Here is a 144,179-nt window from a genome sequence, read left to right as displayed (position 1 = left end):
CCAACAATTGCAGGAATGCTTTATGATTTTTTTTTCTTAAATATTTGTCTCAACTGTACTAAATTTTGACAAAAACTGTTTCTTGTTAGGATTACAAACTGCAATTTGTTGGCACCAGTATTGGTTTGTTGTGCGATCTCGCTATTAGGGTTCATAATTGGCAAGATAATATTTAGAAATTATATATTGCCTTGAAACTTTGCATAGAGGAAAAGCATAAATATGTTCCACGAGTTCAAAGATATTTTTAGATATTTACCTAATTATAATTGCAAAGAATTTTGAAAAGAAAGCTAAAATGAATAAGACAAATCAACAAAATCAAATTTAGTCAAGTTTGTCGTACATTTCAAACCAAACTGCTGATAAAAAGTAAACACAAACCCCTCCTGTTCAAGAGAAAGTGATGTTAATGTTGGAAAAGTATCGTCTCTCAGGAAAGAAATTTCAACTACCTTTAAATTCAAAAAATAATGGAAATACACACAATACGAAAGAAACACACACATACACATAAAAGGGTTTATCCAAAAATGACATGCAACAAACCGAATTTTTTGAAGATAAAATACTTTTAGGCAACTAAATTAGAGTAGTTGTATCACGCATTGTTAACAGTACCACCGACCTGCATGAATTCAGAAAGAATAGTTTCAACTGTAGGAAAGTTGAGCACTAAAATAAGTTCCAGGCTTAGAGACAATTCAATAGATGCATTATGTTTTTTACTAGTGTTGATTTTTTATTGTGACATTTGTTCCTTCCTTTTATATTTGTTCACAATACGTTTTCATAATAATACAGTTTTTGTACAAAATTATGAAATGTGGCAACGAAACAATATGTTTTAAAGCATTTTTTGAGAAATTCCAAATATCAGTATTAATACCGGTACTCAGGGCACCAAGTTTTAAAAATACCGAATGCCGGTATTGAGTTTTTGGTCCGGTATTGAAATCCCTAGTTTTAGTATTAGTAGTGTTTTAAATAAAAATAATTGAGTTTCTCCGGTTTTTACAGGCTGTAATGAACATTTCATTGCTGCTTAAAACATGCTCTTAAAATTTTCAAATAAAAGAAAATCGTCTTTTGAAATCTTTCTGTTTTAAACCTTCTTTACAATAAAATTTTTTGGCTGGAAATAGGCCAATTAAACAAAAATTTACTCAGGATTCAAATTTCTTGAAACGAATCTGGAATGAATAGTTTGTGTTTCGATAAATATAATACCATAGCAGAAACAATTGCGAGGATTATTACAATTTCAAGGAGTAAAACATTAATATTAAAAAATGATTTTACTAAAATTTATGTCTCGATCTTATGAGACTTTCATTGTTTCCATTTTTTAAACATAACTCTAAACTTTTTTAATCCCAATTAAATTTTTCTGATATTCTTTCTTCTTCTTCTTCTTCTCTCCCTCTCTCTTTTATATTTTTTAACGTATTTGTTCGATAATAGAAATTTTTAGTGACAAAAAGAAATTGTTTAATCTCAAGAAAGTTAACGTGAATATTATTAAGAATACTTGTTCAAACTCTACTCGGAAAAGAGCACTGTACACTACATCTACCAATAGTAATATTTTTAAGTATATGTATTAATGCATATTTTACTTATGTTAAATGTATTTTTGTTGTTATGGGCATGAATACTGAATTTATAATCTTTTTAAGAAAAACATTTTACAAGCATTTACATAATAACTAAACGACATTGAAATAAGTTCTGATTACAAAAAACGTTCTATTAGCGTTTTAAAAATGTGCAGCAAAATACTTACTCTTCTTATAACGAACTTAAAAGAACATGCACAGCAAAAATGTAATGCAGTAACGGAAGGTCTCATCAATTAAAAAAAATTCTGTATACAGTGGCTCCCAAAAAGTGTTCCTACACCTACGACTTTTAATGAAATAGACCCCTATCCATTGTTTAAAATTAATATTTCGGAATAGGTATTTAATTATGAGATCTATGATCTATTTCTAACAAAACTACATGAAAAATTTTAATACCGTAATAAAACTTATTTTTTTAAAAATCAAAAACCAAAAAGTGCCGGAAATTTTATCCCACAAAAGTCTTCGTACACTTTGAAAAAAGGCTCTTTATTAATGAATAATCTTCCTTTTTGCGAAGTTATTATTTAGTAGAATATCATTCAACATCCTCAACAACATTTGAACGTCTGCAAATAGATTTCAATGTTTTTTTTTTCGTGCAATTTTTGAGTTAGTGTTCAACCACACTTCGAGTCTTACTGTTTCCAGATCTATTTTCATTTTAAAGCCGTATTTTCGTAATCTAGCCTCCAGATATGTCTAAATATGTTACATTAAGTTTAAATCTGGCGATTGAAGACATATTTCTAAGCTTAAGGACAATTTCTAGGGTCCCAGACCCAAACGTTGAAAACCGTGTGCTTCTTACCGTTACTTTGATAAAAAAAAAAAAAAAGAAAAAAAAAGTTGCCTCCGATAACCAAATTTTAAGTTAATTGTTTAAAATTGTTTTTTTTTTTAAATATTTAAATGAACAGCGTGATTATTATTTTATCAAAAAATTCCAAACTACCTAGTCTTGATGCTGATATGCACCCTCGAGACAAAAACACCTTCACAGTCTTGATTAACTGATCCAACTAAGTTCTTAAGATTAAACTCCTCATTTTTTCTTCTATTTACAATTATACAACAATTTAGCTAAAAATATTGAATTTATTTTCGTGTGTAAGTAAGGGCGTTATTCCAAAACGTTTTGAGCTAATTTATCATTGAATTTGCGACGAAAAGCGTAAGCTATCTGTTTTTCGCACGAACAAGAAAATTTCTGCGGGAGGAGGTCCCATTTAATCCAGCTAATCAGAGAACTTGAAGAACAATTTTAGGTGAAAATTAAACGTAAAATGTTTCATTAAATTCTGCAGAAAATGTAACAGCACTCAAATGTGTATTTTTCATAATTTTTTTAACTGTAAATCTCGGATCACGCTTTGTCAACTTTGCCGGTTGACCTTTTCTTACCTTGTTTTCGATCCAATTCTTCTGTTTAAAGCATTTTATCAAGCACTTCACTATAGAATGCTATAAATTAACTAATTTAGATACATTTCAAACCAATTTACCGCTACCTGGGGAAAAAATCGAATTTCGAATGGTGTTTGTGGTTTTTTACGAATACCAGCCACTTTAAAGTAATAAGCACAATACTAAGGAATAAATAAACAAAAAATTAAAGGCAAATGACTTTACAGTGTCAACACAATGCAAAAATAATAAAAAACCGACATGTGATAGTTTTAACTATGAATTAATACAAAAGTATTTCAGTGTACGACGATTTTTGTGACGTATTTTTTCTCTGTCTCTTCGTTTTTTGACAAATTTCAAAAATAAAGTCAGGCAATGTTTTAAAAACAAACTACTGAGTTTTATTTAGAATGGCATAGGATTGATAAAAAATTTAGACTTCATATTCCAATTCAGTTTCGCGTTATTTTGGTTTTACTACAGTACAAAGTTTTAAGGTGTACGAACACTTTTGGGAGCCACTACGTGAATTTAAGCTCATTTTGAAGCAAGCTCTAATATACAACTATGAATAGAAATTTTAAAACATATCTTTAAGAATTTCACGTTATTTAATTTTAATTAAATGAGATTTTCCGTCGTCAACAGCTACTTTTTTTTATATTATGATCTTGTGAATATAGCATTATTTTACAGAAAATTCACATTCGGAGCTTTTATGCAAGCAGAAGCAGTTTGTGGCAACAATTTTATTCAATACTGTCTTTGATTGAATCTATTGTCTTATGAAAACTTTCGCTTTTCCTCTTTGTTCTCTCCATGAATTTATACTCAGAATAACAAAGGTTTTAGATTTTCAATAAGTTAAGATTAAATAAATAAATAACATGAATTTGGCAGGACTAATTGACATATTGAGTATTGTTCACGATTCATGTGAAGAGCTATCGATATTAATTCATCAAATAAACTTACTTTGTACGGAGAAGCTGCTAGAGGAGAAAAAATGATGGGAGTCAATATGCAAACAATTAGTTTTAATTTTGTAGACCACAGTTTCATTTTCTTTCGAACGGGATTCTTTCGGAACATGTGCCATGTAACGTATCCGCTTGACGTCAAAATAAGGAAATTATAAATATTGCCATTTGATAAAATGATAAAAGTAAGACGACTGAAGTCCTGTATCGAAGGATGGGACCTTTCGACCTCTGCTTTTAGTTTCTTTTTTCAGTCAAGTTTTTTACGCGAACAAATGAGATAACTATATTCAAAGTTTTTTTTTTTTTTTTTTTCCGAATTCATTGATGTTCTTATCGATCGAACGTTTTTAGATCCCTGTCGGGAAACACGGATAAACCAATCCCCTGTTCTTTAAGGTACGTCACTTCTTTCTTAAATACACTTCAGAGTGCTGAAAAAGAATATATTTTTGAAAATGTACTATCCACCTCCAACTTTAAGGAATTTTGTTAATAAGTATTTTGTTAATAATTACGTAGGCATTGGAATTGCTATAATAGATCATTTTTCTTTTGCAAACACTCGATCTTCAGTGTCACATTAAAATTTTTTAAATGATTATAGATGACATCATATATATATATATATATATATATATATATATATATAAAGAAATGCTTCCGTAAATTTTATCTCATCAAAAACAACCCTGTTGTAAAAAATTCCCCGCCAAGAAAACCTTTAACTTTTCCGCACAAAAAAGAAAACCTGCATCCTAAACCCAAAAACCCTCAGCCATAAAAAGTTATGATATCTAGTTTGCCCGCCAAGTATCTGCCAAACTATCATCCTCCCTCTTTTCCTTTTTCATCACAGCTACTTCCATTAGAACCTCCTCTCACCTTCAACTCCTCAGAAATATGGATAGATCTTTTAAAATGTTTATCTTGTTTGGCGGGAAGCTTTTTGTTCACGAAGCAACCACTTCACTTTGAAAAGCTTCCTGCCAAACAAGATAAACAATTTAAAAGATCTATCCATATTTCTGAGGAGTTGAAGGTGGGAGGAGGTTCTAATGGAAGTAGCTGTGATGAAAAAGGAGAAGAGGGAGGATGATAGTTTGGCAGATATAATAAGCCTATGGAACAACAGAAGGCTGTTTTTTTTTAAACCAAAAACGTTGAAATCAATTGCGTGAAATGTACTAAGAAATCACCACCCAAAGCCGTCAGCATTTTTTGAAGGGTCTCCATTTGGCTGTCGCCCAATTACTGATCAAATTCGATGCAGTAGCACTGCTTCAATCATTGCGTCAGTTTTCTTGAAATTAAAAAAAATCTGATGAGAGTTACCAGCTACACACTAACTGAGTCAAACTCTGTTTGCCAGCAACTGACGCTACCGACAGACAGGGGAAAAAATTACGCATGCGTATATAGGTTCAAGATCAGCTCATGAAAGAAATTCAGTCAATTGTTTCTGACCTAAAATAAATTCTATCCTAAAATGAAATAAAATAAAGGATTTACTGCTTGGACAATTTTGTCGTTTCCTGCGCGAATGGAACAACAATGGCAAGAAGAATGAAAAAAAAAAAGAGTTCAAATTACTCCACCGGTAGTTCATATTAAGTTAGGTCTCTTCAAAAACTTAATGAATACTTTTGATAACACTGGTGCTGTATTTCAATATTCACCAGAATTTTCACGTAGGAGTGATGTACAGCTTAAAGATGGCTGATGATCTTTGCTTTGCCTTCCCTAGTCCAAAGGAACAAATGCTTGCCAATTCTGGACATTTAGGAGGGGTGTTCCTGATACCAAATAGAGAAAGAAGTGTAGAATCGCTCTGCTTTTGAGACTTTCTTTAGTGTTACGCATTTCTTTCAAACTTCAACTCTACGTCACAATAAACTGCGGGAAAGAAGAATGTTTTACACAAAATAAGTTATTACCTTTTTTCATATATTTTATACATATTTGAATTCCTCGCGTCATTTTACACAAAGACAAGATTTTTTTCACCATCTGCCCCTCCCCCCTTTTTTCCCCAGAAATATGTAATCAACAATAGTCATATTTTTTTCTGATAACAATCAGAATGCTACCAATTTATTTCTCTCCATGTTTCGTAAATATTCTCCATTTATGACCTAATTTTAATGGTACATTGTTATGAAAAGTTGTCTTCACATCATGCAGGGTTATTTAATGCAATTAACTCGGATAGTAGCGTTTTTATCTGAAGTCATAAAACGAGGTTTTATTTTATTACATTCTCAGTACTGTATTGTGTCTAAAAATTTATATTCACGAGTATTGTTGCACATTTCATAAATTTCATTTTGACATTCTTCGCATTTTCAATGTTCCTCTTTTATTTCACGAACCAAACGAATGGAAAAGAGGAAAGATGAGTTATTGTTGTCACAGACGACACGAGCAATCATCATCGCTTCCACTGTAATCGATTATTGTCGGTTATAATTTTGAGTAATCAGTGGTCGTTATTGTCCTTTCTTTTTTATTTTCACTAAATCATAACCTTAATCCCAAAATACACTTCAGATCCTTGAGGGATTGTTATCATAGTATATATTTCAGATTATGGCGTAATCATGTTCTTAATCAATGTCTTGATTTCTTTTGTTGCTGTTGTAAGCATAATAAATACTACTTGGATCACATTAAAATTTCGATTAAGTTAGAAAATGTATTTAAAATGTGTACTAGCAAGAACAAAAGCACATTAGTAAACATACGTGAAACTTTTTTTTATTCAATGGTACCGTATTTAACTCGTTTTAACGCTTGTGCTTAGTTGAGCGGCAAAGGGAAAATCGCGAAAACAGTGTTTGCGTCTTGCTTCAAATATGTCGACTACTCATTTCTGCAGATACTGCCCACTCCAGCATTTTTTAGACTATGGCTTTGGCAGGGTTCATCGATATATATCATGATATATATCACGATATGTATCCGATATTTATTTTGAAAATATCACGATATTTTCGATATTTATTTTTTCAACTACGGTATTTTGAATCTAAAAATTATGTTAATCATAGTAATATTGTTCCTTTATTGTTAAAAATAAGTAAAAAGTGATGCACTATATTTTATGATTTATTAGTACATCATTAATGGAGCAAAATTACTTTTTTATTTTACATTCATTTTCATTATTAGTAATGTAACAATTTTAAGTCATATTAAAAAAGGCCAAGTTATATATTAAACGTTGCTCAGAAAAATAGATAATGTCTTATGACTGCACACCGACTAATGCATACTTTTTATTTCTGAATCATATGACTGTGTAAAAGTAGCTAACAGAAGAAAAATGAGTAAAACAGCTCATTAAAATTGACAAAAATGTAAAATGAAATATTAGATATAAATAATGAGAAAAACTCTAGTTTCAAGTAAACATATTATAATCGTAAGAAAATAAAGAGTGATTTGAGGATGCATTTACCATTTTGAAGACATTAGTTTGTGCTGATTGAAAATATCAGATACATATCAAAATATCCGATATATATCAAAATATCGGATAATTTTTGAACCCTAGGTATTGGATAGGTAAAGAGCAGTCAGCACATACTGCCGATTGCCTGCACAATGTAGCGATAAAAGCAGTTACTGCCAATTACCACTGATAAGAAAAAAATGCATTTTTTTAGCTGCAGCCTAAACATGTTTGTAGAATAGAGTTCAGAAATGCAAGAAAATGAAAACTGAAAGATTTGAAATTACTGCCGTTTACTTGCCCACGGCAGGATAGTACTACTTATTTTATTTATTTATTTTTCTTTGTTATTGTTGTTCACACGAACCTTGCAAAAGCGATTTGTCAGTTACCCATTTTTAATTTTGATGTTGCTCAATTGCTGAGTCAAAATACTTAAGTTTGATTATATTCTAAAAGAAACACGTGTTGTAGTTCTATTGAATATATATATATATATATATATATATATATATATATATATATATATATATATATATATATATATATATATATATATATCATAGTGGAAAATTAATGAAAATTTCACAGCAACAAAAGTGCTATATCTTTAGTTTTTTCCATGACTTAGAACTGAAACATCTCAATTCAACAACATTCCAAATGAAAAAAAAAAAAACCTTAACCATGCCCATAAGTAGTAATTTACCCTAAAATCCAGATTATGCTCAATTTTTTTCTTAAACTGTAAATCTAGAAAGGTCATTTTCTTTTTAAAACTTAGAGAATTTCTACATTAATTCATAGGATGATATCATTTTGACCCTTTTGTCAGTTCAATCTATGTTCGATTTCTGAGAAGCAATTAAAAAATGAAGAAAAAATATTTCTTATTTTAATTTTTGTTTGGTTCTAGTTTTTGGTCATTTATAGCTTTAGTGTAAGATAGCCTAGTATGCATCTTTTGTGTTATTTTTGACTTTATAATGATCATAAATCAATGCTATATTTTAGGAAGAGGATTGCAATTGGGTAAGAGATTGAGTTCATAATTACAATAGAATTTGCATATACACTACTTAGTAATAAACTTTATAAATAAGCAAATTTATTAAATATGACTCAAAAGTAAAAATATAAATGTAACGTCAAAAAAAAAAAAAAAAAAAAAAAAAAAAAACAGGTTTGTTAGACAATAGCAAACGATGCAGGTGAAATATGCATAATGATTATATCAGAGTGATTACACGTCAACTGACATGATTTTTCACACTGTCACCGCTCGATCATCTTTGAATGGGATGAAATTTTATAGACGCGTAGAGACGTCTTTGAAACTAACCTGATGCTAATTTTCAGCTTCCGAGAGCCGAATCCTGAGTATCTAGGATCTCGAAAATATAGTGCTCCAAAATGGCGGATCAGCTTTGTGAGAAGAATTGCCATGTTGTGGTCAAGATTACAGAAAATTTTATTACACTGGAAGCATGAAATTTTGGGAGCTTAAATTACATTTGGCTGTTGATTTGTTCTAGTATTTAGGTGAGTTTGAGCTCATAAGATTTTGACTAGCACGCATATAAACTCATGAAAATGCGCTCTTTTATATTGAAATCATCATTTTTGAGACCATTTAATTAAGTAATATGATTAGGTCTCATGGTTTTCTGAAATAAGTCTAAAACTACACGACGTAGAGCATAATTACAGCTCTTGCTCAAAGTTATTGACTCAGGCGTTTTAGAGTAATTGACCTAAAACTGATTATTTTGTTTCAAATTATCAACTTTGAGAACGTTTAATTAAAAAAGTTGATCAGTTGCTATTGGTTTCTAACCTGGAACTTAAACTACACCACTCGGACCATAACTACAGCTGAGTCCCAAAGTTGTTGACCCGTCGCGATTAAAGTTATTGACCTCTAAACTTGGGCATTTTTAAAAAATCATCGACTTTGAGACTGTTTAACTACTAAAGGGTCATTCCATAGAAATGTCAACCTCAACCTCAAAAATTTTTTTACAACAAAGCCCTAATTGTGACTTATCATTTTATTCAGCATACTTTCTAGCACATTAATCCAGTAACAGTTTGCAAAAATTTCATTCGGTATTTTTCTTCTTGCTCTAAACGTGCGAGGTTGTAGAAAAGGCTTAAAATACGCTAAAAACATGCATCTAAGTTTTCTTGTGTAACGTAAAAGTTTTTGCAATTTTTTAAAAGAACTATTTTTATTCTAAAAGATTAGACGTTGGCCGAATAAAATTGACTGTTCTTTTTGCATACATTATAAGATAAGTATTTTAATTAGTTTGGTTATTTCACTGAAAACATTTACGTTACGTTACGTTAGTCACGAAAATGAACTATTTTCTGCGTAAAAACTAAACCAGATGATTGAACCAAACATCACTTTTTATTTCCTTACATCTATGTCATATCTACTTAAAAAGTGCAAAATATTTATTTTTGTATCAGTAGATATAAAATAATTAGTGTGACTAACGTAACATTTGAGATGTGACTAACGTAACAGTTTGCATGTGACTAACGTAACATTTTAAAAATGACTGCTAATATTTAAAACTTATTTAATTTAATGTTCATTTTCATGAACAATTTTGAATAAATAGGCATTCTATATTGATAAAAAATATAAAGGGTGAAAAATACCAGTAATATTACATTGTAGACCTTCTGTCTATTTAGAAAAATACTTTTTTAAAGGTCTTTAAAAATATACTTTCAATTTAAAGAATTATTTTTTTTAAAAAAAGGGTGAGTAAAGTAAAATGAGTACTCTGCTGAATGTGCGTGCATTCAACGCAAGAATCCAAGCTAAATAATTAAGAAAATAGAAAGACCATACATCTCCACCTATTATTAAAATGAAGTAATGGCAGCTCGTTGGAAAACATTTGAAGATGCTACATGATACAGCAAGAATAAGCACTGCTGCCATATATTTCAGAAAATGCAAGAATGATCATTTAGAAATTCAAACATTTGCGGTGATATCCGGAATTAAAATTCATTCTGTGAAAATGTTTGAATTTTATTTTTTTTTTCAATGTTACATTTTGATTCAGGATGCACAACACTATTCATTCGATGAATCAGTAAACCTTAAAAAATAATATGCCATTGAAAAGTACTAGGAGTTTCTTATGACGATAACTAGTATATCTGCAGAATACTAGAATTCGGCGAAACTATCAACTTGAATAAAGTTAATTTTTTAAAAGAGAGATATATATAAGATTTAATTAGCCCAAAATAATGTTATTCAATTTGTAAAAGCAGTTTTTATTTATTTATTTTTTTTTTCGCACATTCAAATTGAGTTAATTGAACTGAATCCTTTCATTCAATTTTTTACACTAATGTAAAAAAAAGTAAAGAAAGAACCATAATGCAACGCAAAGGAGGTTCCTAAAAAGTGTAAAAGTAATATAAGAGCAAAAGATTAATTACAAAAAAGTTTTTTATATGCATTCATTGCTTGTTATCCGATGGTTACGTTAGTCACGTTACGTTAGTCACACACAGTTTTTCGTAAACGCACCATTAAGGGCCAAAAAAGATTTATGTGTAATAAATCTGTAGTATATTTTTAAAAATAAACTGTTTACCTCTTACAAATATATCGGCCAATGTTAAATGCCTGCGTAACTTTCAGAAAAATTTGCCTCGTAACATAAGCATTGTTTCTCAGGGTTGCAAAAATGTTACGTTAGTCACGATGCCTTTTTGGGCAAAAAAATAATTGCCAGCGCTTATTTTGCTTCAAATTCTTGGTAGAAATGAATAATAGTCACTTTGTACATTTTAAATCTTTATATTAAATCAAAAAACATTTATTTTTACTCCCGGTGTAAGTAAAAAGAGTAAGAAAATCAGCTGCGAATGTTACGTTAGTCACTATGGAATGACCCTAAAGTCAAGAGAAACGAAAGCTATTTTATATTTTTCTTACTTCTATACTGTGGAGAGTAGTTAATTATATACTTATTTCCAAGGGTTACTCACGGCTTTAGCAGATATCCTTTCCTAAACAAGGCAAAAATAAAATAAAATAAAATAAAAAAGTAGCAGTTGCAATTGTACTTTGCCCTCAAAGTCATGAGTGAGCCACCAAAATATTTATGCTAGCATGTACCTAGTATCAAGTAGTATCCTTATTTAAAAGAATTGGCTTGGTTCAGTCATTGCTTTTAAGCAAAGCAATCATATATTTAGCTCTTTTTTTCTCAGGACCCTAAACTTTGACCTCCACTCGAGGACCAACAAGTCAAATAAGAGAGGAAAGAAGCTTCACTTTTTCTTATCACCATAGTAGTAAAATACATCGAAAGTTTCAGGAAAATTGAAGGCATCAACTATCAGGCCCCCATTTACTTTGTCCATTAAAAAAAAAGACTCTCAAGCAAAAATCCTATTTCTAAACAAGAAATATTTCCTGAAGGAAATAGTTTTGCAGTTTTCAAGTTTCTTCTGAGGTCAACACAGTTTTTTTTCTTTCAGGTTCCAAAAGGGAACTGAAGTGCATTTTCTAAATATAGATGGGTATAATTACAATGTTTTTAAAACACGCGACTATGCATAAACGTTAGAAATGGGTATAATTACAATGTTTTCAAAATACGCGACTATGCATAAACGTTTAAAAGCATTTATCCTAATAGGTATAATTTACTTTGATGATATAATGTATAATTTATTTTAAAAATAGATTTAAGAAAACATAATAGCCACATTTTTGTTTCGATTCGGTAAATATCATAAAAATGATTCATGATTTTATTTAAAAAAGAGAAAATTCTGACTTCTCACATAGATTATTGTGGTGTAAAATCAGTTCTTAAGCATTCTTAAGTTTTATATTCATCTGCCACCCCCCCCCCCCTTCTGTGTATTTCATTTGCTTACTTGCTGCGTCTACCGGCTTAATATGGTCTACCTCGAAAATAAAAGTTGTGTCAAGTTAGTCGCGTTCAATTTGATTCAAATGAGTAGGAGGAAAAAATAAAGCAAAATTTAAAAGTCAGAATAATGACGACAGTCCCAAAAAGTGGCTTTTTAAATTTGGACATTAGTCACTAAAAAATCTCATTCAAATAAAGAAAATTCGTAAATATTGCCTAAAATTCCCTATTTCGGTCAGATTGCATCAGGCGCTGCTTTGAGTTACCGCGATTGTTACATCGATCTTTGTTGCTGAGAAAAAGAACTAAGAGTACGTGAGCTATCAAGCATGCCTTTTTCTCCTAAATAAATAAGAATAAGGCTAAAAGGGTCGTTGTAATAAAAGAAACAGTCCCAGAGTAGCGTCAAAAACCTCATAAATAACCATTAGAGTTTGAACAACAGTACCCAAAAATCCTCTGTACAACCACGACGTTACTTCCGAAAAAAATCCTTACTTTAGTGAGAACCACGGTTTAAAAAAAAAAAAAAACATTAGACAACAGTCCGTAACAAATCCCATTAGGATGAGGAAGCATTCTTAAAAAAGTCCGCAATCTATGAAAGTCTCCCTAAGTAAAAAAACATTCTCTAGAATTCCCCATTTGGGTACGAACATCAATTTCTAAAAATCCCTGTTATAGTAAGGCTCAGAATTTTTAAAATAAGTCAGAAGTTCCTCTGAAAATATTTACCTAAATAAGGAAAATAATTCAAAAGAAAAAACTTTTAGTATAAGAAAATATTTTAAAATAACATCAACATTCTTTCGTTTAATTCACATCAGAATGCAAACAATAGCTTCAAAAAATTCCCTTTTTAATTAGTTCAATGTTCTCTAAGCGGATCCATTGGAATAACAACGCCAGTCCATCAAGATCAACCATTCTTAAATAACGTTAACGGCATACTTAAAAGTCAGAATTAGATTAAAATCAATAATATAAGTATCCACCATTATCACTAAAATCCATGGTTATTTAGCATAAGAATGAAATAAAATATAGCAGCGTAAAAATGACTGAAAACAAATAATGTGAGAATTCCATGACATACACCGCCAGCTCAGTCATTTCCAGCCGAGGACTGCAGTTTCGTGCTTATTAGCCCTCAGTTTATTTGGCCCTCTTGGCTTCCTTAAGAGGTTTTCCATCTCCAGCTCAGTCACTTTCCTATGCCGGGCTGATGAGTGCTAATGAGCACGAAACTGCAGTCCTCGGCTGAAAATGACTGAGCTGGTGGTGTATGTCATGTATTTCTGCTTTAGCCCTTGCTAATGGGCGGTAATTTACTGAATATACCATGTCTTGCCATCAATTTTCGAGTTGAACCGAACCATTGCTTCGGTCACTCGTCTGGTCTGTGCTAATTCTACATTAGCTACCAGTTTGTTTGGCTCTCTTGACTTCCTTAAGAGGTTTTCCATCTCCAGCTCAGTCACTTTCCTATGCTGGGCTGATGAGTGCTAATAAGCACGAAACTGCAGTCCTCGACTGGAAATGACTGAGCTCGCGGTGTATGTCATGTATTTCTGCTTTAGCCCTGGCTAATGGGCGGTAATTTACTGAATATACCATGCTTTGCCATCAATTTTCGAGTTGAACCGAACCATTGCTTCGGTCACTCGTCTGGTCTGTGCTAATTCTACATTAGCTACCAGTTTGTTTGGCCCTCTTGGCTTCCTTAAGAGGTTTTCCATCTCCAGCTCAGTCACTTTCCTATGCTGGGCTGATGAGTGCTAATAAGCACGAAACTGCAGTCCTCGACTGGAAATGACTGAGCTCGCGGTGTATGTCATGTATTTCTGCTTTAGCCCTGGCTAATGGGCGGTAATTTACTGAATATGAGAATTGCTTTTCGAATACTCCTTGACGCTTTTTCAGAGGAACAATAAAGTCAACTTCAAAAAAAAAAAAAAAACTTTTCTCCTAAAGATGAGTTGAAGATGGCAGGGAAAGAAGATATGGGTAATATTTTAATTTCTAACATTAAAGAATGAAGGAATGTTTCACATCATGTATTTAAAAAAAGTAACAAAGCATTTAAATTTAATCTTGAAAAAAATAATTTTCCCCCATTTTGCAGGGTGCTAAATTTTTATTTAAAAAGCTAAGTATGCAATTTTGCTTCACTATTTCATTTTTGAGAGGTATTTGCGATTTTTAATGCGTGAAATGCAATTGAAGAGGCGTAATATCTCTACACAAAAATAAGTTTTGCATCAAATTTTATTATAGATCACGGTCTGTCGTTTTTTCGACTTCATTAACTGGTAAACTTATTGAAGCTTCACAGATCGCTGGTTGAACATTGTTGCATAAAATTGTTCCCTTTGAACATTCAAGTAGAAACTATGAAAAAACATTTATGTAATTAAGTAAAGAACCGTGACGCAGGAAAGGGGTCTGCAAGAGCAGAAAACTCTCATAGTTATCAAATATAAAGTATTTTAAAAATGAGTTGTTTTCTTTGTTTTAAGTGTAAATCATATCAATGCAATTTCACGTGTGCTTAAAACTAACGTTAGATTCAAATCCCGATAACTCTTTTTTGTTTTGTCAATCGTTAGTACCCCCCGCCCTGGGTTTTTTCCTCTGGGTTTTCCTATTAAGCAATGTCTTTCTTCATGTCTGATGATGATAATGATTGCTGAAATGGGGTTTGTTTTAAAAATTCTAAACAAATTAGAAACCAAGCATTATATTTCAACCTTGAAAATGTGAAATAATATTTCTAATTAAAGAAGCGCAATTGTTTGCAAATATCACGATACAATTGAATAAAAGACAATTTTGTCAAAACTGTGAATTCGTGAGAATACTAAGTCACAGTTCGTGTTAAAAAGAACAAATAGCCAAAAGTGCAAAACACAATTTTTTGATCAAGATATTCTATGAACAATTTGTCCTTGCATTTGTCCCTTCTGGAATTTTAGTCAACGACTTTATTAGAAAACGTTTCATAACAATAGTTATTAACAACAAAAATTGAATTATGCGAAAGAAAAAAATTGCTAATGATTATACGTAGTGAGGGGAAAAGGGGGGTTTGAGTGGGATAAAAAGATAGAAAACTTCAGTTAAACATGTGACTGTAGAATGCATTCAAAGGAAAAAGAAGGAAAATGTGTAGGTGAGGAAATAAATTTTATATTTCATCATCTCTTAAAATATGAAGGAAAGTACCAGCACGAAGATCCTTATATCACACGCAAAATGATTAAAAGAGGAAGAAACTGACGCAAACTTGTGGAATTCTGATCGTTATATCTTCGTCAAGGCCCGTTTCTGTCATGATGTGGCAGATACAGAAATGCTGTCCACTCTCTGTTAAAATTAATGTAAGGTAGATTTATATCTTTACATAAATATATAATTCAATCTCCAACTGCGTGCGTTCGGAACGAACTGGAAATTAAGCCAGCAGATATCAATGAAGTTTTCAGTTTGTTTCCATTAGTATACCGGAAAGGTTTAGAGACCGATTCGAAAAAAGTTCAGTGGATTCAACATTCTACCGAAAAAACCAAATCTTTTTTTTTTTTAAATTGCAATGCAATTTTTGTTTCTCACCTTTGATCTAGCTTCTTAACTTGGGCCTAGCTCCACATATCTGAGTGAATCTGTATTTGCTGCATTAGCAAGCAACAAGTCAAAATATCGAGCATGGATTGACATTAAAAGTAACCGGGGATTGTGCTTTTTCATAAGTTAAAATCTATTGTTCAAAGCTTGTCAAGAGCAAGCAGGGGTAAACCTCCTATTGATGAAAGTCACTGGAAAAACGTATCAATCTAATTCTAGATTACTTAAAATTTTTTTGTATTTAGTTCTTTGATTTCATGTGTTCTGATATGAATATGCTCGAAATAAAGTTATGAGTAGGGCGTAATATTAAATGTTTATGAAATCATATATTTTTTAAAATTTAGCTTTAGCCAGCTTTAGCTATCCCAAATATCTTCAGTTTGAAATTTTATTTGTTATCTAGAATTGAACACACATGGTGGATTGATGGGAGGGGGTGGGGTGAACTTACATCAGTGTTCAAAGGGGGGCGGAGAGCCAGAAAGTTTGAGAACCCCTGTGCATACATGCCATCTCTACTGGTTTTCCCGGGCGGTCCCTGGATTTGGATAATTTCTCTTGATTGTGTAAATGATGTAAGGAACATTTGGTTTTACTAAGAAGGATAATGAGAAATCCCTATTCTTCCCTAAAAAACAATGAAAAATCCGTCGTAAACATTTACTGGATTTTTTATCAGTAAATGTTTGCAGTGTGTCTGTGCTATAGTGTATTTTAAGCAAAAAGATTCAAAAAACAGATATTTTCCTGATTTTCTGCCAAAAACGAATTGCATCTAGTCCCTTTAATGTTACCAACAGTACATTTAGTTCTATTCACTTTACTGTCATATTATTCGACTCTTCTTGGATTTCATATGTTGCATTTAAGACCTGCTTTAAGTCGGATACATCAACTAGTAATTGACCATTCAGCATTACAAATTGTGAAACACGTTTTCAAATAACTGTGTCTTAGATTTTTCAATTCCAACGATTCAGCAGTGTAATTCGTGTCGCTCATTTTATGAAGCAGCTTTTAAGTTAAATTACTAGGAGGCTCCACCCCCCGTTCGTCACCTGCGGGGGAATTACTGAATGGGTTTTATCAATTCATTTCTCCGCCCCCTTAAGGCTTAGAGAGGATAGACAGGGCGGAATGGCTTTCCTTGGATGTCCTGGGTTCAATGGGGCCCAGTACTGACCTGGTAGACATTGTCAGTCCGGAAGAGAAAGGGTTACAGACACTCAGCTATACATCACACAGACAGACATGTACAGAGTTTTTAGTAGAACAGATAAAATAAATTTTTAGCATTAGTTGTGAAATAAGTTCGCGCAAACAAGAGCTTCTGTTGCAATTCTAACGATTCAGCGGTATGATTTTTGCTACTCATTTTATGACTCAGTTTTTATGCAATTATAATCAAAAATTTGCATTAATTATGTAATAAGTTTTCAAACAATTGTTCCTTACAGCAATTGTTTCTATTCGGCAGATTAGATTGGTTTGCAATTCTTACAATTCAGCAGTGCAATCTATTTCTCATATTACGACACACCACTTTATTAAATTTTAAAGTAATATCTGGTATTAGTTGTGAAACAAGTTTTCAATCAACATTATGTGTATTGAGAAACATAGCTAGAAATTATTTTTGTTTGATGTTGCTTACGGAACTTTTCTCATTTCTAACATAGTTTTTATCAGTAATTTAAATAGTAATAAAAAATGTTATGTTAGTGGTCTACTACAAACTTATATACCAAGACGGCCAGCCAGAAGAGTTGGTTAGGAGCCTCCTTCAATTTACATAATCACGCAATGAATGCGAAAAACAAGGATATGTGTTGTGGGAAAAAGCCATACGCGCATAGATCCTTTTAAAAATGCATTCTCCTTGTTTGATAATTTAGTTTATGTTAATTTTGATTCAATATTATCTAATCCTACATTAGATGATAAAGTGATTTTTTTTAAACTGCTTTTGAATTTTCATTTCTTGTTAGCGAAGAAACTTAGATCGAATTTGAAAATCTTCTAAAATGAAATTCCGGTGTAACGTATCAAATTACTTACGCATTTATCAAGTTTGCGAAGCGAATTACATGAACATATTAATGCTGAGCAACTTGAATCCCTTATTTTGTGAAATCAATAGAGTATCGTTTTAATAGTAGTAGTGTTTGTCACTACTATAAATAAAGTAAAAGAACATTTTCATTGTTCACCGGATTTTTTTTTCTTTCTCCTACACTGTTAAAAATTCAGGAAACTCTTATGGTAAATATTACTGCAAAAGTGTTTACAGTACAGAAAATTTTTACAGTGAACTGTACTGAAAAAATAAACTATTGCAGAGCCAATTGATACACCACGTGACTTACAGGGCGAAGCAAATAACACCATATTTCCCCTTCTTTGATGTTTTTCAACTGGTATGGTGGTCAGCAATGTCGCCCGCCAAGGCGAAGGTCCCGAGATCGAACCTGCTGCTCGGATTTTGCGTTTTTTAACTCTCGTTTATTCTACTGTAAAATTTAACAGTAAAATAGGATTTTACTATAAAATCTACTGGCAGTTAATGCCAGTAACTTTTACCGTAAAATTTCAAGATTTCTTTTAAAGTGCAAGCAAAATTTTATGAAGGAAATTCATGATAAAAATAAACAGTCAGAAATTATAGTGTAACGGAAATTTATAAAAATTCTATCTTGTTTTAGTGAAATTTATTGCTAACATTATAGTGAAATGTGTGACATAAAAATTCCAGAAAGAAGTTTTATGCACTACTTCTGCAAATTGATTGGGGGAAAGCAACATTTTACCGTACAAACTTGCAAATTAAATTCCACAAGCGTGTCTCGAGGTTAAGAGGAACTCTTTTATCAATCTATAGTTGCGTTATCTACTGAATGAATATCCTGCTTGTAAAGCCAAATCGAAAACTTGTATGGAATGAAATTCGATGTTACGTAGCGAGTTAAATGTATATTAATGATACAGTAGACCCTCAATTTACGCAGGTTTATTTTGCGCGGTTTCGATTATACGCGGTTTAAGATTTGACACCTTTATTTTATTTTATGCGGATGAGTTTCGGTTTTACGCGGATGCGGCAATGCAAACAGATAAAATCGTCCCCTCTTTCAAAATACAAACTCCTAAAGATTGCTGATTACACGTAATAAACTGCATTTTGGCGTGTTAATAATCGAGCTTTGGCTACCGGAGACATTTTATGCAATTGGTTCTAGAACACTTTCCAGAAGTAAAGTTATTAAACTCACAATATTCAGAACTCACTGGAAGAAGAGCTTTTAGGTTTGACAAAGGCGGCCAAAACCAACGAGCATACCGACATCGGTGACACACAACCAAAAACATTCACATTGAAAATTTTGAGCCATTCCTAGACGATAGAAATGATTTTTCTGATTTGTTTGTGAAGGAAAATTCTATCATGGATATGACGCAAGTGGTCATGGATGCGTTAATGATCTGCAAAGAACTGCAGAGAAAAATCCTTAATGACTGCCAAAAGACTATCATTGCCAGCTCCTCTTTATAAACAGAATACGAAATTAATTCATGTTTATTATAACATGCATACATTTTATATGCATGTTGCACATAAAATGCGATAAAAGTACACATTAAACTTACTGTACAATTTATTCATCACTAGAATGAAGTAGTTTTTTTATTTACGGAACCTAACCCCTATTTAAACACTACTATTATGTCTCAATTTACGCGGTATTTCCGTTTAACAAACCCTCGCGTAAAACGAGGGTCTACTGTAATTACAAATCATTGTTGAATGTACTCCTTTTAGCTTCAAAACACTTGTATGCAATTTGGATTGTATACTTGTGCAGCAAAACGAGTTTTACTTGGAGCTTCGGAGTTGGAAAGTAAAATGACCGACTTCGGGAAATTTTCGAGTCTTTATTGTTTTTGTTCGTCTTTTGTACATTATCCCGGTTAAAGTTTCGTTATTACACATATAATGTTTCTGAAATTTGCATAATATTTCAAGTTTTTATAGAATATTAAAACCTTAAAATTTTTTTTTTTAATGCGTTTGCAGTGAGAGGAGGGTCACACCACAAATTACCGCCCCGGATGATACCCATTCTAGGTACGCCGCCGCTATACATACTTCGTCCTAAGAAATTATATTCTTTTTCAGTAGCTTTTTTCTTCAACTCCATAATTTTCTTAATTAAGACATGTCATTCAAATTCTATCATAATGAATGCATTCACATTTATTCGACTTGTAAAAATTATAATGATTTGTCTTAATAAACTCTGATTGGTTCTTTAACATCATACCTTACGAGAAACATTTCTCAATTATTCTTAATCGTCTTAGTTGTTTCGTGTACAACTTACAAAATACAAAATACTATACTCTAAGTAAAGAAATTTCAACTGATGATTTAGTTTAAGCTTTAGCTGAATGATTTTTTAGATTAATATTGACAACAGTCGCAGTTGTTTTCATAAATACAACCAAATTTGTGTAAAAAGTTACAAACATCATTATCTATGTTGATAAACTGAGTTTGGATATTGTTTTTCTCTGGTTTTAGCAAATAACGTCTTTTCCCTATTACTAGAGAAAGTTTAATTTCATTATTAGTTTATATTTTTTAAATTTTTTTACCTACCTATTTATTTCCGGGATAAACAAGAACCCATCACATTAACTAGCATGGGGGCCCCGTAATAAAAGTGGGGGCAATGTTTGATGCTGAAGATAACAGAAAGTTGTATACAAGAGGGAGTATTGCAAGAAAACATCGTATGGAACATTCTGTTGGGAAATACGGAAATCTATACCATCACCATCCATTCACGAACGTTCTAATGTAGCAATCTGTTTTATCGCTGTAATTTTATCACTGCTTTCAGCGCTTTGTTGATTGCTCCTGAATCTACAATGGGTACAAGCTTGCATCGATTTCACTTTTTTTTTACAGAACCTAGTTCATTTTTACTTCCTTTTGCTTAGTAAAGGAAGTATAATAATAGCGAAAATTTTGGCCTAAATTTTCATTTTTCTTGTCCTCTAATAAATGCTAAGTAGTTTAAATTATTCCCGTCCGCACGTGCATTTGCACCTAAGAATGATGGACAGACGAAATACCCCTTTTTCCATCGCCCAGTTAATTTTCAAAATTTCCTCCTGATGTCTGTATGTGCGTATGTATGTAAGTACGTATGCAATGGATCTTGCATAGCTCAAAAACGGTATAGCATAGAAGGTTGAAATTTAGTATGCAGACTCAAAATTGGGGTCTAGTTGTGCACATTTTGTTTTGGTTGCGTTCGAATATTATAAAGGTGTCTTTTAGTTTCTTGATGTTAATTTCAATGCAGGCTTAAGTGATCTTATAATTTAGCGACCACTTCGCGATGTGTCGCCAAATTTTTGAGTGCCACGTTTTTGACACCCACTTATTTATAAACAGTCAAGTAGACGACCACATTGGTTTTTCGAATCTGGTTTCAAATGATGATATTTAGTGAAATACCCAGCGAATCGTGTAAAAACTGTCAATGTTTGGAAAATAAATCTCTATATCAAATTTTTTTTTTTTTTTTTTGTATCGGTTCACGACAAACTAAGGGTGGATTTATCTAAAGTGATTTCTTGCTAACTCTAAGGAGCTATTGCATTGTATTTTGTTTTTATACACACGTAATATACAGTTTTCATGCAATTTTTGACCACTCACGCTCATAAAAACATCACCATTCTATAGATTTAAAAGTATAATTTACTACGATTACCATACATTTATATGCGCATAGGAAAATGCCCAAAAAAAGCTATTCATTAAATAAGCGTTGCTTCTAACGTGCATACACGAGTACTGTTCGTTTTTCTAAGTCGAGACTTAGCGCCAATTTGCGCATGCGTCAGGTCTGCTGTGATTTTATCAAAATAATGAGGGAAACCCGGAGGTAAAAGGTACAAAATAACGTGTTCAAAGACAGCAAGTGCGAGCGGCAAGTGCCCCTCCTCAACCTATCGCCCCTTTTTGAAATGGAATCTGTCCTGAGTGGTAGTCTTCGCTTTCGAGAACGGACAGTACACGCATCCATTGTTTTGAGTAATTAAAAAATATCGATGTTGAGTTGTTAAAAGTCTTTGATCAGTGCAACGTTATTAACGTTTTGAAACTGGGGAAGAGCGATTGCCCCCACTGACCCCTTAGATGACGTGCGTAATCCATGTATGTAATCAGAGGCAAAACTGATTAGAAATTTTCCTGTGGTTAATTGTGGTTTGTTAATTTTCATATTACAAATGAAAATTAAAATTGTAGCGAAAGCACTATGAGTGAAGCAAAAATTATCTAAGTATACAAGGAAAATATGAAAAATGTTTTGTAATTTATGAAATTCTGCTCCGGAATCGTAAGAACAGTGTAAGAAAGTACGAAAATGTGAATCAATTGGTTTATTTACTAAGCCATTTGCTTGTTGAATTTTAGATGACAAATTATATTATGATATTTTTTACCTGTAAAGGGAGTACAAAAGAACTGCTGAAAAATTAGTTTTAGGTACAGCTAAGAAAGTTTCAAGCAAAATTTTTTCAAATTGTGTCCAGGATTAAAAAAAAAAAAAAAAAAAACCTTACACAAATTGTTGTTGGTTTTTTTTTTAATTGTAAAAATGTGTTTATTGTTTTATGACTATTGTCAAAAACAAATAATATTACCAACGTTTTGCCAAACTTTTTTTCTTTCTTCTTTTTCTTGGGATCGAAATTATCTTCTCACAAAGACAATGTGGAAACCCACAATGACTTACAGTAATCAGCAATCTTTAACCAGGGGGTGGACTAGTCGACCGGTGCAGCGAGCCGTGGACTGGTGCGCCCTCGAACCTGTGCGCATCCTTTTTTTTTTTTTTTTTGCGCCCTCAAACCTACGTGACTTTGTTTTTTCTTTCTTTCTTTCTCTTTTTTTTTTTTTTTTTTTTTGTTGTGGCCTGCAACCTGTGTGCGGTCTTTTTCGCCTCGTCAGGTCGGTGCACCCACGTTTTTTTTTTTTTTTGAACCTGAACGCCTTCATTTCCGATTTTTTTTTGTTCCTATTACACCCTCAAACCTGTCGCCTTCGTTTTTTTTCCTCTACTGAACCTTTTTTTTTTTCATTTTATTTTGTTTGCTCCCTCTAACGTTTGCGCGTACGTTTTCTTTTGTTTTTTTAGTCCCTTAAACCTGTGCTTCTCCGTTTTCTTCTTCTTTTTTTGCGTATTCATGAAGTTTCCTTTTCTTTCTTTTTTGTGCTTTCAAACCTGCGCCCCTTCGAGTTTTTTTTTTTTTTTTTTTTTTTGACTTCGAATTTCTGCGCCCTTTAGAGTCAAGTTTAGCGCCTTCTCGGAGAAGCAGTTCACCCCTGTGCATAACAGACCACAATTTTTCTCACAATAATGTTAATCAAACATTTTCAATTACGCCAGTAAACGAGAAACGAAGAAAAACGCTATTTCTCAGACCAGCTCGAAACACGTGCTCAGATGACGTCACATTAACCTTCCAACCAATCCACCTCGTGTATCAGTCGGAGCGGAACGAGAGAAATAAATAAATGAAATAAGAGAAATCGGTTAAACACATGGCTTACCGACTTAGACTTATTCCGCTGGGCACCTCGTGTAACTGACACTGTTGTCACCGCGGGGAAAAAAACGTGGAAAGTGTGTTCTAGTCTGCAAAAAAACATGCGCGTTGGAAGTATTGTCAGCGGATATGATCGGACATTATAATTTATTTTGCAAAAGAATGAAGCATTAGTTTTTTTCTCATTTTATCTCCGACAAGTGATAATTTAAATATTTTGCACTGAAGTGTGTGATATCAATGTGTATACCATGTTCATCAAAGATCATTTTAATTTGCGTCATTTGCGAGTAAACTGGTGTACATTATAGCAAAATTTTATGCAATTATGAAAAACATATTTTAACGAAATGGCAAAAACTATTTTCTACGCGTGTACAGAAATGTGAAGAAGTTCAGTTGTATAAAACAACAAAAGGAATAGAACATTTGTGATCTTCAAACCCCTGGACTAAACTATGTCTCCTAAACTGAGTGGTCCTTGTACAGTGTTCAGAATATGGTGGAAAACTGTACTGGCAATTTCGATACCTCTGGCACTTTTACCGATACTAGTACTTTATGACTCTGAGGTAAGTGTTGCATTTAGCGTATTATTATTTCAAATTTATTTATTTATTCACATACTGAGGTTTGATTTTTATTATTATTATTTTTTTAGCTTCATAATAATTGACACCCTGTTAAGTAAATAAATCACAAAAAAAAAAAGTATCATTTAAGATAACTTTGATAGTAATATTAATATGCATTTTGTTTTTTGAAAATGAATACCATATTTTAAATTTCATTTATGATTTTTCTTCAACGTAATTGTTGTTATTTTAATCTTGAATTATCTGTTAACCAATTAGAAAGTATTCTATTTTAAATTGATTTATAAAATATTCTGTTGCTTTAAAGTTCCCGATGGCGCGCGGGACCACGAGATGCGCACTTCTTTACTAATAATAAAGCTGAAAGTCTCTCTGTCTGGATCTCTGTGTGGATATGTCAGGATCTCTGTGACGCGCATAGCGCCTAAACCGTTCGGCCGATTTTCATGAAATTTGCAAGAAAAATTTAGTTTCTAGCATGGGAGTGTGCAACACGAAGCGATTTTCCGAAAATTCGATTTTGTTCTTTTTCTATTCCAATTTTAAGAACATTTTCTCGAGCAAAATTATCATAAAATGGACGAGTAAATTACCAAGTTATCATAACGTGAAACCGTAACATGGGCAAGCCAATTGACGAGAAATTCAACATACATTATTTTTAAATATACAGACGAACCAAAAAACCTTTTAATTTTCTACTACGGGCAAAGCCGTGCGGGTACCACTGGTTTAAAATAAAACTCACTCGAAAAATACATCGACGCGGGACTTGCTCGCGATTTTGTCATATCAGCTAAATTGAATAAAAATATTTTTTAGAAAAAGCCCTCTGAATTTTTAAAAGTCGCACTCTAATTTAAATAGAGGGTGAGATTTTCTCACCCACATTTTCTCCTTTAATTGGAACCCTGTAGTTGCTTTATACTTAATGTAATGCCACACAGTTTGCTTTAATATTTTTGCTCGACATCCAAACTGCTGAAGAAACTGAAAATGTGCTAAATGTCTTCAAGAACACTTATTGGAGATGATGCATAGATATATGTTCAAGAATTTCAGTTTTAAAAAATTACGAAACATGACCAAAAGTCAAAATGTATTACGATGTAGAAAATTGTTTGAACATATCTTTTGTAATTAACCAACTTTTTTTTAACACAAAACACACGAACAAAAACAAATATTAAGTGATTTATTCGCTTAAAATTATTTTTTAATTACAGTTGTATCAGAACATTTGTAATATTTAAAGTTTTTATGCTTTGAAGTTTAATCTCTGAGCAAATTTTGTACTTGGGCATTTTTTTCCTCAATTATTTGAGCTTTTAGAGTTTAAGGTTAGTTTATCTGGTAAATGGAAAATGATTAAATAAGCTCCATGTTAAAATATGATTGAAGTGAAATGCCAACATGAATAAAGCACGTATTATAAAGAAATTCTTGACACTTTATGCTTTATTTGAGTGGATTTTTCCCTTTAATAATAGTTTCACTGAACTTAGCGAACACAACTTTACCGTAATTTTTCGGCAAAAAATACCGCCATAACACAAATAGACGTTCGATCTTGATATTTATATATATCAATTGAGAACTAGGTGCAGGAAGTTGACATCTCCACTTTTGGCCAATTTTACATTTAAATTTTACAAGAAAAATGAACGGGACAGCAGTTACACATAAAAATTAATAACACATAAGTAACATACTATCTTGATAACTGCTATTGAGATCAGATTCACTCTGAACTTAAGCTTTAGGGAGAGCGTAAATTCACAATTTGCCAAATGGAACTCCAAATTTAACCAAATGATGATAATTTGCCGAATAGAACTCCAAAATTTTAATGAATGAAGATAATTTTGCCGAATCGTCAGACAAAATGTGCCGAATAAGAACATTTTTGGAAGGTCGTAGTGACGTCCCGTGATCTCTCATCCTGATGCCTCTGATTGAGATTGACTTCATATATTGAAATTATGTCATTGTATTTTACATAAAAAGACACATTTTTTAAAAATGAATTTTTAAACCTGGTTTTGTGATTCCTAAGAGATTTTAAAATGTGAAGTTGTCCCTTTCTTGTGCCAAGGTCTTTGACTATAAAGAATTATATAACCAAGATAAAATCGTAAAATTCTCCTACTTTATCAAGTTTTATTCATTTTATTGTTGAGTTAAGTATCTCTGCATAGTATAAAATGAAGTCCCCAAAAAGCGTCTGTGTGTGTTTGAACTCGCAAAACCCGGGAACTACCCGGCCGATTGCGCTGAAATTTTCACAGTTTGTTCCTTTAAGTCCTGAAGAGGTTTGCAGACCAGTTCGAAAAAAGTTCAACGAATAGTTCTTTTTTTATTCCAATTTACGTCCAATTTTCACATAAATTTTCAAATATGGGGGTGAAAAATTACTTGCACATATTAATATTACATATCGTTAGAAAGGGTAGAATTTTCCGCGTTCTACGCAATTTGTTTCAATGCTCTAACTTTATTACGGCGGGAATTATTTGCGTTTTTAGCTCGAATTTTTTTAGTCTTAGCTGAAATTTAGTCACTAATTTCTTCATTAAATAAATCAGTAAAAAGTGAATGAATTGTCCCACAGCTTTCTTTTTGACGCCATTGGAAAAAGCGACCTTTTTTACTCCAGATCTAACTCGACCTATGGTCGAAAAAATAAGCTTTTATCTCGAAAGGAAAAAAAAAATACAAGCCTTTTTAAATCAAGTTTAAGAAATCTCGATTTCATTCAAATTGTGAACCATTTTCTTTCGCATTTTAATTCCTTAAACTTATTTTATTTTGTGTTTCCATGGTTACGTATTTTAAATCCATCTTTCTGGATTTTATTTCTTAAAAGTATTTTAATATCTGTCGTCATTGTTTGGAAGGGAAATCATGATGTTTTTTTTATTTATTTTTTTACGCCTGATTGTTGAATATACGTCACTTGACACAATTTTTATTTTCAAGGTAGACCGGGCAAAGCCGGGCTACGCAGCTAGTTCGTACTAAGCGAAATTTTTTCGAGGATAACCTCATTAGTGAAACAAGACAAATTTCAAAGTTATGTAAAAGCAAGGCTCTGAACTAAGAGTCCTGAATTATTATCTTTCAAAAAAATCGTTTAAATTCGGTCTTTATTGCTATTTTTTCATTATATATATTTTTTAATGTTTATTTTCAAATAAACTTGAATGAAAATTTTGAAATTTTCTAACTAATATTGCCTTCAAAATTGTTTCACATTTTTTTTTTTTAGTATAATTTTTGCTTCTGGTTAAACAAGTTCTGTGAGCAGTGTTATGTTACCAGAAATGTGACATTTTCAGTCAGTCTTTTGTATAATTTTGAAAATTAAGTGCTGCATCTTAATAATAATAATAATAATAATAATAATAATAATATTAATAATAATAATAATAATAATAATAAAGTATGAAACGAATAAATTTTTGCACATTTTTCTTCACTATACGGAAAGCATCATATGCAAAAAAAAAACATCAAACTTTTCAACAATTATCCAATTTTTCCAGCCAAGTAGTTGGACCTAATTGGTCGGAAAATTTTATATTATTGCGGTTGACTCTGCTATCGGCAAAGCTTCCTGGAGTGGAAAACAATTTGGCATTCACATGTTGTTTTTTTTACTTGCGTGATGAGGTTTGATAGTGGAGTAACAAGGAGATGCCCTTCTATAGGCACAGCACGGATTGTATTAAGGACCGAAATTTCTTAATCTTGACACCGTTGAGATTAATAATACAAATGGAGATGAACCTGAAAATTGGAATTTTCAGTTTGTCGCCAGTGGCCAGTAGCCACTTATAGTTTCGTGGTCGCTTTTTTTTGTCATTAGTAGTCACTTTATCTTGGGCTATTTTAACGAAAACAAAATGTTAGCTAAATGATGGTGTAAGAATAAATTTCAATTTTCTTTTGTTATAACTTTGTTACGTTGAAATCTCGTGTTGCACGTGCTGTTTAAAGTATTAAACAAATTACAGCCCACGAAATAAAGCATTTCACATGTTTTAGTGCAAGATCCTTATTATTCTGTCAAACTCGTTCAAATTTCATGAATTAGATGCAAAATTTTTATAGAAAGCTGGGTATATGTGCAGCATAACAACTACACATGATATTTTTTACTGTACATATTACTTTTATTATAAATGAATATTTTCAGTAAATGTCACGCAAGTCAGGAAATACAACGTAAATTTAATAAGATAATGTAGTAAACTTTAATGTCTGCTGTTTTTATTGTTTACGTGTCCAAAAAGAGAAGAAATAACCCACAGAGCGCTAACGGGAATCGAGCCCACGACCTTCGGAATATTGAGCGAAGCTTCAATCACCTATAGAGACGGATGCCCCCTATAATGTCTGCTGTGTTGTCTCCTTTACAAAAATTAAAGCTGAAAGTCTGTGCCTCTGGATGCTTGTTACGTGCACAGCGCCTACACCGTTCGGCCGATTTTCATGAAATTCGGCACAAAATTAGTTCGTAGCATAAAGGTGAGCACCTCGCAGCAATTTTTTCGAAAATTCGATTTTGTTCCTTTTCCATTTCAATTTTAAGCCACCATTAGTGGAATTAATTCCTCTGCAGCAATAACAAGCGAATTACCATAACATGGACGAGCAAATTAACATGGCATATTGGCGAGAAATGCAACATCAATTATTCGTAAATATGCAGGCGAACCAAATGACCTTTTAATTTTACACCGCGGGCAAAGCCGTGCGGATACCGCTAGTTAATAATTCAACCAACTACTTTTTTTGTTCGTTAGCTTTAAATATAATTCGTAGCTAAAAATAATTAATAAGTACTCAATCCCTTTGCAAATATGAGATATTTTTGCGCATATAGTTACAGCTTATTCATAAAATTATAAACTTGAAAATTTAATATCCATACATTCGATTATAACCGTTACGCATCATTATTTGAATTATCAGCTTTCAAAACAGCTTCCTCGTGCTTAAAAAATAACGATTTGTACGTGTTGCGGGCGTGTTTTACTATATCTCACTTTTCATTTTTTTCTTTCTTTTTTTTTGGCTAAGCCACTGATTTTATTAGATGTTAAATCGCGAATATCACAAATTCGCCACAGCAACTGCGCTTGCGCGCTCATTTCAAAAGTCTTGCTTAAATTAATTACAAGCATTTTATCTGTTAACAAACCGCTGCAAAACGCTGACATCCACGCACATATTTCATACATTTTAAAACATATATTATGTGACATTTGCGTTAAATGCATTAATTTAGAAAGAAAGAAAACTAATAAATACTGAAGTGCCATGTTTCACTTTCAATCATGAAGTATACGTTAAATGTATCATATTCATATGCGTATAGTTTCATATAATATGCTACGCAATCGCTGTGAAAATATTCTAATTGTTTAATCCCTGTTTCGCCATCACATTTAAAATCCCCCCCCCCCCACTAAAGATATCAAAAGGAAAACTGAAAGTGAAAATCAGGGGGAGGGGGAGGAGATTTCATGACAGCGAAACTGGGGTGGGGGGGGAGACACCATTTTAATTGCATTCATTAATTTGTGCTTTGCTTAAATTTTAAAAAACAACATGGAATCTTAAAACAGAAAGCTAATGGGCTAAGTCCGCGCGCAAGCGCAGTTGCTGTGGCAACTTAGTGACATCGCAATTTAACGTCTAGTCTGATTTTTAAAAACGTTAGCTTGCTCCAATAGGCATTTGAAATTTTGTAAGAATGCGGATATCAAATAATAATAATGCATAAATAACAGCAACAAGAACAACAATAACAATGGAATTGTTTATAACAAAAACAACAACAATAATAATAGAAATAGTTCTAACAACAACAATAACAATGGAAATATCAATACCAAAAACAACAACAATAACAATGGAAATAGCTATAGCAAAAACAACAACAATAGTAATAAGCTGTTTTAGAGCCATTACAAATGAAAAAAGAACCACTTTAACAGGAAGAAATGTATTTATTTGAAGTATTTGAATAAACTCACATTCCATTGTGAAACATAAAATTTTTCGTCCCCATCATGTAGAGTTTAATTCTTGACTCGTTTATGAAGCTATCAGTACTCAGCTGCCAATCTGAATCAACAATTTTTTCCTATTTATATTTAATCGATTTTTCCGGTGTTTAAGAGTAATAAAATCAAGGTGAAATATTTTCATCTCTTTCTCTCTGTTCACATATTGGATTTTGTTTGTATTTCTGCTACTCCTTCGAACGTCATCATAAAAATATATGCCAATGTTCATTCAAAAAACCACGTTTCTCGAGTTTTTTTACGCAATTTCTTTTTTTAAGAAAAACTGTTTAACAGTTGCTTCAATCTAATACAATGTCACTTATTTCAGGGGCATCAGCCCTTTTGCCTAAATACTACGTATGCGTCGATAAGTAAATTGGCCGGTTATCGATTAACCGACAGAACCGATTAATGATCATAATGATTAATTTTAACACTACCAATTTCTCCTTCATATTTTTTTATCTTATAGTTTTGTCAGTAGAAATAGGAAAAAGTTTATTTCTGAGAGATGATTTATTTTTCTTCTCTTTCCTAATTTTCCCGAAATATTTCAAAATCTCATTCAATTTCTTTGAGTCGATTTTCAAGTTATTGTGAATTAAATTACATTATGATAATTTGACATGAAAATTTTCAAGTATTAGGATAGCCTGTGGTTAGCTGGCTAATTTAAGAGTACTTATTACTTTAATTTATTTTTGAAATATTAGCGGCCATTAAATCCAAAACTTTTATTCTTTATAAAAATAATAAATTTATCTAGAAGTACTATGCTAAAGGAGAAAAGAATCGACCCATAAATATGCACATTAGATATAAATTACAGTAAAATCATCATAATTACATATAATTACAATAAATATACATATGTATACAATATTGAAACATTGTATACATGTGTATATTTATTCAAAACAGAAAAAAGAATAATAATGATCTTACTCCAACTATCAGTTTGCAAAAATAAATAAATAATAATTTAATAATAATGATGGTAAAGTATGTGCATAACTTTTTAAAATCATATGATATTTAATAATAATTAATGTTTTATTGAATCAGAAATCATTAATTTAAAGAGTAAGTTGTAAAATGTATGATGTACTTATGTGTATTGGTAGGTACAAGGAACAAAATAACTGAAAAGGAATTTAAAAAAAAAAAGTTTCATATAATTTGAACAAAGAGAACTCGTGCCGACTTGTGTCTGAATGTGTGAACCAGCACTATGCATTAGACCGAATAGAAAAATATTTTTTTTGGAAGTTCGAAATAAAACGTTTCCCCTATGGCCCTACATGTGCCACAAAAATATTTATTCAAATTAAAAATTTAGGTGTCCAGCAGAAAGCCTAGAACTTATTATTTTAATTTCAAAAAATTGATTTTTTCTCTTTATTTTTAAAAACATTATATATATGCTTGTATACAATTTTAAGTTCAAAAATTATTGGAGAACTCATTTTCAAACTATTATTTGCAAGTGAACAATAAAAAAAAATAATGTATTTAAAAGAAAAATTTAACTTAAACTTGAAAAATCCAAATTTTTGAGAACTATTTAGGAGACTTCTCTATTGAACGCTAATTACCTACTTTACTACTTAACTGTTTATATTTTTCAGCTTGATCATTTCATAAAATTTATCTTTTAAAAATTATTGAAAAAAAAAATAATAATAAAAATTTTTGAAAAAAATTATAAATTTTAGGCTTCTTTCTACCCACCAAAATATTTTTAAAATATGGATAACCATTTTTGTGGTATCATAGGGGCTGTAGGAGCAACGTTTTATCAACATAAAATTTTGAACTTACGAATTTCTTTTTTTTTTTTTTCGATTCGTCCCAGTGCATAGTACTGTTTCAGGCGCAAGTCGGCACTGGTTGCCATTGCTCAAATTTATGAAAAAAAAATTACCATTGTTTTGACACAAAAGGAAAAATATAAAAAGGTGTGCGACTTCAAAAATCGATTTTAATTTTTTTTTTTTTTTGGACACCTTAGTGTTAATATTTTATTCAGTTTCACGCAGTTTCTAAACTATTTGTTTCTTTTTTACTCTGTACACTTTCATTTTTCATTTTATGATAATATTTGCAGAAAAATGCATTTATTTAATGCATTATTTATTTAATGTTAACAATTTTATTCATCAAAGTTTCTTGTTGAAGGTATGGTTAAAAAATAATATTTTTATAAAAAAATTTCCCCCGATTAATTAGCAAAATTTGGCTGATTATAAATTATTGGCACTGCCGATTAATCGACGCATCCTTACTAAATACACAACATCATTTGTTAAAAATTCAAAAACTTGTTAGAGTAATACAATCACGATTGTTTTGCAAAATTGAAGCAACTTATGTTTCTCTAATATTCAAGAAATTTCGTAGTTTTTTCATGCATGTAAATTTTACGAAACGGGAATTGCTTGTGCGGACTTTTTTTTTTTTTTTTTCATTTTACTCGGCGTTAATTCCTGTCCATCTCTTTAAAAAACGGGGTAGAAACTGAAAGAGATATGCACTTAAAAAACAAGCACGTATGCATTGTAATTAGCTGTTCCACAATAGTACAAAAGGGAGTCAGATAAAGTAATGCTTAAGATCAAGAATAGTCCAGCACTATTTGGAGGAAAAATGTAATTGGTCCAGGCATATTTTTGACCGTGTTAGTTAAAAAAACTGTTCTTGTTAAAAAAAAAAAAACATATTAATAATATCAAAAAAGATTGAGAAACGTTGCTTCAGATAGCAACATGAGATCTAGTGGACCAACCGAATGAAATTTTAAAACTTAACAAAAATCAATTTAGTACTAAAAGACAAAAAAAATTGCTTCTTTAAAGGAATGAAATTTAAGCTAAAAATCATACAGTTAAAATCAGGCAAATCTAACAATATTCTAATATGCCACAACATTTGTTTTCGTTTAAAATAGTTTAAAAGAAAATTGAGATTGACTATTTTGGATTTACAGTTTTTATTGGTTGTTCTACATTTTTAAAAGGGAAATATCTACCTCCTGTCCTTTTCAAGTATTCAGGCTCTATTTCATTATTAAAGTTTGCCGTTATTCTTCCTCAGACAAAAAACGTAGTACACCTTCATTCAAAGAGATCGTTTTATTAGATAAAAGAACAAGATGGCTGGAAGGGAGGAGGGGGGGCTTTTTTTTTTATTTATTTACTAGCCGCCTGCGGCGACCAGCTGGTCCGCCTTTTTACGCCATTCGCCTCTTTACGCCAGGGGTGCCGCCTTCGGCGGCTGCTTAAATAAATTTCGTGGCGGTGTCAATCAATCTATATATATCTATATCATTAATAATTTGAATAAAATATTTTCTAGATCTGTCTCCAGTTTCGTCGTTTGGAATATTTTTAAAGGAGGGGGAGGGAAGACACAAACGACGTACTCTTCATGCAAATTTGGTCGAAAAATAACAAAATGCACTTCCACTTTTATGTGAAAGCATTGTTTTTTTCAAAGTCATGGTGTATGTGGCGGAGGGAGGGGGACATTGACATCCAATGTGCAAGCAGCCACCTACGGCGGCTGTTTGGCTAACTTGTCATTTACGTTTTTACTTCAAGTTTGCCGCCTTCGGCGGTTGTTTAAATAAATTTGGCACCAGTATTAATCAATCCATCTCTATCTTTTTTTTGTGCCATTCACATTTTTAAGCCAAGATTGCAGCCTTCGGCGGCTATCTACCTTTACAATCTATCTCTACATTTTCTTATCCATCTCTATTTATTTTGACCTCCTCACCCATTTCCTAATAAAAACAAAGAACACTGAAAAAAACCGCTTTTTTTTATTTAAGTAGAGCAAAAAAAAAAAAAAAAAAGCTCAAATTCCCCGTAGTGTGCAAAAAGTAGCGTTTGACAAAGATAAAAAAAAATCTCGCTGTTTTTATTGAATTAATGCGCACAACTATGAAATGTAACGTAATATAGATACAGCGAAAGGTCCAGCTTGGGGGGGGGGGATGGAAAAATAAATAAATGCAATCCCTAAATAAAACAAAAAAAAAAAGGAAAGAAAAAAATCAAGCGCTGCCGAAAAAACACGTGGTCATCACGTCAGAAAATGTAGAAGTAAGCTATATAGTAAAAAAAAAAAAGAAGATTAACATTGCTTGCGATTAAGATTCCATCGTAAATATCGAATTGAAACCCAAGTAGTGACGTCACAGGCATAAAAGATTGAAGAACGCTTTTTTCGACTGATGCGTGAAAGGACATGATGTGTTCAGCATTAAAAAAATTGTAAAAAAAAACTATTGCGTATTTTTAAGAACTTTTTTCTTCTGAAGAGGGCGAAATGTTTTTACTATTACCAACTTAAATTTCAGAAATGAGGCTTTGATACTTCTCGCAGGATGATATTAGAAAGAAATAAAACCCAGAAAAACATGCAAATTAAAGGTTTTTTCAAAAATTCATAAAAAATACAAAAATTGCTCTATCTTCAAAATTTTTTTTGTTCATCATATTTAAAATTAAATTTCCGACACTATAGTACCAAAAATATTTGTCTGGCGCGATTGGTTCGGGGTCTGTGAGGTTAAAAGTACTAAAAAGTGCTAAAAATCACATAAAACATTAAATAACTTTTTTTCTAATTAAAATATCAAAAATCGAAGCCCGAGGTGCACAACTTCAGCAAAAACTACACCTGTATACCAAATTTCATCTTTCTAGGCCTTACCGTTTTCCCGGGATGCGCGCCACACACACACACACAAACATCTTATTTTATTATATGTATAGATTTTTTTATCCAAACCCAAACTGCATTTCAGTTTTCCTAAGGAAGTTCTTCGCTATTTTAAAGTGGGTTGGGTACTAGAAGTGGGCTTTTAAGTCGTTCTAGATTTTTTGAGGAAACGCACGTAACCTCACTTGGTTATAAAAGTTTAGCAATGTACCACCTCAGAAACCAAGTTTAGTCACATTCATTCAACGGAATCGTTTAATTTAAAGTACTGAACGAGAGTCCTAAGGGGTCTTATTATTTTCCCTACAGACGAAAAGTTGGAAGTTCACTGAATTTACAACGGTTAGAATCAGAGATCTCGTCAGTTTTTTTTTTTTATTCTTAATTTTTTTTTTCAAGGAATGACAATTTACTGTTGCAAAAAAGCATATTCGAGTTTAATTGACTTGAAGAGCAAGTAGGAATATTAGTTTAATGTTGAGCATAATTTACGTCTGTATTCAAGCTGGGGTAATATGGGTACATAAAACTGTATCTAAGCTTAATGAACTTTGTGGAAAAGAAAAAAAAAATCTCATTAATTCTTTCTTTTCAAATTTTATGCACTGAGAATTTCGTTAAAAAAAATCCAATAAAATGAAATAAAATTTAGTGTTGTTGATTTAAATTACCCATATAAGTAATCTGTAACAGTTTAATTATTGAACTTCAACAAATAAAACGAATATTAATAGAACTAAGGTGTTTTTGTTGAAGGTTCCCATAGCAAATAATACACGAAAAAGGATACGTGAGTTGAAAAAGATTGAGAACTCCTGCCTTAGAAGGTCTGAAAGTAAAGCATCCTAGACTTTACAAAATAAAGTAAAAATTACTTATCAATTCATGTTCAGTACCTGACAAATCTTTGTTTTTTAAGGGTAGATCCATATTAATGCAACTGTCATTTGTTATTCAAAAAACTCTGCCGAGACTCCGAAGATTCTTGCTTCATTGAAATTTTATGAATAACATAGACTCTAATTTTATGTTATCAAATTTACTACTTTACTACTATTAAACTTTGAAAATTTCTAGGAACATTCTTTGAATAAAATTTCTTGACTTAGTAAAGGATGTCGGTTATTGAGCAAATGAAATTGTTTAGCTAAATTTCATTCACAGGAAAGATAGACTAGATGTGAGCAAAGAATTGCGCCATTTGGCAACCTCAGTCACGTGCTTTGCGTGGACAAAAATGAAATGGTTCCAAGCAGTAGGCAAATGAGAATCCTATTGGTTAAGCTTTTTTTTTTTTTTTTTTTTGTTCCAGAGAAAAACTCCAAAAGTGGCATAGAGAACTTTTCTAGAAAACTTTTTTTTAAAGCTTTGGTTTATGTACTCCATGAACAGAGAGATTGTTGTGTTTATTTAATAGTTCAAAATTTAAACAAACACAATTTTTTGTAGGGTATTTTGTAAACAATCATACGTTTGCCACAGTGGAATTGCCTAGTACCTCAAAAAAATCTAAAAATAAGTTTCCAGATTTAATAGATCGAAATTAAGATAGGCTTGATGTCCAGGGCCTTATTATCCTTGAACATCGATGTTGACTATAGCCATAAACGGAAATTGTATCTTTCTTAGATATGGTTGGAGAAAATTTTTAAAAAATAATAATGACATTTCTTAGAAATTTCCGCCGATGAAATGTTATTAAACTAATGCAAACGCTTGCTTAGAAAAAAAAAAGTTTCTTTATCAGTTCAAGAACAAAACACTGAACTTTAACTATGGATAAAAATACGAGTGACCTTATTTTGCGTAGATCCTGAATGATCTGTTTACTGATAATGTGATTCTCATTGAATATATCCCGGAGGTCAGTTTTTCAGAGTATGAACTTGATGCCTGCGTATTCTAAATAAGTATTCGACATTATTTTAGCCGAGTGAAAAATATTTGGATTAATATTTAAACTAATTTCAATTCGATCAGAAATAAGAGCATAAGGTTACTTCCTGTTTTTTTTTAAATTTAATAAAAAAATTAAAACAAAAAAAAAAAAAAAAAAAAAAACAAAAAAACAAATCTCGCATTTTCATTCAATGGTGTGTAAAAAGAGAAGAAAAAGAATATTTCATTTTCAGATGTTGTTTCTGATGTGGACATAAGATTGCTCTTACATTTGTGATTTATTTAATTTTATTTAATTTCACAGTTGATTTTCTTTTTTTTAAATAAATTTTACCTATTAAGTCTGTTGAAATGTATACCTGTAAGGTATCCGTATTCTAAATTAATATATGAAGTTATTTTAGTTGAGTGCAAAGTATATGTATTAATATTTAAACTGAGTTCAATTCGGTCAGAAATAAGAGCAAAAGGTTACTTCCTGCTTTTCTTTAATTCATTTAGAAAGACCAACAACAATTTCTCGCAATTTAATTCAATGGTGCATAAAAAAACAAAAAGAAGAAAAAGAATATTTCTTCTTTTTATAGAATTATAATTTCATTCTAGATGGTTGTCTGACGCGGACATAAAATTGCTTTTATATTTGTTATTTATTTATTTTTCAATTTCACAGTTGATTTTTTTTTTTTTAAATAGACTTCTTTATTGTGTCTGTTGAAATTTTATCAACGTATTAAAAATTGGAAATTTGAAGATGAGTTTACCGCTCATTGCTTATAATTTTTGAGGGAAAATGTCCTGTTTGAATCAGGTTGTTTTTATGTTTATAAGCTCTTTTCCCGGATATCTTATTCTCATGGGTCATTTTTTCATTAGAGCATCTTTTTGTTCAAGTTTGAACAATTTTTTGGAAATTTTTTGAATCTCAATATAAAAACTCGCTTAACAGGTAGATTGGATTTGTACAAACCTTAATCGGAAATATCGTATCACTTCGGAAATGTACAGAAAGAGATTTTTATTTGATTTTTTTAAATTGTTTATTTTTTTATTTCAAAAAAAAAAAAAAACTTTATCTTTTACGAGAACAATGCGCTCTCTTGAAATCATGGGTGGAATTAAACTAATCTTTACTCATGAAATTTTTAGAGCTTCTTTGAATTTACTTGTTTAATGTGCAACTATCGTTTTACAAACACTTTTATGCCTCATAAAAGAATATACGGATTAATAGGTACTAAGGTTGTTCTTTAAATAAATAAATAAATAAATATATATATATATATATATATATATATATATATATATATATATATATATATATATATATATATATATATATATATATATATATATATATATATATATATATATATATATATATATATATATATATATATATATATATATGTGTGTGTGTGTGTATGTATGTATGTATGTATGTATATTCGAATACTTTTTGTTAAATTTGCTCTTTTACCCATAACGATGTTGTCTTTTCTTTCTTTTTTTGGTCACGCAGAATAGACGCGTCACCTCCCTTATCATATTACTAATCTGTTACGAAAATATCCCCTCAAAAAATCTTAATCCTTTCAATTTTCTGATCGTATCTAAAAATAGTTACTCGTTTTTCGGATTATGAAAAGAAACTTCATTATTCACGAGAGCTACACGATTCTGACATGCAATTGTCTTCTTCACACTTCCTTTCACGCGATCAAGCAACAACTTGTAAACAGGGTTGCGCTCCGTTAAAACGACTCTCCTTGCCGTTTCAGGCTTTAGACGCAATCTTCTGTTTTGACTCGAGAGTGAAAGTGCATTGCAATGAAATTACCGATTTCAGTCTTTTATTGCAGTTGTTCGTCAACATAAGATATACAAAACTAAATAATATTTTCATTTTAAGTGTTTTTACTTTTATGTTTTCGATTTGTTGAACATTCTTTTGTGTCCTTGATCGTTTCTAATACGCTTTGTGAATCTTAAAATCATTTTTTTATTTTACGAGAATTTGCGCACCAAGGAAATGTTTTGTAACTGAAATTCCCAGAGCGCTGTTTCGTAATGTTTTAACTCATGTCTCAGAGACTTGGATATGAGGGGGTGTGGGGGGAGAGAGAAAGACTTTTGGGTACTTTTAAGCAGAGTTCTAAGAGGCATCTTTGGAGGAATTCAGAAAAGTGAAGTCTTTCGTAGAAGATGCAATAATGAAATGTACAAATTATTTAGACATTCAGATGTTACCTCAGTATTAAGATTCACTGTTTAAATTGATTGGGTCATGTTGTTAGGCTTAAAAATAACAGAATTTTAAATATATATAAAAATAGTCAAGCCATACCATACTGGAAGACATGAAGGCCAAAGTTGCCTTGGGGTGGCTGTTGTAGAAGAGAACCCGTATTGCTCTTAGGTCGAAGAATTGGAAGACTTAACTGAAAATAGAGCAGGTTGGAGACAATGAATATGCGTTGTCCCGATGGGAGGTCACTGTGGCCTCCTAAATATTTCCTTATTTGGCAAAATTTGGAAGCATGATTGCAATTTCCAATTTTTAAAGGTCTTTTTACATTTGATGCACGAATGTGTGCATACCCATATTTGATCATTCGATAAAATTTGGAGTTCCATTCCCCAAATTGAGAATTTCTCAAAAATTTAAGTTCGAGGAGCCTCTACGAGAGCAGAAGGCTTTGGCCTACCTTGGGCTATTAAGCCAAGAGTGATGGTGCTGATGAAAGCATTGTTTCGTTTTTGATAAAATAGTAATTTCAATTTTGATTTTCGTACGCATCTCAGCGTTTTCCTTCAAAACAGAGAATATGTTTGTAAATGTGTAGTGCATCCATACCAAAGCTGACATTTCTCTCGTATCAAGTTGTTCTCAATGAACCTCTCACGTTCGTCATAATCATGTTCCATTAAAAAGTTTTTGCGTTGCAATTTCCTGTCAAATATATTTCTTAGTTTTTACTATTACTGTAATTCTTCAAGCTTTTGCTCTAGTCTTAATATTTCAGTTTATTTGGACGGCGTGGAGTGGAACGCTATCGTGAGTGAAACGACTTAACTTCATTTTGATGAGAGGGTGAAGTGAGTGAGCCTCTTGATCTTATCTTTATGTGCTACGTTACTCTTTTTACCTTTCAATACTAATACTTTTCGAGCGTGTTCTCTTAAAAAGAAAACAAATTTAAAAGTCGTTCGGTAATTAGAAAATTTTACTAGGTATAGCCCAATACCAAAAATGCATCCGGCTCAAAATCAGCTACTTCCGAAGCATTTTGCCTCGCTAAACACGGAAATCACCATAAAAAAAAGTTGAGATTAGCTCTAGTTTTTAAAAGACAGAGCCAAACTGAGGTAGTGAAATCCTTTTTTTTGTTTTGGCAGATAGAAGCACGGGACTGACTGTCTTCTAAACTTCTACCCCTGGTTGGGATAAAAAAATCTTACTACATAAAACCGAAATGGACTTCAAGAAATTTAAGTTATGTGAAGAAAAATGCCTAAAATGAACTTCTAGTATAGATTCACCCATTTGTGCTTCCACCCATGCTCATTCTGCTCGAAATAATGAAGAACTTTGTGAAAGCTGTGAACAAATATGGTTTTCCATCACCTTACATGGAAATTTCTAAGATATATTGAAGCTAAGGTTAAGGAGATAATTTTTGACGGCTCTTCAAATATGTAAGTTCATGAAGGTCACTGTTTTTGATAAAAATTTTGAAGAGAAAGTGCAAACATCTAGGAAGCTTTTGAGGCTGTACTACAAGTATTTTTAAGTAGTAGAGAAGACGAGAACTGAAAACGGTTGATCGAAATTTCCCCTGGAGAAGTTTGATGAATGCCTATGAAAACCGCATTTCGTTCACTTCTTCCAGGGTATTTTGTTTAAAAGCTGTGGAGCTGTATGCGATGGGCACGAGAAAAGGTTTCACCAAGATCACTTTATCCTGTACTATCTATACATAGTTGTATCAGGGCATTAATAAAATCGATTTTCGTTATTATTATTATTTTTCTTTCAAGTTTGTGATTTTTATATCAAGTTTTAAGAAATCGTTTCAAAACACTAATTGTTGAGAGCTTGGTGTTCGTATATTTATCATCATTTTTTCTTACTATGTCATCTTTAAGATTAATAATTGACCAGCTACGATAGTTGCGCTTAATTTCAAAAAAAGGGAATGAATTTTAAGAAGTTCTATAGTTACGCGGTCGTGGGTTTTCTTGTCTAGATCTTAAGAATTTTATGAGCTCAATCTTTGGTTTGTAAGAAATTCACTGTCAGCCCTGCTTTGGATATGTATCAGTCCAATTGTAAAGCAGGCTTTTCACTTCCCTTTTTTCTAATAATTATAAAACTTCTAATAGTTTAATTTAAGAATCAACAAAAGATGTGACAAATGAAGTTGAACTGGTACTTTTCATTGGTTAGACATATAACAGGCCTGAAAAATTGTGATAATTTCTTAATATTCAAATTTATGGTGAAATCGCAGTCTAAAACTATAGTTGTCATGAAAAAATATGAATTTAGGTATGTTAGTTAGTGCTTACTTTCAAATAAACAAATTTTCAGGCGGTCTCCGTAAAAATGAGTATAAGTTGTAATTCACAGAAAAAATCCCCACGTATAAAAATTAAATATATTTGATTAAATCAAAGTTTTTCATCAAAAGTATAGGTACATCATGATAAGATTTGTAAAGGAAAGCTCACTTTTTAAATAAGCATTAAATTCGCACTGCTTGGAACAAAATGACCCAGCTACAACAAAACTATTTATGCGGAAAAAAAAAAGAAAAGAAAGGATAATAATGATTCGAACTGTAAAAAGCATTGAAAATTTAATCAAAAATAAAACTATTAACTTGCGTTAGAGTTGATTGTGGCCTCAAAGAAACAATAAATTAGGAAATATGAAATACAAACAATTTCAGTAAAAGCTACTAGGCAATATATTTATTATTATTATTATTATTATTATTTTGTGAAATTACAGTTGATTGTTCTCGTACTTTTTTTCAGTTTCGGCTTTTTCTTTTATTTTATAACTTCAGTTTTTAAATTAATTTAATTATAATACTACTTTGCCTGGCATTTAGTTTTAATGTGATATCAAAAGAATTGAGCATATAACTTTTAAAATATTTTTCTATAGGCAAAAGACTTTTATTCCAGGTCACTTATTTGAAATCCTTGACGTAGAATTAACTAAAGCTCTTTATAGCATTTGAAAAGCTTAAAACTGTCAACAAAATCAATGTTTACTCTCGAAAGTACAACATTTTCCCAGGAAAAGCATTCATGATAAAAATAAATTATAAACATAGCAAATGTTTTAATCGTGTCTATTTTGTCTATCCCATGTTTGCGTTGATATTTTGTACCGAAACATATATCGATACTTTATTTAAATTAAAAAAAAAAAAAAAAAAACACTTCTCATCCAGCCCCTGTCATTCATTTGAATTCAATCTGGCATCTTGAACTCAAATTCTGTTTTTCGCAGTCACGGATTGCGATAGGAACCTACTCGTTGGATTTCTTGTTTCTACAAAAGGGCTGGAATAGAAATGAATAATTTCTTCGCACCCGTCTTGTTTCGGCTGATATTTTTCTAGATTAGGTGTTGTCCGTTTTTCAGAAGAAGGCAATTGACTCCTCTCTCGTCACGTTGTATCCGATGATTCTATTTCGCTGTTTTCGGCAGAAGGTATATTCGGATCATATAATTTGTCGTAAAAGCAGCGGTTTTTAAAATGTAAGAATAACTTAAGTGACAACAAACAAATGAAGCAAGTGATGTAAAGGACACTAAGACTTTTTTTACATTAAATTATAAGCCCAAGTTAAGGCTGTCTGGTTGTCTCCTTTAGAAGCGCGTGGATTGCGTACCGATCACTCCCGCGTAAAATAGAACTCTGCGTTCAAGGGGGCGTGGCGAAGTGCCTTCTCATGAAAAACGGACAATAATACGAGGCATATCCATTAAAAAAAGAGAGAAAAAAATCGTTATTGGAGTAATAAATAGTATATGGTTATTATGCCAATTTCCAACATTACACTCATCATAAAGATTATATTTACAGCGTATACCGTTATGGTATTTTTTAAAAATCAATTTTAAATGGAATAAGTAGCCTAGAAACTTCGTATTTTGATAAAGTTTTGCTATTTAAGTTCATCTGTTTAGGTGTTTTTCTGAAAAAAAAAAGTGATTTTGCATTGAAAGCTTGTTTTTCAATGTAAAATCTGAGTGAGTAAAGCCTTCAAAAATAAATAAATAAATGAACAAACCGCAGACGATTTGAAACCATGACGAAAAAAATTAGTCTTTCTGAATAAATATTAAAAACAACGAGCTAGACTTATTATCTTCTCTATGGTAATTTGAAAAAATCAAATTTGGTCTGATGCACTTCGTGATTGCTCAAAAAAAAAAAAAAAAAAATTAATTTCAATTTTGACATCTTGAATTCAAATTATGTTTTTCGCAATCACGAGTGTGTGTATGTAGGCGTGTGTGTTTGTGTGTACGGGTTATGTGTATGTGTGTGTATGAATGTGTGTGGGGGGGGGTATGTGTATGTGTGTGTAGGCATATGTGTTTGTGTCTGTGTGCATGTATGAATGTGTGGGTAGTTGTGTATGTGTGTGTATACGTGTGGGTGTCTGTATGTATGCGTGTGTGTATGTGCGCGTGTGTGTGTATGTGCGCGTGTGTGTGTGTAGTTGTGTATGTATGCGCGTGTGTGTAGGACATGGATGCAACCTGGAGACGGCTTTCGCTATAGGAGCAGCATCGTGAGGAGCCAGCCGGTCCACGGTGATGGTGCGGAGGGTGGCGGTGGGAAAAATCAGCGTAACGCCAAAAACAGTCAAATGAGAACAATAAGCAATCGTGATTGCTCAAAAAAAAAAAAAAAACCTCTTTTACTTTCCTTGTCTGGTGTTCTTTCATTTTGAACTCCAGTAACGTTACCGTAAATTTCAAAAGCATTTCTTAATAATTTATTTGCTTTTAAAAGTTTGTTTTGCATATAAACTATCAATAAAGTATTATGTCTGATATTCTGTAATATGCTTAAAGCAGGAAACCGGCATTTTGATAAATGTTTGGCAATAGAGTTTGTTTCCACTTAGCCCATATTTCCTTTTACGTCAATTGATATTGTACAATGTCGAACTTCGTACGCTGCCGGTGCAATTTAAAATTCGATTGTAAAGCGACGAGAACTGGTTTTTGTGTTAAAATTATTTCTATTTCTAAATTGATCCAAAAAACAGAAAAAAAAAAACATTGTACAGGCGTCCCTCGTATAACACGGTTAATTCGTTCCGTGCAGTATCAAAACCGTGTTATACGAGACTTTTTTAAAAATAACTTTTTAACTTATTTTTTACACTAATTAATCATGTACATAGTAAAAATCTTGTCAATATGAATCGTGTTGTATCGGAGCCGAGTTTCGTGTTATATCGAAACCCTGTTATGCGAGCCTTAGAAATAATGTGAATCAAGGGATGTGTACCATATTATATCGAAACCAAGTTTAATAAAAACAAAGTAAAAACTCTTTAGAGTTATTATCAAACATTAACTGAATGTATTAAACCAAAATGAAATTTCATCTTTTTTAAACAAAACATTCGTGTTATATTAAAACCATGAAGTATAAAATACAGGTTTCATAAACCGTGTTATAATAATAGTACATTTGGTACCGTGTAGTATCGAAAGTGTTGTACAAAAACCGTGTTACAGGGCCGTAACCGGACTTTTGTTTCGGAGGGGGTTTTACCAAACACATTTTTTGAAACATTTATATGGTCTATCAAATTTGGTTTCATGTGTATTCTATGGATTTTTGTTACAATAGATTATCTAAATGGAGGGATGGGATGTTCTTACAAAATGCCATATTGTTGCATAATAAGTGAATTTCTCAATAACTACCGTAAACACACAATGAGTTTGTACAATTTTTCAATCATACTAATTTCCTTCACAAAAAAATTGAAATAATAATAATAATGATAACAACAATATTATTTTTGTCACCAAAATATAAATAAATAAATAAAATAATAAATAAATAATGAAAAGGCATTTCTTTGGATGAAAAATTTCGGTGGGGGTTTAAACCCTATAAACCACCCTCTTGCATACGGGCTTGCCGTATTATACGAGGGATGCCTGTATTTTATTCTTATGAACATTTTAAACAATATTTTCAATTTCGGTTAAAAGTTCCCAATTTTGACTCACTAACTCATCTTAATCTTGATCGAAAAATGTTAACAACTCTGCTCTACAAATTCTCATGCACCATTCTCAATGAGATCATTTTATCTGTTATCGAAGTTTACGAACTTGTTTGTGAGGAGAGTGCTGGAGTAGTTTCATATTTCTGATTTTCGAGGAAATATTGCTTAAGGAATAACGAAAAACTACTTAACCTGATAACATAAAATGTTGTGCCAACTTTCAGTTGTGTACGAGTTTCTTCAAGATTTACAGAAAGGGCAAGCAATTATATATCGCTTTGAAAATGATTCTTGAGCCTTAAAACCAACATAATTTTATTGTGAATTATTTTTATGCAATGTTTTTATCGCAAAGAATATAATTTTTATTTTTTTTTATGTTAATTTTATATTTTGTGTACAATTAATTTTTAAATTAAAATTTTTATACACTTTAATTGCATAGGGTAGACAGGAGCACGCTTACACATTGGGTACGTTTACGCAGTGCTCTTTTTCGAAAACGAGTCATAACTGGAGAGTCAACAGTCATACCAGATTGATGCTGCTCAATAGCAAATATTCTCACAAGTTTTTGAGCATCAGTCCAGCTTTCGTTTAGCATGCGGATAGGAAAATCAGTTTTCTACCAAGTCGAGTAAACTTTGTGTTGAACGTTTTGAAGCTTATTGTGAATAAATAATATTTAGCTTAGAACAAATAAATATATAAAAATGAGCATAATTTTATCATTTTCTGAGAATTATATTTGTGGCACAGAAAAGTTATTAAATTTTGTTGCACATTAAAAATGAATCAGAACTTGCCGACGGGGCATGTTTACGCATTTTCATCGGGGCACATTTACGCATTCTTAATGTGATTTAATACTCCGTCTTACTTCTAAACGGACCTCGGACGCTTTTTTCGCTCTGTACTGTTTCAAACCTTTAGTATTTTCAGGTTATTTAATTTTAAAAATAACCATTCATTTTAAATTAAGTAAAAGATTCGTATCTTATAGCTTGCAATCATAGAGTGATATCTTCATGCTTGTTCAGCTTTAACTTTATACACTATTCAGTCTCTGATACATTTTCTTTATTTCAAAGATGGTAAGACATTATGTTCAAAAAGAACCACGTTAAATGTCAAAATAATGAAAAGGCTTAATTATCCAAGTATTTTCCCAGAAAGCCTTCCGCATCATCACATATAGACTACCCCAACTGAGACCAATTAAAAAAGTAATACCAAAGCTTAAGAACCAGGAAAAGAAGAAAAAGAGGACGCTCACAATCCTAACTGATACTCCGATTAAAGAAACCCTCAGACAAGAGCAGTTAGAAGCTACAAAGAAAAGGAACAAAATGCTTAAATCCAGACAAAAAGGAGAAATTACTTTAAATTTTACAAGTTTCTATTGAAGCAGAAATAGAAGATATGAAAGAAAAAAGTATGAAACCGAAACCTGCGACAGGGAAAAGTTAGTACACTCTGTAAAAGGGAAATTAGTGAACGATTCTATTAATAAAGTCGAGAATTGCGCTTGCATCTATTGTTTGAAAGCACACAACCAATCGAAAAAAGGACAAGACAGGGTTCAACGTCTTAGATGTCAAATGATAAGTATGCGAAAAGAAATACTTTATTTTTGTTAGTAAAATCTAACAGTGGTGAAGAAGATGACTAAATAGTTTCTGTTTTAAATTACCAACAAGTCTTATGATTTTAGTTTAGCCTATAAAATGATCTTTAATTAATTATTTATAATTTTCTTACTTTTAAAGTGTTTTAAGAGAAATAAAATATTTAAATTTGGTTAAATATCTATTTCGCTTACTATTTGGTATCATTTTTAATATGCCGACTTGAACTCAAAAAACATTTTTTTACGGTTAAAAACACAAGCTGAGCAACAACTGAATATACAAATTTTGACTTCATTAACTGCTTCATAAAACGACAATGTTTAAAATTTCCTAGGTTCAAACATAAAAATTAGAAAATTCATTAAAAAAAATTCTCGTAAATGTGTCCCGGTCTACCCTACAGTTAACATTTTTGAAAGCAATATGTATATTTCAGACGTAGAGAGTGAATGGGGTGGTGTCAACTTCCCACATAATCCTTGGCTTCAATACGCATTGTCAATCCTAATAATGTTTTTTAAATATAAATAGAGACTCGTAAAGACACCCCCTTCCTCTCCCGAAGGTATTTTCGAGAACCAGTATGCTCGGGAGCGAAACCTCGGATAGTAAAAATCTTAGTCGCATTCAAAACAACACTTAAGTAATGAAACTTCGAGTGAGAAACAACCTTTAATTTAGTGTTGTGTGTCGTGAGTAACGTAGTGCGGCTATTAACACATTTTATTGAAGTCAATAAGTTGGGGAGGGTGACCCAAAGCGGGTAGGTCACCCAAAATGGTAGACCTTCGCATGGCTTACCATGGTGTGTAAGCGGCGATGCATACGTATGTCGTGTTTGCATGAACACCCAAGAGTTTTAACCAGTCCCAGCGAAGCAGCAGTGAAACGGCATGGCGTAACCAGACTTAAAAGAAAAAAAAATAATAAATTTCTTTAAAAAAAATGAAGCTTTGTAACTTATGATTAGTCGAAGACCAGCCTTTTTTTTATTGTCAATAGTATTACGTTATTCCGACACCATCACCTACAAATTACGATAGTCATTTCGTTTGTTTCTTTTTTAAATTTAAGGTTATAATTATTGAAAAAAAACCTTGTCCTCAGGCAAAGCAGGTATAGGATTTAATCATATGTTTATTTATAATTTCCTACTCGTGCGCTGACTTTGATTTTCTGTTTTAATAGAAGAAGTATAAAAGGTGGTGGGGCACGTTGGTCCGCTTTTTTACGTATCATTTTTTATCTATTCAAAAAATTTAATGATCAGTTCCATTTTCTACAATAAGCTTTACTAAACACTTCTCAACCTCACAGATTTTTTTGGAAGTGTTGAATTAATAAACTTTTTTTACATCAATTTTTTAACGGAAACTCGCAAAGTGGACCAACGTGTCCCACGGGTGGGGTACGTTGGTCTGCCTGGTGGAGGCACGTTGGACCGCATGACTCAAACAACATTTGTTATAATTTTAGTGATAAATACTATCAAACCTTGTTGCTACGTTATTTTCTGTTGTGTGTAGAGTGAAAAATATAAAGTTTAAAGATCAATATAACATATTACATTGATTTAAATTGATAAATCATCTTTAGTTAAAAACAGCAATAAGCATTCACCATTAGTACACAATTATTTTTTAAAAATCAAAAGAAAAATCAATTATTGATTATTTATGAGACAATTAATGTAGATTAAAGTTAACTAAAGATGCGTTAAATGATATCCGGGTATAAAAGGGCTACTTCTTGAGCTTTGGAAGAAACACTTTTATTGAACTGGGTTTGGAAGGATAAGTCGTATGTTACTTTTATGCAAAGTTGTTTTATTTTGTTTCTATGTAGAATGCTTGTTTAGCAACAAAAAAAAAAAATGTTTAGGATAGGAACTTTGTTATAGCATGTGTTGCATATTTTACTCTTAGAAAATAATTGCCTGAAAAATTTAGAAATATATTTGAAAATAGAAACATTAAAAAAGTGCAGATATGAAATAAAATTTTTTGGTAATATTAATTTAGTATAATTTTTGTTAAATAATTATAAGATATATATTTGCTTTTTTGCCCTAAGTTATAATTATTATTATTTCAAAACATGAAATGAAATGAATGTATAATACACAAACACTTAGAAGATGGTTATAATTTTTGAGATTTAAGAGAAAAAAAAAGTTTTTAAATTACATGGAGTAGGTTGGTCTGGTTCAACGTGCCCCACAAAGAGTGGACCAACCTACCCCACCTTCTTGGTCTTAAAAAGTGATGTCATAATTTTTTTCTTTTTGACAAAAAATAAGAAAATTGCCGACATTTATTTAAGTTCAGGGCTCCCCTGGGCTGGTTCATCATTTGGGCAATTAGGGGACTGGTCTATTGCCCCTCCTCTCTCCAAGATTTTTGAAGCAATGTAATTCTAAAATAATAGCGGTATTTTCCCAACTAAACACCAATAACTTTCCCTTTTCAAACGGCTCCCAAAGAAGATGTTCAAACTGAGTCAAATTTACTACAGCCAAATTCAATGATAAATTTAGAAATTGAAACCACTCTCAATTTCGAGATTATTTATTAATTTAATTTATTTATTAGTTTTATTTTTAACATTTTTTTTTTATTTTGAAAGGGAGGTGGTAGCTGTCCTCTCTCGCTCCTCTCTGGAAACCCCCATGTAATATCCGTATGGTCGGAGTCTGAGCGCAACTCCTGAAGAATTTTCAGTGCATCGAAAATATTTGGGGCCTCTCCACGCCATTCCAAAGAATTAGTAACTACTAAAAAATGCCTGAATAAAATTTACGGATAAAAGAATTAGCTGTAAAATGTTTATCATACAAATAATATCAAAAGATTTGAGTAAAATGAGTGATCAAAACGCAAAAGAGAGAAGAGCAAAAAAGTCTCGCAGCTCTAATAAGTGAAGATGACTTGAGCTAATGATAAAATCCCTTTCCAAAACCTCCCAACAAAATTTCTGACATCCATAGCATGTTTGCAACACTTGAAATAAAACAGACCCAGCCCTGCTTTTCCATACAAATTGACCTCTTTCACCCCCAAGAAGAGAGAAACAGAAAATGTATACACAGATGTTCGTTTCCTAACGCAGAACTGAAAAGCTTTACTTGAAAGCTCCAGTGGCGCAGAGTGTCCGCTGGTGTAACACCTAGTATTCTTCAGTGTTTATGAGTTTGTGTCTGATTTAAAAGTTAAAAATATGTGTACAATAAATACTTTGGGGTATAGCAAACGAAAAAACATAGGAGTTCTTTTTGTAAAAAATTTTTTTATATCAGGAAAAAAATTACCCAACTTTTTTTGAAAAGCGAGGACTTAAAATAAAGTGTCATAGTTAATTAATTTTGATCCTTTTCTTTTGTGGTGCCATCTAGGGTTATAAAGAAGAGTTAAAAGAACACTTTAATAAAATTTTTATCCATTTATTGATTTATTTCAGGGCTTGAGAAGTGGTTAAATAAAGGTGTTACACCTACGGTAACACTGAAACGCAAAGGGTTAACTGTATCGTATTAAAAACTACAATTGCCCACGTTTCCTTAATGTGTTATGTATTGTGTTGAAAAGTTCAAACTATTGCTATTCAATGGTATTTTTTTTCGTATGATATTCAGTATGAATAAAAAATCTGGAATAGTAAAATAAACTGTATTTAAAATTATAAATTTTTGAGAATACCGATCAATCACCTAGCTGCATCCTTGATAGCAAAAACTTTTATTTTCTCCGAAATAAATTTAATAGTTTCTTTTTATTACTAGTTTTAATAGTGATTAATTGAAACCATATTCATTCTTTTAATATTATTTTTTTTCTTTCAAGGTTAAGGCATTCATTAAAATGAATAATCGTAAAGTGTGCGCCAATTCAGTTTTCATTACCTTGATACTTTTTTTTTTTTTTTTGATTTTGTTGTATTACCTACAAATTTAAAATTTTTGAAATTATTAAAAAGAATGAGAAGAGCTGAAAGCAGTGATTTCAAACTGTGCGGCGCCGTTTCTCAGGGAATGGTCTTCAAAAGGGGCGAACAAAATTATTGGAATTTAGGTTGTAAAATTTACTGTCAACATAAACAAAACATTAATTTTTAACAGCTATTTTTGATTAATTTCACGAATTTTTTGCCAGACATTAGAATCAGATGCACGAAAAATAACATTTAATGCTTGGAGAATATCGTGTAAAGTTTTTTTTTTAATTTTTTCAGTAACTGCTGTGTGCTGTCCTTTGCGTGATTCTTGGTAGTTAGTGCACTATAGTAACTTTAATTATAGCAATATAAGAGAAACAAATGTCGAAAGTGGCCAGAAGTGAAAGTACAATTTTCTTTATATTGAAATGAGTTTGAAAATAAATTTATGAATTCAAATTTCAAAATTTTCTTAATAAAAATTATAAAATTCATAAATTTAAATAATAATAATAATAAGTTTTATCAAAATATAGCAAAAACTTTCCAAGGCAAATAAAATCATCGCGACATAAAACAAATGAGGGTATTTTCAAGATAAAATTAATTGACTTAAGAATTTAATTGGGTTATTTAAGAGAAAATGATTAAAAGTCAATGAAAGAGTTTCTAGAACTGTTCTTTTAGTTAAATGAGAAAAAAATATTTGAGCTAAGTGTTTTAATTTGCTGAAATATTGAAATTAGTTATACTAATGACATTAATGAGAAACCATTTTATAAAAAATATAAAAGTTATGAATCAACTTTCGAAGCCGTAAAAAGTTTTGAATGAAGCTTTGAACTCCAATGAATAAACGAATTTTATGACTCGCATTTGTTTCTGGTATGTTTGTTAATGATATTTAGTTTAATTATTTAGTTTAATAAAGGTTCAAAAGTTATGAAAAGTATTTTTATTAAATTCAACTATAAAGACAGCAGCATAATGATAGTAATATTTTATAACAGTCAGCAATACTTATAATTAAAAAATACTGCGTTTAATATGTCGTTTTGGGTTTTCGTTAACTAAAACCCAATAGTGTAAAAACAGTACACATTAAGTGAAATTAGTATTTAACTTATATCTGCCTTATACTTAACGATTAAGTGACATTAGAAGAACAATATTTGCTAAGCTTAATATTATGACCACTTTAACCCATCTTACTTAAATTGCTCTAAAAAATTATCTAAAACAGATTCAGCTAACTACTAATGAATAACAGTTCTTGAGACGTGTAGGAAGCTTCCTGTGCAGTGTGCAGTCAATCTGTTCATAATTCCAAAAACAAAATTTCTCAAGAATGTTAAAAGAGGTGTTTAGATTTTAAAATTTTTCATATTCACACAAAATATTTATTTTACCAGATCAAATTTCGCCAGTTGTAAAATTTTGTATTCAAAATGTAGTTTCAAACTCCCCTACTCTATAATAACTTTTTCACATTCATTCAAACATTTATTTCCAAGCTATAGCCATTTATTTGACGAATGACCACTTTACCCCGTTGACCACTTCCCCCACTAGAACCTATATCTTTTAAAATTAAATCATTGGAAGTTCAGTAACATATACGTTGAGAGCAAAAGTGGGGAAAATCAATTGTTTAATAATTTGTATTTACACCATCAGAGTTTGGTTTTAACCTCATTCTAGTGAATGCGAAAGTAGTGCAAAGTCTAGGTTCAACTACTTGCCGATTAACAGTAACCGTACTCGTTAAACGGAACAACAGTAGTATTTTGTGCTAAAGGAACTACTGAATCATTCAATTACTCACCACTTTTGCTCCCAACGGCTTTTATTTAAGAGATTATCTGTAGAATAGCAATAATTACAAGAAATTCAAAGGATACGGCATCAATCCCTGGTGTGGTAATTAACTCCCCGTGATTTACCCACTTAAAGAATAAATATTGAACTAAGTGAAAAGAAATACGGTTTTCTTACGTTTTCAATTTTTATTGAAATTTTTTTCTAATTAACTCCAACATTAAAATATATCTACACGCTTTGTTTTTAAAGTTTTTAATTAAGTTTTTTTTTTCCACTCTAGGAGGCCAGATGTGGTTACGTAGTATTATGGATGGCACTATATTTCATGTTGGAACCAGTGCCCTTATCCGTAACTGCTCTGATACCAGTTGTGGCCTTTCCTTTTCTTGGTGTTTTGTCAACTGCTGAAGCATGTTTACCGTACATGAAAGTAAGTAAATTTCTGGAAAACAATTGTAACAGTTAGTAGCTTATGTTGCCGTGTTTTCAATCTTCTTGATGCTAACTTTTTTTTAAATTAATGTTGAGACTATATTTGCTTTTTTCTTTCAGCCTTTTCCGTATTATTCGTGTTTGTATATCAATCCCATTATAGTTTTGAAGCCAAAAAGAAAAAAAAAGTTATTACCAGAAAAAAAAGCCGCTGTTAATATTATAGCTATTAACATTATTAATTTGAGTCAAATGAAGACAAAACAATAAATTCATCATTATTTAGCCTAGAAGCAATTCCACAAAAAAGTGGACATAAGGATTGAGATTTAAAAATTGTTTTATTGCTACAAGTAATACATCTCAAATTAAAGCTAATAACATAAGGTTTATGAAATTATAAGGAAAATTTTAATAAAAGTAACTTTTCTTAGATTTTTTTTTTTTTGCCCTAAAGTTAACGTAATATAAAAAACTTGTATTTTGGAAAAACATAGTATTTTCATTCGCCTAGGATTAGTATTTAAAACAGGAGAATTTCGTATGTGTGTGTGTATACTATTATTTGTAACATTTGTCTATCCTGTGGAATACTTAATTTTTCATAATAAAATATTTAACAGGTTTTTTAGTATAAATAAAATTATAAGGTCTCGCTACCACAGCCGTCACAAAAAAGATGCTTACGTTACCACAGGAAATATATTCTTCCATAGAAAAACATGAAAATTTCCAAAGTTATAATGTTTGCAGGTCTGATAAGAGTACAATGTTTAAATTTGATCAAATGTTTATTCTCTGGGAAAATTTGGTGTGACGGGTGTGACAAACGTTTGTGACGAGTTTGACAAAATCATTAAGAGAGGTGTAACAGCATTTAAAATATTTTTTAAAAACTGTCCAAATGAAATAGGAGATCAAACCATTTCATTTCTTAACAAATTAGCATTGTAGTTAAAACAAATACCTAAAAATCTTATAAAATGACAGATTTGAACTATTTTTATTTCAAAAATTTTTGTGTTAAGTGAGTTATTTTCATTTAATTCTTGAAACATTTCAAAGGAGTAAAATAGCTTTAAAGGAAGTAAATAAGCAGTTGCACATTTCCGTAACTGCTCTGCCTTTTTAAAATACCTCAGACAATTTTTTTTTCATGAGATAAAAAGTAATATCGGAGACACTAGAATTATACAACAAGTAAACTTTGCCCAAAATTATGGCACAAGTTCTCAGGATGCAATTTAAAGTCTTATTAACAAATTATCACATTTACAAAGTGTGCATGGTTGAAAAAAATACAATGTGCTCCCTTATGGAAGTAAATTACTGCATCATGACAAATATGCTCCATGGGGCATTTTAAAATGCTAGCATAACTGATCTGAAAATAGAATTGCCTTTGCTATGAAAAGCGAAAAAAATGTTCCGATTTCTGTAGAGCTCAATCAAAAAAAATGTACAACAATCAAACTAGTGCTTTTTTCTAAGAGGGGATTTTCAACTGACATGAAATTAGATTACTTTCACCATTTTGTCAAGAACGTACGCTGTGTAGTCGTATTTGTGGAGGGCTAAATGCAGTCAACGTTGTCAAAACGAGCTAAGTCAAATCAAACTGCTTTTCATTTATTTAATTGTTCAGTGAAGATGACAGGAATTGATCTGTATATTGAAGCAAACACTGTAGTCTGAGTGAATATCGTCTGCAAGTTAGAATTAATGAAGAAATGAAGTTCAGAGAAGTGACAACTTTTGGGAAAGCAGCTTCTGATAATGTTTAAGCTGAACAGACTGCAAAGGTTACATTGTAAAATATAACTATCACTGCAACTCAAATGCTATATCTTACTCCCAGTCAGGTTATATTAACACATGATACAGCTTTTATTTTTCTTTTCACTAACCACCCAAGGAAATGTAGTACAAAGCAGTACATTATCAGTATTATGTTACTGTTTTAGTTTTAACTTTAAAAAGAAAAAATAAGTAGTAAAGATATGCAAGCTAATGGATGACGCTGTTTATTTTTCCCCATAAAAGGTGATATTTAAAAAAGTAATTGTTCGTAATTACCACAAAAAAAAAGGCTACACTTGACCTAATTTCGTTAGCGGCTATTAACGAAGTGCTAAACTAAATGTAAACGCAGTACTAGCTATTTTTTCTTATGAAATTAAATTTACATTCACTATTGTCAAGTATGTCATCTGTATTGATCACTATTATTTTAGAAATTGCTGTTTAGTAAAAAATAAATAAATTCACCATAAATATTATGTATTAAGTTTCACTTGAATGTCTTTTATTAGGAAAAAATGCTATAGTCATGCAACTTTAAAACATTCACAGGACTTTCTAGAAATATGAGTGCAGGTGAAAACTCGTGTCTCGCAAATGTCACACCCGTCACAAGATTTTAAAAATTTCTTTAAAAAAATTGAAAAGTCCCGCAGTTTTGCTTCAACTCAGTTATTCAGGCAAATGCATAGTTAAAATGATTAAAATACTTTGTTAGTGTTTGTTAATTAATTTAGTGCTCAAAATGTTTGTTTAACCAGTAAAAATAGTGTCTGAATGTCACACCCGTCATAATGGAATTGTCCCTAGGCAATTTACCCTGATTATAACAGCATGTCCTTTCACGAGATTTTGCTTATCCTAATATCATGTAATTCAAAATTTTAGAGCATTTTAAATTCAGCGAAAATATTAAGTTATTTGAAACAAAATTGTTTGGTAGCTGAAGTGGTGAGCAAAGATTAGTTACCTCGTGTATTTCAAAATTCACCTTTTGAAATTATCTTAATTGATTAAAGCGTCTGTCACACGAAAAACATTTTAAGCGAACTTTTTTCGTTCATTACCCATTGACTCCTCTTTTTCCTTGAAGTTACCGCGTTAGTAAGACTAGATTCACGGGTTAGTCACTACTTTTAAATGGTTCATTTAATTTGAACTTATTTTATTCATATTTTTGTTATTTTTCTCGTTATCATTATTAAATTTTTAATAATTGTTTTGCAATTATATTTATACTTACTTTTAAATTTAATGTTGATTTATTTATTTTCTTGTTCAAAAAAAAAAGAGTATGTTTAAAATTTGAAACACAAAAAGTTTCATATCCCGCTTTAGCTTTTTTCCGTAAATTTTGACTAGAGAATTATCTTTGCTCCCAAACAGTCAAAAACCCTTAATGTCATCAAGTTTGACGTTTTGCTGATACCATAAACATGAGTGCGCGATGCCGTGCGCTAGAAAGTAAACGAACTTGAATGGCTTTGAAAGTGAAAAGTCGGGTTCAATTACATTCCATTAAAAAAAAAGAAAAAAAGAAATCCTTCCTCAAGAATTTATTGACATAACCCAATTGAAGTGCGTGGTGAAGAAGCCATGCTGTTTACTATTCTAATTCTTAGACTTTTTGAGCAATCACGATTGCTAATTGTTTTCACTTGACCGTCCTTGATGTTTGGTTCTTTTTTCAACCGCACCGTCCTCTGCAGGCGCGACTCCTCCCTGTAGCCGCTTCTCCTGGTAGGTGGCTTCCATGTCCGACACACACGCACGCTCATACACGTACACAGTCACACACATACACACACGCACTTTTACGCACCTACACACACGCCTACGTGCATTCACACAGGTCTACGCACACACAAAAGCCTACACATACACTTACAAAAGCCTACACATACACTTACACAACTGTATACATTTAACCGCCCAAGAGGAGGGACAGAAGCCGTTTCTAGAAACAAGTGAGAAGGGCAGTAACTAATGTGTAGGATCCTGTCGCAACTCGTGATTGCGAAAAACACAATTTGAATTCAAAATTTCAGAATTCAAATTACCATTCATTTTAACCTAAAGTGAAGTTTTAGTCCATTTGAGCGACTCCACTAAAAACGATTTTGAATAAAATGTGAAATAGTGTTACCATTACGTGCGAAACCTCGTGCAGTATTGTTTTGCATTTCTGCTTCTGATGAACATGCCCAATTCACAACAAGATAAACTTTTATTTAAAAAAAATGACTTTAAATTACAGCGAATTCCAAAAAACATCCCAAAACTCAGCAAACAAGGCGATTTCACGCTGTAGGCGTCGTTGCAAGGACAACTCAAAAGAAAATTTTATCGCAAAAATTACTTCAAGTTGTCATTTACTTTGAATAAAGTAAAATTTCGAATTCGGACTCATTAAAATTTCTACGAATTGCTGTTCAGTTGAGCAATTGCAGTTTGGGGTTGAGCATGGTGTCTACACCCCATACAAAATATTATGAAGTCACGATTGCCCTTGGGTTGTAGCCACCTTGTTGAAAGCACACATTAATAATTTTAAACTTAACTATTTTCACTGGTTAATATACTTTTAAACATCAAGTTCTGATTTGAGTAAGTATTCGTCTAAAGATAGCGATAAAAAAAAAAGAACAGCACATGATTTATTTTGTGGTGAAGAAAACTGTCACCGAAATAGGAAAGCTCTTCTTAAGTTTAGCGGGGAACAAGCGAGTTCATTCTTTTCATACTTCCTGCACTTACTTATCAAATTGACACGATAACATTCTTTTGATGATTAAATGGAAATTTATTAGTATTTTGACTACACGTGGTAGATTTATGATACGATTCTGTGTGCTTACTGGAAGGACCGTCATTTCCAATTATTCCAGCGCGGGAAGGAGAGGGGGGTAGATGGTGAGCCCAACAGCAGAATTTTTCAAAATCAATCTGCAAAGCAGCAGAAACATAGTCTGCTGGATAAACCGACATTATATTAATCATAAAACTTAGACAATGACGGGTAAAGCTTGAAAATAAGATGCAAAACTAAGAAAACTTTTAGTTAGATGCACGATAACATGTTTAAAAAGTAAATAGAAAATTTGGTTAGCTTCAGTAATTTTTTATTTGAAGCATGAAAAAGAGAGGGATTAACTATCTTAAGTTCTTTCGTTTTTTCGTTCTTCTTAGTTCTGATATTTTCCAGGTTTATCTATCTGAAGTGTTCAAATATTATTTTAGTTATTTTTCCTAAATAACAAATATAGTTTGCAGTGGTGGTGCGCGATCGATGGAAAATATCGATGTTTCAAAATATCGATAGTATCGATATATCGACTGGAATAACATCGGTGTTTTGAACACCGAACTTTTTAATGTATATCTCGAATAGCTGTTTTAATGATGGAGCTTAAGTACCTGTGTTTATTAATTAATAACTAAGGTTTTTGAACTTCGAAAGAAAAGTCATTAATAATAATATAGTTAATAATTAATTTTTCAAATTGAGTAATACAAAGGAATAAACAACTCCTGTATGGATTTAAAATGCAAAAATTGCCACAACAATAAAAGTTTATATGAAACATTTCGTAACATCTTTTATTTTCCACCCGAATGATACAAAAACTGAAAGAGAGTTATTTAACAAAATTGATGCGAATCTATTAGAAAAAAGTGAAAAAAAATTCAAAATAGTTAACACACACTCACAAACACACAAAGAACGAAAAAATAAAAGAAAAAAAAAGGAAGAAGAAAGAAGGAAAAAAGAAAGAAAAGAAAAGGAAATATAACAACAAATAATTGCGCTAGCATACTTACATCCAATTGAACTATGTAGAACTGATAAAAATATACTAAAACGAAAAATTAATTCAAAAATTATATCTATGTTTCAAAACATCAATATTTTTAGGTCAATGTTTTGACACCATCGTTATTTTGTCACAGATGTCGCACTTGTAACACTCAATGATTTAGTTAGCAGCATGCTGGGAAAAAGAATTGTTAACTTGTCTGCTACATAAGTGTACATACTTCTATCGACAGTTATCTATAGAGAACTCTTTCCAGTGTGATAGACGTCAAAATAACTGATTTATAATGGAGTTGACATCATAACTGCAAACACATTTCACATTTTTAAGAGTGTTTTTCGTTCAGTTATAAAAACTCAATATCGAAAGCAAAACATTGATTTTAGAAAAAAACAGCGACTCTAAAACACCGATATTTCGAAAACTTCGACGTCTCTCATAATTAACTGGAATTAGCTAGAGAAATGACGCATAGATATAACAGGGAAAAAACGTAAGAATAAATAATGTGCTAATATGTAGATTCATTTACATTTGAAACACAAAGAAAAATTGCACAAATATTTTTTTAAAGCATTTATATTTATACTGGTTGGAAAGTATTGCAAAGAGTATGGCACATATTTAAGGTAAAATTATAATCTGTACTTAAATCAATGATTTATTGAGAAAAACCTACAGCAACCTCATTATTCTAGTTAATAGTATTCTGAAATAAATAAGGATTGTTGACTTTTCTTCAATAGAAGCTTAATTTAGATAACTAACTACAGAAAACTTTGTCCAGTGAATGTTGAAGTCATTGATTAAAGATGTAGATTTTATCACAACAGCATTTTCATAAACAAAACATCAGTTTTTATTTTGTGGTTCAATGTCGACATCGGAAAAATATCAAACTCAAAATATATTTCTGCCCGAATGTTTGGCCTAAGCAATATTTATTTTGTTTACAGGATACCATCATGATGTATGTTGGAAGTCTCATGTTGGCAGTAGCAGTAGAACATTGTAACCTTCATAAAAGAATAGCTCTAAAAGTGCTTCTATGCATAGGAACTGGCGCAAGGTGGTAAGTAATTTCTTTCAATAAATTCTTCAGTATACATTATCATTGATACATTCTTTTCCATTCTACAACTTTTTAATAGGGATAAGAGTTGAAAACTCTTTTTTTTTGCATTTGACTGGATACTCAGAATGTGATGAAGTTGTTTTACATGTTTACTTGAATATTTATTGATGCTTGTCTTGTTTCTTATTGTTTTGTATACTATTTGACAAAATACGTTTTAATCGTGTTAAAAAAAAACTACGTTAAAAAACAATCTTGGCATTCTTCAGAAAATGACTTTATTTTTTACTTTTTAGCCCAATTTTTATAATATGAATATAGAGTTTTTTCCTCTCAATGTTGTTTATCCTATTCTGTAGTTTTTCTTTTTCAAAATTTTATCATACTATATTATTTTACAAATTATATTTAAAATATCAATAATATCTACGGCTATGGTGCATAAAGGATCTTAAAGTTTGTGTAACTTGCCGTAAATTATACAAATTACAGTACTAAGACAATGAAGTTAATAGTTAACCATTTTTAATTGCAAACAGTTTAATCAGCAAAATGCCTTAAAAAGCCTTAAATATCCATTTGAGAATTACTGATTTCCTGTCCACAAATTGCTTTTCAGTCCAAGGTCGCTGTTTCGCCATGTCAACCTAGTCGGAAAACTAGGGACCTGACACGGAATAGCAGTTGTATTAGTCATAAAAATTTTCGTGGGGAGGGGACGCGACCGCCAAACTGACAAGGGGCCCGTTTTGGCTCTCGGCGGCCTTGGCTCATCCTGTTTCATCGGACCAATATGGTTAAACAAATGCACAAACTGTCTCAAGATCGCCCTCTATCGATTTACAAACATATCTCCCTAACAGATTCACCCAATCAAAGTAAATGAACTTGAAATAACGCGCTACGAATTAATAACCTCATTTTTAGTTGTCCCTTATTGTATTTAAACTGGAGGAAGATAAAGCTGTGCACTGTAATACTTTTTAAAAACCCATCGAACAATGGGGTGGTTGCCTTCAGTCAAAAATATTACTTTTAGTCATTGAAATGGATAGAATGAGCAAAAAAAAATTACATGGACCCAGAAAATACTTTCATTTTCCCAACAGTAATTTTTTAAATTAATTTTTTTAAATGTTCGATTTTTCAAACAAGGCGTGGTCTTTATGACGTCACAAACGATGCAATTTGGCTCATCTTTCTACTACGTTTCCACGTTATGATAATCAAGCAGCGAATTAAAATTGCACTCTACGCTTGCTACCAACCATATCGTTGCCAAAACAGGTGAGTAAAGATGCAAATTAAATATTGTGCTCTTCTGAATGGCAACAGTGAATGGCATTTCATCATTTGTGATGTCATCGGCAGAAACGTTAAACGATGAAAGAGCACCGATTTAAGTTTTTTTTTTTTTTAACATTAAACTTAAAGAAATTATTTAAAAAGATCCTATGTTTTTAAACATGTTCCTTTTAGAAAAAAATATTTTTGAAATTTTGGAAACGACCCCATTGAGGCAGTGAGAAGCAAAGAGATGTAAGTGTCAAAACTAAAAAATTCGAGATAACTAGCGCAGATGTTAAGAGAACCTCTTCTCTTATGGGGCAAGTAACTCTGGTAGGTGCTGCTATACAGCATGATTTAGAAGAGAATTTCAATGAAAGCCTACCTAAGATCTGATCTTCAAACGCGTTTTACTGAAAACTTTAAATAGTCCACTTATATCTCTTTGCTTCTCACTGCCTCAATTATATTTTTTGATACAGTAAAACCTGTAAAGTTGACTACCCCTGTAAGTTGACCTCCTGTCTAAGTTGACCGCTATTTTCAGGCACAGAGTTAGATCTATAACATATAATTCAAACTCTATCGGTTGACCACCTGTTGAAGTTGACCACGAAAGTAGTGCATCGCAAATGGTCAAACTACAGGTTTTACTGTACTTGAATTTACGATAGGTATCCGTTATCGATGTATGGACCTTTTAAAGACTTTGACACTTCTGTGGCTTACAAATGCGTCACTTGAACACGACTCCGAATTTCCATAAACAAAACCGACCGCGTTTAGTATTCCTGATTAATTAAATGTTCCACCAGCAATTTCATGTTTGAATCTTCAATAACTCAGACTAGAAATTCTCTTTTACACGTTCCACCTATTAATATTAAGAACTTCCTTTAGTAAAAAAACATTTTTTTTGGGGGGGGGAGGTTTCTTTTTTTTTTTTCCTGTTCTTCGATTCGATTTCAACTCAGTAGAGAAATGCTCTCAGGCGTTTCTGAAAATTCTGTATCATGAAGTGATGAAATACTGTTCTTTAATTATGTAAATAAACGAGTTGGAGTTAGTCGTGCGCTTCACTCATCACCTACAATGCAAATGTGGTTAAGTATCATTTTAGCTGTGTTGCAAAAATTATTGCTTGCACTGGTATCTGTGCACACATGCCGACATTTTATCGTATTTGCTAAAGCTCATTGTACGTCAAATGAATGACGATCTGAGAGAAATATTCAAAAGGAGAGAGAGAAGGTGAAGAAGTTAAAAATAAAGAAGGCATTTATTGTTTCAGACGAAGTTTGTGAATATATAATGAAGGTAATGACAGGCTATATAAAGAAAATTATAAAAATTAAGTAACAGGAGAATAAATAATGTTGCTATTTCTTATTCGAAATTGATGATTTTCTTTTAACGTTTATGATGACAGCCCTGCAGCTTAAAAAATGATGAAGACATGTAATTGAAAACTTTTGTTCTGTCTTCTGATTGTTCGGCAATCAATTAAATGAGATTAGCGTCGCTGCTTGCAGACTTGGAAAACACAGCTTGAAGATCATACGTAAAGTAGCTCTTGCTTGGAATCAACTTTGATTTAACTCATAAACGGTTAATGTTTAATAAATCATCAATGGGCATGTTTTGTAATATTAGTCCTACTTTTTGTTGTTGCAAGTACATATTTAGTGTAGTTTGGGAAATTATTATAAACAAATTATGAAGAAAAGAAATGATCTGTACAGTAAAGTAAAATTATTGCTTTAATGAAAAGTCTTCCAGAAATTTTAAATCAAATATAAAAATCAAATTTTAAAATTCAAAATATATATATATATATATATATATATATATATATATATATATATATATATATATATATATATATATATATATATATATATATATATATAGTCGAACACGCTCATAACGAGGGAGAAGGGACCACAATATTTGCTCGTTATTACCGAGTGCTCGTAAAAACCGGGTTTGTGAAAAAATCATTAAAAATATCACATACTTGCTTTGATTGTTTTCAATTCCTCTATAGTGGCAATGAAGTTGGTTAATGCTAATGAACTGTCTTATTGCTTCTTTCTTGCGCTATTGATGTCTTCCAAGGAATATTCATTGACCAAAACATCGTCATTTTCACCCAGGACTAAAACGGTTGAACTTTCTCTGCATATCAAATGACATTAGTAGTTCAGCTTCCAACTCTTCACAATTTTTGCTATCGTCGTCGCTTTCATTGAATTTTTTATTTGCATCAGCTTGAATTTGAGCTACAATGTAATCGGAAATAAGTATATTGGAAGTGATAGCATTGACGTCAACAAATATAATTTTTCAATGCTTCTCTTACTACAAATTCAAAAAACTGCTGTCATGATTTGTTTTAAGAGTTTAAGATTCGTTATTTTGCTAGAAATCAATAGAAATCTAATGAATTACAAGTATTGCTCGTTTTAAGCGGGTTTTGCTCGTTAAAAGCGAGTTTTACTTCCATCGACTTAACATTGTACACTGTTAAAAATTTTCCGGAAAATTTACGGTAATTGTTACTGGCATCCATGTTGCCAGTAACTATTACCGTAAAAATCAAATGTTACTGTAAAATTTTATGGTTTCCTCGGTAGGCCACAGCAACCAATTGGCACTGGGATCGCTTATTTCTCCGGTATAAATTACCGTAAAAATCAGCGATGCGTTAGCGATGCCATTTTACAGTAACAATTACCAGAAAATCTTCCTGAATTTTTAACAGTGTGCCAACCAAATATTTCTGATTTCCTCGTTAAAACGGAGTTTTCGTTAAATCAGGGCTCGTTATAAGTGATTTCGACTGTATAAAAAAAATGTCTTCGTTTCCCTTTTTAGGCTCATGCTGGGTTTCATGCTTACCACCATGTTTCTCTCAATGTGGATCAGTAATACAGCAACTACTGCGATGATGGTTCCTATTGTTGATGCAGTTCTAAACGAGCTCGAGAAAGAAGAAAACGAAAAAGAGCCACTGAAAAATGAAATACCAGTCAGTTGTAAGTCTATAAAAGTTCTGAGTCCTTAATATTTTCATGCCAAGTTTCTACTATCTTTTCTTCTTATACTAACCGCTTACATAAACTTATAGAAAATTGCTGTTCCTTCTTTTTATCAGATAACACAATTTCTTTTTAAGGCGTCATAATGGAGGTCGTAATAGCTTTTTTGAAGCTCTTGACCATTCACTATTAAACCATGTAAAGTTGAAAAAAAAAATCCAGATTCAATCTGTTATTGCTCACAGTGTTGGCGAATTTGAAATGGATTGACTAAAAAAATTTAACCAATCAATGACCAAAATTGTATGGTTTAGCTACAGGTGTGCCTCTGAAAAACTGTTCCTTGGGCCTAAGATACCTTAATCGGGCCATGAGGGGGCATCGTTCTTAGAGGGACAGACAAAACTGTTCAAACAATATGAAATTTTGTCTACAAGGGCTCTCTCTCCCGAAAAATTTACGACTTTAAATACGGCATTTCACTTGAAATAAACTTACATAGTATACTAAATAATATAAACATTTTCGCGAACATGTTAAAGGTCTGAAAACACTATATGCACCTCAGTTGGATATAAAGCTACAAATTACCACCCCATGGCCAGAGCTAAGACGGAGTTGCAAGCAAACATCAGAAAGGTCAGTTATAGCATCCAGAGATTGCAGCTGCGCTCTAGCTTAATGCTCATGAGTCTGGAGTAGCTAAAACCGTGCTCAGGCAAAAAAACTCATATAAAGCTGAGTAGATTATCACACTGGTAGATAAAAATACTTTTGCATAACAGAAAGAGGTGTGCAAACATGGCGGCTCCCTATCGAAAAAGGAAAGACAAAAGTTAGGGTATAAACACTATACCCCCCAGCTATTGCAGGAGAAAGTCAGCAAAAAGAAGAGGATGCGTGAAGGGGGTCAGAACCCTCTCGTAGAAATTTGAAAAATTGATGTCAAAAACGCAATTTTCGGAACGTTTTGGTGGTAAACTTAGGTGAGATGGGGTTGAGCTTCCTTCCCGAGTATTTTTCCGTACTATAGTCCATTTCAGGTTTTCACTAGCGATATTAGGGGATTGAATGCTCTTTCCAGAAATTCGCACAAATAAAAGGTTAAAAACGCATTTTTATGCTATATGTGATAACGTTAAGGTGACAGGGAAGGTCCAGGGGCTCTCTCTGCAAAGGTTTTTCGCTATAGAACTCGGGAAAACACAATTATAGACTATCTTTGGGGACGTTAGGAGAGAAATTCTTTGGTGATTTACTTTTAAAAAAATTTCAAAATTAGTTTCATTAAGAAGGAGTTTTATGTAACTTCTGGTGAATTTTTGTTACTAGGCCGCTCTCCTCTGGATGTCTTTCGACATTGAACACTCCAATTCAGGTTGTAACTGGTGACGTTTGGGAAATGAAGAGGTTTTCGGAGGCACTATCTGGAAAGTTTTGTCAGTGAAGTATGAAAGACGAAAATTTTAGTCGATGTTTGGTTAAGTTTAGAAACTGGGACGTTTTGGAGGCTTTTCATGAAACTATTTTAGCAACTAATTCTTCAAAAGGTGACGTTTCGTTTGGGAAATGGAAAAAGTTCACAAGTTTTTTGACCCTGAAGTTCGAAAAAAACTCAACGATACGCTTTCTTCGTCAACGACCTCCTAACGTCACAAAAGTGATGTCAGGTCTTTATTCCGAGTTTTTTCCCAATTGAGATCCTAAAGATGTGACTTAAGGTTTAGGTTTGGGAAAGATAGAAGAATGGGGACTTCCTGCCTCCTCTTGACTCTATCGGCGTCACTCCCTCCTGAAATCTCTTTCAAGAAGTATTTCAAGAAGAAGAAGAAATATTTGGGAATTCTCCCGAGGAATTTTCTAAAACGAAATTTAAAGCTACGGGGGAGGTGCACGGGGGAACCTCCGGAAATTTATAAAAGTTGAAGTCTTAGAAGCGCAAAAATTTGTCTGTGTTTAAAGACGTTTAGCGTGTGGAGAAGAATTTGGGTATCTGCTTCGGCTAAATTTGGAAATTGAAGTTTAAAGGCCCAATTTCCCCTATCTTTTATAGTAATATTAGGAAAAGAATGAGTGTTCGGAGATCTTCTCCAGAACTTTTCGAAATCGAAGTCTTTAAAACGCATTTCAGGCTCTCTTGGACGATGCTAGAAGACGGGTTGGGATTCGGAGGCTGTCTTCTGAAATGTTTTGAAATTGAAATTCTGAAAACACAATTTTGATTTATATTTTAATGGAATAGGTTGTCTCCAAAGGAAATGTTTCAAGCTTGAAGGCCTATAGATGAATCTTTTTTTAGTCACGTTAAGGACAGTGTTTAAGGACTTTCCCTACAACATTTCGACAATAAAGCTAGAAAAGCAAGATTAAGCTTTTTTTAATGGTATTGTTAGGGGAAGGAGATTCGGGAGGCTACCGTCCTAAAAACATATTTTAAAGCCCACTTAGGCGACGATAAATAAAGATAGGTGTAGTATCACAAAAAAGTAGTTTGATATTGAAACGCCAAAATAAAATTTCATTTTATGTTTGTCCAAATAAGGGGTGAAGATTATGTTAGTAGGAAAAAATAAAGCTAGAAAATTTTCTCCAGAAATATTCAAAAATAGTGTATTAAAAATGCAATTTTAAGTAATCTTTGATGACATTAGGGGGAAGTGGGGGCTCACTCAAAAAGTTTTCCGAAATTAGAGGCCTAAAAACAGTTTTAAGCTCTCTTTGTAAAAGCATAGCAGTATGTAAAATCTCCGAAAATTCGGTTTATCCAGTGCGAGTTCTGACCTCATTGGGAGGGGCGGGGACTATAGCCCTGTTAGCCTGAGAAAGACGTAAAATATATGACTGTGTTAATTTGAAACTGATAACTTCAGGTTAAAAAACCTTGATAGAATCAAGACGAAGCTATTTCCTCCAAGTCTTTCCATGCTATCGCAAATCACATTGTAATCTGTTGTAAGTTTTGACCGAATGGAAGAAGGAGCTACAGCTCTTTTATCCCTCCCCCCCTCAATTCACCATTAATATGCTACAGTGTATATATTTATTTAAATACAATGCATATATAAATTCAGAAAATTATTTAAGTATTTGAAATCTTTGAAATTTCGGTTTTGTTTAGAGGTATTTCTTACCTCATGGAGGAAGGGGGAGGGCTATAGCCCTCTTAAATAGAAGTGTAACATATATGGCTTGTTTAATTTGAAAATTATAACTTTAAGATTTCAAAGAAAAAAAAAAAGATAACAGAACGAAACTGTTTCCTCCAAGCCTTTCCATTCCATTTCAGACCACAACTTAATCTGTTTTAAGTTTTGACCAAATAGGAGAATGGGAGGGGCTACAGTCTCCTCCCCCCCCGTCATCTATTAATATGCCACTATATATTGTAGCTATATTTAAATGTAATGCATATTTAAATTCGCAAATGTATTGCAATATTAAAAGACTCAGAAATTTCAATTTTATGTAAGTTTAGTGTGGCCATAAACAATGGCCTAGCTAAGTTCCAATTATTTTACTCATAAATAAAAAAAATTAAAAAATACCTTGTTCTCGGAAAAGAAACTTTTAATAATTAAAAATCGAGGCTAAGTTAATATCAAAGTAGTAATTTTGTTAATTGTGCAAACAATCAGCTATTTTAATGATTAGTGGGTATATAATATTAAGCTCTCTTAATTAAAGTACGGCTTAATTAGTAGTTTCAAATGTATGTTAAAAAATAGTACTTAGTAATTTTGAGGATATACTGGCAATTTCTAATTTTGATAGAATGCCTATTATTGATGTATTTCCCCTTTATCATTAATTTTCACCTCAGAAATAATGACATTGATAAGGTCTGTCACGGAGGTGAGATTCACGTAGGTGAGGAATTTTCCATTAAGATAGGCCTATTAGACACATTTTTCAGGAAATTTTTTTTTCTTCGTTGCTACAATCTGCATATGTTAAACATATGAAAACATGTGCACTCCTTTTTTTTACATTAGTTTACATCCCTGAAATTCAAGTTCACGGAGGTGAGAAGTCAGAATAGCCATACTAAGTTTTTAAAGTAAAATCTATCTTTTTGTTTTTCGACAAAAATCTCACAACTTTAACTATGGCTGAAAATAAACAAGGGGTCTGGCTCCCTTGTATCATGGAAAATAAAATTTGATGTCATACTGCTACGTGTTATTGAGGAATGGCATTTTGTGTTTAGGTAACGGAGGTGAGAATTTATTGTGTGACATGACTTCTTGTCTTACTAAAACGAACTAAAACACAATATTAAAAAACTAAATATACTTAAACAATTAGTATTTGAGACACTTGTGAAAGGAATAATCAATAAATAAGTAGGGGAAAAGGGGGCACATGTAAACAATTTTTTTTGTCAAGTCTTTATTTTTCCAAAAATATGATCAATTTTTCAACGCAAAAGTGTCCCTATGATTGAATAAACTTTTCTTTGTGCCATGGATTTCTTTAGGGATTTTTTTACAAAATTATTTCTATAGTTTAGGGTATTTTTAAGAAACGTCTTCAGATGTTCACATGTGCCCCTATAGAGGGGCTTGGAGCACATATGAATACGGGTAAAAAATGCAGGAGAAGCATAACATTTTTAAGAAAAATTCTTCAATATGAAACATATACCTAAGTAACAATACATTGAACTCAATACGTTAAAGGGTTTGTAACCTATACTGCGTGAGTTTCAATTGCTCAGTAATTGTTCCACTAAGAAAGTACTTTTTTCCGAATATATAACTGCTCACATTCAAATTCTAAAGCCTCGTAGCCTGTTCTGATCACTAAATAGACTAGAAAAAAACTAATATGACTACATAATACAAAGAACTTTTTATTACGTGAGGGTTATTTGACATATATTCTGCTTTAAAGCTTCATACATTGTTTGATAGTGTATTTTAAAATGATCTTGAACTTCCGCTTTTAATTAAATGAAAATATTTTGTGTCTTTTTACTTCCTGTAAATATTATGTAACCCTAAATTATTGACTTAATTAAAAATTAAATTAATTAACTAATTAAGTAAGAAAAGTTTTTAAAAATAAAAATAATAAACATAAAGTAAATAAATATTTAATAATAATAATAACAATTAACAATAAATTTACAAACTATAGGAAAATAATAATTATAAATATTTACACATTTTTTAACACTTACAATATCCTGCACTAATAATAATGTTACGGAAAGCGGGTATGAGAAATGTTCACTTGTGATCCTAGATGTTGTGTTCACAAGTGCCCCATCGTCTACTTTAGAGCTAACTCGCAAAAATAAAGAATTTTTAATTTAATAAAAAAAATTAAACATTGTCATAAATTTACTTGAATGTTCATACAATGGTTCGTAATATTTAGGTTTAGAATTGCAGCTAGTTTTGAAAATGTTTTCTCGAGAAGAAAACAGCGGAAAAAAAAAACTTTCAACACCTGCTAAAACAAAGAAGTTGCCACCACAGACACATAAAATGGCTTATTGCTCTAAATGTTTGTGTAATAAATACAACTGGTACTGTCCTTTTTTCAGAATTTTTCCATATTTTTTGCTTGAAGCAATCTTAGTAAAATACACCATGTTCACATGAACCCCCTTTTCCCGTATATACTTTTAATTAAACAAGTTATTAAGCAACATAAACAGTCAAACAAGGTGTGTGACATGCCACGGAGGTGAGAATTCACTTGTTGTGAACCAAAAATGTACTAAAATAAAAATTATTATTAAAAAATTGTTGGAAGGATATATATTTTTGATAAAATTAAAAATCATAATTAATTTTTCTTTAAAGTTTTTGCTATAAAAGGAATGTGACAGAAAAGTTACAGTTTTTAAAGAATGACCCATATAAGTAACGGTGAATGCGTAGCTTTGGAGACAAAATAAATCAATATTGAAACAGGAAAAAGGAACGATTTTGCATTTTACTGATACAGTACACCATAATTGTAATTATTAGGCAATAATATAATCAGAATTTCAGTGAATGAAATTATTAGACATTTTCATTTTACATGCATGCCATGGGCGATAATGTCACTTTCAAAAAAAAAAAAAAAAACCATAAAACATTTTCTAAGAAAAAACACGGAATACGGTGTGTATCCACTTATTAAGCATTAAAAGGTTTTCAAATAAGCCAATTTTTAGATTTAAAAAAAATGGGTTTTTTGAGTAATCTCACTTCAAAAAACGTTAATTTTTAAAAAATTTCAAAATTTCAAATTTTATTTCAAAGACTGTATGCATCTAAGGATTATAATAAAATATGTTATGGAACTATCATATAAGGGCTTTAGACTACCTTATCAAAAAAACTTTTAAAAACGATGTCTAGATGATATATGGGTCATTCTTTATTTTAAAAAAAGAATCATTTAAATAGGTTAAATACTTCTGAAATAATATTCCTTTCTCAAATCGAGTGTTTTGCTATTTTTTTTCTTTTTCAAAATGGCCGACTTTGTGTAGAATTTTAGAAGGCTGTAACTGAAGAAAAAAAATTTTTTCCTCCAAAATTCTTTTGAAATATTTCATAATTCCCTTAGTTGTAGCTACTGTAAGTTTTTCAAATAAATCGGTGATGGTCATGTGACAAGCCCTGCCCGATCTGAAATGGAATGGCTCAATAGTTTTCTTTCGTAGTATGTCAGAAATGTACATGAATAAAACCAAGCCGTGGTTATTTTTGGTATGCAAAGGCGTTTTCTTGACAACAGCATTTTATGATGCGAATGAAAATTTGATGGAAAACTATGATAACCCATGTCGCTCACTCACTGCACCACTTTTGATAAATGAAGTACCTAAATAGTGAGTAACCTATGAATTTTATGAAGAGTTCTCAGTAAAGGAAACCAATTAACAGATTGTCTGCGCAATCAGCTATTAGCTTGAAAAATCGTGCGAAATAATATTTCATGAGGCCTTATGACAATTCATGTGTAATAAACTTAAGTTTTGGTAATTTTAAAGGACAAATTTTGGCTTTATTCTCAAGAAGGTGCAGAACAGTTATAGGAGAGTATTAATTTCCTGTAAGGAGAAAATTATAATAAACAAGAAGTTCTGTCTAGAACTGTACGAGCCTACTTTCCCGTATACTCATACTACTTTCTAGTACCTGATCAATATTTTCAAAAATAGCTAAAATCGCAAATTGTTTCAAACATATTTTTTTAATAATTTAAGCTAATTTCTAGGAATAAAATATTCTTCACTCGTCTAAAAAATTAGATGCGTAAAAAATTAAAATAATAATAAAATTAAGTTTAAAAAAACCGAACAAATAAAATAGCAGCACCTTTTAAACAAAGCAGCTAATACACTTTTTTCCATTAAAAATAATCGTTTCTTTTTCCCTGTTGCCAAAAATATTTTTTTAAATAAATTAATGCACTTACCCAAATAAATAAAAACGATAAAATGTCAACTTAAAGAAATACTTTTCATTCGGAACTCCAGCGCTCGAATACGCTACCTTGCGGTGATTTACAAAACTGCCGATGGAACTAAAACACTGCCACGTTTTAGTTCCATGTGTGTCTGTTGACGTAAAGACAGGCAGTTTGTTCTGAGTATTTATTAACGCAATCGATGTGTCTTAGTTTGCTTTCAGCTACAGAAATTAATTCGTCCCCTAAGAGTATTCTCGAGCTTCTCAAAATAATGTTAGTTTTCCTTATTTCTTTCAAAAAAGTATTAAATGGTGGACGCGTAAACAAGAAAACTCTGGATTAACAAAATTGGATAACGTTATACCAGGTAAAATTTTTTATTGTTTTGTATGAATTTGTAAGAATATGAGTTTTTTTTAATCTTAAATTAGTTTAACTAATCATATTTTACAGCAGCATTTAGTTGGAATGGACAGTATGCAAAATATTTTCTTGGATTTATTATCGTAGAACAAAATGAAAAATGTTTAACCTAGAAAGAATTTACTTTATTCCTTTTATTCTCAGCTGAAAGGTTTCGCCAAATTTGTTTAGGGTTATAATTTTGGTATTGTGCGAGCAAAGTAGCCTTGGCGAGATTTCGCGTTTTTAGTTAAACCATTTTTAATTTTTATCATGAGTGGAATAAAATGGTTGTAAGATTACAGAATTCGATAAGTGAAAAGAAATAATGGTCAATCAACTGAAAAGAAAACTACCACCATATATCCGTGAGAATTTTGTTGATGATTTGCATAACATGACACAATTAAATCGTAACTCAGAAATTAGAAAAATCGAAACAGAAAATTTTTAAATGAACCGATTCGGGAATTCGAGAGAAATAACTCAGCTACAAATGGAAAAAAAATAAGCGCTAGCCAAGCAAGGCAAAGAAGTATCATCTTCTTTCGATAATAATTTGTAATGTCATATTGAATTTTCTAGCATTAATTGGTGTTCTTGTCAGGCCACAATTATTATTTAGTTTTATCAAGAATTGATAAATATCGAATTCAACATCATGGAAATAGCTGCTTAGAACTACGAACTACGTAGTTTGCATTAATCTTTGACGTTTAGTAATGCTTCTTGAATTCTCATTTCTTTCTACGTGGGCCAGAATATCCACAAGACTTTGAAAATTAATTTAAAAAGAATAAAGCGAAAAAATCATACGTACGAACAAAAATCACAACACTTCACGCATTTTCTTCGTTACCATGTGCGTTTGTTTTAGTTTTCAATTCCGCCATTAGACAGTGACTTCAGTGCCCCCTACAGTTCGTTGGAGTTGCGAATTGCAAAAAAAAGAAAAGAATAATAATCGTCTGCGCATATCTTTATGTAGAAACATAAATGACTTCGAGTTTATTCCCCGAAAACTAAATACCTAAATTAAAACTTTAGCGTGAAAATAAAAAAAATGTCATATGAACAATAATTATTTCGCAGTTAAAACCATAGCTGCGGAGTCGGAATCAATCTCATTTTGAGATAAAGTTGTCGGAGTCGAATATCTGAGAATCAGACTCAGTCATTTGTCCTTCGTGTATAAATTTTTGTCGAAGCTACGAAGTCAGAGTCGAAGTCGGGGGAGTCGGAGTCCGATTAATTGTCGGACACAGGAATCGGAGTCAGGTGCCCCTAAATTCTCGGAGTCGGAGTCTGGAGTTTGGCGTTAAGAGCTATTTCCAACAAAATTTGTTTGAAGTAAATCCGTCTTCAAGTACGGAATCTACATTGACTTTCAGTTTCCCCGTAGGCGCTAATGTTAAAGGATCTGAACTGTTCAAAATTGAACGGAAAATTGTTCAAATCAAAAAGATATTTTATATACAAGTTTTTTATCAAAAGCTTTTTCCTACAAAGTTTATTTGAAGCAAATTCGCCTCACAGTTCGGAATTGCTTTCAATTTCCCCGTAGGCGCTAATGTTAAGTTTTTTTGAACTGTTCAAAATTGAACAAAAAATAGTTCAAATCAAAAAGTGAAATATGGGAATGAGGTGTCCTCGCCGAGATCTTTCGATCAAAAAAAAGTTTGTTCGAATCGGACTATTCATTCAAAAGTTATTGGGGGGGGGGGGGGGGGACAGACAGACAGACCGATAGACCGACAGACCGACGGACGGACCGACAGACATTTTTCCCCATCTCAATACCTTACTTTCCAATTTTTAATTTTTCAATATTTATTTAATTATTTTATTTATTTTTGACTTTTTTTTTGTTTTTTGCGATATTTTTAAGATGATTTCGCGATATTTTAAGCCTTCTTTCATGCTTTTTTCTTCTTTTTCTGACTTTTACTGGGAAAGTAGGCTAAAAAGGAATTAAAAGTACTGCTTTATCAATATTTTCTTTCAGTTGTATTTAAGATGAAATGTTTTCTCTCTCTTTTTTTTTAAAGTGATTACGATTCCTTCAAATCTATCTCCGTCCATTTGGGGTGTTGAAGCAGGCAAAAATCACTATTCAGTGAATCTGCAGCTTTCAAAGTAAGTCAGTTAATCAATTATCTAGATACTAATAATTTTTTCCCTTTTCTGAGCATATAGGACAAGTATTTTAACAATTAATTTATTTTATTTTTTCATTGCCGATGTCAATAGTATAACTGCTTTTTTTGCTTGCAGACCATGGTCCATCCAGGGTGTTTCTGTCTGACGCTTCGCCAAATATGTCTGAAGCTTCTACAGTGCTAGCATCTAATAGCGCTGTTTAAAACAGTTGCTCTGAAAAATCTTGAGACATGTCAGGAGAAGCGTCAGCCAGAAACATACTGGAGGGACAATGACTTACAAACCCGGGAGGTAGTTACACTATTGATGCCAGCCGTGAAAGCCTCAGTTTGTAACAGTGCCTATATTCTTTAAAAATACAATTTGACTGGCTTTTAAAGTCTTGGAGAGGCGCGGTTCTTGATATAAGCTATTCAGTTTAACTTATAATGTGACGTAAGCAAGCAGATAACAGTGGTATTGTAGGAGCTGTAACAGAATAGTGACCGTTACACACCACACTCAATTGAACAATAATATGTTATGAAAAGTGGGCATGTTATGCAACTCCCAATCTTGGACAATCCTAATAGCTCTGTCATTCTGAGCAATACTTGCAGAATCTCAGACCATCAAGCAAGCATAAAAAGGAACACGTGTAGAAAAGCAATCCCTACAAGCATTCCATATTTTAGCTCTCAAGCAAGTACGTCCATCAATAGTATGTCAAATAAATCAATATCATATGGAATGTGCTAAGTATTTTGAAGGACAAGATTAGTGGTGCCCTCTGTTTTTCTCAGCAGTTAAAGCATTAAATTTGCCTAGATTTGGGCATCATAAAATTTTCTGCTTCCTTAAAATATGCTGTCCTAGGCAGTGGCATAAGTAACTCCTTCCTCAGAATAGACCCTGTTGAAGAGATTCTTAAACTTCTGTTATTCACCCGAGGCATTTCTTACCACATCAACCTCACCTTTACCTTGCGTGTTTTCGATCATTTTCCATGTTTAGCATTTTAGTCAAGTTCTAACTTGTATAACTACTTTATACAAGGTATTAAACATCAATGTAGACCCGTAGTAGCAGGTAACGGAAAGTGTGCAATAGTCACTGTAATAGATGGAGTCATCCTTGCAGAATCGCGAAGTTATTCTTTAATTTGCATGGATGGTCAGGTACAACATTTAACGATTTAGCCGGAGAGACATTATGTCATCCACCTTAATCCCACCTACAGATTGTACTCTCTTACACACTCCCTGGACAGCTCTTTTAGTGGGAAATCTTTTACTAATGATTATGAAGTGAGCCAGCGACACCCGAAGATTATTTAAAAATTGACTGCAGTTCTTTTTAGACACATTGGCAGAAGTTTTATAAATATATTATAAGCTTTTGTGTTTCAATGTTTTGTTCGTTTAACATGTATTTTTATTTTGGTGAATTTCTAGCTCTTCTAGTCCAGCAAAAGACTATCGAAAACTGAGAGATTCCTTACTGCTCAGCATTGCTTATGCAGCCAACTGTGGTGGCACTGGCACAATGATCGGTTCTGGGCCCAACTTGGTGCTCAAAGGTCTGATGGAAGAGTAAGACATTGGCAATTCATTTATATTTTGGTTCGTTATGTACGTAACATGCTTCTTTGACATTGTGCGCCTGGAGGGACTGAAAGTAATCAACTAGACGTGGGATCGCTAATCTTTTTGCAAGAGTGTGTCACATTAAGAAAAAAGGAGGAACATCTGGACTCTAAGAGGCTTAACGAAAGATTAATATCATTAAAATTTAAAAATCCTATATTTATTATTTTTAAAAAAGGGAAAATAATATTGTTAAATAAAGTAGCAGCTAAATTAATAAATGAAAACAATATCTTTATGCTGATATTATAAGTTAGTGGTACACGCAACGTTCATTGTTTTCTACCGAATTTTACAACTGGTAGAATGACATCCATGAAAGATTCCAGTTTTACAAATTTGCTGCACAGTGCTTGGTGGTGTACTATGCAATGAACTTGCATGAAGGAGTCGGAATTGAACATTTCAACCTTTTTCCGTGCAGCAACACCCAAGTTCTTTTCAACCATGTTTTTCGCACCATCGGTTTTACACAACAGTGTTGTTTCCACTTTAAATTAACACTAAGAGCCTCAATAAGTTTTCTAAAGATATCCTGTCTCGTTGTTGTTCCCTATAATATACACTGCTTAACAATTGCTAAGGAACAAGTGATTTATGCAAATTTGTACCTCAACCACCTTTCCAATGGAAATAAATTTAAGTTCAGATGGCGTGGTAGATCAAGACTCGCTTTCTGTATAAAAAAAACAGTGCATACACGCTCAAAATTCTTGCGAAAATTCACGCTGTTTGGTTTTTAACAAAAATAGTGCTGGATGTTAAAAAAGGTTTTTCTCTGAAATTCTGTTTGGTTCTTAAAATACTTAAGAGTAAAATGTCAGCAAGACATCATTTGAGTATCTACGATCGTGGACGAGCGATTGGACGACTGGAAGCAGGTCAAAGTGTCACCACTGTAGCTACTGCAATGAGTGTATCAAAAAGTGCCATCTCCCCGATTAAAGACGGCCGCTGAAGGTGGAAATGTTTTGCAAAAGCATGCCGGGGTTCGTGGTAGGAGCACCGCACCTTCAGAGGATCGCTATGTATCCCTCGTGGCAAAAAGGAACAAAAATTTCACTCTTGGACAGATAGCTACAAATCTAACAACCGCTACCGGTACTCATGTTTCAGCAAGAACCATCTCACGGCGAGTAAATAATGTCGGTTTGTATGCACGGAAACCCGTACGTTGCACTCAAGTTCAACCACGCCATCGTCGAGAGAGATTACGCTGGTGTAAGGAACATGTTGGTGGGATCATCAAAATTGGTCAAGAGTGATGTTCTCTGACGAATCTCGTTTCAGTGTGACAAGTGATTCTGGTCACCAACTACTGTGTAGAGAACGTGGAACACGTGATGCACATAAATTTGTTTGCGAACGTGATTGGTACCGCCCAGGCGTCACGGTGTGAGCAGGCATCATGCACAATGGCAGAACACCGCTTCACATTTTTGAATAAGAAAGCGATACGTCGCAAATGTATTGCAGAGATGTTATGCTGGACAATGTTCGTCTTTTTAGGGTTGCTGTAGGTCCAGACTTTCTCTTTACGAACGACGATACGCGGCCACACTGGAGCATTGAAGTGTCAGACACACTGCAAAGTGAAAACATTCTCCGTATGCAGTGGCCTGCTTACTTCCCTGACTTAAATCCAATTGAACTTGCTTGGGAGGCTCTTGGCAAACGTGTTGCGCGAAGAACCGCCCCTCCCAGAACAGTACAAGAACTCAAATCCGTATTTAGAGAGGAGTGGGAAAACATCCACCAAGCACTCCTCAATAATTAATGGGGAGTATGGAAAACAGATGTAAATTGTGCATCAATGTCCCTGGTAATCATACATCATATTAAGATACTCGTGTCTCGATTTAATCTTACATAGATCATTTTTTTGTGGTTGTATGAAATTCATTTAAGTAAGATTATTTTTTTATTTATAAGTTTTTACTTCTTTGATGCAGTGATATCTGTATTATTTTGTACTTAAAATAAAGGCACATCCTCCCTACTAACTATATATTTCGTTCTGTTTCTTTAATCATTATCTATTCTTAACTATTCCGAAAAACGTAATTGTTCCTTAGCAATTGTCAAGCAGTGTATAAACGATTGCTAATTTTGCTGTGATTTCAGATTCCCTGTCGATTTCTCGTACGAATATGAGGATCTCACCAGAAAATTACGCGATCAAAACAATTCAATTTGGTAGCACTTGGAAGAGCATCGTAAAATATGTTTATGGCACAAAAGTTATGTGCCCTAGTGGCCCATTATCGAAATATGAGGTCTTGGAAAATAACTTGGGCTTTTTTTTAAATGTTATTTTTGAACTACATATGCTTCAAAACTATGAAAAAAGTGTAAAAAATAAGCTTTCAAAGTATTATTTTTCAAAAACATTGGACAAACTTGAAGAAAAATAGCGAAAAAACGTGTTTTACGCTAACAGCTATGGACAAAATTTGGCTCTAATCGCACACAAATCCTTGTAGTAATGCATTTGTATGATCTTAATGTGTGTTTTGCTTAAAAAGATTTCTTATTTTTCAAAAAGGTTCTGAAAGATAGCCGAACAAAGTTCCTATACTAGTATTTTTTCGGAAACAAACGTTTTTGTTTAAACTTATCCACATGAAAGTATCACTTAATAATAAAATTCAGCTTAGCTTTTAGAAGGAAACATCAAGTATATTACAGAGAACTATCTCAGAAAATTTCACATCAATGTGCGAATAACTTTTTGAGATATCAATGTTGAAGTATACAGCTTTCTACAAAACATCATTCTTCAAAAACGCATATAAATGGAACTTCCGTTATGGAGTTTAGTGTATGACTCTGTAATAATACAGCTAAAACTCCAGCTGTAATTCATGTGTAGTAAAAACTAAGACAGTTTTGGAAAGCTAATGAATCAGATTACAAAACGAAATCATTAGTAAAAAAAACGCATATTTCATCGAAAATGTTTTAACGCAGTCGAATACCGCCGAAATTTTAAGTAAAGTCGCGAAATTTAGTGAGCACTATTCAGAAATGGACAGTTTGTCCCGACCAATAAAATTGACGACTGGACAAAGTTATTTTAGTAAAAGCTTTTAAAATAAATATCATTTCATACTCTATACGCCATTCGGGATTTTCAGATTAGAGCTAACTAAACAATATTACTTTAAATAGTTTTAACGCTAATCATGTTCAACAGAAATGAGTTTCTTCGTCGAGTCGTCTAAAATAAGTGAGTGATGCAGAAAAAAAGTTGACGTAATTACTAGGTCTATATTTTTGTGGCACGATTGAAATGTTCGGTAGGATAAAATGTTCGTTATAACGCGTTGAAATAGGAAAATAAGTTTTCATAAAGTATATGTATGGCACAGGAGAGTATTTACGTTTTTGTATATGCATTTTGAATTTTTTTTCCAGATTGTATCCACAGTCAGATGAACTAAGCTTCGTGTCTTGGCTTATGTACAACGTGCCTGTAATGGTACTTTGTGTGCTAATCTGCTGGATTGGACTACAGTTATGCTTCATATCTTGTTGGTAAGTGTCTTCAGTTCTGCATCCTAAAAACAGCTAAAGTAAAAACCTTCATTTAAACTTTGCATACTTGTCAAAAGAAGATGGACGTAAAAGCAGTGTAAAAAATATATACATCAGCTGAACTGCTTCGGTATTATTCCAAAATAAATTTTCAGTGTACACATTTTCAAATGGGTGATGCTGCAGTTGGAAAAGAAAATATTAGGGAGACGTAATAGCTTAAAAACGATATTTTTGGCTCCCTTTCCCAACAAACTGAAGGTTCAATTATTTATTTTTTTTTCTCTTTACTTTAATGTAGTACCATATTCCTTTTACACTCTCCTTTTCGTTTCTGATGTAATGTAACAGATATACAAGAAACTTATGCAGTGCACACATCATATTGTTTTTACTTGAGATGTTGAGTTACGTATTGCACAAAAAATATTATTCAATTGCGCGATTTACTTAATTTTATTTCATTTCTCTTTCAGCTCGAAAGAAGACAAAAAGACTGGCGCGTCTGCAAAGAAAGCCGTCCAAAACAGCTATCGAGAATTGGGCAATCTAACGTATGAATCATTCTTGCTATTACGGGCCATTTCACGGAAAACAGTCATTTTTTCTCGCACTTGACGTCTCATATTTTTCATTAAAAACAATACTTTGAAATATTAATGAACAAATTTTTTCTGCTTAACAAATTTTAAACTTATGTGTGATTTCTTAAGCACAAATTTCGTCATTACCCTTTAAAATTATTACTTTTTAATGAAATATATGAACCGTTACGCGCATGACAAAGGGTTGACTTTTTCGTGAATGGCTCTTATTATTTTTTTCAATATTTCAAGCAGTTCTTTGTACTTTAAATATTTCTTTTAAAATATTGTGTCTAGATAAACAGAATCCAAATTTTTAATGTTAACCTACTACTCAATCTGCCATGTCCTTAAGTCTGTTTTACGATGGGCCAATATCATATGGATGATTTTAAGCAGTTTTTTTATTCATGAAACTTTTATGACCACTTTTCTAGTTGGGTTGCCATACCACTGAGATCTAAAGCAAGTGAACTGCGTTCATTCGTCGTTTGAAGAGGAATTTTTTAGCAGTTACTTAGTAGCGATTTACTATGTCGCAATTGCGAGTGGCCCGCACGACCATAAAAGTCCCGACTGGTGATACGAAAATACACATAAATATGTTTCAAGCAGTTCTGTGATAGACCAAGGAGCCCCCCCCCCCCACGTACAAAAAAACATTGCGAAGAGCCCCCAAACTTGTGAATCCACCACTGCTGTTACTTACCCCTTTTGACTAAAAAAGCATTTCTCGTAATTTATCCTACGATCGTTTGCTATGCTGACTGCAAGATTCTGGATAATTATGTCATTGATGCACATTTTAGTTCCGATTTCGGTTTGATTTTCACCAGGGAAGTGCACTGAAATTTTGAAACCCGTCGCAAATGATTTTTACGGGCTCCCTCCATATTGCTTACCCCTACTTTCGTCCCTACATATATTTCGCCCCTTAAAAAAAATAAAAATCTCGGTAACCAACCAGACCCAGGCCCGGGTCAATAGGTGTCCCTTCTCTCCCCCCCCCCTCGTGTACCTCCCTGATTCCAATAAATAAAATAAGTTACCATCTATTCGTTTATATGTAGTGAATTCGGTCAACGTGCGATAAACGATGAGTACACCCTACAAATGCTCGGTAACATAAATTTTTCGAGTAACTTAAAAAAAAAAGAAAAAAAATTAATAAACATTTTTAATAAACATAACTTTATCTGATGTTGCTGAATAACAAGGGCTTTTTTTTTTCCTTCGTTATATTGATATTTTATTTGTTGGTCTATTGTACAATGAGAATACAAATAAGAAAGAAATTCTGATTTGGCATAAGCACCACTTTCGTTAGAGATACAGCATTCTTTATAGTCTTTATACATTGTTTAATATATATTGTTACAAGTTCTGTAAATAATAATTATTTTTATGCTTAATTTGTTGTAATCAGGCCAAATCTGGCACGTTTATTCCATTATCTTTCATCTAAAATTGTCTTAGTAACGTAACATGTAAATAGTTTCTTGTAATGAATATACAACTTCCATACATCCGAATGAAGTATATGGTCCCTCCATTTCTGAATGATAAGATTTGTGAATGAATAAAAAGAAAATGCAAGGAAATTTCGGCAATCTCGTGGAATATTTGAGAGCTCGCTTTCGAGGTTTAGAAATAGCCATGTCTCGTGTTCAAAGTCAGACTGGTCGGAACCGTGGGCTAACAAGTGTGTATTAGCCTTTGCGCTGTGCTTTCGCGTATTTTGATGTAAATACGTGTGTTACCTTTGAGTTTACAGTGTTAATTGTTATTTGCCTAATTGCCATGGTTATTTTAGCAGTTGCTAACGATATTTCTTGTACATAGTTGTAAATAAATCTCCTGTGTTTCCTCAAGAACTGTGTTGTCATTTTAAGAAAGTTTGAAGTTGCATTGAAATCGTAACAATATTTTTAATCTGTTCTACATATATTCCATCTTCAATACTACCTGAATGTGTATTTTTTTCTTAAAAACGTGTCTTGTCCAATAGATTCCATGAATTAGCGGTGGCAACTTTATTTATTCTTGTAGTATTCCTGTGGTTTCTTCGTGATCCTCAATTCTTAGATGGTTGGTCAACGTACTTAAAGAATGGAAAGTAAGAAACAAACCAAAGTACTTATCCTTTTTTAATATTCCAACTATTTTATGAACTGTAGTTCTCCACAAAATAAGATATGCGCAACATTTCCAACAAAGTTTGCACATTAAAAAAAATCTTCGGGTTTTTCTTTTGTTTTTGCCTTGAATAGTGCATTTTCACATACAGTAGTGCTCCAATTTGAATCAATCAAAAATTAGGATAGTTGGATTTTTTCTGAAAAAGAATATATTTAAATTAATTATTGAATGTGTATGTTGAAAATGGGAGAAAAAAACTTAAAAAAAAAAAAAAAAAAAAAGAAACAGGACTTTAAATCAACCAACTGGAAAAGTAACACTTCTGCCTGTAAAGCGTTTTTATAAGCGCTGTATATTAGAAGCTAATAAGAGAATTGCGCTATGAGACGGTGATGTATCATCCCAATAATGTTCGCACTGCGCCTACACTAGCTTCGTTGTCTAATCTATTTTAAAAGCTATCTTTATGTTTTCTGAAATTCTGAAAAGGATTCAGATAATTAGCAGACAGTCGAAGTTCGAAGAATTGGAGTTCTACTGCATAATACGATATAGGTTCTAGCAGGACCTGTTTCCTAGCAGCGAAAGGAATTTTCAAAAATTGATTCAGAATTGTGAAGTCACACATTTTAAATTAAACAAATGGTTAGTTAGAGCTATCAAATAACTAAATATTTTTACAGTAAATTAAAATTGCATTTTTTATAGATGTTTATAGAAAATATTGATAGAGTCGAAGGCGGATTCTCAATTGTTCTCATAAAATATGTAATTATTATTTTTTTAATCTGCTTGCTTCCTTCGAAAATCATTTAAAACTCATTCACTAGCAGTTTACATAATGCACTACTTTTTTTTTTTACTTTTTATCATACTTCAAAGATGAAAATTTGTTTAAAATGCTAAACCTTTCAAAATAAGGATGAACTTAGTGTAAACAACTTTCTGTGTAAATAATCGAGGGAAAAATATATACGTATATATTTTTTGCATTAATAGTCTTGTTGAACAAAAAATGAGCTTAAACCTGAGATGGCAAAAGACGGTAAAAAAGCTATTTCAGTTGTAGTTCAGATCAAATAACTTTAGGTCAGAATACCGTACACTTATAGCTCTAAAATGCGAGTGTAGGGGAAAAGAGGATGTTGGTATCAGGAACTATTTCATCCCTAAATTGGTACAAGAGCATTGCAAGGAATAGTTACCATTTCCAGGCGTTATGGTTAAGAAATAAGAAATCAAATTTGATGGGCTTTTGTTAGCAATTACAGTAGAGTCCTGACTTACGCGACGGATGCTTTTAAATACCCTTCGTAAAAATCAAAAGTTTGCTCTGTGAAAAAGGGTATGTGTTAGACTTAAGACTAGCATTCACTATTATATTAGCCAATTGTACACACCCCTCATTCTGTTCAAAACCATTATTTAACTATATAGTACGTTGCCTGCACAAAGGACTAAATTTATACTGTGCTAAAACTTTAAAAAAAAAATTGAAAATGAAAAAGTGCTGTGTTATTCAACACAACACGCTGTTGCGATGCACAAAATCTTTCTTTTATTTATAAGAAACTTTCTCTTCCCACTTTCACTAGCTTTAAATAACGCCTCGCGCGAAGGTGCCATTAGACGTACTTAACTAACATTCAGATTTAGAATGAAAAAAAAAAAAAATGAATGGAAAATACGGAGTGGTTATTTATACATACTAACAAAGTGATATTTAGACTGGTAGAGTTTGGGAACTTCCGCCAGTGATGCAAAAGGAATTCAAGTTCATTCACGAAGTCAATATTTAGTAGCCAATAACGAAGTCGATTTTTCGCCTCGCGCTTCACTTCTGACAAATCTCGTGTTACGGGCGACGAGTTCGCGTTAGCTCCAATATACGTTATTCGTGAAAGATTCGCGTTATATCCAGTTCGCGTAAAAAAAGTTGCGTTGCAGCGTGAATATTTAATACCCATATTTGAAGTCCACCTTGCTGCTTTCTACAAAGAAAATTTTCTTTACTTCTAGAAACATTCGAGACGCAACTCCAGTCATAGCAGTCTGTTTATTACTATACATCATTCCATCAAAACCATCCTTTACTGAATCCAGTCCACCACTGCTAGACTGGAGGACAGCGGAAAATCCCATAGGGCATTCTTCTATTGTTAGGTAGTGGATTTGTGGTTGCTGATGCAGCTAAAGTGCCACACGCTTCACTGAAAAATCTCGTGTTGCGGGCGACGAGTTCGCGTTAGCTCCAATATACGTTATTCGTGAAAGACTCGCGTTATATCCAGTTCGCGTAAAAAAAGTTGCGTTGCAGCGTGAATATTTAATACCCATATTTGAAGTCCACCTTGCTGTTTTCTACAAAGAAAATTTTCTTTACTTCTAGAAACATTCGAGACACAATTCCAGTCATAGCAGTCTGTTTCTTACTATACATCATTCCATCAAAACCATCCTTTACTGAATCCAGTCCACCACTGCTAGACTGGAGGACAGCGGAAAATCCCATGGGGCATTCTTCTATTGTTAGGTAGTGGATTTGTGGTTGCTGATGCAGCTAAAGTGCCACACGCTTCACTTCTGAAAAATCTCGTGTTGCGGGCGACGAGTTCGCGTTAGCTCCAATATACGTTATTCGTGAAAGACTCGCGTTATATCCAGTTCGCGTAAAAAAAGTTGCGTTGCAGCGTGAATATTTAATACCCATATTTGAAGTCCACCTTGCTGCTTTCTACAAAGAAAATTTTCTTTACTTCTAGAAACATTCGAGACACAATTCCAGTCATAGCAGTCTGTTTCTTACTATACATCATTCCATCAAAACCATCCTTTACTGAATCCAGTCCACCACTGCTAGACTGGAGGACAGCGGAAAATCCCATGGGGCATTCTTCTATTGTTAGGTAGTGGATTTGTGGTTGCTGATGCAGCTAAAGTGCCTCACGCTTCACTTCTGAAAAATCTCGTGTTGAGGGCGACGAGTTCGCGTTAGCCCCAATATAAGTTATTCGTGAAAGACTCGCGTTATATCCAGTTCGCGTAAAAAAAGTTGCATTGCAGAGTGAATATTTAATACCCATATTTGAAGTCCACCTTGCTGCTTTCTATAAAGAAAATTTTCTTTACTTCTAGAAACATTCGAGACACAATTCCAGTCATAGCAGTCTGTTTATTACTATACATCATTCCATCAAAACCATCCTTTACTGAATCCAGTCCACCACTGCTAGACTGGAGGACAGCGGAAAATCCCATGGGGCATTCTTCTATTGTTAGGTAGTGGATTTGTGGTTGCTGATGCAGCTAAAGTGCCTCACGCTTCACTTCTGACAAATCTCGTGTTGAGGGCGACGAGTTCGCGTTAGCTCCAGTATACGTTATTCGTGAAAGACTCGCGTTATATCCAGTTCGCGTAAAAAAAGTTGCATTGCAGCGTGAATATTTAATACCCATATTTAAAGTCCACCTTGCTGCTTTCTACAAAGAAAATTTTCTTTACTTCTAGAAACATTCGAGACGCAATTCCAGTCATAGCAGTCTGTTTATTACTATACATCATTCCACAAAACCATCCTTTACTGAATCCAGTCCACCACTGCTAGACTGGAGGACAGCTCAGCGGAAAATCCCATGGGGCATTCTTCTATTGTTAGGTAGTGGATTTGTGGTTGCTGATGCAGCTAAAGTGCCTCGCGCTTCACTTCTGACAAATCTCGTGTTGCGGGCGACGAGTTCGCGTTAGCCCCAATATACGTTATTCGTGAAAGACTCGCGTTATATCCAGTTCGCGTAAAAAAAGTTGCGTTGCAGCGTGAATATTTAATACCCATATTTGCAGTCCACCTTGCTGCTTTCTACAAAGAAAATTTTCTTTACTTCTAGAAACATTCGAGACGCAACTCCAGTCATAGCAGTCTCTTTATTACTATACATCATTCTATCAAAACCATCCTTTACTGAATCCAGTCCACCACTGCTAGACTGGAGGACAGCGGAAAATCCCATGGGGCATTCTTCTGTTGTTAGGTAGTGGATTTGTGGTTGTTGATGCAGCTAAAGTGCCTCACGCTTCACTTCTGACAAATCTCGTGTTGCGGGCGACGGGTTCGCGTTAGCTCCAGTATACGTTATTCGTGAAAGACTCGCGTTATATCCAGTTCGCGTAAAAAAAGTTGCATTGCAGCGTGAATATTTAATACCCATATTTGAAGTCCACCTTGCTGCTTTCTATAAAGAAAATTTTCTTTACTTCTAGAAACATTCGAGACGCAACTCCAGTCATAGCAGTCTCTTTATTACTATACATCATTCCATCAAAACCATCCTTTACTGAATCCAGTCCACCACTGCTAGACTGGAGGACAGCGGAAAATCCCATGGGGCATTCTTCTGTTGTTAGGTAGTGGATTTGTGGTTGTTGATGCAGCTAAAGTGCCTCACGCTTCACTTCTGACAAATCTCGTGTTGCGGGCGACGGGTTCGCGTTAGCTCCAGTATACGTTATTCGTGAAAGACTCGCGTTATATCCAGTTCGCGTAAAAAAAGTTGCATTGCAGCGTGAATATTTAATACCCATATTTGAAGTCCACCTTGCTGCTTTCTATAAAGAAAATTTTCTTTACTTCTAGAAACATTCGAGACGCAACTCCAGTCATAGCAGTCTGTTTATTACTATACATCATTCCATCAAAACCATCCTTTACTGAATCCAGTCCACCACTGCTAGACTGGAGGACAGCTCAGCGGAAAATCCCATGGGGCATTCTTCTATTGTTAGGTAGTGGATTTGTGGTTGCTGATGCAGCTAAAGTGAGTATTTTTTTCCAACAACAATGTTACAACAAATCAGTGACAAATATCCTATTATGTACTAATAAATTACATTACGAAAAATTAAATAAGCACGATTTTTCGTTGTTTTTGCTTATTTTCAACGTTTGTATTTTTGTTTGCTTATTTTTAGAAATCTCACTTGTCCATCTGGCTGAGCTCTCAATTATCTTCCATGAATTTGCTTTCACCTGGTGCGATTGTAATCATCTTAACCTTCATGGCTTCTGCTTTGACAGAGGTCATCAGCAACATGTCCATGGCGACCATCATGCTGCCAGTAGTCAGTGAAATAGTGAGTTTTTGAAACCTTTTATGTAAGTTTTTTTTTTTTGATTGTGAGGGGGGGGGGATAGGTTTATTAACTCATCAGTTTGAGCTGAAAAAAAAACTATGAAGTTTACTACTCCATTTTTTTGCCTAACGTCAATGAAAAGATGGAATACAATCGCGTTAATAAGCCTTCAACTGAAAAAGAATTCCGGGGAACTGCTTCCCTCAACATCATTAAGTTCTTCTAAAACTATTTTGGTAGTTCATTTTGAAAAACTACTGGCGAAGACCCCCTTTACCTGTAACATCTTCGGCTACCATCTAAAATTGTGTTTTGCAGCTTTCATTTTGAAAGATTACTACAGAAGAATCATTGACCCCCGATCCATTACCTTAACGTTGCCAAAATAGCTTACAGTCGCGTTTTCAAAACTTTTATTCTGAAAAACTTCCTGTGGAGGGAGAGCTCTACTAATATCATCGCAGATCCTCTAAAACTGCGTTTTTAGAACTTCAATTTCCGGAAATTGCACTAGATGTATCCCTGAACCGCCACCTCCACACTAATAAAAAATAAATCTACAGTGAAAGAAAAACTGCAGTATGCAGCCATTTTTTAAGGCTACAAACTATAAAATTATAAACAATTATTTCAGTGAAAAAACTAGGATTTTTTACAGGGCTTAAAAGTGAGGATGGCATGACTTATGGGGTATTTTAATCACCTTACAAACCATGAATTCACCGTTTCCCGCACAATTCTGATTGAGCTTTTACTGCAATTAAATACTTCAACTAAGGACCAGATTATAATGTCAGAATATGCGAGTATTTATTTGTTTAGTGTTAAGTTAAAAGGGTAAGCTAAATTCGGGAAAATGACGAGGTTTTCGATTTCTGTTCGGGGAGATAAAATGTTCGAAATTTTATCCACGGATATTGGTTGTCGTAGGTCCCCCATGTTGCCCCTCCCCCCCCCCCCCCAAAATTTGAGCCTCCCCCGTTTTTTGTATTAAATTGTCTGACTAACAGGCTTTTTCATACTACAATTGAAATACACCGCCAGCTCAGTCATTTCCAGCCGAGAACTGAAATTTCTTGCTTATTAGCACTCGTCAGCCAGGCATAGGTAAGTGACTGAGCTGGAGATGGAAAACCTCTTAAGGAAGTCAAGAGTGCCAAACAAACTGGTACCTAATATAGAATTAGCGCTGACCAGACGAGTGACCGATGCAATGGTTCGGTTCAACTCGAGGATTGAAGGTAAGGCATGGTATATTCAGTAAATTACCGGGGGGGGGGGGGGGGCAATAGCCAGGGCTAAAGCAGAAATACATGAACTACACCGCCAGCTCAGTCATTTCCAGCCGAGGACTGCAGTTTCGTGCTTATTACCACTTGTCAGCCCGGCATAGGAAAGTGACTGAGCTAAAAATGGAAAACCTCTTAAGAAAGCCAAACACACTGGTAGCTAATATAGAATTAGCGCTGACCAGACGATTGACCGATGCTATGGTTCGGTTCAACTTGAGGATTGAATGCAAGGCATATTCAGTAAATTACCGGCCCAATAGCCAGGGCTAAAGCAGAAACGCATGAAATACACCGCCAGCTCAGTCATTTCCGGTCGAGGACTGCAGTTTCGTGCTTATTAGCACTCGTCAGCCCGGCATAGGAAAGTGACTGAACTGGAGATGGAAAACCTCTTAAGGAAGTCGATGTATTTCATGTATTTCTGCTTTAAGCCGTGGCTATTGGGCCACCCCGGTAATTTACTGAATATACCATGCCTTGCCTTCAATCCTCGAGTTGAACCGAGCCATTGCATCGGTCACTCGTCTGGTCAGCGCTAATTCTATATTAGCTACCAGTTTGTTTGGTACTATTGGCTTACACTGTCCTTAACGAAACCCCATAGAAAAACGAGCTGATGTGTGCATCACATGACTTCCTTTTACACCAACTTAATGTTATTTCCCCATTTTTGGCAATTTTCACGCAATTTAATAGTTAACTTTCTAAATATCACCACTAGTGGCCAAATTGAAACCGGATTAAAAACAAGAAGTTCTGTCTAGAACTAAACGAGCCTACTTTCCCATATACCCATACTACTTTCTAGTACCTGATCAATATTCTCAAAAACAGCTAAAATAGCAAATTGTTTCATAATTATTTTTTAAATATTTTAAACTGATTTCTAGGAATAAAATATTCCTCACTCATCTTTTTTTATAAAAAAAAAGCACCTTTTAAACAAAGCAGCTAATACACTTTATTCCATTAAAAACATTCTTTAACAGCTTTCAAAACGAAAAAATATTAATTAAAATTAATCAGCTTAATAAAATACAAACATCATATCAAAAAAAAATCGTTTCTTTTTCCCCTGTTGCCAAAAATAATTTTTTTAATTAATTAATGCAATTACCAAAATAAATAAAAACAATAAAATGTCAACTTAAAGAAATAATTTTCACTGTCAAAAGAAAAAAGAAAAAAAAATCGTCTGCATATATCTGTACGTAGAAACATGAATGACTTCGAGTTTATTCGCAACTCCAACGAACTATAGGGGGCACTGAAGTCACTGTCTAATGGCGGACTTAAAAACTAAAACAAACGCACATGGTAACGAAGAAAATGCGTGAAGTGTTGTGAAAAGTGTTGTGATTTTTGTTCGTACGAATGATTTTTTCGCTTTATTCTTTTTAAATTAATTTCCAAAGTCTTGTGGATATTCTGGCCCACGTAGAAAGAAATGAGAATTCAAGAAGCATTACTAAACGTCAAAGATTAATGCAAACTACGTAGTTCGTAGTTCTAAGCAGCTATTTCCACGATGTTGAATTCGATATTTATCAATTCTTGATAAAACTAAATAATAATTGTGGCCTGACAAGAATAACAATTAATGCTAGAAAATTCAATATGACATTACAAATTGTTATCGAAAGAAGATGATACTTTTTTGCCTTGCTTGGCTAGCGTTTATTGTTTTCCATTTGTAGCTGAGTTATTTCTCTCGAATTCCCGAATCGGTTAATTTAAAAATTTTCTGTTTCGATTTTTCTGATTTCTGAGTTACGATTTAATTGTGTCATGTTATGCAAATCATCAACAAAATTCTCACGGATATATGGTGGTAGTTTTCTTTTCAGTTGATTGACCATTACTTCTTTTCACTTATCGAATTCTGTAATCTTACTACCATTTTGTTTTACTCTTGATAAAAATCATAAATGGTTTAACTAAAAACGCGAAATCTCGCCAAGGCTACTTTGCTCGCACTATACTAAAACTATAACCTTAAACAAATTTGGCGAAACCTTTCAGCTGAGAATAAAAGGAATAAAGTAAATTCTTTCTCGGTTATTCATTTTGTTCTACGATAATATATTCAAGAAAATATTTTGCATACTGTCCATTCCAACTAAATGCTGCTGTAAAATATGGTAAGTTTAATTAATTTAAGATTAAAAAAAAACCCCATATTCTTACAAATTCATACAAAACAATAAAAATTTTTTACCTTGTATAACGTTATCCAAGTTTGTTAATCCAGAATTTTCGCTTTCACCAATTATTAAGGAAATAATGAAAACTAACATTATTTTGAGAAGCTCGAGAATACTACTAAGGGACGAATTAATTTCTGTAGCTGAAAGCAAACTAAGACACATCGATTGCGTTAATAAATACTCAGAACAAACTGCCTGTGTTTACGCCAACAGACACACGTGGAACGCAACGTGGCACTGTTTTAGTTTCATTTGCAGTTTTGTAAATCACCGCAAGGTAGCGTATTCGAGCGCTGGAGTTCCAAATTCGCCGAAAACTGAATACCTAGTTTAAAACTTTAGCGTGAAAATAAAAACAAGTCATATCAACAATAATTATTTCACAGTTAAAACCATAGCTGCGGAGTCGGAGTCGGAGTCCATCTCATTTTGGGATAAAAGAGTCGGAGTCGAATATCCAAAAATAGGAGTCAGTTATTTGTCCTCCGTGTATAAATTTTTGCCAAAGTTACGAAATCAGAGTCGAAGTCGGGGAGTCGGAGTCCGATTAATTGTCGGGCACAGAAGTCGGAGTCGGACTCAGGTTCCCTAAATTCTATGAGTCGGAATCTGGAGCTTGACGTCAAGAGCTATTTCCAACAAAATTTGTTTGAAGTAAATCCGCCTTCAAGTACGGAATCTTCATTGACTTTCAGTTTCCCCATAGGCGCTAATGTTAAGGGATTTGAATTGTTCAAAATTGAACGGAAAATTGTTCAAATCAAAAAGATATTTTATATACAAGTTTATCATTAAAAGGTTTTTCCTACAATGTTCGTTTGAAGCAAATTCGCCTCACAGTTCGGAATTGCCTTGAATTTCCCCGTAGGCCCTAATGTTAATTTTTTTTGAACTGTTCAAAATTGAACAAAAAATAGTTCAAATCAAAAAGTGAAATATGGGAATGAGGTGTCCTCGCCGAGATCTTTCGATCAAAAAAAAGTTTTTACGAATCGGACTATTCATTCAAAAGTTACTAGGGGGGGACAGACAGACAGACCGACAGACAGACAGACAGACCGACAGACATTTTCCCCCATCTCAATATCCTACCTATCCTACTTTCCAATTTTTAATTTTTCGATATTTATTTAATTATTTTATTTATTTTTGACTTTTTTTTTGTTTTTCGCGATATTTTTAAGATGCATTAAGCCTTCTTTCATGCTTTTTTCCTTTTTTTTTGACTTTTACTGGGAAAGTAGGCTAAAAAATAAATAAAATTAAAAAAAAAATCGCTAAATTTGTCGCCAATTAGGCGACCAAAAGACTGGCGATGTATCGCCAAATGTGTGCCAAATTATAACACCACTTGACTTTGCATCGAAATTAACAATGATTTCCCCCCAAAAAGGGGCAAAAGCCCCATTTAGAAACACCTGATTGCAACCAAAAGGGGAAGTACACAACTAGACTCCATTAGGAGTCTACGTATCAAATTTCAACTTTCTAGGACATACCGTTCTTGAGTTATGCGACATACAGATGCACATACGCACATACGGACGTCACGAGGAAATTCGTTGTAATTAACTCTGGGGATTGTCAAAATGGATATTTCGGTGGTCTATACGTTCTTAGGCACTTATCCGCGTGTGGTCGAGTTGAAAAAAAAACTTAACATTCATTCAGGGGTGAGCAAAATGGAAATTAAGGCCGATTTTTGAGTGAAATTTTTTTCGCCAACACAATACTTCCTTTATACTTCCTTTTACAAAAAAGGAAGTATTGTATTCGCGAAAAAATTTTCACTCAAAAATCAGCCTTAATTTCCATTTTTCTCACCCCCGAACGAATGTTGAGTTTTTTTTTCGACCCGACCACACGTGGATAAGTGCCTAAGAACGTACAGACCACCGAAATATCCATTTTGACAATCCCCAGAGTTAATTACAACGAATTTTCCTACAACTGATGTAAACTTATTGCATTTAAGCTTATTTTTGGGGTTTTCGCTTATGCGCGAATTTCACTTGTGCGCGAAAATTTCGTTGTCCCCTTGGGTCGCGTATAAGTGAGAGGTCACTGTATTTAGAGAGTAAACAATTGAATCACATTAAAATAGTGAATAATGGGGCAATGACATTAAATTGGAGCAAAAGGAAGTCATGTGATGCACACATCAGCTCGTTTGTAAAAGGAAGTAAAAAATCACATGGAGTTAGGTTTATGGATCTACCCGGCCACCGTATAAAGGGTAAATTATCATCACCAGCACGGCCAATTCAGCGTTGCAGAACGTCAGTGGCGCAGTGAAGTTGGGACGTCCCCCTCCAGAGGTCGGGGGGCCCTTCCCCCAGAGGTCTTGCTTTTAACCTTGTTGCCAATCCTAGCACAGTAGTTAATACACGTGCAAGGACTGTTGTGATAAAAAAAAGCCTCCAGAAGGAACTTCTGGCTGCGCTAGTGCAGAACGTGCACGCTTAAGTGGTTACGTAAGTTTAAGAAAAACTTGGATCATTATTTTTATGCATCATTATTTTTATGCATCATTTATAGTAGCAAAAGCGAAATAGTTTACAAAACATAAATTTTTAAAACTGGGATTTTTTTAATGCTAACCCTGTATTTTGAATGTATAACAATTAAAAGCCAAAGTTCCGCGAATAAAGTGCAAATGTATGTGTAAAAATGTCACGCTCGTGCAAATGAATAGGATATGTTTTAGTTTTAGTTTTTTGAATGAGTTGCGCCGCACGTTACAATTGTAAATTCTATGGCAGATTTCACATCAGAATTATTCAGCGGATTTGGAGTAAATAACGTTAACGTATGCACCCTTACGTATGGGGTGCCAGGAGGACGCGATGCATGAGATGAAAAACAAGAGGGGAGACCTAGGCTTAAAAAATAGAATGAATAAAAATTTTTAGATATTTATTGATTAATTTTTTTTGAAGGATTTTCAAGTAATGGTAAATCTATCAAACATACTGTAACATTTCACTGTGTAACATGGAACAAAAGTGTGAATTGTATGCAATGCAATTCAAATTTTTGCTTTGGAGTCAGCTGCAAATCTTTCATTATCTTTTCCAGTTTTTTTTTTCTTTTTTGGCTAGAGTTTATACTTAAATTTTATTAGTAATGAGCAGAAAGCTCAGTTTTGAGGCACATGTATGCAAATGATATACCTATACTACTCGAATATTTACATATTTATTTCAACATTTTTATCACTTAAGCTATCTCTCTCTTCCCTTTCTAATTCTAAAATTTCCACCGACTACAACCGGGCTCACATCCGTTCAGGAGTCAAGGAGGTAGAAAACGGAGACCTTGGAATGCTATTTCCGACAAAAATCACTCCATTTATTTTGTTTTATCACATACGCGGCCTATAGTATAGGCGCAACTTGAACATATTTTCGCTGATGTCTTCCGGGGGAAAAAAGGGGGATTCGGGAGATCTTCCTCAAACATTTATTGGAAATTTAAGTTTTAAAATCACTTATTCTGTCTATCTTTGACTTGAGGAACTAAATTAGTAAGGGGTTTGGACGCTCTTCCCCGGAAATTTTCTGTAACTAATGAAACCCTAAAAACTCAATTTTAGGGTTCCGTGGAGGAATTAGGAGGAAGGTTAGGGGTCTCAAACCCGGAGTTTTTCCGAAATTGAAATCTTAAAAGTGCAGTTTATGCTATCTGCGGATGTAATTATGCTGATGTAACTATAAGATTAGGGTTTCTTTCTAGAAAAGTTTCCAAAACTGGAGTCAAGAGTGTTCTTAGCAAGTTTTGTCCAACCTACTGTCAGCCCGCAGTTTAGGGCCGTCACAGGGAGGGCTCAATCAAGTATTATTCGTAACCTTCTTCGCAAAAAGAATAGGGGTCGGGAGGGGGGAGTTAACGTGTAAATCTGTGTAGGTTTGTATCCGTTTGTCCGTGCTCTGTGACATCATAGCTAATACACGAATGAATTGATTTTGATTTTTTTAGCTGGTAAGGTGACTTGATCGATAATATTCATCACTAGTTTTGATTAAACCTCTATTTAACGAGCAGTATGGGGTCCCTGAAGCTTATCCATTTGACCCGTTGTTATAGCTTGAATGCTGACTTGATTGAGTTTTCGCTATGATTTACATGAGTCGGTTGTTATTTTATCAATTTTTAATTTAATATTAGTTCTTGTTGTTTTGAAATCATTACACAATGAATTAATTTTCTTTACGAAAATCCGATGCAAGTAGATTATTGCAACAAAACTACTATTCATGACGTAAAAAACATTTATAAATATTTTATTTTTAAAGGCAGAAGCAGTTCAAGTTCATCCTCTTTTTTTAATGCTGCCTGTTACAATTGGATGCTCTTTCGCAATGATTCTACCTGTCGGTAATCCGTCCAACGCCATTGTCTTTGAAGCAAGTTCTATGAAGACATTCGATATGGTAAATGATATTCTATTTATTTGCGTATTTTCTCTATTTTAAAAGCATCCATCTGTCGTTGCCCGATTAATTAGTTATATCCAAGGTAAAAACTGAAGGCCTTGAAAGTCAAACTGGAATTTGTTTGTAATATTTTTCCTCTGGCTTGTATGTAAAGATTACAGGTATTCTAAATAACTTAGTTTTTTTATCTAATCATATTATTGTGAGTTATCTTGTTAGCAACATACTGTTGATAATGATGTTAAGAACTGAAATGCTTTAGAGTCGTTCCACGCCAAATAACATAATTTTTCGAATCGTTCCCACCCGATCATCTTAGATTTTTATGAAATTTTATAGAGATGTACACAATCTTTTGAAACTAACATATGCAAATTTTCTGCTTCCTATATCCATTCTGAATCTAGGATCTATTAAGTAAAGAGTTGCAAAATGTCAGAGCAGTTTTGTAAAATTAATTGCTATATTTAGGCTAAGTTTGCAGACAATTATATTGCACTGGAAGGCTGAAATTTTAATAGCTTAAAGTAATTTTGGTTGCTAATATATTATATTATCTTCATGCGTTTTAGCTCATTAGCTTTTATATAGCACTTATCTAAACTCCTGACAAAACTCGGTAGGGAACTCCTTTTTCCCACCGATAGGGTTGCCGTGTGAAAGAATGGATGTCATAACGAGAAATGGCACTAGGTCTACGAATGGTTGAATTCATTAATGCGCAGCCTTATTTAAAAAAAAAAAAAAAACTACTTTTTCTAATGGATTTTAGGTTGCCATAAATTCTGATAAAAATTCGTTCAAACACTCGTACTTGGTAGTTCAACTCAGAAAATAGCTGTTTTTGATGGGTTACAGTTACAGAGCTTAAATATTATCTCTGTAAAAAATATTGTCGTCCAAAGTGGTTATCAGAATACTCCCAGCCCGTTTTCAATTCGCTGTAGCTCAAACTTACGTCCTTCAATTTTCTTTTTATTAGCATCATTTAAGAGGAACAGATTTTTTTTCTATCAGATTATGTTTTTCAGGATTGTGTTCTTTCATATAAAGGGTAAAATAAGCTTCTGAAATCCAGACAAAGATGTCCCCACCGAATTTTTCCAACGGTGTACATGCTTGCCACGAATAACCTAATGTGCTTAAACTCAAATATACCAGAACGCTTTAACATTCAAAAAGTACTTAAAGCTCCTAAAACTTCAGTCTTCTAGTGTAATAAATTTTTCTGCAAGCTTAGCCTCATCATGACAATTAGTTTCACAAAGCTGCTCTGACATTTTAGAGCCCTTTATTTGAGTAATCCTAAATCCGCTAGATTTGGATCTTGGAAGCTGAACATTTGCATATAGTTTCAAAGGTATGTGTACACTTAAAATTTCATGAAAATCGGAGATGGTTCGAGAAGGAACCCCTTGGGTTACTCGACATGGAATGACTCTTTATTACAAGTTTTCCTTTTTCGTTTGATATTTAAAATAATCGAAATTGAAAGTAACTAGTTTTGCTTTGATAAAATGCATTTCCCAACGTTTATGACAAAATCAAAGTTGCGACAGTGAAGATGGGTGAAAAAGAGAGCACATGTTTTTTTGTTAAAGAGAAAATAACCTTAGAAAAATGCAACATGTCACCAAAAGTTTCCTGATACAATTAAAGATCACGAAAAGCAATGCACTGGATGCTGGAAAACTTTTCTAATAATCCCTGCAGACAATGAACAGTTAATTAAATATTATTTGTTTTATAAAAATGTACTAATCTATTAGTATCTTATTAAGGAATCAGAAAATTATTCTAATTAAGTGTAGGAAGTTGGTAACAGAAGCCCACAAATATTCCCCCTTCTGATAAAAATTAGCTGTGCTATAAGAAATCTAAAACAAATTTTCAAAAAAAAAAAAAAAAAAAAGTGGTCAGCGGCTAATTAGGAACATCAAAGCAGGAAATGAGATTAGTGATATCAATCTTCATCAGGCCACTGTTTTTATTCAGAAATCAAAGCACCATTGCAAATGGCTTCGAAGAAGCTTTGATTCGTCTCGCCCGAATGAAGCAGGATGACCGATAATGAGGAAAACGAAGATATTGAGCCGGAAGTGTGGGAGAAATTCCCAAATAATTTTTCTTTGGATTTTGATTTCAACACTTCATCAAGCCAAGTATTCATCAAAAGCGGATTTTCCTTTTGAAATTAATGATGTAAAAGAAGAATGAGATCAGGAAAATCAACATTTTGAAAATCAACTTTTCAAAAATGACGAAAAAGTACTGAAATTTGAACATATCGCAGAGTCAAAATGGCTCTGAATATGTGGTATTCAAATTTTAAACATTCAAATACTCATCAAATACTCAAATCAAAATGTGCTCATTTTTGAGGAACAGTACCCGCCACTAATAAAATCACTGGATTATAAAATCAGCCGCTTTTTAAAATCATATCTGGAAGAACAGAATCATTGTAATGTCAAAACATGTTAAAACCATCTTTTAATAAAATCACTATCGCCGTTTTATAAAATCAAACTTTTGGACATCATACGCAAAAAATTGTTAAAGCGCCACCAAGAAATGAAGGAATCGGTTTCAGAAGATGAGAATATTTCAGAGTCAAATTTGCCTATTCATTTTCAATAGATGTCAGAAAAGCGCTTGATAATGTACGATGCACTTTAAAACAAAGAGGAAAATATAATGTTGAACGTTACAAAACACTTTATAAACTCTCAAACGATATTGAATCTTGGCTCAGCCAATTCTGTTAAGCAAACAACAATAAACCTACATTTTAAATTCCTTGTGCAAATAATTATAAAAAAAATATATCTCATGTTTAGCTAAAACGATAACTGTATTTTGAAATACAGGGTGTTTCAAAATGAATAGCGGGGTTTTAATATGTTATAATATTTATTACACCAAACTTACAGCCGCAAGTGATATATCAAATGAAAGAGAAACTCAAACAGTTTTGTTTGTCGGCATCAGTGCGCATGAGCGTGGATATCTTATCTGGATACTTTACAGCTATGGCTCTTCCCTCAACTGACACAAGATGAACCAGAAAACTTCATCTTTCAGCAAGATGGTGCGCCGCCACACTGGCATAATGAGGTACGCGATTGACTTAACCTAACTGTACCCGACCGCTGGATTGGCCATAAGGGGCCTAATGACAGGACTTGTTTCCCATGGCCTTCACGGTCACCCGACCTAATGCCGTGTGATTTCTATCTTTGGGGGTTTATTAAGGACCGTGTGTATGTGACTCCACTGCCAGCCGACTTTCCCGAATTAAGGAACAGGATTGAAGCAGCTGTTGCAGCAATTACTAATGAGACACTCATCAAAGTTTGGGAAGAACTCGCATATCGTCTTGACGTGTGTCAAGTGACGAATGGTGCTCACATTGAACACTTGTAGGCTATTATGTAAAACTGTTTCAGTTTCTCTTTCATTTGACACATCACTTGTGGCTGGCTGTAAGTTTGGTGTAATAAATATTATAACATGTTAAAACCTCGCTATTCATTTTGAAACACCCTGTACTTAAAACAGAAATAAATGAAGTAATTCAATTCATTTTTAGAGTATTTAAACTTCAAAGCCTTTCATTTTTTTGAATGCCGGTTAATAAAATCAGCCGCTTTATAAAATCAAATGTCCACAAATGTGATTTTAATATGCGGCGGGCACTGCATTTGTGCTTATGTTGAACATGTAAAAATTTCAAAATTGAGTATTAACAGAGTTTTGTACTCATTTTTGAGTATGAAATAATTTAGCACACTATTTGAAAACATGGGTACTCATATTTGAAACAAAAGCTTTCAAGAAAATTTGAAAGCATGAACGTACTCACTTTTGAAAACTTTATTTTTCTCAGTGTGGAGACGCAAATCACGTCACCCTAACAGTTTCTAAAATACTTCAAGTTCTCACCGCAGCAGAAACAGCTTTTTCCTGTATTTAGTCTCAATCAACTGGAGAGGAAAGGATGAAGTATTCATTGCTTTGAACATATTAGAAAAGCTCCTGTATAAAAAAGTTACACAAAATATAAGACCATATAAATATATTTTCGACTTTTTTCAAAAGATAACACCTTTGTAAATTTTTGCTTTATTTTGTTGAAGTGCTTGTTTTCAAATGCCGTCCAATTTTCTATTCTTGAGAAAACGCAATTTTGCTTTGTAAAATTTTAAGGAGATATATTTTATTCTAGTGTTCTAATAACACTAAATTATACAGTTAAAAAGCTCCAGACTGTGTAGTTATTTAGAAATTACAAAGAAAAAAAAAGAGTTTACCTCTTTTGGAACCAAATTGTATGACTTGCGCCCTTTTGATACAAACAAATAACCAAATGAAATGATTTACTTTCATTTGAAAGTAATCTAAGTGGATTTCTTTTTTTTTTCATACAAACACAGCATTAATTTTAGATACACAATTTTAGAAAACAGTTTCCTCAAATACCTTCTCTTACAAATCCATCGCTACCCTCATTTTCATTTGTTAGAGTTAGGTGTATAATAGCTAGATTGTTTATGCAACTAAAAAGGTTCGTACAATTTGTAAATTCCTGTAACTTTAAGTAATTTCAAAGTACTAGCTTTTTTTTCTCTTTGTTTTTCATTGTTTCCAGGTTTTATTCCAGAAGGAGCACATGGGAGAATTTTTTCCGTGTGCTCCACTTCAGACAAACCACGTGATCTCAAGGCACGCTGCAAACATTAAAACTTGACTTCATCACTTTTGGCTCGATAAAATCTAAAAGTCACATTAAAATACTCCAACATATTTCTATGCAATATATATTTTTTAAATTCAGACAGTTTGAAAATAAAAAAATATTGCCTGACATTTAAAGTAAGAGTTCCAAGCTGTCCCAAGATACAGCTTCCTATTGTACCTTGGGACACATCCTGTTGTACAATAAGAAAGTCTTCATGATTCAGGAAACAGCCATATACTTGAACCAATTTTGCACAAAAAAAAAAAAAAATCATGAATAAATAATAATAAATTATGAATTATTATCTAGCACTGAAGGTGTTTAAAAGAGTACTTATGATTAAAACATTGTTACATGTTCCTTAACATATCTTAATTATTAAGAACCATGCCTATGTTGTACTTTCGAACGTGTCCTAAGATGTTTGGCTGTCCCAAGGTACAACAAGTACGTGATTTAATAAAAACGAAAACTGTTGTCAATCTAGATGCACTATCATTATTATCTCATAACCAAAATATTTAAAGTACTTCTCTTTTATAACAAAATAAAATTCAGTTGATTAGTTTTACAAGTACAAAGACAGAAAATGCGATAAAAATGAAGAAAATATTTACTTTGGAGTCATGAAATTTTCTTTCTCTTACAAAATCGTCAATTTTACTCATTTGATGCTGATTTTTACTATGGCACCATTTAGTGGTAAAGGTTACTATTAGAGATTACAAAAACATAGCTGCTAAAAATAGCTTCTTAGAAGTAAGCTCTGTCCCAAGGTACAACACTCTCCCCTATACTATCAAAAAGGAAACAGTGTAAATTTAATAGACTTGATTGATTTTCTGAACAAAAACATTTCAAGAAAAAAAAAATCTTGTCCGTTTTATTCAATCTCTTTTCTTTTTCTATTTTTTTTTTGGGGGGGGGGGCTTTTGACCTTTGCCCTTTGCAGTCGTACCTCTAATCCTCATGTGAAGACTATGTTTGGCGATGAATTAAGAAGCCTACAAATAATTTTATTCCTATCTGCGAAATTTTTACTCAAAGTTAGGTGGTGTTATATATTGGCGCTTATAAAACGACCAGTTTGAAGCCACAGCAGTTACATCTTTTTCCAGAGCAAGTGCATTGTGTTTCCTTTTATATCAAACGTATTTTTAATTTGCAAGAAATTTTAAGGAACTTTTTGCAAAGTTGTTCATTGCAAGAAAATCCCCATTCCATCTAACACGATTTTTATTTTATTTTCAGATGAAACCAGGAGTGTTGCTGAAAGTTTTATGCTGCATTGTTGAAATCTTAATGATTCAGACTCTAGGGGTGTATGTGTTCAATCTTAAAACATTCCCAGAGTGGGCAAACAAGCACGACTTGTTGCCAGACGCTTTAAGTGCAGCAGGAAACTTCAACAGTACAGAAAGTATGAATATGTCTTCCATCTTCGCCAATTAACTCTTCAATGAAAGGAAAAAATTAGGTCACTGAATTAAACCTTTGAAAATGTTCGACGGGTGTTAATTGCACACTTCAAAAGTAAAAAGAAACTCACGAGTGTCATAGACTAGCTGTGATTCCGGTGGCAGTCTGGTGGAACGCATGGGCTATTGATGACTTTTATATTCCTCAATTTGTTCTTCATGACTTCCGAATAAATAATTGTTAAATTATTGTTAATTTATTGCTTTTAATAACTTTTATAACACATTTTACACACAGACAGGGCTGGCATGATGATGTAAGATGCGGTAAATATCAAATTTTAACTCGCTCTCTCCAAATCCTGAAAAAAAAAATCAAATTAAAGTAACTGTAAAACTATTAAAACAAGTAGTGTGGAAACTCGCAGGGGTGCCCCTCCTTCTAAGAGCAAGGGCACACACCCCTTAAGATCGTAAAGACTCGCCCAAAAGCAAGAGCCCCCCTCTCCAAAAAAATAAGAAATACCCTTCAAAACACCCCTTTCTTTAAAATATAAAAATATTGATGGTGCAGTCCTGCAGCATGAACCCCCCCCCCCCCCGGGAGGCGGGCATGAGTCTTGACTTACGCGAGGGAAATGTTCCAAGACCCCTCGAACTTAGTGGCGGATTTACCGTATCACGAATAACGATACTGCGAGAAGGCCGTATGACGTAGGAGCCCCCGATATGAATACAGTAGGTCACATGAAAAAGGTTTTTACATAGTCTTGCTCATCTCTAAGAGTCCCCCCCCCCTGGCAAAAGTTCGTTGCGACAGGCCCTAAACCAGTAAATCCGCCACCACTCGTACAAGTCAAAATTTCGCATTAAGGAAAAGTGTATATTAGGGTGTCCCAAAAAAATGAAAGTCGTTTTTTTAAAACGCATACCCTCTTATTTTTTTCCTTTTATATCAAAACCGTTGGAAAAAAAGTTTCATGCAATTTGAAGCACGGTAACCCGTGCCGACTTGCGCCTAAAGGCCTAAACGTGTAAATAGCACGTGTATTCATATAAGCAAGCGAATGCTGGCGACGCGATACTTTGCAAAGCTCAAAACAGCTGTAAATAGTGCACAGAAAACAAATGAAAACAGAAAAACATATGTTGGGGGGAGGGGGGCTTATCCGTAGTAATTTGCAAACCGTCAAACATGTCAGTACGAATACATTCCGGTCAACGAGCGCAGTATAGTCCTTCCATAGGGAACGAAACATGGCAGTGGAACTGCAAAGTTTGAAAAAAGGGATATTTTTAATAGGAGTCGTAAAACAACAAACTACGGGCTTGAAACTTCCCTCTAACAGACAAGTTCTGTCGGTTTTGTTTTATAACATTCGAGAAGTAAATTTAACCATCAGTGAAAGTGCAAATATCGCTATTCGGGAATGCATCATCTTTTGGGAAAAGGCACGCGTTCCCACCAAATCGTTTCTAAATTGTGTGAATAAACTTAAAAACCTGTATCAAATCTAGAGAGACTTACAAAAAAATGCAGAGAAACTGCAAGAAGTATTCAGGCAGCGCCAACAAGAATTTTCAAGTAATTTAAACAATTTATTCAATATTGCACATGCTGATGCACTTCGGTTAATCAAAATAGAGGAAGATGGGACTGTTGCCTGCTTTGAGTGCTCAAAAATCAAAAGAAGATCGCTTATCTATAGTTATTTTATATGGATGTGACGGAACAACTCATTGCTGAGTCTAAACTGGATAATTCCACAGGAAAAGAACAAACAAAGGCTGTTTGAAAGGCAGTTTTAGATTGGAATCTCGAAGACAAAGTTAAGTTGTGATATTACAGCTTCCAGAACAGGTCCTTTAAGTGGTTCTTGCGCTATTCTTGAGCAAAAATTTGATAGAGAAATGCTTTCCTTTGCTTGCCGCCATCACATATATGAACTGATCTATCTCACTTAAATACAGTGCTATGGAGGAGCTGCGGAGTTGTTCCGAACTGTACCCTAACTTGGAAAATTTACTTGACTTTTACCGTGCTGAACTTACTAATAATACGCTCAGGGATGACTATCAAGAGTTGACAGAACTGCCTATCATATTTTTAGGTGCAGATACAGAAAATGAATTTAAAATAAGACCACCGGGAGTCATGCACAAAGCTCGATGGATGGCTCGAGCGATTTACTCCCTAAAACTATTATATTTAGTTCACAACTAAAATTAGATACGAAGGAAAATGAAGCATTGTTTGATGTCTGCTTTTTTGTAGTGACAATATACGTGAAACCATGGCTTCAATGCATTTTGACAGTCAAAGCACCCAAAAAAGATTTGTGCTTTTTGATAAAAGTTTACGAAAATGTGGACCCAATTATCTCAAAAGCTGCTCTACAAAAATTCATCCAGCTTTTATGGTATGGTCAATAATATTTCATTCCTTTATGTGAAAAAGACTGTCTCAAAGCTTAGTGCAGTAAGCGATGCAGCTGAAAGAGCGGTAAAAATGATGCAGAACTTTCATGATTTGCTAACAGCTGATGAGGAACATAAACAATCTGTTACGTTGTGTTCAAGAGCAGAGGACATTCTATTCTGACTGCAAAAAGCAAACATTGAATTAAAAATATGTACAGTAATGTTTCTTTTAGTCTAATATTGTTGTAAATATCTGCTTTAAATAAATTGATGTCGCGTGTAGTAATGAATTATGCAGTTAGCAATTTTTCCACTGTAGTCGCCTTACAGGATTTTAGGTCCAACTTTGACCTCAAGTCGGCACGGGTTCCCGTTATTTAATTGCAATGGAACTTTTTTCTCATGTTTCTGAGGTGAAATGGAAAAAATTTGGAGGGTATGCGTATTCCATTTCACAAATTTGTTTTTCGCCACTATATCTTGGGACACCCTAGTGTATATGTATAAGACTTTTTGATAAACTTTTAAACCCTTACTTAACTATAACTGTTTCTCACAATAAAGAACTGAATTTATACTGTTTTCTTTCTTTCCTTTCTTTATTCTTTGATCGAATAATGCATCAACAATGAAACTCGCGCCATTGCAATGATAATTTGACAATATTTTTTGGCAATTTTTGACATGCAGGGAAATGTTTTATTTTGACAAGGCTCAAGGGCACCCATATAGGGGGGGGCAAGGGGGGGAGAGACCCCCCCCTTAGAAATTAAACCGTCTTTGCTTTCAGTACTTTTTTTGCAAAAATGTAAAAACATTTCTTCTTCAGCCATTAATGAAAAATTTATTAAAAATGTCAAACTTTGATAACTCTAATCTGTACTGAAATCGGTTTCTATGGAGATAATATCCTGCTAAATCATGGGAAAAATATCTAAGCAAAAGCCGTCTCCAGGTTGCGTCCATATCCTACACACACGCTCATACATATACACCTACACACACACACACACACACACACACACCTACACATACACATACACACACGCACACTCGTGATTGCGAAAAACATAATTTGAATTCAAGATGTCAAAATACAAATTAATTTTTACTTCCTTTTACAAAAAAGGAAGTATTGTATTCGCGAAAAAATTTTCACTCAAAAATCGCCCTTAATTTCCATTTTGCTCACCCCCAAATGAATGTTGAGTTTTTTTTTCGATTCGACCACATGCGGAAAAGTGCCTAAGAATGTATAGACACGCGAAATATCCATTTTGACCATCACCGAGGTAATTACAACGACTTTTCTCGTGACGTCTGTATGTATGTGCGTATGTGTGTATGTGCGTATGTGCGTATGTGCGTATGTATCTCGCATAACTCAAAAATGGTATGTCCTAGAAAGTTGAAATTTGGTACATAGACTCGTAGTGGGGTCTAGTTGTGCACCTCCCCTTTTGGTTGCTTTCGGATGTTCCTAAGGGGGTCTTTTGCACCTTTTTGGGGGGAAATCATTGTTAATATCAATGCAAACTTAAGTGGTGTTACAATTTGGCGGACACTTGGCGATATATCGCCAGTCTTTTGGTCGCCAAGTTTTGTCGCCAACTTGGCGGAAAATTTGGCGATTTTTTTTATCTGGTTTTAATTTGGCCATCGTTTTTAATATTTAGAGATTAAACTATTGAATCACATTAAAATTGCCAATAATGGGAAAATGACATTAAAATGGAGTAAAAGGAAGTCATGTGAGGCACACATCAGCTCGTTTTTTAAAGCTTTCACTTGACTTTAGTGATTTAGTTTAACCAACGCGGCGTGAATGTGAATATCGGGAGGAAGTTCCGCATTGCAATTGTGTTTGAGCGAGATTTCTTTTCAAAGGTCGCGATTCTCGAGGCTCAATCAAAGAGAAACTTCATGCAAAATAGAGGGCTAGACATATTTTATTACAACTTACAAGATTTCAGTCTTAAATATGTTCGACATTTTTATAAGTCACCAAATTCAGAGTTAGAATTCCTATTGTTATACACTCTATAAACAGCAATTGCAAAAATGACGAAAAAGTACTCAAAATTGAACATATTGCGAGTCAAAATGGCTCCCACTACTTGGTATTCAAATTTGAAACATTCAAATACTCATCAAATATTCAAATCAACATGTGTGCTCATTTTTGATGTATTTGTGCTCATGTTTGAATCTGTAATAATTTTAAAACTAAGTATTACTTACTTATTTTTGAGTATGAAATAATTCAGCACATTTTTTGAAAACATGGGTACTCATATTTGAATCAAAAGATTTCTAGAAAATTTGAAAACATAAATGTACTATTTTTTTAAACTTCATTTTTCTTAGTGTAGGACTACAGAAATCAAACTTGGTGGAGGAGAGGGGATAAATGTTATAAATTAATTAGCAACTCTGAACACCAGTTGAAGAAATATTAACATTGATTATCTATCACTACATCAGCGCTTCTCAACCTTTTTTGCTTTGCGACACACTTAAGAAATTTCTAGATCAACGGGGCACACTGAACTTAATTTCGCAATGGTAATGTAGAAATGTTTTTATCATTCACTGGTAAAAAGATGGGGGGGGGGGACTACTTTCATACGAATAAAACAATTATAACTAACGTAGGATATTTAAATTTATTTAGAAAGTAGAAAGATTTCGAATGTATTGAGGTTGATGATGAACACAAAACTACCTATATCAGACTTTACAGAACATTATGTTTCATGTGTTTCAAAGCATTTCTTTCAAACATGTCATTAAAGTGCACACTGCAGTTACATGATTTATCAAATAATGTTTCAAGATAGCAGTAAGCAAGAAATTAAAACCAAGCACCTAACTTCCGTTTGACACTAATGAAACACTTCAGCTGCACGAAGAGCTACATGAAGTTATTGATCCAGTCTCTTTAGAGATGATCTCTTGCTGTTTTTTTTTTTATAAGTGTGTGGGCTGAGAAGCTGAATTTACAAAGTTATGTAGTTGAAAATGGTAGCAGCACATCAATAGCAAGACAAGAGATGGTGGGCAAACTCATTTTGAACCATCAGCAACCAAAATTCGTTCAGAGGCACTTCGCTCAGCTTAAGTTTAAGAGTACGGTCGCTCTTGAGGTCCATAAATTCTTCTCGTGCCTTCAAAGAAAGGTCTTTAACTGATGCATTCGAAGATGAAGAGATCATGAATCCGTTTTATCATACTGTCATACTTTTATATGTTAGTATTCCTGAAATATAGTGCTTAAACTTGTCCTGAAGTATGACTAAATGCTCTGCCACCACAATCAGCAGCTTTTTTTCCTATGCCATTTCTTCATACCATGTTGACGGTCCGTTTGAGCGTGTCCAATGAGCCACGATCTACTTCTCTCCACAGCTGAATTTTTGATTTGGACCCGTTTAGCGCTTGTCCATACATGTAACCAAAATTCTCTCTTTGTCCTTGCATTTTCCGATTCAACTCGTTAAGGTATTCAAAAATGTCAGCCATGTACGCTAGTTTTGCCAGCCTATATTTGTCTTGCAACTAACTGGCGTACTGCATTTCGTTTTTTTTTTTTTAAATCAAAAACTGTCGTACCTCATCCCTCAATTCAAAAATTCTGTGTGTAGTACCTTACCACATGAAAGTCAGCGAATCTCTGTATGAAGAAGTAGGGAGTGGAGATCTGCCCCCCTTTTTTCACAAAGTACGGAGAAAAGGCGAGAATTAAACGGCCTCGATATAATGAAATTCACGAGTTTCACGACTTCAGCCAAAGCTGACTTCAGTTCATCTGGTAAGTTCTTTGCCACGAGAGCTTCGCGATTTTGCTAAGTCTCAGAATCGAGCTTTGAGAAACTACGATAAAAGGAAATTAGTATCGGAACTGTAAAAGAGGAAAACAAATGCTAAAGCTGTTGCTGAAATTCTGGGCGGTAGGGCACGATCCCTGCCTGGGGGAGCGGGCGATACTCTCGTTTGAGAAAGATTTAGAAAAAAATCTGTATAATTAATTGATTTCATGGAAATTAGAGTCCGTTTTCAAAAACTGTAATAGGATCACAAGAAGTTTAAAAGAGGTGGAGCAGCAAATCCCGCCGCTCCCCTTTTTGGGTATGTCTAATTGCACATGATCGACAGGATGAATTGAAAAGTTACAGAACGATACAAACCCTATTCGGTCGTAACTTCGTAACTTTAAAACAAAATACATCAAAGCTCTTTCTTTTTATAAAACTACGAAAATACAGCGGCACACCAGGTTCCTTGTCGCGGCTCACTAGTGTGCCGCAGCACACCGGTTGCGGAGCCCTGCACTACATAACACATCTACACACTACGAAGGTTTTACAGATAGTGCGAATTTTACAAAATTGATGCGAACGTGGAGCAAGAATAAATAAAAAAATTTAGTTTGTGTTTGAAAGTTCGCGTTTGGATTTAAAATTTTTGTTTTCGTTTAATAAGTTCTTTTAATGTTCAGTTCAGGGATCACAATTCAAGTTATTTCCAACATTCTACAGTTGGTGAAAGTAGTCTTATCTACAATCTCCAATTTTCATTCATAATTTTTCAAAAACATGTTTATCAAACTTTGTGTGGGATATTGTAGCATGTAGAAACGCACATTTGTAAAAAAAAAAAAAAAAAGATTTCGTTGCTAAAAACATCGTTTTTTGGTGTAGCTATTCTTTCTTTGAATTATTTTTTATTTCACGAAAACCATACAAATGCTCTAAATTTCAATATTTGAAACCCATAACTAAATCTAAGTTTTTTTTTTTTTTTTTTTTTTTGGCTAACGGTAAGGCATTAAAGTTATACTGGTAATTTTCCTGTAAAGAACTCTTTTTTTTTTTGCTACCACACACACGGAAAATTTGAATATTTAGTTTAAAAGAAAATAATATTAAATGATGTTCGTTTATATGTTGCAGGCAATGGCTGAACGCTCTGAAGGCAGTTTTTTTCAATCCTGGGAAAGATGCGAAAAGATTGCACATTTCAACAGATTATAATATAATTTGGGTTACGGGGTGTGAAATTGCATAAAAAGAATTTGCCGCCTTTGGTCGTTGTTAACTAGAAAATTGTCTTATTAGAAAAATGGCAATGCCACTGCAAAACACGAAAAAGAATTTTCAGCTTTGTTTTTTTATCTGTAATTTCAAACAATATTTTCTTTCAAGAAAGATTCGAAAATTATGACTTTTTTGGGAAATGCAGCAAAATTGGGGAACTTATTTTTTAGTTTGTCTAAAAAATTAAACGCTTTTCAGGAACTGTTGAATGACACAATAGTTTAGAGCCTTTTTTGGTTTAAATAAAGCCTCTGAAAGGATAGTTCCTAAAATAAGAAAAAAAAAAAGTTTATGCAGACACACTGACGTTCTATATTAATTTATTTAGTTTCTTGTTGTGATGGTAAGAGTAAATACTGGTACTAATCCAGGGGGACAAATTTACTACCAAAGAAACATTCGATTTTTGTGATACTGATGAAAAAAAAAGATGATACTATTTTAAAAAGCTCATTATAATACACAGTTCATACCCTTTAGGGAGAAAAAAATTCAAACACTTTTCAAGTAATTTTCAAGGGAATTTTTTTAAAGGCTATATCATAAATTCGTACTAAAAATATTGTACGGAGATTTCATAAAATGCAAACATATAAATAATGAGCAATGATATAAAAAGTATAGGAATACAAAATTGCCTTTTCTACGACACTTTGATAACCAATCTACTGTGTCGAAAGTTTTTCTGAAAATATATGAAAAACTCGGTCAAAGAGAAGCAGATTTCATGAGGTTTAATTTTGCAATCTTCACACTTAAAGAAGTATATTTTCTATATTCAGCAAGATATTACACTCATGTTTGTAAAAATTACAACAACATGAAGGACTCATTGGAAAGGAATAAATTTTATTGTACATATTACTCATAGTGCTACAAATAAACGATCAAATTTACAGATCAATAAAATAAAAATAACATTCGTAAATTTATATCGAATGTAGCTACACCGCGCAGCTAAGCGAGCCTGTACACGTTTTGGTGTCTAATCATAGAGGTGCTGAATGTCAATTGGCACCCCAATGGCTTCAATCTAAAGCCAAAGTTCATCCGCACCAACTGCTGGACGAGACATATGGGCGAGTCTCCGACCAACGCAATCCGAGACATGCTCGATGGGCGTAATATCCGGAGCACGGACAGGCCAAGGAAATAGCGCACCCTGTCGTGCACCGAAGAACACTCGTACTTTACGTGCGACATGTGGACGTGCATTGTCCTGCTGAAACGCTGCACCAGGAATGCTCTGAAGAAAGGGAAGTACCTCCGGCGTCACAGCGTCCCTGAAATAGCGCTCGGTATCGAGGTGATCCGTAATTCGGACTAGATGGGTCCGCCCTTGATATTCGATAGCGCTCCAGACCATGACGACTGGCGTTATGCCGTTATGACGACGGATTACACACTCTAGGAGGTTACGTTCCCATGGGTAACATCTGACGTGTAGACGTCCATCGCTATAGTGCAGATTAAATAGGGACTCATCCGAGAAGACGACCTGTTGCTGGTCTGCAGGCCATTGGGCGTTTTGGTGGACCCATTAAAGCCGGAAGTAAGATTGTTGATGATGAAGGGAATACTGTATAGGGGAGAACCCTTGCATCCAGATCCTGGCACAGCAGACGTCGACGAACCGTGGATGCAGAAAGTGTGACACGTAGCCATACTCCAACGCTGTGGTAGCGTACGAGCGGACAATATGCAATCCATCACAGTTAGGCGAGTGTGGTGTCGACAATCCCGTGGCGTCGTCGCCCATCGTTTGGGGTAGGGCAAGCCCTTCGGCTAATTTCATCGTCCTCCGTCCATCTTTTACAAATACGCATCAGAGTTGAGGCATTACTCCCCGTGCGGGCACTGATTTCTCTATACGTAAGTTCACCCTCACGCATGCTGATCATGCAGCCCCATTCGAACTCCATTACTCGTTCGTATGACGCTCTGCCAAGAGTGTTTGGCACTCTTGGCTTCCTTAAGAGGTTTTCCATCTCCAGCTCAGTCACTTTCCTATGCCGGGCTGATGAGTGCTAATAAGCACGAAACTGCAGTCCTCGGCTGGAAATGACTGAGCTGGTGGTGTATTTCACGTATTTCTGTCTTAGCCCTGGCTATTGGGCGGTATCTAACTGAATATAGGCAGACCTCTCTGTGTTCTGAACACCCTATAATATGAGCACCCCAGTATTATGAACGCTATTTTTGACCCTGTTCCATTATTACCTCTCTATATACTGAACATGATTACAATCGGTATCCGGGAAATCCTATGAATGAAATTGGAAAACCTGAAATACATTCATAATTTTATCACAATGAGCAAATTGTAATCATTCTTCCTTATTTTTCATTTTCTCTTTAGGGCAATTCCATTGTGACATTCAGACACTATTTTTACTGGTTAAACAAACATCTTGAGCACTAAATTAGTTAACAAATACTAAAGTATTTTAATCATGTTTAAGCATGTATTTGCTTGAATAATTGAGTTGAAACAAAACTGCAAGACTTTTCATTTCTTTTAAAGTAATTTTAAAATCTTGTGACGGGTGTGACGTTTGCGAGACATGAGATTTCACCTGCACTCATATTCCTAGCAATTCCTGTGAATATTTTAATGTTTCATGACCCCCAAAGCAAAATACTACTAAATTTGCGACGTACGTCGCAGAACAGATGCCTGAGCTGCAGAACAATTTTGTTCAAATGTGAGAGGAAAACTGACAAATTTTCTGTAGAAATTCTATAAGTTTCAGTGAAATTTCTGCAGAAACCACTGTACGCAAAAACTGCAGTGCCGAAAATCTGCAGGAACTGCGGTGCAGAAAATCTGTAAAAACTGCAGATTTTCTTCAAAGATCCTCGAACTCAAGATAGAATCTTGCAGGAATTCTGCAGACTTCTTAAAATTAGAAAAAAAATCTACAATTCTCGCAGATTACGATTATTTGACGGAAAGCTCGTGATGTTGAATTCGATATGTCTTTTGTAGGGCTTTCCCAATCGATCTTCATCCATTGAAATTTCCGCCATCTATTTTCTATGCATTTTAGAAAGCATATAAACTATTTTTGGAGAATCTCAATCCGTTTAAATTTTATACCTTGTTAAAGTTTTTACAGAATTTGCCATTCCTAGCAAAGTGCCGCCCGGGGAGAGTGCCCCCTTTGCCCCCCCCCACGCTATGCCACTGCATTTAGTTTAGCACATGTTTAATAGCCGCTAACGAAATTAGGTCGAGTGTAGCTTGATTTGGTAATTACAAACAATTTCTTTTTTTAAATATCTCATTCAAAGGGAGAAAACCAAGAGGATCATCCATCAGCATGCATATCTTTACATATTTTTTCTTTTTTAAAGTTAATATGTAAAACAGTAATATAATGCAATGTAATAATAATAATAATAATGTAGTGCTTTGGATGGTAAATAAAAGAAAAAACTAGATCAGGTGTTAGTATAATCTGACTGGGAGAAAGACATATCATTTGAGATGCTGTGATAGCTATATTTTACAATGTAAACTTTGCAGTGCGTTCAGCTTAAACATTTTCGGAGCTGCTTTCCCAAAAGTTGTCCCTTCTCGGAACTTCATTTCTTCATTAATTCTAACTTGCAGAAGATATTCACTCTGAGCACAGTATTTACTTCAATATACAGTTAAATCCTTCTCATCTTCACTGCACAATTAAATTAATCAAAAGCAGTTTGATTTGACTTACCTCAATTTGACAACGTTGACTGCATTTAGCCCCCACAAATACGAGTACTCTCGAGTTCTATACAAAATGGTGAAAAATCTCTAAACTCCTGTCCTCCCCTAGAGAAAAACACTAGTTTGATTGTTATACATCATTTTTGATTGAGCTCTGCAGCAATCAGATCCATTTTTCCATTTTCATAGTTAAGAAAATTTTGTTTTCACACCAATTATGCTAGCATTTTAAAATGTCACACACAGCATATTTGTCATGATGCAGTAACTTACTTCCATAAGGGAGCAAATTGTATTATTTTTTAACCATGCACACTTTGTAAATGTGATAATTGGTCAATAAGACTTTAAATTGCATCCTGAGAACATGTGCCATAACTTGGGCAAAGTTTACTTGTTGTATAATTCTAGTGTCTTCGATATTATTTTTTATCTCATGAAAATAATTTGACTGAGAGATTTTCACAAAACAAAGTAGTTATGGAAATGTGCAGCTGATTATTTACTTCCTTTTAAGCTATTTTACTCCTTTGAAATGTTTTAAGAATTAAATAAAGTAACTCGCTTAATAGCCAAAAATATTACTGAAACACATTAATTCAAATATGTCATGTTATAAGATTTTCATAGATTTTATTTAACTACAATGCTAATTTGTCAAGAAATAAAATGGTTCATTCTTTTTTGTCATTTACAAAGTTTTTAAAAGCTATTTTAAATGCTGTTACACCGGTCCCAATGATTTTGTCAAACCCATCACTAACGGTTGTCACACCCGTCATAACAAAATTTTCCAGAAAATAAAAATTTGGTCAAATTTAAACGTAGTACTTCTATTCAGACCTGCAAGCATTAGAACTTAGGAAAGTTTCATGTTTTCCCATGAAAGAATGCATTTGCTGCGGTAACTTAAAGTATCTTTTTTGTGACGGGTGTGACAGCGAGACCTTATAACTTAATTTATACTAAAAACCCTGTTGACTATTTTGTTATGAAAAATTAAGTGCTCCAAATGATAGATAAATGTCACAAATAGTAATACACACACATACAATAAAAATGCTCTGGCTTTAAATAGAAATCCTAGGTGAATGAAAATTACTATGTTTGTCCCAAACATAAGTTTGTAATACAGTAAAACCTGTCTACAACGATCAGGTTATCGTTATAGACAGTTTGATTATTCATGCTGACATTTTGCTGGGTCAAAAAAAAAAAAAAAAAGAAGAAAAAATTAATTTGAATTTTGACAACTTGAATTCAAATTATGTTTTTCGCAATCACGAGTGTGTGTACGTAGGCGTGTGCGGGGGTATGTGTGTGTAGGCATGTGTGTTTGTGTCTGTGTGCTGGCATAAGTGTGTGGGTAATTGTGTATATGAATGTATGTGTGGGGGGGGGGGTATGTGTATGTGTGTAGGCATGAATGTGTGGGTAGTTGTGTGCTTGTGTTTGTGTGTATGTGCGTGTGTGTAGGATATGGATGCAACCTGGAGACGGCCTTCGCTATAGGAGCAGCATCGTGAGGACCCGGTCGACGGTGATGCTGCAGAGGGTGGCGGTGAGAAAATAAAATCAAAGGACATCAAAACAGTCAAATGAGAACAATAAGCAATCGTGATTGCACAAAAAAAAAAAAAAATGTTATAGACAGTATCGTTATACACAGGTTTCACTGTATTACCTTAACTTTAGGCTGGAAAAAATAATAAAAAGATAACTTTTATAAACATTTTCTTCATCATTTCATAAACCTCATGTTATTAGCTTTGATTTGATATATTACTTGCAGCAATAAAACAATTTTTAAATATCAAACCTCATGTCCACTTTTTCATGGAATTGCCCTTTACTGGTAATTCTTACTTTACTTGAATAGGAGCACAGTGAGGGGCGTCAACACCTTCCCCTGAATCACTGATTTTTTATATGTTACCAATCCCAATACTGTAATGAGGGCTGCAGAGTCAAAGGCCTTAAAATTCCAGAAGCCACTATCCCTCCGGCTCTGCAGCCCTCCTTGAAGGACATGTATGACCAAATATCCTTCAGAAGGTGAATTCTGGCAATATCAGTATACTTGACCATTCTTATCTGTTCAAAGTATCTCTCTTAACACAGCCAACACCAATCAGTAAATATGCATTTTTTTAGTTATTCACTTGGTGTTTAGTTTTAACACCTATACTTACTTAGAAACCAAAAATCTGTTACTTTAACCTCTAATTCAAAGTTCCTTGGATGCATAAACCACTAGATTTTTCAAACATGTATGTTTATTTGAAGATTGGTTCAATTTATTCTTTGAAAAAGTTTTAACTGGAAATCATTTAATTATTTTGCTTTTAAAGACAAAATTAGTATGAGTCTTCATGTCATGTCTGTCACAGAAAATGTGGATTATTTTTTTTTGTTTCAAACAAAATTTACTTGATAAAAAACTAACTCTTCCAATGTTGAAATGATTTAAATCAGTTGATTTTTTTGAAAAAAATCATTGATTTAAATCATTTTTTAAAAATGGACTTAAATATTAAAAGAAATGCAGAACATATGATTGAAGTTTTAAAACCCATTGCTCATGCTATGGAAAAAATTCAAAAAGAGGACTGTTCCCTTGCCGAATGCATGCATCAATGGAAAATGTTGGGGAAAAAGTTTAGAAAAAGTGTGGGATAAGATTCAAATAGCTAAATACCACAAAAGATACGACACAAGCAATTTATGCTTGCCATTATGCAGGAGTTTTATATTAAGCACCTCTGTTTGAAATCAAAAAGAAATTTTAATTAGTGTGGATGAAAATAATCAAGGTTTGGAATTTATTAAGGATCAAGCCTTGTCTGCATTATATTTTTTGGTCAATTTTCAAACCAGTGGCTCATTTCAAAAATCAGCATTGATCGATAAAAATGTAACAGATATTATTACCAATTATGAATGGTGGGGTTCATTTTATGCAGTGGGAAGTAGAGAGAGCAACCCAGAACCAGAAATCCATCTTATAAAACAAATAACAACAGCCCGTAGTTTCATCTGCTGGAATAGAAAGAGAGTTTTTATCTTTTGGTTTTGTTCATTCTGGCCTTCATAACAATTTAGGAGTGGACAAAGCATCAAAACTAAGGTTTTTATACAAACAAATCCTCAGAATTCATTTAAAAAATGTTGTACGAATTGTGATTTTTTTTGTCTTTTAATAAAAAGTTCACATTAAATATTTAATTTGTTCTTTAAAATTTCCTTTTATTTAGTTTAAATTATTGAACAACAAAAAAGAAAATAGATTGCCTTTAGGTTATAATATAGAAATAAAATTTAAATTTAAATAGAATATTTCGTGTGGATAATCTATTTGAATAGAATATTCTATCTTTTTAACGAGTCCCATGCATTTTCCAAAAAATATGTAAATCTAAGAGAAAAATTTCAAATAAATCTGATTTAAATAAAAAAGTCCAATTTTTTCAAAAGAATCGTGATTTTTTTTCCAACCCTGCTCTCTTCTACCAAAAGAAACAGTTCTTAAAAAAGTTGAAGAATAAATAAAAAATTTGAGTAAAATATAGAACATTAAATTTTGCCATGTCTGTTACAATAAGTTTTTTGAGCAATTTTATCTTAATATTTTGCTTTGGTAGTTATTATTAGTAATATTTAATTTAGTATTGATAGCAGTGGTATTTTTTATAACTCAACTGAAAAAAAAAGCTTGGGATATTTTGACAAATTTTGTTTCAAGAGCTTGTAGGTGTACGTCAGTATTCTTCTAATAAGAAGGTTAATGATGTTACACCATAAAAAAAAAAAAAAAAAAAAAATATTTTTTAAAGCTTAGTGAGTTAAACTTTGCTGCTTCACAGCTTTATGAATAAGTTGATTATTTTGAAAATTTTGACAAAATATGTGATTTTTGAACATGCAAGAAACTTTGATTAACTACGTTAACTGGGCAACATTAATTCCAATTTTTGCTATATTTCTTGGGTATGTACTTGTGCACATTTATCCTATACCAATTCAATTTAGCCTATTTATTCATAAATTTTAGAACTAGCAAATACACTCCAAACTTGAGAGACTATTTAAGTTTAGGTATGTTACATATACTTCAAAGTCTAAAAATTGCACTTACTTTAATTTCAATACTGATCAATGCCCCGAAAACCACATCTTGGAAAAAGCAACATATTGCAATATACAATTCAGCAAATAAGTGAATGTACGATAGAATTATGATGTTGTTTGTTGAATCAGGACACACATTAGGCAGAATCAATGCAAAATAAAATACAAAATAATTAATTATAAAATGTACCAACTAAAATAAAAGACTAGTTGTGATGAATCTGAAGATCATGTTGTCTGGTATGAGAAGAAGCAAAAATGCTACAGTTCCCATACCAGTCAATTCCAGAGGATCTTTTAAGTTTTAAATACATTTTTTTTCATCAATTTTCTTTCATGTTTGACCATATTGAAAGTGATGTATTTATAGAATAAATACTAAGTGTTTTTTTAAATCGTACTACACATGTCATTGCCTGTCACAAAACCTTGTCATGTCTCTGATGCTGATAAATATTTAAATAATACCTTACTGTTTACAAATTTTTAAAGATTTTTCTTTCTGCTTCACATATTTAAATTCTAACTTGGATTCAACAAAAAATTTTAGACTTGACGAACCAATTAAGAACATATGGTCAGCGATCACTCAAAATCTATTGCAATTTTGTCAGAACTGTCACAGCAGGTTTAGACCCAACAATTTAAAATATTTTCTCTTGAATCAAAATTTTAGTGTTTTTCATTTATTGAGGCCATCATTCACATCACCCTATGCATGGCAATTTTTTTTCTAATCAGTTAATTTTACTACATTTTAAAATCAACAAAAAAATTGTCTCCCGTCAGTCACAAATGAAATTCACCATAAATTATGTTTGTCAAATTTTATTTCTTACAAAAAAAAAAAAAAAAACTTTTCAACAATAAATTCATACAAGGATTTTCAGAATATAGGGCTCAATACATTTGAAGATAAATTGAGAGTGTTACTATTAAATTAGTACAAATTCTTTTCATATTAATAATACAGGTCACGAAACAGTCTATAAACGTTGAGCGACAACTTGAAATTTACATGTTGGAGGAGATGAAACATCAGCTGTTACAACCGATGTTATTCCAAAGTTCATCAACGCTCCACGAACAAGTCCACAGGTAAAAGCCAAATATTTTGGTGTGGCATTTAAATATTGATTGCTATTTGTAACTTTTGTTAAAAATCTAAAGGCATTATCATGAAGTACATATACTCCTTGATTATTCGTGCGAAGATTATTAATTTCCTTTTTAAAGACACTGGACCAGAAATCTTTACATATGAACTTCATTATATCTAATTCATCTTTAAACCTAGAACTTTCTTTAGTTAGCCTTTCAACCAAACGGTAACCAGTGCAAAATCCCACAGTTTCTAATTTCGAGACATCGAAGTCTTTGCATTCTTCCGCTGATGCTGCAAAAGTAGAGACGAGTTCCAAGTGCAGCAGATCAAATAACACTTCATCAGCCATTCTTATTACAGAAAAAGATAAACATAAGGTAACATTTGTTTATATATCAATGGGACGAACAAACACACTTTTCCAGTTTACTCCCAATTTTCCAAAGAAAGTCTGAAGTCGGAAGTAAACAAATCACATCTCTGCATCGTTAATCTGAGTTGAGTTGTTTATATGCAAAACTTTTCCTTCGGTCATGGCTTTAAATTTAAATTCGTTTATAATAAACATTAATGAGCCTTTCTTTAAATTATCGCCTTCTTTTTCGTAAGAAGCTCATTGTAAGGTATTCTATTTTTTCCCCCACTACTTTACAGCAAAAGAAAAAAAAAAAATCAGCTGTTACCAAGATGAAACTACCACTTCGATTCATGTTTATATTATTAAAAATGTAATTGTTTGATGTTTTCCGTGTGGCTTTTTATTGGTAAGTATATATGGTTAAATCTAGTATATATTTGGAAATTTTGTTCGGTGTTTGATGTTAATTAAAGATGCCCAAAAGTGATTCAAAATTAAATTTGTCCTTTGAAAGATTATAGTTTGGTACAGCTGTCAGTCAGTCTTTAATATTTTCCTTATTTGTTATTCTGAGAAAATATTCAATCGTGCCGGATGTGAGATATGCATTTACGAAGTTTCTAAAATGTGTGGATATGTATTTGCTAATTGCCATATTCTTATGCTTTCAACATGACTCATAAGACAAAATGATCGAATCCTTTCTATATAGTTACCTTAAATTATTTAGTGTAAGTGATATTTTAAGAAACTTATGTAATGTAAGTAGTGAATATGAATGAGTTATTCTATTTTTAAATTATTTTTCGTTATTTTTTATGCATTTTTGAGAATTTGGATCGAATTTGCCACATTAAAGTTTTAAGATCGCGGATGCTGCAATAGTGTGTGATAATCAGGATGTCCTGGGTACAAAACTAGTTAGCGCTTGTATGCATCTCTGGACGAAATATAAGTGTTGTTCTATTTGAAAGAAAAAAAGATTTATAATTTTTTTTTCTTTTCTTGTAAAAGTTTATACGAAATTGCAATTTGTGCAAAATGAATATAAAAACATAAATAATTTAAACAAAACAAAAGTTTTAGGGGCATTCCAAGGTATTTTTGACATTTATGTAGAGTCTGTAACGTGACCTTTTTTGCCTTAACTTTTTAATTTACCGTTTAATTTGCAAATTATTTTAATTTGAGCTGGTGTGTTGGTAGGAAAAGATCAAAATAAAATAATATGGTAATCCAACAGTAAATTAAAAAGTTATAGCAAAAAAGGTCACATTACGGACTCTACATAAATGTCAAAAATACCTTGGAATACCCCTTTAATTTAACTAAAGCTGAGTTAAAGAAGTATAAAGAGGAAACATCATGTAGTTTTGAAGATGACAATGCTTTTGTGTTCAATTTGCCCATTAAAATTAATGTACTATTACTGACTTACTGACATGATGCAAGGAGAAAGTCTTCATGCTTCCAAACTTGTATAAAAGTTTCTATTCTAAAATACTTGTTATTACATGAAATACATCACCAGCTTAGTCATTCCAGCCTAGAATTGCAGTTTGAGGACTGCAGTTTTGTGCTGATTAGCATTCATCAGCCCGGCATAGTGGAGGTGGAAAACCTCTTAAGGAAGCCGAGAGTGCCAAACAAACTGGTAGCTAATATAGATTTAGCTCAGACCAGACCGTGTACTTACTGAAAATACTTGTTATTATCTGAAATTGTTGAATTGAGACTCTCAATTTCACAATTTTATCATGTTACTATTGTTTTCAGTGCATTCATTTTAATTTCTTTTTGTTTCTTTTTTATTTCAGGTGTCTTGTGAAAGAAAATGTCCTTTTTGTGTGCCATATTTAGCTTCATTTACATATCAAGTATTTTTAATAAATTTTTATCAGTAAAACTGAACTTTTTGGTTCACAACAATCTTTAGTGAAACTTTTGTGTTATGCAAAATGGTATCTGTAAGATACCAGTCCTTTTTTTTGGGCATTATTTTGACTTCTGTAACATGGATTATAATTTTATATTTACATTCAAAAGTTATGGACAACAAAATTATCAGTGAAAACTCTGCAGAGAATTTTGCAAAATGGAAACTAAGACCAAGGCTCAACAACATGCATCGCATTGCTCAAGTGGATGTTCCTTTCGTTGAATCAAAAGAACTAAGACTTCAAAACAATTTTGTTGTTAAAAAGTATTTTCCTAATAAAGAAAGCAACATGATAGATGGAGAGGATTTTGACTATAGCTCATTCATAAGCAAAAGTACCTCAAAACATATGGACGGAAATGATCAAAGTGCAATGAAAGTGTTGAATTCCTCTGATTTAGTTCACCTAGGAATGATCAAATCTCCTGAAGATCAAAGAATAAAAGATGAAGGTTATAAGAAGCATGCTTTTAATCTTCTTATCAGTGATCGAATAGGATATCGAAGGCTCATTCCTTATACTGCTCATGCTTTGTGAGTAAATATTATATTTTCTCCTTGCTATGTTTATACATTACAAAGTATCCATGTATGCTTTTAAATTTTTTTTAACTGAAGTATTTCATATCTTAAAGTATCCATATCATCTTTTGAAGTATTTCATATTTAGAGAACATACTAATTAAGTCTCCTAATTTCTACATGTTGAATTTCTTGAAATAGTGTAATGGGACACTATAATTCCATTCTTTAATTTTTGGGTTTTTAAAATGATATGTTTATCCTTATGTAGCTTTTAGATCGGTGATAGTATTTTTTGTTATAATGTACAAATGGTTATATGTTTCTTAGATGCAAGAAACAGATGTATTCCAGAGATCTTCCAAAAGCCAGTATTGTTATATGTTTCTACAATGAAGCGTGGTCTACGTTGCTTCGTTTGATCTACTCTGTTCTCGAGCGTACACCTGAACATTTACTGCATGAAATCATTCTTATTGATGATTGCAGCGATGATGGTGAGAAATAATTGAAATACTGTGCACATAAATGTATTTAGTCTGTAGAAGTACTAATTTGAGTCAAAGATCTATTACTCAATCGACAAATTGTTTGAAGTTTTTTGTGGACTACGAAAACAGACTGTCATGAAGTTTTTGTTTGAAATAAAAAATATGTTCTTTTGAAAACTCCCAATTGAAGAAACGCATTCTTAAAAAAAAAAAAATAAAAAAAAATAATAATAAAATAAAAATGAATAAATAAATAAATAAAAAATAAAATAAAAATAAATAAATTCATAAAATTAGTAAATAGAAAAAAAAAAGAACCCATAATAGTTGTTTTGATTTTTTTAAAGGTTCCTTTATAGAATTGTTGAATGTATCTTTAAGTGCTTTTATCTTGTGTTGTAGCATTTTTATATTGTTCAGATTAGGTTTGGTTGATAATATTTCCAGGGTTGGCTGCTGAATCATATTCAATATAGGTCCTAAAGACATTGGCGTTCTTGTAAACATTAGTTGTTCTAGCAAAATATTAAGTTACTTAGTTAAGGGGGTATTCTAGTCTAGAAATTCAAAAAAATCTATTTTTTTTCCTACACATTCTCAAAATTTAGACCTTTAAGAATAAGTTTCTAAGAGGATTTATGGAAAATCAAATTATTTTTGGAGTTACTGTTAATTTTGTTAAAATAAACTCTATAGAGCTGAAATGAGACTCCAAACTTCAAAACGTATCTTTCTCGAAACTAGTTTTTTCGATACGGTTGATAAGATATCTCAAGTTATAATGCACCAATTTTCTTGAAATTTGGTATAGACATTCTTAGTACTGTCAAAATTGTCTCCAGGTAGGGGTTTTTGTAATTTTTGCTTTTTATTATTAAAAAAAATAAAATACCAAAGTTCAAAAAAAGAACTTTTTTATTCAAACAGACGCCATTTCGTGAAAAAAATTTATTTTCTAATCGGCTATGTCCAGACAATTCTACATCCTTTTTTAATAAGAATTAACCTTAACTTTATGTTTCAGATCACCTGTAGGATTGGAATCATGTCAATCAGGAGATCCCCCTTTTTTCAGAGTCCCCACTTTGCCAACTTCCACCAACTACAATTTTGAATTTTTGTTCAACTATTATACATTTTTAAACTTTTAAAGTGTTAATAAAAAACTGATAAAAATGGATAGGGAAAATAGCTACTGTTATTTTTTTATTATGCCCGTAAAATCACCTTAAAATCAAGCCTCTAGATTAGAATACTCCCTTTAAGTTGTTTTTGAGTCAAAAAATGCAATGGTTGATTCCTGATATCTGTTTACGGGATGTCAGTTCTTGTATCAAATTTATAGGATCTTCTGTGGATTTAGTTTTTTTTTTTTTTTGCTTTCTACGTTTTTACTTCCTAGTGTTCAACATGCTTTAGTGTATTAGCGACAACTCTGATTTCTAGAGTTTGCTTTAGTGCAGCAGTTCCCAACTGGTGGTTCACAAACCCCTGGGTCTCGCAAGAGGTTTTCAGGGGGGTTCACAAAAAAAATATTGTAATGGCGTAGTTTTAACATGCCTGTTTTTGATGAAGTCTCATGTTCAAGTGATTTTAGCAAAGTTTGCTTCTTTTTTATTCTTTATTTGTTTCTCGCACATTCAATGCTTTTCATGAAAATATTTGCATACTTGCTGACATAATTTACATTTTAAGAATTTAGTCTGTCATTGCAAAGCGCCGGTTTTAGTGCTTTCATTGTGAATAAAAAGCCTCAAGATTTCATTGAGAATGAAATGGCCCTGAAGCCATGCTGAAAAAGCTCTATTATGAATACAATGTCCTCAGGTGAAAGGAATTGAAAGCGTTCGTTTCCTCAGAATCTTTTGATTGGAAATATTGATTAATCTTGATGAAAACATTACATGGAGCATATGCGAGCATCTCAAATATTTTAATGTTTATTTTATTTACCATTTTAGTCTGACAAAGAGCTATTGCTTTTCTCTTGTGTTGAGTCAAAAGTATATGGAAATCAAATCACGCTGTTTGTTGCTATAATTTTCATACTACATAGACTAAAACTTACTTTAATCTTTGCTGTCGAAAAAGAGAAACAATCGCTAGCAAGCCAAAAATACCACAGGGAGGAAGTATGAAAAAATGATTACTTTAGAAAATTTTTGTGGGTGAATGTTTGCCAGGCAAAAATAATCAACAGAATTTAACTATGCAACTTAAGTTACGCTATATGTAAATAAGGAATTTCTGAAATTTGTGTAGAAAATGTCTCTTGTAATAAGTGAGCTTAATAATAACAGTTTTGTTAAAAATTGCCTTTTGTGTAAAAATTAGCGTAAATGCGTGCAGTGAAAGATAGATGCTTCTATTATTTTTTCAATGTAAACGTTTTACTCTGCACTTGTAGCATATCTAAAAGAATATTTTTGAGCAATCAAACAAAATGTATGCAGTATATTTTCATCAAACAGCTAGGCTCGTAGTAATTTTCAAGAAAACTCAAACCAAGAGATTTTTCTCATTTTACTGGGAATAAAAGTTCATTTAGTTAATCGGAGACAGTTCCCTGAAAGGTATTATAAAGATCATCCTTTAATTAACTTCTGATTTAGTGATAGAGATGAATGTACCCTTGTGTCCAAAAAATTTGAGCCAAAATTTGAGCCCTTTTGTTCCACAAATATATCTTATTTTCAAACATTTTTTAAAGTTGATTCAAGTTCAACACAAAATCATTGTTTATTTTTTGGTAAATTTGTTTGGCATTCATTTTTTAAGCAATCATTTTAATTCGTAGCAGTGTGTGTAATTCTATATTTTGCAATTATATTTTCGTTCTTGTAATAAACTATGGAGCTGCATTAAAAAAAAAAAAATTCTTTTGGAGTTTGGAAGGGGTTTACAAGGGGGAAAAAGTTGGGAACCGCTGCTTTAGTGTATTAGTGACAACCCTGATTTCTAGAGTTATATATTTTTTGAAAAATTAAAAGTTAAGGTTAAATAGTTTTGAATTTGCTTTTTTGGTTTTCATAAAAATTTGCTTTTTTGTATTGCATTTAAAAAATATTTAACTGTTTTTGAAAAACAAATAATAATGTTTAATCATAAATGAGAATTTTGTAACGTTCTTGCAAAATTAAAAATGTTATTTAATTTCACTGCTTATTAAAAAAGTACATATGTTAATGGAAATAGTTTTTATATTAATCACAAGAGCTAACTTATTGTTTGTTAAATACATATTTTTCTCTCTCATAAATATTTGTTCTGAATTTCTGGTCTCATTTGAAGTTATATAAAAATAAATTTTCTTCAGAATCATTAATGAAAAAAATGTCAGTTTGAATTTGAACATCCTGTGTTGATGAAATAAAAATTTTAATTTCAAAAAAATTGCCTTCAAACCTCCATAAACATTCACATGTGTATTTTTGCCTTAGCCCTGTCTTAGGGCGGTAACTTACTACAAAACACCATAAAACATTACTCTTTTTTGTACTATTAATATTTTAATTTTTTTTTAATTGTGAGTTTTTGTTAAAACATTTATTTTATTTTTTGAAATGTATACTTATTTAAATTTTATTAATTTTTTTGCATTGAATTTGCAGAAACATTTAGAGAAAAATTGAAGTTGTATCTTAGGGATCATGCTGGTGGAGAAAAAGTGAAATTGTTGAGAATCCAGAGGCGGGCTGGTTTAATGCGTGCACGGGTATTTGGTGCACAGCATGCTTCTGGTGAGGTACGTACTGAACCAGTTCAGTTTTAATGTAACCGTATAATATATTTTCAAATATATAATTCGTTTGAAAGTGTTATTGTCCTTTAAACCAAGTATTTCCAACCCCAGTCAGATAGGACAGCACCAGTCCCCCAGAAAATTGAACAGCAAACCAAGTTTTTTTTGCCTGTATTCATTAAAAATTTTCCTTGCTCAAATTGATAATAACATTTCAAAGAATTTTTTACATTTTAATTTTGTAAATACTTTTCATATTTTTTTTTGTGATATTTTTCAATTGTATGTTTAGTTATTTTATGTTATAAATCTGATAAAAAAATAAATTTCCATTTTCAAAAAATTTAACTCTTTCAAAGAGTTACTACGTTAAAACATTTATTCTAAAAGCAGCCTGTCAGTTTTTGATAATCTAGTATATTTTATACAGATCCCAAAAAATTCATGAGATTTCACTTTTCAAGTTCTTAAACATCCTGTTAAAATGCCCAGAACATTATTTTACGGATGAATTGTATGTTTATAAATCAAGTTTTTCTTCTGAGCTATTACTAGTGCGTTTCTTTAATTATTGTAGGTTTTGGTGTTTTTGGATAGCCATTGTGAAGTTAACGAAGTTTGGCTTGAACCTCTTCTGGAACGTATCAAGCAAAACCAAACAACTGTTGTATGCCCTATCATTGATATCATCAATGCTGATACTTTTGAATATGTTTCATCTCCTATTGTCCGAGGTGGTTTTAACTGGGGCCTGCATTTCAAGTGGGATTCTGTTCAACCCAATCAGTTACGCAGCAAGGAGGATTTTGTTAAGCCAATAGAGTATGCAATTATAATCTTAATATGTGATTCATTGAATTGTATGACCCATATTTATGTATTAAAAACTGTATTTGATTTTTAAATCACATTTCTTAATTTCATTTGAATATGTATTATTGAAATGCGAAAAAATTGCGTTTAATACCCCTTTTCGTCATGCAAATTCCATTATCTGCAAAATCATTTTCATCAATTATTTTGATGCTAAGGCATAAAGTACTGTAAATTTAATAGATTTTTACATTCTGGAAGTACTATAATTTTTATTGAAATACTGAAAAAACATATTGTTAATGTCAAGTTAATTTATTTTTGTTTGTTTTCATTCAATTAGCATAGATTTCAATATTGTATGTCAATTTTTAGTTTTAAGTAGTTTTTTTTAAACTCAAAGTTGGTTGTGATACTTATTCGCAACTCCAGCTCTCGAATACGCTACCTTGCGGTGATTTACAAAACTGCCGGAAAAACTAAAACTTTGCCATTGCGTTCCATGTGTGTCTGTTGACGTAAACACAGGCAGTTTGTTCTGAGTATTTATTAACGCAATCGATGTGTCTTAGTTCGATTTCTGTAGCTTTCAGATACAGAAATTGTATCGTCCCTTAGTAGCATTCTCGAACTTCTCAGAATAATGTTAGTTTTCCTTATTTCCTTCTAAAATGTAAGTTGTTTGAGAAATGGTTAAAGTGAAAACTCTGGATTAACAAACTTGGATAACGTTATACAAGGTAAAAAATTTTATTGTTTTGTATGAATTTGTAAGAATATGGGTTTCTTTTTAATCTTAAATTAATTTAACTAACCATATTTTACAGCAGCATTCAGTTGGAATGGACAGTATGCAAAATATTTTCTTGAATATATTATCGTAGAACAAAATGAAAAATGTCCGAGAAAGAATTTTCTTTATTCCTTTTATTCTCAGCTGAAAGGTTTCGTCAAATTTGTTTAGGGTTATAGTTTTAGTATTGTGCGAGCAAAGTAACCTTGGCGAGATTTCGCGTGTTTAGTTAAACTATTTTTAATTTTTATCATGAGTGGAATAAAATGGTAGTAAGATTACGGAATTCGATAAGTTAAAAGAAATAATGGCCATTCAACTGAAAAGAAAACTACTACCATATTTCCATGAGAATTTTGTTGATGATTTGCATAACATGACATAATTAAATCGTAACTCAGAAATTAGAAACATCGAAACAGAAAAATTTTAAATTAACCGATTCGGGAATTTGAGAGAAATAACTCAGCTACAAATGCAAAACAATGAGCGCTAGCCAAGCAAGGCAATAAAGTATCATCTTCTTTTGATAATAATTCGTAATGTCATATTAAATTTTCTAGCATTAATTGTTATTCTTGTCAGGCCACAATTATTATTTAGTTTTATTAAGAATTGATAAATATCGAATTCAACATTGTGGAAATGGCTGCTTAGAACTACGAACTACGTAGTTTGCATTAATGTTTGAGGTTTAGTAATGCTTCTTGAATTCTCTTTTCTTTCTACATGGGCCAGAATATCCACAAGACTTTGAAAATTAATTTAAAAAGAATAAACCGAAAAAATCATGCATATGAACACAATTTACTAGACTTATTAGCATTTTCTTCGTTACCACGGTCGTTTGTTTTAGCTTTTTCGTCCGCCATTAGACAGTGACTGCAGTGCCCCCTATAGTTCGTTGGAGTTGCGAATTATTTTTATGTTTTTTTTTTTTCAAAATTGGAGAACATTCTTTTTGTTAATTTACATAACATCATTAATTTTCAAGTCGGAGCAAGGTTTGACTGATATTTGATAAAGTTTACTTAATGTTAATTTTTTTTTTAATTTTTATTTACTTATTTTTTATTTTAATTCTGCCACTGCACATTTCAATTTTTCTAAGTGATGTCACTTGAACCTAATCAATATTTAAGATTGAAATTTAATATGTGCATGTGACATAGTAATGTCCCATGGGTAATTTTATGGGGAAAAAACCATTCCCACTTTTACATAAAAATATTACTTTTTTAAATCAGGATGAAGGGGGCACATGTTTCCCTTCACCCCCGTTGACTACCTTGATTGCATGGCAGTTGCATTTATGACAGTTTAAAACCAATTCCTTTCAATTTTATTATCATTTTACCAGCAATTTCTTTTGCTGTTTTTCGAAGCACTTTGTACATTTTAGGAACTACTAAACTAAATAAATTTATGAATTATTTAATGATATTTGGTACTGATTATTTAAGATTTCAAATCATAAATTTTCTTCCAAAATTTTACTTAATTCACATTTTTTCATTTTTTTTTCTCTGACACATGCTTACTCTTTCAGCCATCATAGTTTTAATATGATATCAAACATGCTCCTTTTGTGTTCCTTAAAAGAAGTAATTGGCAAAATTTAAATGCTCAAGCTTTCTTTGGCATTTTAACGATTGTAGTTTGTAATTTCTGTTTTTCATTCCCCCTCCTCCTCCTCCAGCCAAACTATTTGAAAATGACATGATTGTAAAAAATAAATTAAAATTAGTTAGATAGCTTAGTGGATTATCAAATGTAGCCAAAATCAATTGAGCTGAAAATTATAATTTAATGGTTTATTTTTAAATAAAGCAGTCTCTTAAATTTAATGATTACCTTAAAATGAAAAAAAAATGTTCTATAAATTAACTAAGCTTTTAAATATATAAAATTTGGATGAGTCAGAAAATGTATGTAACTGCTGATGCTGTTTCAACCTTGATGTTTTTTTTATTATTTTCCCCTGTTGTGTTTTTTCACAAACTATTAGATCCGTTTTTTCCTTGCAATTTCAGGCAGATATTTACAAGCCCTATAAGAATTTTAAGAACAAATATTTAATAACTTATGAGGAGAAAAAGTGATTTTAGTCTGCAAAACTGCTCAGAATGGCCTTACATAAAAAGATTTAGAGTATTTGATAAGTAATATACATTATAATATATTTTTATTCTTTGAGCATGGTTTGGAAAATAGAGAACTCAAGTTTTTTAATCCAAAATAGGAGTAGCAAATTTAGCTCAGAAATGCTTTTTTCAACATTGAAAAATACAGTTTGTTACTAAGTTCTTGATAAAAGATAATTGAGTTAGAGGGACATAAATATGTACATAAATTTAATTTCAGATCACCGACAATGGCAGGTGGTTTATTTGCTATAACAAAGGAATATTTTCATGAACTTGGTGAATATGATCAAGGCATGGATATATGGGGTGGCGAAAATTTGGAAATATCCTTCAGGGTAAGGGTTTAATAATTTTTAAAAATATATTCACATACTTAGTTTCCATTGAATGATGGCAATCTTTGACAAAATGATTTAATATGTAATGTTATTTAATTTTAGTCAGTCAGGCTTGTTATTTCCCTGGTTATAGAGTTGAACTTTTCAGGAAAACTGCTGTATTTTGATAATCTTAAACCAGTGTTTTTCTGTCATTACGTATTCAATTTGCTGTTGTTTTGTTGCATTTTGACCTAGTCATCTGTCATAGTAATTGCCGTGGAAAAAAGTTTTAATAAAAACATTTTACTTTAATCAAAGAAGTTGATTTATCCTATTTCTTAACTCTAGTATCAATGACCAAACTTTTCCCTTACTCTCAATAACCGTGTACCCGGGTACCCAATTCGAATTTCGAAAGCATAGAGCAGAAATCAGCTTTTTTCTACCACCCCTTTTACTCAAAAGGAACTGTTCTTACACCCCCGACTCGGGGAATGTGTATCCCGTTTTTGCCTAAAAACGAAATGGCTAAATACTTTACTAGCGTTTTATACGTTTCAATCTTAGTTGTCTGAAAGAAACAAATTGTTTTTTTTTTTTTGAAGTTTTGTACTCCAGTTTTATTTTGTATTTTATAGTGTGGTTTAAAATTTTGTAATGAAATTGTATTAACTTAATTAATTTATATCTACATTAATCGCCACTCAAGTAGAAAAGAACGGAAGAGTTATCTGCAAGACAGTACGCAAGGTAACGCATTGTTATTATTTTATGTTTCATTTATTTTACTTTTTTTTTCATTATATAATTTATCTTTATAACTTTTTAGACTATTTTTCCTGAATTTAGTTTTATCTTTTTAATTACTGTAGTTTAAATAATTAAATACTATTTTATTGGTTTTATTTAAATTTTAATAATATTTATAAATTCTTATCACTATTTTAATAGTAATATGAAATATTAAGTTTAATAATGTTCGTAATATAAATATTAAATTTGAAAATTAAAATTATTAAAACTTTTGTCTTTTTTTTCCATTAATATATTGTTTTTCTTTATTCCGAAGACTGACTGCTGCGGAAAAGAAAGAATATATTAAAAAATTGTTTGATGAAGTATCAAGTGGATCCAGTGATCTTTCTGATCAGGAGATAGATGATGAGGATTTTATGCCTGGAAGAAGTAGTGACCAAGAAAAACTATCTGATGATGATCATGATAGTACATTTTTTCTCTTTACTTTTATAGTATATATTTATAAAAACGAAGTCCATCATGACCAGAAATAAGATGTACGTGATTGTTTCAAATATTTCATGATTTCTTTCTTATTATCAGTTGTAGCCTGAGGTGACAGTAAATTCAGCAATGACAGTTCAAATGACAGTGACTCTTCTGATAACACTGATAATGTATTGTCCACGAGATTGAATCCATTCCAAGCCAAAAAATGGAACTGTTTGGAATAAAGATCCACCTGCTTATAGACAAACACCAGCTCATAATATTGTTTGTGAATAGAGTGGATCGCATAAGACAACCCAAAACTTAAACAGTCGAGAAACCTTCAAGTGTATATTTACAGATTAAATGGTTAACATGGTTGTTAGGCATACAAATCAGAAGGCTGTTACTATTTATGAGAAATACAATCAAGATAATCCAAACAAGAAGCAACTAACTTTATCGAAACTAATAGCTGAAGAATTTCTTGCATTTATTGGGGTTATAATAATAGCAGGTGCAAATAATTCAAATACCGATGATACAGTAGAAATGTGAAAAAAAAAAAAAAACTTCATATCCACTTTACAGAGTATGTATGAGCATAAACAGATTTTGGAATATCCTTCTATTCATTTGATTTGATAATGAGCACACACGCACTGAAGGACTCAAAAATGATGAAGCTGCTGCAATTCATGACCTTAGGATCTTGCTAAACAGTAACTTAGAGAAAATTACAAACCATCTGAAAATCTGACAATAGATGAGCAATTATTTCCATATTGCGGCCGAACTCGATTTACGCAGTTTATGCCAAATAAACCCGCAAAGTATGGGATAAAAGTCTGGGGGGTATGTGATGCCATGAATTTTTACTCGCTTTCTGGTCAAATTTATACTGTAAAATCGGGACGATCACAAGAAGTGAATCAGGGCAAATGAGTCGTAAAGGACTTGGCTGCTCCGTATAAACATTCCGGCAGAAATATCACGATGGATAACTTTTTTACATCACTCTTTTAGCTCAATTTCTACTGTCATGGCATCTGACACTTGTAAGAACTCTAAAAAAACAAGCCATATATTCCAACTGAAATGTTATCGTCTACGTCACGAGATATATAAAGTTCCTTGTTTGGTTTTAGTGGTGATGTAACAATATGTTCATATGTACCAAAGAAGAAAAAAACCGTGATATTGCTATCAACTTTACATCACGACAAAAACGTTTCCGGGGCCGACCAAAAACCAGAAATTATTTTGTTTTATAACAAAACAAAATGTAATGTAGACATAATGGATCAGATGCTGTGGAAATATACCTCTCAGAGGCAAACAAAGAGAGGGGCATTCTCTTTTTTCTTCAACATTTTGGGCATATCTGCATTAGCTGCCTACATCATATATAAGGCAAATACGAACATACAAGGCCATAAGAAGAATGACAGCTGTGTGTTTTTGCGTCAGTTGGGAGAAAACCTATGTCTCTCAACTATTCAAAATAGATCATTGAATGTGCAAGCTATGCAACACTTTTCGACAAAATCTGTTGTTGAAAGCATTCTAAAGGCCTTAAAAATAGTACCTGCAATGACGTCCAGCACCTGTAGTACCACCCAGGCACGTGATTCAACTGGATGAAAGAAAGTCACTGGAGTTTGCAAAATTTCTTGTTTTTGCTCCAAAGAAACTTCGCAGAAAAACAAGAAAAGCTTGTAATAAATGTGGCATACCAGTTTCTGATGAGCATTTGCTCCCAATTTGCAAATGTAGATTATGTCCTAATATGTAATTTTTTCCTATTTTTTCCATTTTTTTTTGCAAATACCAATAATAATAAACAAAAATTCATACTCAAACGTAGTTTTCGATAACTACATCTATTGCAGTAATAATAAAACAGCAAATAAATAATAACAAATAAAATAATCACAATAAGTGCAATAAATATCTATAATAATCATTATTGTAATGTTTAAATATATTTTTGGTAATAAAATCAGTGCATTTTAGCACAAAAAGGCAAAAACAAGGATGGGTACCCGGGTACATGGTTATTGAACAATGCCATAAAAATTTTTAATGTTGAAAAAAATTTTTTTTTTTTTGAAAACACAATTACAACTTATTTTCATTCAGATTCATGTAAATAGCGAGGATTAAAAGAGATTTGGTTAAGATTGAATTAGAAGTAACAAAAAATTGTGATAAAACTCGCAAAAAAGTACCGGTCATTGACAATGGGGTTAAATTGCTTTGGTTATACTTTTTTATGAGACACCATCAACACATAAATGAATTCTATGGTGACTGCAGCATAGCATCTGGAATTGAAAACTATTTTTTGATTGAAATAGGGTTCTATTGGAACTCAGAAAACTGGATGGAATTATTTTTGCAGTTTTGTGCTTCAGTAAAAGTTGCTTGATTAGGAGGTAGAATTTTACGTACAACCCCAGAAGTTGTACTCTTCCATCATTTAAGTGGTTAGGGGGAGAGAAGGAGCAGTTGCATCTCCTTTCAAAAATGTAAAGGATGGTAGAGGAACAGCCTCTTGAGAGGCATCCAGGTTTACACTCCTTTTTATTGTCTGTCCCTTGATGTGATCGTCTCTTTGTCTCTAAATTATGAGGTTAATATAATGTAACTTAATGAACTATAATATGAAAATTTGCTTGCAGATTATGAATGAAATTTTAAAATGCTATTTTGAAAAAAAAAAAAAAAATCTAATGGAGAAATTATAGTGTTAAAACTCATCATGATCATTAATCGGCCATTTATCACCAGTCAATTATACGGTACTCTGCCAGTTTGCTGTTTTTTATTAAGTCATTCAGAATTTTGATGTTTAACTCTAATAGTAGTCTGTTGGGCTCAGTGTTTATTGCTGATCACCTATTTTGTATTTCCATATTGAAATCTACATAGTTGTAAACACGTGTTCTCTTCCTTGAGTCTTTTTTGATTTTAATAGTAAAAATTCATCTTCAATCTGAAAAACTCCAGTTATATATCTATGTATATCTTTCATTTGCTTAGATTTGGATGTGTGGTGGTAAACTAGAAATTATACCCTGTTCACGAGTTGGACATGTATTTCGTCGTCGAAGGCCTTATGGTTCTCCAGATGGGGAGGACACTTTAACCTATAATTCTCTTCGAGTAGCCCATGTATGGATGGATGAGTACATTGTAAGCCTTTTAATAAACTATTATTTCATGTAAAGTTTTGTACCATATGTGAATTAAATTTACTATTTGATTTGATTGTCTTAAAAGTTTTGCATATCTACTGCATTTCAAGCAAAGCAATGAAATAAAGCTGCAGAGTGCTTCAAAAAGGCAACACAATCACTGCAATATACCAACTCTTTATTTAATCATTAAATAGTAAAAGTAGAAATAAATTTTTTGAAAAGAATTTTCGAATGGTCATTAAATGGCATATATTGAAATGGTGAAACAGGATATATGTTATAGTTTTATGTGGGAGAATTGCAAGACTGGATCAAAAAAATGTTCTCAGAAGGAGTGGTTAAATTTTTAACGTACTTCTTACTATGTATCTGACATATACACTCTTGGGGAGAGGGGGGGGGGAGTTGCCTCGGCATTTTTATCTAAAAAAAAACTAAAATATAGAGACAGCCAAGGAGGTCAGCAAACCTATTCCTTTCCTTATTTGTTGAAAGAGGCATTCCAAAATTGTGTGTTAGAATTTGGTTTTGTTATACTCCTGGGAAATGTCTCAAAAATCTCCCCCCCCCTCCCCAAAGTATCAAAGGTCATCTAAAATTCCCCTTTTTGGAAATTACTCGAAGAAGGTCCCTAAACCCGTTATTTTTTCTAACATCCCCTGAGATGTCTACAGTGTCTTCTTTAAGTTTTAAATTTTGCAAATGCCCAGGGGAAGGGTTCCTAACTTCTACTAACATCGCCAAAAATGGTTTAAATATGCCTTTTTAACAATTCGTTTCAAAAAAGTTTCTGAGTAGGGGATTTGATTCCCATGACTTTCCTTAATGTCATTAAAGATGGCTTACACTTGTGTTTTAGTTCTTCAATTCAGAAAAAAATCTGGTACAGGGTACCGCAAGTGAGGGAGTCCCGTTACTCCTCCCTTGCATCTGTCCTTGGAGATTTGTTTATACATGATTATAGTAGTTCAACAAGTTTAACTTAATCTAGTGGGTGCTAAATCAATCTTTTACTGTCCTTAATTACAATGGCAGTCAAATAATAATAAAAGACATATTTGAAAGATATATACATACTAAAAAGAAAAAAAAAATGTCAAATCTTTATTTAAACAAATCTCTTTTGGTTTCGCAATTTTAATAATAGAAAAATATAGTTCTTAAAGCACTGTTAAAATTAGTTAATGCTCAAAAGGGACATTTTTTTTTCTTGATTTGCATGAAATAATAAAACATCTTTTCCCGAAAATTTTGTCAACCTTAAACAAAATTGTCAATACTTTTGTTAAAATTTTATTTTTAAACCCTACTATGCTCTTTTTATTTCTTTTAGGAAAACTTTTTTAAAGTTAGACCTGATGCCAGGGACAAAAAATATGGTGATGTCTCCAGTAGAATTGAATTAAGGAAAAGACTCCAATGTAAGTCTTTTGACTGGTTTATGACTAATGTGTATCCAGAATTAGGTCCACCACAAACAAAAAGTAAATCATCATCGAAAAAAGCAAATTTATCTAAAATAAAGAAGAATTCTATGGAATGGAAACAAGTAACTGCTGAAACACTTTTTCGTTTTCAGGTAAGTTTCCACCTTTTAATAATACATGTGTGTGGGCTTTTTTTTTTTGAAGGTCCTAATGGAAAGCTATATTAAAAGTGAAAACTTTTATGTGGATGTATCATCTAGCTGCTTCTTTGCATAACTATTGTTTGGTGTGGTTCCAACTTTCACAACCCTCTTCATAGAAGGCTAACTCTCTACCTTGCTTAAACCAAACTTTTCTCCTACAAGCCAGAGTTTCACGTGATCAAAAAGAATGAAATTGAAAATAGCCATGTCCGAGCTATGATGGTCAGACAACATACATCATGAACCTTCCATGCATTCTTCTCCAAAGTTTCAATGCTGTTCCTACATGTTGCTTTAACTCATAAAAGTTTTCCTGTTTCTATACTCATTTGTCAATGAATTTCTGTGCATTGCATCCTGCAGCATGTAGAAATCAAATGACAGCATACACAATGATATTCACACTTTGTGAGAAATTCTATTGTTTGAGGTATGCTTAGGTTCTCATTGTGCACAGAAAAATTACAACTGTGCAGCACATGTGAGACCCTGTGTGCATTGCCATCTGATTTTTATTTTATGAGTGTTCAGACAGAGAAAGAAAAAATATTTCAGAAAAATTGAAAAATTGATTGTTTTCTACTTTTAAAGAAGTTTTAATTGAAATTTTCAGCAAAAAGTGGAAAAATTAGAATTTTCTCACACTTAAATTCTGTTGCTATTTCCTTCTCCCCCACCCCTTCCTTGTATGTTAAAATACAGTCTAACATCGATAATGCAAGTTGTTGTATGATAATATAATATGCTTATAGATCATAAAACATTTTATACTTTTTGCACAAAAAAAAATTTTTTTTCACAAAATTTATCTCAGTAATATCGATTATTAGAACCGTTAGAGGTGAGAGTATATTTATATCTATTAGGGCTGGGCGATGTAGGAATTTCTACATCGTGATGCATCGCCTACCTAACATCACAATGTAAGTTTTTTTTTTTTTTTTGAAGAGCTTTACTTATAACTACTTGTTTAAATTTTGAACAATATATTCAAGATGAAAAAATATTAATTAGGCCCAATACTATAAACAGGTTAAATCAGCGAGAAATCGGCAAAAAAAAAAAAAACTGTTGAAAGTGTAAGATAGCTGAAATTATTACAGACATGTGTTTTGAAATTACAATGAACCTGTTTTTTCAATGCAAAAAGATGTGAGCTCATGGAAACAGTCTCATCTGCTTGCATTTTAAAAGGTGTTCCTCGAAACACCGAAATGAGTGTATTTTGGTGAATGATTGTAAGATAAACTTTGTTTATCAATGAATTTTTCATCAAGACTTTAAAAATTGCATTTCCTGCAAATTTTGAGAAAAATGAAGGTTTTGGTTTGCTAATGATACTTCTACGCACTGAACCTTCTTTAACAAAAAACCAATATCATTGGTGAAGAATTTATTTTACTTCTTCTTGAAACAAACAAGCATAACTTTAATCACAGAACTATGTTTCTGCTGACTGTGTGAACCAAATGTGTAACTGTGGTGCTAAGCACAAAAGTGGTGTTTGCAGTTGAACTCAAACTGAGATATTGCATTTTTAAAGTTTGGCTCATCCATATATTTGATTCAGACGTACCCCCCCCCCCCCTTTTTTTAGAATTAAAAAAAAAGTTCAGATCAAATGACCATAAAACATTTTATTTATTAAGCAAAATACAAAACAGAGAACAACTTGGAACAGAGAATAACTCATTTCTGCTCAAAAGGGCAAGTATGACTACTTTTGCTGCTGTGCTTAGCATGACCATTTTATGAAACTCCATTTAAGTTTTGGTTCAGCTTTAGAAACCATTATACAGTTTTGGTTTAGGGTTTCTGTTGGAGAGATAAAGAAAAACCAATTTAGTTTTGATTCAGAAAAAAGCAAAACTCAATAGCTTTTATTTTCAGACAGTAAAGTTATGTTGCAAAGAAGAGAAATCTTACTTATATTTCTTTTAAACAATATCAATCATGTGTAAACGTCAATAATTACTATTATTATTTCAAGTTTCAAAGGCAATCTAAAGTAGAAAATGTAATTGTTATGATTAGACACATATATCCAATATTATTGGTTGAACGACGATTTAACTTATTTCTTTTGTTTGACCAAGAAATTTCTCAGCTTTAGAGCAAAAAGGCATTTTTTTTTGCTAACTAAACTTACCTTTATATGTATTTCTGTCCAGCAGAAAAAGAAGACGTGTGGCTTGCATTTATTTTTTAATGCTTAACCCTTTATATGTTCCAAGAAAAACAAAGCTATAAACACTTTGAGGTCTATGCCCGAGCCTCACTTGGATTGCCGTTTTTTGGGGAAGTCAAACTCCATGGAACATGATAGAATAGGGGTTTAAATTCGAATTTGTGCTTTTGAAATGTACCATACAAACACAAATTTTATTAAATAATCTTTATTTGCAAATTAAACCTAGTTTCAGATATTTGTTCAAGATTTAAGTTTTTAAAAGTCTGGGTAAACTTTTATGATTAAAAATGATGCTTTCCTATGTGGAACGTTTTTTTTTAAAGTTTCAAACATGATTTTTTTGACAATTTCTTGCTAAAAATTGATTTTTATTTTATTCAAATAGTTCCTTTATTACAAATGAAAACATCTTGAAGTATTTAATACAATAAAAATTACTAAAATACACATCTTCCAAGTACTTTTTAAAAAATCATGCAAAGTGCCAAAAAACCCCAGTCTAGAAGGAATTTTTCCATTTTTTCCAATTGTTTCAGAAAAAAACCTGAAAAAACCGTTTTTTCCCCACCACTTCAAAACTTCCGGAAATTTTTCATCTCTAGTCAGGACACATAAAAAATTCCATAAAAAAAATTCTGGAGTTCTTTTACAGCACCTGGATGAAACTATATTTATAGTCATGTGTGTGCATTAATTGAATCCTATTGAATCATATGAACTAGATATGCTCAAAACTTCATATATATATATATATATATATATATATATATATATATATATATATATATATATATATATATATATATATATATATATATATATATATATATACTACATATATAAAACAAGAGATACAATTTAAGACAAATTTAAAATAGAAATTCAAAGAAATTGAAAAATCAACGACATTAAAAAAAACTGAAAGAATAAATACAAAAGTGTATTCACACAAACAGTCAAAATACAAATGAAAAAAGCAAATGAAAAAAGCGAGAACATCAAAATGGAAAATGAAAAAGGTGAACCCAGGACCAACACTTTATCAAGAGTCCTAAAGTTCCCAAGGCCCTTTCTGTCTAGCAAGAGGGAAGGTCCCAATAGCTTGCTAACCTCCCCGAGAGCCTTAGAAGAGAAAGAAATCAGAGAACATACCTTAAGATAAAAGAGCACAAGAAAGTTCCGGAGTGCATCCAAACGGAATGAGCACATTGAAATTAAAATTGACCTGTACGTGCCAGGCAAAGATGCAGTTAGGACACGGCAGTAGCGGGACATGGAATTGAAAACCGTGGAGTTGAAAAAACCTGGAGTAGAAATTAGATCGGAAGTTACATCAGAAATATTCAAGATAGCTAGCTCCTGGCAGACCTTCATAGCTTAGGTGGCCTTACTGCAATAATACAATTATACTTCACTCTGCTAGGCAATTCCCTACTTTTCTAATGTAGCTTAAATAAAAAGATTGAGGGACTTTATTATAGTCTAAAGTGCTTTTCATTAAATTAAGATTTTTAGAAACAAAATCATTTCTGTTGCATATAGTTTTAATTAGATGTTCTCGCTTTTTTCATTTGTATTTTGACTGTTTGTGTGAATATATATATATATATATATATATATATATATATATATATATATCATTTTTTAGATTCAGTTGTCTGAGTCAGAACTTTGTATTGAATCAGAAGACGATGTAACTACTAAAGGGTCCTTACTTGTGCTACAGAAATGTGCTGCGATAAAGCGTCAGGTACATAGTGATTCTTTTTTCTTTATATCAAACACAAATTCATATCTATTTATTTTTTGAAATGTTTTGTATGAAGAATTTTCGCTTTCGCTTGAATCTTTGTAAAAATAAGTATTATACTGAACTCAAAAGGATCATTTAGCGGTGTTGATTAAAAAAAACGTGTGACACTGTATCCTTTTCTTTAAGATGTGGTACGAAACAAGTAAACATGACATTAGATTGGCCCAATTGCTGTGCTTAGATGCAGGTGAACGATTCCCTCGTCTTTCTAAATGCCATGAAATGGGAAGCACTCAAGACTGGAGACATTCTACTTCAGTATGTAGAATATTTTTTTAAAGTGATTGTTCTTTCTTTATTTTAGCTAATTTACGTGCATTGCTTTTGTATTGGACTTTTATTGATATTTTTATAAATTTAAACATGAAAACTAATGTATGCCATTTTCAATCTTACAACCTTCTACCATTTTTCTGGCAACACCATAATTATTCAGTTGAAAAGCTAGCTCTATTTGTACTGAGAGCAAAAATATACTGATGATTTTTCATTGATTGCTTTTGAAACTAAACTTGATACATACAGTGAAGAACCGTTGTAAATACATTTTTGAAGGGACTGTTCGAAAAAAGCATACAAATGAAAAAACTTATAATAGGTATAATTTGTATTAGACTCTGAAGGGACTAATTTAAAAAACGTATAACTCAAAAAAACCTATAAAAACATATAAATGGTGCTTCAATATACTGTCGAACACCACTATAGTGAACCGGGATATAGCGATCCCCTGATTGTAGTAAACCTTTTGACTGGTCTGAACTGAAATTTTATATTATTAATTCAATTTGAAATGCTTGTAACAATCCCCAAATGCTAGAAAACTGGCTATAAAGATCCAAAATTTCAAGCTTTTCATAATCTGGTAAGAAAAAAGTAAGAAAGATATCCTATCATTCGTAAACGCCTTTGACTTAAAAAGTGCATTTACTTCAAACAAATTTTATTGGACAGAAATTTTGACTTTGAACATGTGCAAAGAAGCTTTCTAGTTTTATGAGCTTCAGTATTTGCTGATCAATCCAAAAATTGTTCAGAAGACCACTTTCACTTTCAGCTCTTCTCCCAATATTGATGAAGAAACAGAAGAGCCTGAACCTTCCATTTCAGTTCCAAAGGCAGCTGTCAATGTTTTGAACATTTTTTTTTTTCTTTTTGCAACTAAAACTATAGATCAACATTTTGCAGATTTGTCTGCAATAGCTGACTAAAAAATTGGCAAGATACATTTAAAATAACATTCTTCTTCCATACTATAGAATTTTTTTTTAAAAGGTAAATTTTTATAGTTAGCTTATTATTAAGTATAATGTAATAAATACATTTCACTTTATTGTCAGAAGTACAAAAAAGAAACATCATTATTAGGATATGCATTATAGAAGTTATTGAGTGAATTCAGACTTTCTTGAGAAATAGGATGTAGCGAACTCTCGGCTATAGAGATTTCTCAAGTTGGCCGGTTGAGGGTTCGCTATAGTGGGGTTTGAGTGTATATATACAGGGTCTGTATAAAAAGTAATGAGGACTGAGCTGTGGTCTAAGAATTTATTGTAGATATTAATACTCACACCTAAAATTCTTCAAAATAAGACCCTTGGCCTAGCACACACTTGTCCCAGCAAGTTTTCTAAGCTTTGAAGGCTGCTCTGTAGCCTGGTTCGAGAATATCCTTTAAAAGTCTTGTACTAGCGCTTTCACGGCATCCCGAGTTTCACGGTGATGCCCTTTTAGTGATGTTTTCATTTTCGGGAATAGGAAGAAGTTTGCTGGGGCTAAATAGTGGCTGTTGGTGGGCTGGGGAAGCATAGAGATACCATTATGGACCAGGAACTCAGGTGGATGAAACAGGTGTTTCCAGCATTTATCAAGGTTTCAGCGATGATGCTATGAACTCTCATTTTATCAAGTCCAACTTCATCTGCAATCATTCACACACTTAACCGGCAATTCGAATTTAGCACAACACACGCACAATCCACATTTTCGTCCGTTCTGCTGGTTGACGCACACCCTGTTTGAGATTCATCCTCGACGCTCTCCTGGCCATCTTTGAAACAATTGTGCCACTGAAACACATGCTCCTTTGACAGCCAATTATCTCTGAACACTTGCTTACACATCTCTTAAGTCTCTGAGACCGATTTACCAAGTTCCACACAAAACTTGATCGTAAAATGTTATTCAAATGTTCTCTGTATTTTGAAGCTGGAACCGACATTAGCAACAAAGGTGTACTGTAACAAGGATGCTGCCCGAACAAAGACTCCCAAGCGACTGCATAACAGAGTAATTCCCACCAGTTACCTCCATCACCAACCTAATGGATTTGTTTGCCCTTGGGATGTACAGTCGCATGAGGAAAAAATGAATCCTATTACTTTTTATATAGACCTTGTAAATATACAGTTAATTGCGATAACTCAAATCTAAAGAGACCGACGAAAAACTTCGACTAATCGGAAGTTCGACTTACCGCTAGTTTCAGTTTTCTACATTTTACTATTAAAAACCCTCAAATATTTTAATTAATATATACATATAGCAAACAATATTACAGAACTTAAAAGTTTTTAAGCACAATATGTATATACAATATGCACAGCTTATGACAGGACCACCAAAGATGGCGGTCCTGTCATGATTTCTCACTTGGGATTTTTGTCAAACTCTTTAAAGTACACTATCTCAGGAACAGTAGATCATATTTTGTTGCGGCTTGTTTTATTTAAAAGGATATTTTTTCTTGTCTGAAAACATTTGCAGCATTTTGTAATATGTTCTTCAGTTTTTTTCCCACAGTCTTTTGAAAAAAAAAAGTTTCAACTAATATTTTTTATTTTTTCCAAATATGTTAATTTCAAAAATTTTCACTTTTTTACAGTAGTACCACTGGGCACTACGTTCTCTGAAAAGGAGAGCTTCCTTTTTTTTTCTTTAACAGATTTTAGAGGCATTTGAAAAAATGAGGGTTTTAAGGAATTCTTTACGTAATTTCAAACCAAATTACGTAAATAATCAGTTTATCAATTACGTCAATTCAGAAAATTTTTTCTCAACTAATGTCCAGAAAACACTCTTAATTCAGTCATATAGCGAAACTTTCATTTTGAGCCGCCATTTTATTCAGGATATGAAATTTAGTGAGAACAAGATGGCATTGCACTTAACAATTTTTTCGGCGCTACGCTGAAAGGTTGCATGGGGAAATACAGGGAATCAGCTGCAGACCGGGTTCTAGTTTTCATAAAAAATAAAACTCTTGAATAAAGTAGAGTGTCAAAATGAAATTTTCACTATATAACTTAATCAAAAGTGTTTTCTGGCCACTTACTGCAATTTTTTTTTTTAATTATCAGCTCTACGATTACGTAAAAAGTTTCTTAAAAACCCTCATTTGTTTTCAAGCTCTCCTTTTCAGGGAACGTAGTGCTTTGTGGCACTAATAAACTGAAAAAAATAATTTTTTTTTGAAATTGACGTATTTGGGAAAAATCAAAAACATTATTTTTTAAATTTTTTTTTCAAAAGACTGGAAAAAAAAAAACCTAAAGCACGTATTTCAAAATGGTGCATATGTTTTTAAACTAGAAAAAGTATCCTTTTAAATAAAACAAATCACAATAAAATATGTTCTACCGTTTCTAAGATAATGTACTTTAAAGATTTTGACGAAATTCCCTGAAGAGAAATCATGACAGGATCGCAATCTTTTGCGGCCTTTATCTCGGCCCAGGAATTTTTTTGGGCAAAACAAAAACAAATGTATTTCTTAATTTTTTATGAATTTTAACAGATGTTAAATTAAAAAAAAATCCAAGAGCATCATGTTACAGCCCTTGTTGAATTGACATGGATTCTACCTCTTGGATTACTTCTTGGATTTTACACCTCATCATTACATTTTTTTTTTATTTTACACCACATTTGCAATAATTACCTCTTGTTCTAAAAATTTTTTATCAAACGAATTAATAGATTCAGTTTGATTTTAATGTTTTTTTTCGTAATTTTTTTATACTTACATATAATGCAATATATTAAAGCTAAACGGCAAATAACATTTTAGTGTTATAACACATTTTAAGTTAAAGATGATACTTTTTGAGCTTTTAAGCTTCTCTAAAAAATTAAAACTTTTGTCATAAATTTCTGAATTTTCTCACTGTTATATCTTTTTTTTAGACAAATACTCCAATATATAATACTGCTGCTGGACTGTGTCTTGGTTGTAGTAAAGAAAAGGCTGGTGAATATGTTACACTTAGTATTTGCAGCCAACCTGAATCTCGAAATTGGAATCTGTTGTTTCATTCTCTGCCCTGAACATATCATCTGTGATAGCATTGTTATTTCTTTTATGTAGTGGTATATAGGTATACAATACTGCTTCTGTATGTTGAAAGCTTTTAGTCATCATATATCAAAAGTTCTGACTTAGAGTTTTGCTCTATATTGTCAATATCATAATATTTTTGATTCCTTAAATTCCATTTGAACAAGGTTAAGTAAGAGTTCTTGCTTTTAACCCGTTCGGGAAAGCAGCCTGCAGAAGATAGCGCTCCCTCAGGACGGCAGCTGTTACATGCAGACTGTGCGTACAAGCAGGGGCAATTACTCACGCTAAGCCTAATTTGCAATTTCAGAAAGTACGCATCATATAATCATGGATAAATTGTATACTTAACGTTAAAATGAGACCATTTTTTAATACATGATAAAATATATCATAATTTTAATCATAACAAAAAAAAAAAAAAAAGATGAAAATAATTGATATTTAACAATAAAAATACAAAATATAGTGTTTTATACTATAACTAAAAGTACCAAAATTCAACAATATATTTTGTACAAAAGAGAAAAAATATTTGGACTTAATATTTCAAAGCCAGATGAAAAATTTCAAAGCATGGAGCAATGCTCTTTGCGCATTTTATGCTCATAGGTAGTGTTACGTCTTTTATTGTGCTTCATGCAAACTACACATCTCCTTCTAAGTTACTTGCCTTTTTTTTCAGCATATGATTATGAAAAGTAACTACTGTATGAAGAGCTCCAATAAATTATAGTTGTTTCACTGTAGCCCAAAAGATCCATGGATGGATCCGTCATAAATTTAGATATTTCCTCCTCGGAAAGATAACATGTTGGCCATGGCTACAAAAACGAATCTAAAGGTAAAACACCTTGCTAGAATATCTCCCATGAAAGTCCATTTTAAATTGGAATGAAACTACATACAACCGCTTCAAAATGAGTATGCATTATCATTCATCCTGAACGGGTTAAAGAGATAAAAAATATCTAAGCAAATGTAAATTGAATGCAAATTTAAACTGAAAACCCCCTATTTTTTAAAAAAACTACCA

General features: G+C 32.6%; 4 protein-coding genes across 4 annotated transcripts in view; 2 read left to right on the top strand and 2 right to left on the bottom strand.

Moving 5' to 3' along the window:
* The window catches only part of LOC129216895 (solute carrier family 13 member 2-like), a 47,832-nt gene extending 43,693 nt beyond the window's left edge, over window positions 1-4,139 (bottom strand). Inside the window, exon 1 of the mRNA XM_054851114.1 lies at window positions 4,011-4,139. Coding sequence (XP_054707089.1) covers window positions 4,011-4,127 — 117 coding nt within the window. The 5' untranslated portion in view covers window positions 4,128-4,139. The remainder of the gene's footprint in view (window positions 1-4,010) is intronic.
* Window positions 4,140-23,677: 19,538 nt separating this feature from the next.
* Window positions 23,678-101,381, top strand: LOC129222727 (Na(+)/citrate cotransporter-like). Its single transcript, XM_054857262.1, has 13 exons — window positions 23,678-24,219; window positions 52,896-53,045; window positions 59,622-59,737; window positions 63,905-64,065; window positions 73,938-74,025; window positions 75,483-75,620; window positions 79,092-79,211; window positions 79,688-79,765; window positions 81,804-81,911; window positions 86,566-86,746; window positions 86,901-87,062; window positions 94,857-94,994; window positions 100,990-101,381. Exons 1-13 carry the CDS (start codon window positions 24,106-24,108, stop codon window positions 101,188-101,190), a joined length of 1,755 nt encoding a protein of 584 aa, XP_054713237.1. The 5' UTR covers window positions 23,678-24,105; the 3' UTR covers window positions 101,191-101,381.
* A 15,958-nt stretch (window positions 101,382-117,339) lies between these two features.
* Window positions 117,340-118,110, bottom strand: LOC129222717 (trafficking protein particle complex subunit 6B-like). The gene has a single exon (XM_054857251.1). The coding sequence runs from the start codon at window positions 117,965-117,967 to the stop codon at window positions 117,500-117,502; it is 468 nt and encodes a 155-aa protein (XP_054713226.1). The 5' UTR covers window positions 117,968-118,110; the 3' UTR covers window positions 117,340-117,499.
* Window positions 118,111-118,346: 236 nt separating this feature from the next.
* On the top strand, window positions 118,347-143,133 carry LOC129222707 (polypeptide N-acetylgalactosaminyltransferase 11-like). Its single transcript, XM_054857240.1, has 11 exons — window positions 118,347-118,382; window positions 119,794-120,449; window positions 120,768-120,934; window positions 124,540-124,673; window positions 125,248-125,492; window positions 128,641-128,758; window positions 133,016-133,168; window positions 134,507-134,752; window positions 138,643-138,744; window positions 138,934-139,065; window positions 142,993-143,133. The coding sequence occupies exons 2-11, from the start codon at window positions 119,935-119,937 to the stop codon at window positions 143,131-143,133; spliced, it is 1,953 nt and encodes a 650-aa protein (XP_054713215.1). The 5' UTR covers window positions 118,347-118,382; window positions 119,794-119,934.
* Window positions 143,134-144,179: the final 1,046 nt, after the last annotated feature.

Source organism: Uloborus diversus, chromosome 1 (assembly GCF_026930045.1).
Source record: "Uloborus diversus isolate 005 chromosome 1, Udiv.v.3.1, whole genome shotgun sequence".
Taxonomy (NCBI): Eukaryota; Metazoa; Arthropoda; class Arachnida; order Araneae; family Uloboridae; genus Uloborus; species Uloborus diversus.
This window is presented reverse-complemented; position numbering and strand designations above follow the sequence as displayed.

Coding starts and splice junctions, on each gene's coding strand:
- LOC129222727 (XM_054857262.1), top strand. CDS start 24,106: ATGTCTCCTAAACTGAGTGGTCCTTGTACAGTGTTCAGAATATGGTGG. Junction 74,026..75,482: donor GTGAATCTGCAGCTTTCAAA/GTAAGTCAGTTA, acceptor GTGAATTTCTAG/CTCTTCTAGTCCAGCAAAAG. Junction 81,912..86,565: donor ACGTACTTAAAGAATGGAAA/GTAAGAAACAAA, acceptor CTTTACTTCTAG/AAACATTCGAGACGCAACTC.
- LOC129222707 (XM_054857240.1), top strand. CDS start 119,935: ATGGTATCTGTAAGATACCAGTCCTTTTTTTTGGGCATTATTTTGACT. Junction 124,674..125,247: donor CACAGCATGCTTCTGGTGAG/GTACGTACTGAA, acceptor TAATTATTGTAG/GTTTTGGTGTTTTTGGATAG. Junction 125,493..128,640: donor GATTTTGTTAAGCCAATAGA/GTATGCAATTAT, acceptor ATTTAATTTCAG/ATCACCGACAATGGCAGGTG.
- LOC129222717 (XM_054857251.1), bottom strand. CDS start 117,967: ATGGCTGATGAAGTGTTATTTGATCTGCTGCACTTGGAACTCGTCTCT.